This window comes from Tetrao urogallus (assembly GCF_951394365.1).
Source record: "Tetrao urogallus genome assembly, chromosome: 11".
In the NCBI taxonomy this organism is placed as follows: Eukaryota; Metazoa; Chordata; class Aves; order Galliformes; family Phasianidae; genus Tetrao; species Tetrao urogallus.
Genome location: NC_136824.1, coordinates 10595542 through 10739720, shown reverse-complemented (window position 1 = coordinate 10739720; position 144179 = coordinate 10595542).

The window sequence follows — 144179 nt, the reverse complement described above, 5'->3', positions numbered from 1 at the left end:
AAGTTCATAGAACTATCAGTCCTAATTACTAAATATCTTCAGGATTCTCATTTACGCAAAATCAACCATACTTGAAAACTAAACTTAGAATGTAAATGATGCAATCATTCATAATTCATTCTGCCACAGAAGACAAAAGTAAAGGCTACAGCAGGCTGTAAATTAATTCAGCCAAGGCTAGATTTTAAAAAGTTGTTACAGAGGAATAGATCTTTTAAGGCTACTATTTGTTTTCCAGCATCTTAAAACTGATCTTAAAACTGAATGTATTTAAAAAATATATATATATAGGCCTTGCAGAAGAGGAAATGTTACGAGTAATTTTTGAGGAAAAATATCTGTTACTCAACAGAAATATTAGCTGCTCATTAAAGAACATGTATTGCCATTTGCAAGACCTATCCTTACTTCTAACTGGTAAGTTAAATCTGGCAGTAGTTATTATCTACTGCCCATGCATTAGTGGAATCAATGATCCAAGGTAATCCAAGGATAATTTCTCAGTTAAACTAACTGAGGGCAAGACCTCGCGGTCTCAAACACAGCTACAGCTCTCTTGGGGAAAAAGAGAAGACTCTCAATATCAATTCTTGGTTTGCAGCTCTTAGCCTTTTTCCAGGCTAGAGTGACTGCACAAATTAGTTGTCCAGCCTCAGGCTGGGGTTTGCTGCCGTCACTCTTATCAATGGAAACTCATTATAAAGAGTGAGTGTGAATTCATACTATATGCAATTACATGTAAAACTTCTTTCTGTGCTCAAGTAAATACCACTCTATGCACACATAAATATTAGCCCCACAGTAAATCAGTTACTTAGTACAATGAACTCCAAAGCAGCAGTTCTGTGGTTTATAATGTTATTCATTTATGTGCAGAGTTGAGCTTGGAGCTGAGCAGGTTAAAGTCTATGGTATTTCTTGTACTTTGTAAGCCACTATTAATCCTGTGAGCAGCTTGGGAAAGAATTTGCAGTAAAAAATATATTAATCAAATGTGGTCCTTCTTGCTGTTTGCAAATTGCTTGAACAGATTGTTAGATCTACTGTTTGCTGTCAGTTATTCTTTACCAAATATTATGGTGAGGAAAATTGAGTTTACTGATTGTTTGCTGATATCATAAAAATACATATATGTGTGTGTGTGTGTGTGTATAATGTATTTCCTATATATAACAATTTCATATGCCATCTGTGTGATCAGTCACTTGAGAAAATATTATTAAATTCCCTGTGCATTAACCTTTTCCAACACAAAATTACACATTTTTTCCAAAATCACTTTCCACAGACATTCCTAGCAATAAAACAGTTTCTCATGTGGGTTCCACACTATCTAACCATTTGGAGTCTGTGTGTTTATGTTTCAGTGACAGTCTCCACTGTAGTGTTGATCAGATCCATGCTGGGCTGGCACTCTCAGTGGTCCATATGTACATAGCACTTAAGAGAACAGTAATGAAGCAGAAGCAGAATTGTTCAGATTTCCTTCCTGAAGAATGATGCTGTCCTCTCAGTCGTTACAGCTCGACTAGGAGCTTCTTACATCAAGGTCTAATTGATTGACCAGTAGGTTAACCACTGGGGGTTGAGCATAGTTGCCGCAGATAGAAGTTATGACATCATCACCTTTTTGCTCATGTTCTTTTAAACACAGAATTCATGCTAAGATTCTGGAATTTGTTCCTAGGCAATCAAAAGAACCTAAAATAGACAGAATCTTGTGCTTAATCCTTTACTTATTCAAGTTTTTGTCACTAACATACAAAGTACAAAGCAGTAGGTACTTAAAACAAAATGATGCTTTGAAGCAGGCTGCAGTAAGTGTGTAAATCAATTTACTCTGTTTACTCTTGTTTATACAATTCAAGTCTTCTAATACTTGATATTGCTTCTGTCTTTATTCATACCGGCAGATGGGATTAAATGTGTGAGTACGTCTTCTGTTGAAGGTAGAACTTCCTCTATTGCTTTCTAGACTGCCACAAGACATGGATTCCTTTCTTTCCTAGCATACTGAATGCCTGTATGTCACTATTTTTAACCTGAAGTTACTTTTGGGAAGAGTTGAATTCCCAAGAGGCTCTGATGAGATTTTTAATGTAACTCTAATTACTTTAATAAACAGAATGCATCTGCATTTTCACATAAATGTAGCAGGGTAGGAAAATCGGTGCTTAAATGAAACATCATCCCACATTTAGGAAATCGGCAAATTATGTGAACTCTATTACTGGTGACTTCAGATTTTATTAAAGAATCATGGTATAAAAAATAGCAAGCCACAGTATTCCTTCATAATTTGAAAATACAACATTACAGGTAATCAAATATAATTGTCCAGTGGTTCAAGGAAGTGTTTCCACACACAATAATTTACATAGCAAGAAACAAAGCCCTATTGCCTGCTTAAAAGGGTTAAAGGTGAGGAAGTGGGAATACAAACTATGCTGTGCAATCTAATTCTTGTCATAATTGCATTTGTTTTGTGCTTTGTGCAAAAGCCTCATGCAGCCTTGTGCTCTAAGAGCAGCATCTACTTTAAAATGTTCTTTCTGTGCATGTATTAGAAACCATGGAAGAAGCTATGTAAAAGTTCAACCATTCAGCATGTTTAAGCATTTATGAGTTATTTATTAATATTTTATTAAATATTGCGTAAAAGAACAGAAGAAAGTTGTGTTCACCAATTCAGAGAAAGTAAATGATCTTTAGTTTAATGATGTAACACACAAGCTTTATGAAATCATCAAAGTGCTGGTTGCTCTAGTGTGCATGCATTTCTCAGACAGAATAGGTGGAAAACTAACATAATATACATTGAGAATATAAATCCTTTGGGTCTGTCTGGCTTTTTCCTTCTGTAGACCTAATTTTCAGCCTTTACTCTTTCTTACAAGGCAGCATTCTTTGCTCTCAGCAGAAATGCACCCAGCAGTTGAATCATCACCTTCTTGGAAGTGGACAACCTTGTGATGTGCTTTTTAAAAATACTCATCATATTTACATGAGTTGAACTGTAACAGTCTTCTAACAGTCTTCTTTCAAAGACTGTGAAAAAATATTGATATTCTTGCCAGCAGGAAGTGTTTCATGGATGCAACTGTACAGTAAATAGAGCTCAATCTCCTGCCTTATAAAGTATTCTACACCTTGTATATAGCACACTATACATTATAATATCCCCCTAATTCCTGTTTTACTCCACAAGGTATATGCTTTCATGAACCATCTCATAATAACAATAACTAAAACAAATAGATGTTATTTGCACTATGATTGCTTTAAAGTATCAGGTAAGTATGGCAGATTGTGCTGTTTGCCTTTGTGTACCCTGAAACAAATTCTCAGTAAAAGGTGTAAAACAGAATTCAGATACTGGTAGGCATCAAATCATCAGTATGATTGGAATATGAAGATTGGAGCATAATCTGAGAGAAACAGAGTTGTTAGGAAAAAAAAGTATATTTTTAATATAAGTACAAACGTATAGACAACTGAGAAAAGAATCCAGGAATATTACAGAAAAAATGTATCAGCTAGCAAAGTCCAAAGGCACACTTTTGGTTGCTTGCACCAAATAACAAATGCAACTGAAGAAGAGCTGGGCAAATCCTTAGCACAGAATCAAAGAACAAAAATTAGGGGTTTATGTGTGATGTGATACAAAACCAAGGTCAGTGCCATGCAAAGAAATTCCAGGACAGAAAGAGACTGGAAACCTAAGCCAGAATGTTTGCAATAGAGAGAAATTTAAAAAATAATAATAAAAAAAAGCTATGCTGCTTGAGAATATTGAGAATTCCAGGGAGCAAGCAATATTTGCCATAAGACCTTAACTGTTTCACAAACTTTTGATATACATGCTCTGTAGGAAAAAAAAAAAAAAAGGCAGCTGTATTTGCAATCGAGATATTAGATCACCAGCCGATTCAATTACAGCTGAATCATAGAACCAGCTGCAATATGAGCCCAGAAATATTGATAACATTACGAATAGTACACTAGAGAAATGTAGGTGAAAGCCAGTGATATACCGCATATGTACTCTGAATTCAGTAAGCAAAAACAAGTTGTTAATAGGGAATCTGTGAAACAAGCAATGTAATCTCTTGGAGTCTGTAACAGCTGACAGGCAGGAAAGCCTTGCTGAGCAACAGTGTTGCATGAGAAAGATGAAAAAGAGCAATTTGCTCACCAAGCACCATCAAAAATACTCCATGCTGAAAGAGAGAAGATAGCAGCATCCCAGTACTATAGAGGTCATCCACTCTTCCAGCATCCCTAACAAAGCAATTGTGGAAGGAAATGGCATGTCTTGAAAGAAAAGGCATTGCTGCATCTTCTGAAACAAATGCGGTGGATCTGCCTCCAAACAGTGATGACAAAGGCTTTGGTAAGCCAGGGACTGCCATTAACTCAGAACCACTTAACACTGAAGAATAGTTTCACTCATGATCATGCTCAGAGGCTTTTGCCTGCTTTGCTAGCATTCGGGAATAACAATTTCAAATTAAATTGCACCAGCACTCCAATTACTTGACAGTTTTCTTCATCTTGTGGAAAGTAACTTCAAAAACAAGTAACTGTGGTCATATATGTCCTCCAGGAAATAGCTTAAACTGAGTGAGGCACCTTCTGCATGTTCAGGGAAAAAGCAATTGGTGAGAGTACACATGAAACAGCTTTCAAGGTATCTGCTGCTATGATTTGAGGAGAAAATGGTACCTGGAAAAGTCACTAACAGCAGAACTCACTTCTACCTTGCCATTCAAGCAGCTCATTGGAACAAGAGATAGCTTGTAACTGGTTCTTGCAACTGTATATTAGCAGCGCTGATACAAGGCTCCAGGAAAGCTGCACGGAGTAGAGGGACAAGGCCTTATCTCAGTGAGCGTGCAGCACCCCTTATTAGCAGCTGGTGGGTGTTTCATGTGCTGACAAACAGATTTTTGGTGTTGGTTTTACATATGATTCTTTTGGAGGGTTTCATGTTGGCACCAGAAGGCCCAGAATACTATTCCACACTGACGAAGACATTCCATTAGATGGGCAGGTCAATATTTCATTTGTAGATACCTGAAAGAAAACTGAAAGAAAGGGATGGTGGCATTTAGGAGGCACTGCAAGGCCCCATTTTGCCCATCTCTTTGGGCATTTGCACAGCCTGCTAACACACTGAGCTCAGATCACTTTCCTGTCAGTGATCTGTACTCACGTTCCTGTCCTAGATGAGAACCATCCACAAGACTTCGGAACAGGACTTCTCCAGTTCCTCTTGCTGCAGCCTTATTGAACTCCATGCCAAAGCAAATGCTGATGGAAAAGCATGAGCAGAAAGCTCTAATCTACTCTTTCTCACATAGCAAAGAGAAGAATCTGATCTAATTCCTGCTCCACTTATTGTTCTTTGTAGACATGGAAACAGTATTGATGGGAAAACAATATTCTCTTCCCTCTTCTTATACCCCCAGATAACCTACAATTTCATTGATCAGCAAAGTGAATTTGAATCACTCAGGCAGAGGACAGAACTGGACGTGGATCTCATACATGTTTCAAAATTTCCCTAGCTTTTAAGGTACTGGGAAACAAAAAAAGCCTCTCTGGCACATCTGTGAGTCTCATCCTGAACATACTCAGCCGAAACTATTCAGCAAAGATAATTCAGGACTATTTGAAGATAAGCAAAACTGCATTTTTGTTGAATTTGCTGCATGGAAAAAATAAATCACCCAGCTTTTATCCACAATTTTGTTTAAAGGGAACTAAGCAGAAATCCCAGGCAATTTAATCATTGATATTATAAGACAGACACATGCTCACAACTTGAAACAGAGACATTGTTAGGAAGAAGCAGGAGGGGGGGAGGTTTCTATTTTCCGGTAATGAATGTTCAATTGAGATCATTTATGGGACAGTAAGGGAAGTGCAAAGAGTATAGTGATTGACAGTAAAAAGGGATTTCTACCCCACTGACTCACAGTGCAATTCTGCAGAGGGACTGTGGAATACAAATACCCAAGCTGACCTTGCTCTAGCACATGCAGACAAAAAACGTAATCAGAAGTGTTAAGGTGCTACAGCCTGCTGAAATGCCCTGTTCAGACAATGGGCACACAGTGGACACTGCACTGAAATGCGAATGATTTGTTGCCAGATGGAAAAGAGATCTTCTCAGTATCCTCAAAACCTTCTGCAAAGTCAGCAGGAATGGCAACCAAGAGGCTGATGGGTATAGCAGAACATAGAAAACAAGCCCTCTCTGGAAGTGTTGTTCCATCACAATACATGGAAGTTCATAATGCAGCTCATGCTGGAGCCAGTGGGTCTCAGAGAGGGGCTCTATTTCCTCTCCACTGACTTCAGCGTGCGCAGGGCTGACACCAGCACTACCAGCTCCCGGTCCACCGTGCTCACTGCCCTCCTCAGCAGGGTGGTGAGGAACCAAGCTCGAAAAGCTTGTAAAGGAAGAGAGACTACTTCCCAATTAACATCATGAGCAGAACAGACTTGATTTGGGAAAAACTAATTTAATTTGTTGACATTGAAAAATAGAATTCAGAGATGGTTGGTGAGAAACAAAGGAGCTGAAACACCTCCCTACTCCATTCTTTTTTTGCCAGGCCCCGGCGCAGTCCTACACAGCCATCTCCTCCAGCAACCTCCTCCCGAGTGCAGGCTCAGGGCTGCAGTCACACAACAGCTGTCACAGCACCTTCTGCTGCCCTGTTCTCACACACCTTTCCCAGCTCCTCAGAGTTGTACTGGGTTCTGCCCTTTCTCCAACACATTTCCACTGAGCTGCCTTCATCATCACTAATGGGCCCACCTGTGCCTCAAAGGGGGCCAGCAAAGAGTCTGCCAAAACCCCCTGGAACACACCAGAACATGCCAGAAGTGGCTATGCTTAGCACAGGGCAGCCCTGGCCTCTCCTCTCCAGCATGGAGCAGACCACCCAGCACAGCCTGGCTGAAGAAGTAGCCCACACCAATGTGCTGAGCACAGAAAGCAACACAGCTGGTCAGGAAGGACAGTTAATAGGTGTGCACGAGCTCCCAGACAGACCAGCTGCTGTGCAGGCCAGGCCTTCTCAGTGGAGCTGGTTCCTGATAGCAGCGACAAGAAAATTCAGTGTGCTCGCAGGGCAGTGGCAAGCAGTGAGTGTGTTCCCAGAGCCAAGGACAGCACAGGGAGAAACGAGGTTAGAGAACTTGCAGGATGTCACCTAGAAAATGTAGAACAGTCACAGCTCTGTGCAGTTCACCCACTGCAACTGAGAACACAGTGACAGGCTGAGCCTGAGCACACACTCTTAGCAGGCAGTTCCCAAACAGAGCATGAGGGGCTGAGGGAAGGCTGTCCTTCAGCAGGGCACTGGAGAGAGGGATGGGGAGAAGATGTCAAGGGGAGCATGAGGCTGTGCTCTCATTGCAGAACCTGAGAAAGACCTGGTTCTGCTGGAACCAGTGCCAAATAACGGGACGTATGCATCCCTGCACAAGGATCATTTCCCTCTCCAGCAATCCCATTCCCCTTTTGTAGAAACATCGGTACCCACAGGAGGATGTGATTATCTCCTTGGTTGTTGTGATTGATGAAGATAAATTGCAAAATATTTCCTCTTTTGCACGCTTTCGTTTCATTTATTTCCAGGATGAATCTATAGGTTCTGAGCTCACATTTGAGCACCCAACTCATCAGTTTAGTTGGAATCTTGTTTGCTTTTTCAGTGGAAGAGAAACAAAGATTCAGACCGGACACTGTGTTTCAGCCTCTGAAACACGACAGGATAAAGAACAACAGAAATATCAAAACAATAGAAATAAAGCAAGCTGCAGAAAGGGAGCTTACATTTTTTATTTCAAGATTCAAATTGGAAGCCAACAGCTTCTGACGCTGAATGAGAACTGGAGCGTTCTGAACTGTCATCATTGCAACGATGCACAAATACTAACAAAAGCGAAAACAAAACAAAAAAGCGAAAGGTGTTGAGCTCCGCCCTGCAGTCAATCAGGCCGGGCCGCTCGCAGGTGCGCTCGGACCCCCCCGGGCGTGACCCGCGCCGCCCCCCGCCCGCTGCGGCTCTCTGCACGCGGCAGCTCGCGGCCGAAGCGCGCCGAGCGTTCCGCGGAGCCGTGAAGGAGCAGCGGCTGCGCGCAGGTACCGGGAAAGTTCGGCGGGCCGCCGAAGTAAAACAATTTATTTTCAGGGGGGAAATCTCAGCTCGACACCTTCCCCGCCGCTCGACCGAACGACCGCTTTACGCGTCCACGGGCGGCAGGGGCCGGGCCGGCCGCCGGGCCGAGCGACGGACGCGGGGACGGGTCAGCCCGGCGGCGGGGCCGCGGGAGACAAAGGACGGGGGAAGGAGAACGGAGGGAGGAGGGCGCGGGGAGAGAGAGGGGCGCGAGGGAGCGCCGGCGACGCGGCCGGAGCGCTCCGGAGGGAGCGGCGCGGCCCGGGGCCGGGCAGGTGCGGGGCGGCGTGGCCGGGCCGCGGGGCGGGGGCGGGCAGGTGCGGGGCGGCGCGGGGCGGGGCGCGGAGCGGAGCGGCCGCTCGGGGCGGGCCCAGCCGTACCGCGGAGTTTGTCGCGCCACCAGCCGCGCCCGGAGCCGCGCTCTGCCCCGCTCCGCCCGGCCCTGCCGCAGCCCAGTAAGTGCCTCCTTCTGCCGCCTGTCCGCCGGAGCCGGGTGCTGGGAGCCGCACGGGGCGGGTCTGCCTCCCCCCCATTGTTCGCTGCGCCCGGGGCCGGGGCGAGGGGGAGATGGGGGAGATTGGGCGGCTCGGTGGTGGCTGCTCGCGGTGAGCCCCGGCCGGAGGCGGCCCGCTGCTGCGCGGGGAGCCGGGCGGCGGGAGCTCGGGGCTGCCGGGGCTGCTCGTTCCTCTCAGGTGTTCCTACTCGCCGTTATTCTGTCTGCTGCATCTACTCGATGGAGCGAGGGCTTTATTAGTATTTTTTTTTTAACGGTGTGATGCACTTCTCGGCTACCTCCGAGTCTTAAGGGGCGTGCGCGGATCCCCTTTGCTCTGGGAAGCCGTGAGCACGCGCTACGGCCGCACTGCCGGCTCAGGGTCTCAACCCACGCGGGCACCCGCGAGAGCCCTTTGGCGTTTCGAGTCCGTGTCCGTATCCCGGCCGTTTCTTTCGCTGCTCGCACAAAGAAGGGTTTCTCGGCTGCGCCAGATAGCGGTGATGCCAAAGATGTCTGTTGTGAGAACTGCTACGACTCCTGCCCCTGACCTGCTCGCGTGCATCGAATGATGCCGGCTGTTCACCGGGGTCCCGGCGCCCCGCTTTGCTTTGCTCTGCTCTGCTTTGTTTTGCTCACCTTCGGCCCTGCAGGAGCGCTCCGCGCACCTCGCTCTGACTCGGAGTTTGGGTTCAAAGCGAGGATCCGTGGTGCGCTGTGTGCTCGTGGGAAGCGGCTCGAAATTTCCGTGAGGAGGAAAGCTTGAAGTGTTTATCAAACGGAACATAAGCTTTGTGCGGGAATAAAATGTTTATGTTGTCTGTCATCAGCATAGTCGTTTATTTTTTGTTTGCTACTGTAGCAATTTGTTTTTATTTCCCAGTTTTATTGCCCTTTCCTCATTGATTTTCTATTGATTAAATTCCTTCCTTTGCTATTGCTGTAGATGTTGGTCCCTAACCCAGTCATTAGCGGCGCTTGTAGCTACAGTTCAGCCTCTGCCCTCATCTTATAGAGAAAAAATAACCATAATCATGCAGGCAGTGCCCTTATTCCTTTCACAACTTTGAATTTATAGGTGTCGCTCAACGTTGGTCTTTTGTCTGTTTGTGTTGTCATCTAAATGTTAAAGTAACTTGGTCCATTTGTGGCAGCTCTTGATTAAGGGAGAAGGTGAAATAGGAAGGCTTGGCTGAGCCCATTGATTGTTCCTACTACTCTCATTGTTTATTTTGCAGTTACGAAAAGATGTGAGTTGCGAGTCTCTTTTTAAGGCATCTCCCCCACCCGCTTCTTTGGTTGTGTATTTCTCTGCTTTGCCAAAATATTTAGCAAACAGCAAGACCAGTTCTGAAAGAATTCAAACGGCGCTTTAATGCACAGGATTCCTATGATACGTATCTTTTTTCCGTGAGAAAGGAGTTTGGGTGCTTGTGTTGTTTTAAAGAGGTTTAATAGACTGTGCAGAACCAGAGATTTCTGTCTTTTTTCAAAAGAACCCTTACCAATGTTTATTGAATTTGCTCGTCTGCATGAAGAAAAGAACTGTTGTTTTGTTATCTAGCAGCTGTAGGAAGACTGACAGCTACAAATTGCAAATCTTCAAGGATCTATCCATGTCACAATTTTTAGTTCATTTAGATAGTTATCCTGCACATCTTGTCATTTGCAAAATTATATAAACAAGATCACTAAGTTTGTGGAGAAGATATCAATTCAGTAAATATACTGCAAAGATCTTGAGGCTCTCTGGGATAATTAGCAGAGTGTGGTCTTGCTTCAAATATGATGTTAATATGGTTAATTTAAATTCAAATATGAGCATCCCACTGTAACCATCGTACTGTAGAACAGAAATACATATTTTTAAACATGGTAGTTCTGTCAGGAGAACATGAAGTGTGATCGTCTTTGTTAAGATAAAGAGAACATCATTGATGTCATGGCGTGCTCTGCATTTTTAAACAGAATCTAATGAATTACAAACATTCATTATGCTACAAGCAATGGCCGAAACTTCTCAGGACCCCCAGATAGAGAGTTATTTGTGCACTGATACTTGTGTGCATACTGGTTATGGTTTAACTGCAGAAGCAAAAATAGCCCAAAAAAGCCATTGTTCTGAGATGAATCCTCTGCTTGCTCCAAATTGCCTGTCCGTCTGCTATTACCTTATAAATTTATCCTTAAATACCTTAGCATGTTCAGGTTTAGGGCACTTGCTGTTAGGAAGTGTGGGAAGCTATGGGAGGGGGTTGGGGGAGTCAAGGGCACGTGGTGCGCCAGGCAGGCCAGGCCTGCCAAGTATCTGAGGAGGAGAGCAAATTTTCAAAGGTCACAAAGAGCTATGTGCTAATTTTAACAGATATCTTTTGTACCTATTGCTTATCTTAGCGTGTCAAGATGCAAGGAATAAATATCTCTCAGTCTGTGCTATTATCTGGATGTTAACTTTACCAGTTTGCTCTTACTTCAATATGGCACATAGAGCAGCTACTGTTCTAATGCCATCTCATTCTCTATGGGCTCGAGAAGAGCCTGTGGAAAGGGCAATATTTGTAGGCTCCCACCAGCATACAGCTGCTGAATGCCTTGGCTTATATCTGTTCTTGGGACTGCATGCTGTGGACTGTCACTTCCCAAAAACTGAGTTCTTTGAAACCCGTGAGTCTCTGAGGTCCTGTTTTGTTTTTGCCATCTTTAGTTTCCCTATGCACATGGCAGAGGTGATGGTCACAGTCAGCAGGTGGTGGCAAGGATGCTGCTGCCTGCCTTCACCACCAGTGCTGCAGGTCAGCGTGCCTGGGGTCCAGAAAGCTGACTGGCTTGGGTCAGTACGGATCAAGCTGGCTGGGTCCTCAGGGGCTGCAGGCAGACCTGCAGGCTGACCTCCTCTCTTGCTCACTGGGGATACATACTGCTGATTTCTTACTGAGCTCTGCTGCTAGTTGCAGCTGTTGAAAATTAATTTTAAGTGCCCTCTCTCAATCTTGAATTTTAAGGCGTAATTCCTGCTGTGGCATTACGTTTTTAGATTAACTCAAACCTAAGGTGGAGTCAAAACGCTGGAGACCCTTTTAGAAATGACTGTTTATTTTCCAGGTGCTGGAGAATGCATGCCGATTTATCTGTTGGTTCATAATGCTTCCTTGCCATGCTGCTGTTATGCTGATTATCCTCAGGTGGTTCTCCTTGGCTGAACTGCAGTGGGACTGAACTGCAGTGGGAATTGCAGCAGAGTATACATCTGCTGGAGCTGTATGTCATAAAATGAGTTCTCAGCTTGATTGGAAGTAATTGGATATCATTGATCTCCAAGTGCTTAATGCCCATCTCGTTTGCAGGACAGAAAACAGCAAGTTGTTTATTACATGGAAAGTGATGTTCTGTTGGGGAAAAATCTGCATCTCAAACTGTGACGTGGTTTATTTAATTGTGAACTAATGTAAATGGCATCTAGAAAACCAGACAAATCTTCCAAATTATAAATCAAAATAAAAGAAGAGGAAAGAAAGATGAACTATTTCTGCAGACTGCAAAATGAGAAGTCTCAAGATATGACTGTTAGTCATGAATTGTCCAAAATATTTTAAAACTAAAGTTTACTGCACAGTCTCCAGTTGGAGCTCTCAATTGCACAACGACAATTTTTCTCCAAACAAGTTGCAGTGAACTTCCCATCCTGTTTGGTGTGCCACCCTTCCCTCTTTGCCATTTCCTGATCCTGCTCTTAAATCAGGTGTGTTACTACTCAAATCTATGTTCTTACTGTACTTCACAGCTACTCCATGAGTTTTTCAGCATATTGGTACCACTGATGCTACGCAGGAGCAGTGTGTGCTGTGGGGCCCTATGGGCACTATGTCTGTATGTGCCCACCTCACAGTGGGTACAGGCTGGAGTTACTGTTTTGGATGCTGGAAAAATGGAGGAAGACACACTTATTGATCGTATTTGCTAAGTCTGGATGAAATGATATTCTTTGCACTTCTATTGTAGATAGATATAGGATTAGAATTGTATTCTCTTGGGTAATTTCCACCAGGCCCTTATTGGTGGAACCTTCCTTCCATCTTGTCAATTAATGCAAACATTGTATGCAAACTCATTTTATTTTATTCAGTGAGTTGCAGTGTATGGCTTGGTTAGACAAGAACAAGTAAAGTGAAACTATCAGCAGGCTTGTCACTCTCTATTTGTGAATGTATGACACTATTAATCATTTTTAAATATTGATTTTATGTTAGTTTGTATTATAGTCTATTTGGAAAAGATAAAGGAATTCCTGTCTGCTTCCTTGATCTCTAAGCAGGATTCAAACCCTTGGATTGCCAGGCGAGTCTAAGTCACCAGAAATAATGAAGTGTTAAGGAAAATAGGCAATTCTGTTTGAACTGTATTAGTGGAGAATATGGCACATGCTTTGCGTGATCTACTGGTATTCTATCCTTTATCCTTGCAATCTTGGAGCTCGCTCTAGATGTAGAAGAACTTTCCAATCCATTCATTGAGATGCACATCCTGGCTGCTGGGTGCGTTATCCACAAAGCACGTGTTTGTTTCCAGTACTCCGTGCGCTTACAGCCTGGATTATCATTCTAGACTTTTACATTGGTCACCCTCACCATGCCAGTTTTGTCTCTAATTTCAAGGCACCTTGGTCACTGATCTCCCCTAACAGCCTCTCAGTCCCAGTTCCCACCTCCTACACAGGTTCAGTGCTCTCAGAGTTTCATTACTCTCACTTCCCACACAGCCTCACTTGTTTGCTGTACGGCCTCCTTACTCCTGTTGTGTTCTGGTAGCTAAGTCAACTTAGTCTCTTGTAAAAACAAACAAAAACACAGCAAAAACCTGTTCTTTTTCCAGGTTGCTTGAATTCAGGAGGAGAAGAGTTCTAACTGCTCTTTGCCTGAGTAGACAAAGCCATTCTGGATTCAGCAAATTAAAGTAAAAAAAAAAGGGGGGAGGTAAGAATACTGCCATGTCTCTGAGCCCATGAGATAAAATATGTTGAACACATGCTGAATTTCCAGAGAACACAGCTGTTAAACTGTAAATCTCTACAGAGAATTTCACATATTTATAAAGTAGTCAAGCTTCTCTCTTTCCTGTGAAAAAAAATTGTCTCCTTCATTAGGTCATGTTAGAAATGTTGTCACTCCTATCAAATACCAAGTCCCAAGTCTCTCTACCAAAGTAGGAAAGCCTCTGATTTTCTCAGGAAAACATGTTTTGTCCACATTAAAGCATTCTCATTTTCTCTTGGTAACCTCTGCAATGTTGGTGAAGCATTTAGTTGAGAAAGGCTATGATTTTCTCCCCTTATGTAAGAATTTGGCATAATGACTTTTTTGCAAAGCTCTACCAAACTTTACTTCACAACAGCCTCTTGTGGTAGGAAATGCTGGACAACTTTGAGTAGGGACACACTCCTGTCCTGTCCTTGGTGCATCACAGGTAGTCCTGAATGTTTTTCTCTGGTTAATTAAGAAAGAAAACTAATGTGAATTAATACAAATGGAGATCTGTGCCACCAGGCCTCCTGCGTTTGCAGTAGTTCAAGAATTCCCACAGGATACACCTGTGCATAGTTTACCTGTGGATGTCAGGAAGGATGGGATTATGCACTGCAGAAGAACGACATCTCTGGACATACAACTAATAGGTCTACAAGTGTGTGGGTGAGAGGGAGAAGATATGCAGTAATGGTGGTATCAAAGATTTCAGTAGCAATCCAGCTTAAGATGATTTGCATTATTCACAATTGGAAGAGAGTTCTATGTTGATGGATGGATGCAGAGACTGAGAAGTGAGTATGTACAGTACCTTGCTCAGGAATATGATGAAGTGAAAACAAAATGAGTTGAATCTTACCAGGAAGCACAGTCTGAGAAGTAACAGTGCTCTTTAACTTTTTTTTTTTTTTAGTAGAAGTGATCACATATATGGGTTAGCTCATTTTCTAGAAGCATCAGGTTTTGAAGATTGTAACCTATCATCAAATGGGGGCTTACCTTGTTCAGATTTCAATTTTTTTAATTATATATATATTTTTCAAGTTTTACAACTTAATTTTTTATGTGAAAAGAGCAAGTACATAGCTTTCATGAGGCTTTTTTTCCTTTATTTGAACAGTAAATGTAAAATTCTTCTAACCAGTGCATTATTTCAGTGTGCTGTGAGTGTTTAACAGACACACTCATTGAGAAATTGTTGGAAAAGCTGTTACCACTTTAATTTCTGGCAGACAGTCTGTAATCCAGTTTGTCAAATGAATTTTCTTGATTGCTTAGCTGCATATGCAAAGTACTTAAAAATGTCATAATTACTTCTGTAAAGAGTTGTGGAGAGGGGAGGACACAAAAGAAAACAGGAGAAAATTGAGCTTTCTTCTCTTAAGCATAAAGAAAATGGTACTGTTCAGAGGCAGCACAAAAGATGGAAGAGAAATGTTATAATGAGAGCAATCAAGTTCTTCAAAGTGCTGGGTAGTGCTTGTGCTGTTGGGAAAAAAAAGTTACTGTTTAAAACATTGAACATGGATCTGTTTTTATTCAGCAAGCTAAACTTTAGCGATTGAACCTGCTGTCAGACTTTCACCTGAGTTCAGGTGTGTAAGTAGTCAGTTCTGCAGGTTTTTTGAGTGTGCAGTGCTTCTGAATGTGGTGGGTGTCCCTCTGCCTGTAGAGCCATTGCTCAGAGTTGCGAAGTTCAGGAGTAACTTATTTCACTTCTACTGCTCTGCTGTTTAATGTAGTTTAGAATGCATGCAAACAACTGTTATATTTGCCTTTTGCAGATTTTTCAACCTATCTTGGATTTGTTAACTACATTAAAACAGTTTGGGTTTTTTTCCTATGTATTATCACGTTTGGGTTACAGCTACTCATAAACCTTTTTTTTTTTTTTTTTTCTTTTTACGCTAGTTTATATTCTTACCAAAATGATGCTTACAGTATTTGTTGGGAATCTGCAGAGGGCAAAGAGCTGAACTCTCAGCAAACAGGGTTTCACAGAGAAGCCAGAAGATGCTTTTCAAGATTCATGGTATGAATTAAGCTGCTAGTTGATTAGCTTTTGCAGCTATTTTTCCAACTGCTCAAGAAAGGCCAACGTGTGGTACAATAAATCTGGAGATCTTAGAGGATGATATTCCTGTATCTTAGCCTCTTGATTTCAGAAATGTCAGTAGTGCTTATAAATCAGAAACTTCTACTTGGTATGCTGAGCACTGTGCCTTTGAAGCCAGGCTGGAGGAAGCACCATGGTTTGGCTTAAACCCTCAAGGACTGTCTGGAGGAAAAGCTCTGATTAGGGGAGAGACCTTCTCGGTCTGTTGCCAGGAGGTGTCACTACAGCTCAGGAGCAGCTGTTTCGTCCCTTGAGAGATGCTAGAAGTTTCAGGGATTCATTAGGTACAAGTGCTGGTGTCATCAGGGACGGTGATGCACTGCCGGTATGGATCACGTCTGAAGAAGGCACTAATATGGTACAGTGTACTGATTAATATATAGACAAATAGAGTTGATGGAATGTGTGCTAAATGCATTGTCTCTCAAAAATACACTTACTGTACTGATACAGTAATATGCATGTATTGTGATATCATGTAGGTCCTTCTGTGGGGAATTAATGCTTACGCGGTGCTATCTGATGCAGTTGTTTGTACTCCCTTAGTCCTATTCATCTTTCAGTATTGTAGCAGAATTCTAGCAGCCACCGTTCAAATGTACTGCACCGGAATCAGCATGACATGGTATCTGTCAAAAACCAACAGGGTGAAAGTGTGCAGTGTGAAGGAGATGGAGCCATGAGTAGGTTTGGGAATCATAGCCTTAAGCACTTCTGATACTGTTTTTTTGAAACAATTTAAATCATTTATTTTAATGTATGAGATACTTTTTATTCTCAATCACTTTTGCGCAGCGTATTATGTGTATTTTATACAGCTTCCTAATGAGCTGAAGGCTTGTTAATTATATGTAAGCGGAATCACATAGCTGTTGAATTATGCACATTATTTTTCCTTACAATGAAGCCTTCCTCTTAACTGTATCCATCCTGGCAGAAAACATACGCCTCAAGGAAGGGCAGATGAGTTGGTAACGTAAGTATCGTCAGTCTTAGGGCTTTGGTGATACAGAGAGTGGGTCTGAAAGCTGAAAGGTTAGGCCAGGCAACAGCAAATGCAGTCTTTCAAAGCAGCTTCCTATGTTGCATAAAATAGCTGTTGAGATTTTTATATCCTCTGAAATAAAAGGGGAAAAAAAGTCTAATGAGGGAGTGTAAAATCTAGAGTGGTTCACTTCATTTTCTTTTGTCGGCTGTCTGGTTGGTAGTGCATTAGTTTTCCTATTTAATGTTGTTGATGTGAGAAAAACATCAGACTGAAGTTATATGTTAATTACAACCAAAATTCTATTAAGCCAGATCAGTGTTGTGAGATCTGGAATCTAAGTAGAGATATGTGCAATATTTCCTGAATTGATTACCCTTACAAAGAGCATAAAATGTAACAGTAAAGCTAATCATCTGTTTCTTACCTTGGGTAATTCCAGTAAGGCACACAAATTTGCAGTACTGGTGATGCCAGTTACTAAGCGGCATGTTTTATATGTAGACGTTGTCTAGCATATAACCTAAATTGTTGCGTGGAAATTTTCAAAATATCTTGTTTTTTTTACTGTGAATTATTCCTACCATAAGCAGCTACTTAGCTGAATGGGAATGCTTAACATGTTGGCAATCTTTCCCATGGATCCGGGGAAGCACGGATGGCAGGAGGGAACTGGTGTACATTTACTTTTTATCTAAAGCTTTAACCTCCATTCATGTTTACATTGTGAATATGCTGTTGGAGTCTGGCTGTATTGTACTTCCAGTGCAAAAATCATAAGCCTCCACTGGTGATGGATCTGTAAAAAAATTGAAAACACCTGTGGGAGTACTCATGAAATTACGTTTTCTGCAAGTTGGTGGCTTCGTCGCTTATGAATTCCATTCCCTCCTTGACTTTGGTTACTTTTATTCTTATGCTTAAACTGGTGTTTTGAGCTATGAGCTTTAAATGATCAGCTACTGTTAGCAGTTATCTCTAATTGCTATCGCATACCCATGCCAGAAGCATCAGATGTTCTGAGTCCTGGTTCTCGGCTGTGTGTCCTTTAAACAGACTTTGAATTGCTGGGCTCTGTCCCATTCCAAACTGTGGGCTGTGAGTTCTACCTCAGGCCATGGGTTCATATTGGTACTGTTGGAAAGCAGGCACACTTTAAATGAGAATTTCCATCAAGTTGAAAATTATAATCTTGGTGTCATGACTGCAGCAGGACTGCTAGGCTGAAAGTCTGTCTAAACTGCTTTTCAGTTGAAAACATTGCTTCTTTCAAAAAAACCAAACAAACCAGTCCTGAAATCTCCATTTTCTGTTTAGAAAATGGGTATATGGATGTGTTTCTTAAGTGCTTTTTTTTTCTTTTCTTTCCCCCAACTATTAACAGAATTTTGTTGGAAATGTGAAAGATGTAAAGTGGAATTGAGTATTGGAAAGCCATTTTGCTGAAGATTTTTAACACTTTGGTGGGAAGGGAGAAGGTAGAGAAAACTGAGCTTGAATATTGATATAATGCACAGCAATAAAAGGAATCGTGGCTTTAGTGTCTTGTACTTTTTTGTCTGTGTTAATGTGGGTGAAGGAGTCGTGTATGGCTAAAACAAGCAGCAGAAAGTTGTTGGACCATCTTCATTCCAAGTCTACAAGGCTGCATAAATCAGTATTACCTACAGCTACAGAGAACATTTGTAATAGTGTCTCTTGGAAGCATAATCAGAAATCACATTTTTGCACACGTTGCGCTGTATTCATAAACTTGGGACTGGGGGGACTTCTATATTTTTCTCCACTTATGGTATGATTTTATGATCCAGAAATACCACACAAAAAAAGTCACAGTGCGTATCCTGGACATACACTCCTGGAGAGGGACAGGTCCAAAGAAAAATCTTAATTTAGTTTGAAAGCTCTATCAGTCTTCTTTGTTGTTTATGCAAAGAGTGTTCAAGAGATTTCATTTATTGCTTTAACATCAGCTTGTTTCAAATAAGCTGTGAAATGGCTATTAAACAGATTACCAGCCTTAAAGGATTATATGCATCTTTCATCTTAGGTGCTGCTGCAATATAAACACAATAATGATAATCAGCTTAGTTAAGTTCAAGCAGGTGGTCTGAAGGGAAAAGGCACTTTTCCTTCCAACTTCAACAGCTGAACATGTGATTACATAGACAATTAAGGAAATTGCTTAGAGGTGTTTTGAAGTTCTAAGTAACCACAGTCTGAATGGTTTTTGTTTTTCTCTGGATATTCTCTTAACCTGCTTGATTTTTCAAGTCTGCCGTATAAAAAAGGAGGGTGACCTATCATGGCAAATGTATGGAAACTGCCGAATCACGGCCTGAACCCCTGATTGGCCACCTGAGGTGAGCAGCGAGTCAGCCCTGGGAGCACAGGTGAAGGCAATTCACCTGTGCTACCAGAAGGGGTGGAGCCAGGCTCTACCTCTCCCAGACCTGTTTAAGGGCTGACCACGGTGGGAGAAGGCTCTTTTGGAGATTGCTCCTCTTGGAGTCTTCCCAGCGAGCCCGGGACAAGGGTAAGTTTTCTGTCTATTCTTCTTTAGTGTGGTAACCTGTTTAGCTTAACTTTCTTGTGCATTTCTTAATTATAACATCTGTATATTCACTAACTATACACAAAAAAGTGGGTACATTTCCTAACTAACTGATGAGCTTACAGTCATTCAGGTTCTTCAGTGAAAATGAATAGTCTTCCTCCATTCCAATACACAGCATATATTTGCTTTTGCTCCCATTGAAAATGCAGTGCCTGTGCAATAGTGCCTGTGCAATTGAAAGAGTCTCTATGGCTGCTGTTTTATATCACCACTCAGCTGGACTGGCTGCTACAGAGCAGTGGGATGTGTAAGGCTGATAGATTGTGTTGTATCTTCGTGGTTGAGACTTAGTATTGGGCTCAAAATAACTTGAGCTTCCCCAGTAGCTTGATACTTGTCCTTTCATAGCAGAAATATTCAATTTTTCTCAAGTTATTCAATGTCTACGTATATGTTTGGTTTTGTTTTTTTAATAAATGTTGTGTTTACTGGTGTTTGTAGTAGTAAATATATAGGCCAAGCTATTGGATGGATATTGGTATTATGCAAAACATTTTTATACCCCAAAATAACAGTAAAACCAGAAAGGAAAATGGGGCTGTACAACTACCTGTGGAGATTCAGGGGTTGAATTTATTATTTTTTCAGTATTTCATCACAAAGCTAATTCATGTTTACCAGAATTTCCTATCAGAAGAAGGGTTGGCAAGCAGGGACAGGGAGGTGATTGTCCCCCTCTACTCTGCTCTTGTGAGGCCCCATCTGCAGTACTGTGCCCAGGCCTGGAGCCCCCAGTACAAAGAAGACAGGCAGCTGTTGGAGAGGGTCCAGAGGAGAGCCACAAAGATGATCAGAGGGCTGGAGCACCTTCCCTATGAAGACAGGTTGAGGAGCTGGGCTGGTTCAGCTTGGAGACAAGAAGGCTGTGGGGTGACCTCATTGCAGCCTTTCAATACCTAAAGGGGGCCTACAAACAGGAGGGAATCAACTCTTTGAAAGGGTTGATAACTGTGGGACAAGGGGAAATAGGTTTAATTTGAGGGAGGGAAGATTTAGGATGGATGTCAGGGGGAAGCTCTTTACTATGAGAGTGGTGAGGTGCTGGAACAGGCTGCCCAGAGAGGTTGTGGATGCCCCGTCCCTGGAGGTGTTCAAGGCCAGACTGGATGGGGCGCTGGGCAGCCTGGTCTAGTATTAGATGTGGAGGTTGGTGGCCCTGCATGTGGCAGGGGAGTTGGAGATTCATGATCCTTGAGGTCCCTTCCAACCCTGGCCATTCAATGATTCTGTAGTTTGTGGAGTGATGTCAACTATTCATAAAGAACTTGGTGTGCAAGTTGTTATGCTGTCTTCAGGAAAAATTCCGTAACCAAGGAAGTGTCTGAGGTAAGCAATCATTTCTGTTGTCATTGTTGTCAGCAGATTTCCCATTCTGTAGATTTCCTTTGGGTGTTTTCATTGGTTAGTATAGAAGCACAATAACTTTAATTTTGGCTAAAAAGTATTATTAAAAACATTTATGGCGAACTGTTGTAATATATATTACATATGTAATATAGAAATAATATATGGGAATGAGGTGCTGTTTAAGTCTATGAAATAAAGGCAGGGGTTATGATTAACTAGAAGCTTACAATTTGTTGTGCTTTGTGTTGATTTTTCTGTTGGCTTTCTTTCTGCAATGGTTTAGGCCTACGGAGGTGGAGAAGGCTCTGGCTGGCAGTGTGTGAGAGGAGCTGCTGAGGTTGCTTGGTTGGTTCAGTTCAGAGAAGAGGAGGCTGAGGGGGAGGCCTCAGCACCAGGAGATGGGCTTCATGTCTTTGTGGGCCCCCTCTAGCTCAGGATATTGTGTGATTCTTTATGCTTGAAGTCTGAACATGGCAATAAGATTGGCTCACTGTATTGTAGTGAGTAGCTAGCCACTATAGCTTGCCTGGCTGAGATGGAAATACATTCAAGACAGTGAATTTTCAGACTTTGTAGTGACCTTGGTTTTGATTCTTCTTTCTGGATTGTCCAGACAGAGGTGTCAAGCTGGAGTTATATTGCATAGTGCGCCAATATTTAATAAGAGTAAGGGATTTTTTTCCCCCTTGCTGTGCCACAAATAAATTGCAAGCAGAATGAGCAACAGACAGCTTCCACTTGAATTGTGGATGAAAGGCGGCATTTCATCCTTCTGTCTCTTGCTAATCCTGTTTGATTTTGGAACTGAAATGCTATTTACCCACGCAAAAATCTGTACCAGCTTTCCTCGTTGCAAAAGGTTTTTCTTGTAGTAATACGCAGCATCCTGTATGCTATGCCACAGATTGATCTGCTCAGAATAGAGTGGAAACATACATAAGTGAGACAATGTAAAGATTTCACACTTGTATTGCTTCTGTAGTGCTTGTGTTTGAGATAAACGACAGACTCCAGGACACCAATTCTACTCTTCATTTGCGCTTTCTCTGGGCACCAAGGGACAGAGTGAAAGCTAACCATAGATACGTAATGCCATTTTGGATGCTTTGTATACCTGAGATATCTGTCAGGTCTAGCAGGTGTGACACATGATTTAATGCCTTTAGTAGAAGCACTTAAAAGCTGTGATGGGATGCTTTCAGTCATCTGAAATGGCACTAGATGTCTGTGTAGGTACCTGTGTTGCTCCTGATTGCTCCGTTGTAATGAATTAAATAAGATAAAAATGATTTAAACAAGTATACAGGTGTGTTTGTATGTGTTTAAGACATTACATGAAGTACTCTGGTGGTGGTAGTGGGTGATACAAGATTTAAGCTAAATTCCTTTTTGTATGAGTTGATTGAAAAATTGCTTGTAGCACAACTTCTACACAAATTTGCGATTGTTTAGTGAGGTGGATACCTTGTTTTTACAGTTCTAAGCTACAGTGCTGTAGATCATTGTGGTTTGCAAATCTAAAGGTGATCTTGCTTTGCTGTGAGAGTGCCTTCATGCACCCCCCCATATGATGCTGTTATCCTTCAGCTTTTATCACTGGAAAACATGTGGGGATTGGGAGAACTAAAAGTCATGTTCTCTCTTACAATAGGTTTGTCATTATTTGTTTTTTTAACCTGTCTGCCTCTTCAAAGACTCTGTGCCCTGGACGTGCTGTTAGTTTAGAAACAATGGCAGCATTTCTCATTTTGAGGCATTCACTAACCAGGTTGATGTAGGTATTTAGATTCAATAAATACTAAATAATGGTGTTCTGGAGGTGGTAGTTACCCATTGAGCTCTATGATCAAAACGAAATTGAGTCTTCCAGCATTATATTACGAATTCACGTTCTCCACAGTCAATGTGTAGTTAAACAATAAGGCACAACAGGCATTAATCCCTTTGAAATATATTCCTGGTGTCACAGGTGCTGCTGAGAATGAGGCCGAAGGGTCTGTTATTTTAACTACGTGAATGTTATAGTAATCTTTTATTACCATACTATATTTTATTAGCTGGGGTGTTTCACTGCTGTTTTGAAATGGTAATTTAAATAAATAAAAATTGTCGAGGAGTTGTTCCTCAATTTCCAGGGGATTTTGACAGAAAATGGACCTCACTGGTAGATTGCAAGGAAGTGCATTTATGTACTGCGTTCTGAAGGTGTTTGATTCATTTATGGCAAGCCAACTGTACAGCATGGTCATAGCTCCCAGAACTATCAAAACTCTCCAAGTACATGCACCACTGTAGTCATTATCCAAGTAAATCTTCTTTACGTGGTATCCATAATTCATCCTGACAAAATCAGCAATGATTTGTTTTAAAATCAGATGGAGTAGTGGAAACCGTAACACAGTAAAACCTGAGATTTTGTTGTGTTTATTGACTTTATTTTTCTTCAGAAAGATGGAAAACAAGTAACAATAGAATTGGACAATTTCCAGCAGGGAACATCAAGTTAAACAGTGCATTATTACCAAGTACGTGAGGAACAAACAACAGTGTGAGCAGACTTGTTTCTTCTTTTGTCTAATATGCAATCACAGCTAGTAGAAGACATTTTTATTTTAAAATATGGGAATGTATATATTCATAGATTTTAACATCTGTTCTTTTTCAATTGTTTTCTTACCAGCTATTCTTAAATATTTCACAGAAAACCCTGGGGTTTATTAAAATTTTAGTAGGAAAGTAGATTTTGTTGTTTTTTCCAGGGCGCACAAGATGTTACCTCTAGAGAAATATTAGTGAATTACATCTCTCTTTCACTTGCAATGATTTCATAATTATATTTTATCACAAAGAAAACCTACACAGGTTCATTGTTTTTCTTCTTTCCTGGGCAAAGTTTAATCTTGCTCTGGAATGTGGGCAGATGGGAATAAGCTTTGTAAGCATTCATCGTGATGACTCTGTGCGAAGATGACACAAGTTGTTGTTTTTTAGCTTGATCTTATTCTAAATTTAAAAAAAAAAAAAAAAAAAAAAAAAAGGAAAAGCCCACATTGATTCCCACCATGTTTTGGTACCTCAATGTGCATTGATGAACTGGAGAACAATGACACAAAATACTGTAAGACCTGAAGTGGTGTCTGTAAAATTTATTTTTTGTGGAGTAATACCTTCCTAGGTACAGACTTGGGAAGAGATTCATTTGTGTTAGAATGATCGGGACAAATGGAAATTCTTTGTCATGTTTACTGTTGGGTATGGTCTGTTTCCCAACGCTATCTGGAACATTTCTTCTAATTTATTCTCTGCACATAAAGATGAAATACAGATAATGCCTTTGATTTTTTTCCACACAGTATTATTTCTGACACTTTGTTTTTTAGCACTAAAAAATTTCAGTTTTTATTCTGTGGTTGAGTTGCTTGTAGAATGTTTTTGTGGTAGACAAAGGGAGAGGATCCCCTTGTGGAGTAGCCTTGATGATGACTGGTGAGCTGTCTGTAATCCCACAAATCCGGAAGTTATTTCCAGTTCTACATTTGTAGTCCCAGGTGTTGGCATCTCACAGCAAGTACTGTGGGCAGAGAGATGAGGAAATAAAATAGCCTGCAAAACCATCCCACTCATGAGTAATGCAAGACCAGATTTTTATGTCAAATTTAATGGCAAACAGACATCTTAAAAATGTACAGTATCTCAAAAAATGGTTAATCCAAAATAATTAGTCTAAAATGCCTTTCTTACCTTTGTCAGTAAGCAGCAGACCAAAGTGTAAAAATGTACTTATCATCCTTTGAATTCGTTATTTAAATCAAGTAGACAGCAGATGCTGTATTGCTGTTGGTTTATTTGAATATCTAATTCTCTCCAAATCAGATGAAGATCTTGGCTCAAAGTTTCTCTTGTAGCAAACAGCCCAAGTTAGTCACAAACTGTGCAAAAATGTCTTTCCTCAATTGTGCATTTTTGCCTTCTAATTGGGCTTACTTGCACTGCGAGAAGATAGAATGGTCTGACGTGGCCACTGTACAATTTACTATTCTACGTAGCTCTATTATATCCAGTCTTCTGTATTCATTTCTTATGGAATCCAAATATTTCTCATCTTCAGATCCTTCTTCTGTATCTCTAATCATTTTTATTGCCCATCTCTGGACTTCCTCCGTGTTTTCTAGTGCTGACTTGTGTAATTGCATTATTGTATTTTCAATGTTTGTTTATAGTAATACTTTGTCTTCCTTTTTATTTGGCTGTTTCTGCGTTGAGCAAAGATTTATAACCTCTTGTCTTCCTGATATGTGCCCACAGCTTTTTCCCTCCACATTTGAAATCCAGGTTTAAGCCATATAAGCTGTATGTGTGAGCAAGCCTACACAGGAGATGGTTCTAGCAAATGCACTGAGCCCACTTTAAAAAAATGTTTTTGACACCAACTGTAGCAAGCTGTGCTGCCTGTCAGGTCTTTATTGCTCCCTCCCACTTCTGGTTTAAGCCAAGACCTGTTAACCTCCAGTACAGGAGGAAGGAGCCAGTTACTGATCCCTGATCCCTGGGGGTGTCGGGCAGGTCCACTCACACGCACTCCAGTGCCTGCAAGTAAAACAGTCACTGGAGGAATTCTGCTAGTCTGCCTCCCATTATCTCCTGTTCTTAAACCTACTGTGAGATGCTCCCCATGCTCAAATGTCTGGGAAACTGGCACATGCAAAAACGAACAAAAAAAAACCAACAACAAACAGTGTAGAGCTCTGAAATGGCTCACTGCATGGGTCAGGCCAGATGTAAGGGGTGAATAACTGTAGATAACAGCTAGTTGTTAGAGCTTGCTTGTGTTATTTAGCTGCACTCCAAGAGGAGTCCTTATTTGACTTTCTGGAGTTCATGACTTTTGTTTGAGTCAATTAGTGTTAAAATTTTTACTATGTCTTCTTTAGAGACAGAACAAATTCATTATGTCACCCTGCCTTCAGCTCTTCTTGCCCTCGTAAGCAGAATCTGGACCTATGTGGCAAGGGGAGGACATAGGGGCACACACTGAGGACTTGGGTAGGAAACCAAGAAACCTGGTTAGATACTGGCTGTGGTGATCACTTGTGCTTTCCTTCACTGACTCAATTCAGCAGTGGGTCTTTGAGGTTTCTTCCTTTATTCTTTCCAGAACAAGAATGTAGTTATCTGTTAGCCCTGCTCCTTTGGTGTAGTTTAGATCTTTCAAATCTTCTCAGAGCTGCAGAAGTAAAATAATGAATGCTTGTAGAACTTGAAACGCTTACGCTTCTTTCCAGATGATAGAAACCAGGTAAGTGTCAGAACTTTGTTACAGACTCTGAGAGCTCACTCAAGGCAGCCAAACCATGGTGCTGGAAGTCTTTGAAAGGGTAAGCAGTCACATCAGTCATATGTCAACTTTGAAATCCACCTTTCAGTAAAACAGAAGAGCTTTTTTGTATCTCTTATGTATGAAATGAGTTCAAAATAATTACAAAAATAATACTGTAGCTTATATACCGACACATGTCAAATTAATTCTTTAGACTTAGTTGAAGGCTATTGAATTGTTGTGCACTTTCAAAATTGGATATTTTTTTCAAGGAAGAAGAAGCATAGAGGGCTGAAATTTAGTGAATGTAATTAACCATAGCTTGCAGTGCTATTTACTTGCTTTTCTGCAGCCAGCTCTAATTCACTTACCCCACAGCTGATGATATTACTGATACTAAGGGAGTTTATGAAGAATTCACATACTGTTAAGTGCTTGAGTGGTGGGAATTTCTGAAGCATTTAAAAAAGAGAAAAAGTAAGAGGAAAAAGAGTTATTTGTCAACAAAATGAAAAACTCGGTACCTTTGTCTAAAGTGATAAGAGTTTAAGAAGTAATTGTCTTTATGGCATGATACTGTCCTTTTTGAGATCGATTTTTAAGGAGCAAGATACCATATACTATTCCTGCTTTAAATGCAATATTATTAATGGCTGGATATTTGTAGTTTGACAGACATACTCCTATTCAGGTGTTTCTTTATGTTAAGTACACGGTTAAGCATGTACGCAAATAAGAGTAATAGAATAATAGTTGTGAATAACATGCTAAAGGTGTTCTCTTGAGTTTGTCATTGCAATATTGACATGGATGATGGACAAAAGCACTTTCAGCCATTGAGTGTGAATCTTCTGTGTTTCTAGTAGAGCTGCAAGAACTGTCCTGTTTTGTATATATTTGTATACGGTCCACAGTTCAGTGGAGAAAAAGACAAAAGTCTTACTTCAAGCACTGAATAAACTCCCACTGCTTCCGTACAGCAAGATTGAGTGTTAATGGGTGAGGAAGGAGCTATAGCTGGAGAAGGGGGAATAAATATTGTCCTCCTCTAATCTAGTGCACTGACCTTTCTCTTACCAAGTGCTTGTGTTCTGCAGTGCCAGTGTAACCCATATTCTAATAACTGTGGGTGAAAATACAAAGATTGACAGGTAACGCTATGGACTACTTAGAAATGTAGGAATAGGTTTTGCATGTGCAAGTCTTGAATTTTTTATCAGGCTTCCCTAATACTTATTGATCTGCTAAAGAAGTGATAAAAGAATTTAGACCCTAGACTAAAATACCAAAACTCTACTCATGCACTTTTTATGTAATCAATAGGTGCCTTTTAACATTTTCTCCATTGGAATCAAGTGTGCATTACATAACAGCTCTAGATCCTCTGCTTGGAGGTTGCATTTAGTGCAAGCTAGCAAGGAAACGTGTTAATAGATGAGGAAGGGAGCTGAATGCAAAAAGGTTACAGATGTATTATTAGGCACAGGGTCATCTGTGCAAAGCACTGTGCAGCATTTGCACTTCATGCCCTGTGTAGGAGGAAACTACACAGTAAACATGTAGGTAATGCCTGAAGTCAGCACACCGAAGTCCTTGTTAATGTAAGGATGTACAACCGCATTGACACGTCCTCTGTGATCTGTCATACCAAGGATTAGTATTAACTCTAAAAGGAGCTAACAAAGCCAGATGAACAGAAAGCAGAATGGCACAAGAAATTGATTTTTGACAAGTGAAAAACTGCTCATACTGCACAAACTTCATGTACACATTGCTTCTTTCTCTTCAGCCTCACGCACAGTAATGCTTCACCAACAGCTTTCCTTCAGGTGATAAATCATTTCGGAGCCTCATCCACTTACAGACTTCTGGTGTCTGTAGAATAAGGTAGCAGAATCTATCCCTGGCAAACCCTATTATATCTCTCTCTGACTGTAAGAAATCATTTCTTGGTCTCAGAAAATTTTACCTGTGTCTAAAAAGAAAAAAGAAAACCCTATGAAACCACAGAAAACCCAGGAAGGGGAAAATACAACAAAAAATATGTGCAGAAGCATAATGTTGCTGTTTCAGGGCACGAGCTCATCTGCTTAAGAAGGAATGAGAGAAGCCCTGGCAAGTCTTCATCTTTTATCCTCTCGGTTCTCACCATAACTTCATAACATCCTGGTAACGTCAGTAATCTCTGGCCAAATGTATCCCATTCTAAGGCAATCCTCAGCAGATGTGAATTTCAGGAAAGTGTGGATCTTAATTGACAAAGCATTTCACATGCCATGAGTGACTGTATTTGCTGAATAAGTTGTATGCTAGTTTGTTCTAATCTGCTATAAAGATAAAAACTGAGGTATTATCTTTGTTAAGGAGAGTGGCCAAACTGATTTCAGCTGGGTCATCTTTCATACTGATTCTCTGCCATGCCAGCAAAGTAGGAAATAGTCTCCAGAGAAGAAGTGCATACCTTAGGCCTACCGAATACTTAATAGTACTGAACTTAGAGCTGAAGGCGATTCAGTCCTGGTGTTTTTACCAATTGTTCTATGTTTCCTAAAGATTTTTTAAAATCTGCTTTTAATCCTGTTACTGTATTGCACTGAGTGCAGTCTAAAGGACTTGTGTTACTCTCATGTTTGATTTGTGAATTGAAATTAAAGTTAAAATACAGCTGCAAAGCTTAAAAGATCATATCTCAGGGATTTTTCCATTCAAATAATTTTATTTTTTTATCTCTCGTATCTGGCAGTTGTCCTCCCACTGCCAGTCATCACGGGCATAATCTTTGGGCTACTACTGCAGGAGCAAACAGTTTCATTCAAAAGACAAAATGACTTGGTTCATCTTGTCAAAACATTTGCCAGTTTTCCACATTAGCTGCAAATAAAAAGGAATATTTTGCTAAGCAGAGCTACTAATAGGAGCTATATTAATAATGAAAGATAACATTAAAGCATGACTGTGCAACCAGAACAAGCCTTTGAAAAGGTCCAAATTTATGACTGACTGAATAAACCCATTAATTCCTTAGACATTTCCCTTCTCACTCCAGGCGATCAAAATGAAAATATGCTATCCTTTATTACAGGGAAGGAAGATGTGCTGTATTCAGAATACCAGAGGACGTTTGTGGGTCCCTATTTTAAAAATAAAATAAAATAAAAGCAAACTGGGAGCGCTATACTTTTAGATCAGAAAAGAAAGCATTTATTATGAAGTGAGTGTTTGGCTTATGGAACTTCTGTGATTGGTGATCTTTCAGGTGTACCATGTTGAAAACATTTAGCAAGTTAGAGTAAATTAAAACAAAGGAATGTATATCAGCTTGCTGCTTTCTTAGGTGCAATGGAGGAAAAAACACTGCTGCAGCATTACTGCTTTTGTTCTACTGTTGCTCAAGCTCTGTCGTGGTTTTACATGTACCATTGGAGGGATTAGTAGCAAATATATAAAAACATATCTGAGTATGTATCTGTAGTGATACATTGGTAAGCCTTTTTTGTTTTGTTTTTGTATAGTCTTTGCAGAGAAGTTGTCATTTAGCAGTACACACAAAGGATGGGTATTGCACAAAGATGAAAGAACTCAAATTGCTGGGACTGGATCTGCTAGGAAGGAGCACAGGTGGATGAAAAAACCTGTAGCTGCTTCCATGATCTGTTCATCTCTTACCTGCTTTAACTGAAACAAGGTGCGAGGTGACTTAAAATCTCTGCATAATTGGGGTTTGTGTTTTTGTTTTCTACCTGCAGCTATCTCTTCAGAGTGTAATCAGGAAAAAATCCTAGTCCAGCTCTTTTTTATTGCTTCTTAGAGCAATTTTGTAAACATAGGAATTTGTCACTTGATCTCCCCTGCCACACTGAAGCTGTGCTATGTGATGGTAGAGTCTGCATGAGTGCTTGGTAGATGTGAATAAATTTGATATTGCAGCGAAATGAAAGGAAAGAATATATAGCAATTTTTTTTATTATTATTTTTTTTTTTTAAGGGAGAAATGAAATAGGGGAACAAAGGAGATGTAAGAAAAAAATAAAAGTTTACCATGGATGGAGGGAAAATAACGGGAAGAAATACAGTTTTGGAAGAGATGGAGGAGGAATTCTACATTGAAAGCTGTAAGGAAAGGCAACAAAAAAAAAGGCAAAGAAGCTGAAAGAGGATGGTCACTTCAGTCTCTTAAACTAATAACTTCAGCGTCTTCCTTGAAGCTTCCTTTTAATGTCAGGGTAACTAAATAAATGAATACATCAAAAAGTGGAAGTGGCTGACAGAAATCAGGGAAGTCGGAGTTGATGTTAACATTATCTCTACTAGCTATTGTGCTGCTTTGTTACTGGGGCTGGCTTGCACTCACTGTCCTAATCTTTAATACGGGATGTATTGTGCTTCCTATCAGAAATATTACATAGTACCCAAATTGTTACGCCAATTATTTCTCTTATTGTCCCCTGTTTAAACTTTGCTTCAGGTGCTTTTAAATGAGAATTCCTGAAATCTTGAAATTAAACCTCTAGTTATTAGACGTGATCCTTCAGACCTTGCGCAAGGAGTGATTCTTTTTCATTCTGTGTTTATGATAGACACTTCCTTGCATAAATAATAGAATGGCCCTGAATGAATTCACATTGGCTTTTGCCTCAGGGAGAACAAGAAGACTGGTTGATGACTCTGAGTATGATCCTTTGTCTATTGACATTATTTTTAAACTTCCTCAGGCTCTGGCAATGTGTATTAAATAAATGATAAACATCATACTTAGCAAAAAGCTTGATAACCATTTGAACTACAGAGGGTGCTTCCCAGGTTGTTGAGTTGTTTGTGAATTATTTACTGGGGGCAAGGAAGGAGGGGAATATTATCCTGTCCCCAGTTCTCTGGAACTGATACTCAGGTATTCAGCTGTGGTGATTGATAGTATTTAATAGCATTGTTACTTTGAGCGTATTTGAAAAATAAAAATAAAAATCACTACTGTAAATCATTAATTGTTATCTGAAGCATCCATGACTCAAAAATGAGACACTTTTTTTTTTTTCTCCAACCTGCTGCACTGCTTGTCTTTTAAGTTCTGTCACAGCAATTTGTCCTGCCATACGTGAGCCTGGTAATGGTCAAACTGTTAATTTCTTAGCTGACAAACCGCAGTGTGCTAGCTGATGAAAAACTCACAGATGCTCTGTAAGGGCCTTTTCTTACTGTTTGTATTTGATAGACAGATTATGAACAGTCAGGGACACAACCACATCTAGCAATCAACTTTTATTAAAGAAAAAGAGTAACTTGATTCCAGCTTAAACTAATGAGGATATTATCTGTATGCAGGATCTGGTTGTCCTTTTCTTTGGATGCCAAACTAATTATTGTAATTTGCTCACCTGCTGCTTTTAAAACAAAAGAAAAGCCTCAGATGAAATAGTGATAACTATGTTATCCTTGTTCTGAAATCGATCCATTAAAGTGAAGCTGAGAAGGTTACTGGGAAGAGACATGTGCACTGACCAGTTCAGCCTAATGCTACTGGGAGAACTGGGTGTGAGGATGGAGCTGTTGAGCAGAGCTGAAATGACTGCTGGCTCTGAGGGGATTGATTACTCCACAGGCTGTGCTCTCTGTGCTTTAATTTTTCTGCTGTAAATATTTATTACTCTCGTATTTTGTTTGTTGTCTCTAAAAGTAATGAGCTTTTGTAACATATGCAGCGTCCTCCTCTGCCAGCCCAAAGAGAGACAGTGAGTGAAAGGAAAATGTCGGGAGAAACCCAGCACGCCTGCGATGTGACACTTTGTCTAATACACTGCCGTGTTATTTCTGCAGAACTTTGCTAATTAGTCATTAAACTAAAGTTATCCCTACAATCTTGTCCGAAGTGTCACATGAATAACATTCATTCAGCACCACCAGACTGAGATGATGATGACTTTTTCTCAAGTTGTCTGCATAATACTGTGTTATTTTATATGGTGCCTTTCAATCCCTGTGAGTAGTAAGCACTCTTTTTAGCAACTCTTTTGATCTGGATTTTAAGTGAAGGGAAACTGCCCCAGGATGTAAGCACTGGAATGAAAGACCCGTGTGCAGCTGGGGTTGTTTGGGAACCACAGATCCTTCAAGTTCTGCTACAGATCTTGCCAGACTGTGCAGGACTTGAACGGGCAAGTGACTGGGAAGGTGGGGGGGGAACACAAGACAAAACCATTCTGTCCTGAGTATGCTAAGGTCAGAAAGAGATGACATGCACTCCTTGTCTTCTGCTGTGCCTTTCAAAAATTTTACATTATTTTATATAGTGCTATAAACAAGCACTGCTTTGGAGGAAAGGGGCCATATGTACCAGCCTCGTGACCCGACTGTGTAGAGATACAGTAGCAGATGCAGAGTGTCTACAGATGATAGGATTTATTTTTGTTTTCAGTATTATTTTTAACTGAATAATCAGTTAATGTGCTGCAAGCTACAAATGTTCATAGACTGCCCTAGGGAACAGATATTTGGAGAGTGCCCAGTTGGCTGGTGTAACCTTTAGAGGGATGTTAACTCCTCTTAATTATTTGGCTGTTACTTAAGCACGTGAGTCTTGAAAATGTGAGCCAGCAGGCACCTCCTGACTGACGCACAGGTCTCTGGTGGGCAGCCAGGGTGTTCATCTCTTCCCTGCATTTGTGGCCAGACCTCTTTCTATGTTAACCAATGCCAATTCTGCGGCCATTGTTGGAGAGCAGTGAACTTCCCAGTCATCTCAATAGTTGGAATTTTGGCACGGTTTTCTGTAGGCTTTTTTTTCTGTGAGAAAGTATATTTGAAGTCTGTGTTTCCCTATGCAAAGTTCACCTCTTCCTTCAGCTGTGCTGATACAATGCCTGTCTGTGTGGATGGGAAGAGGACATGCTTTCCCTGTTGTGTTTTCCATGTTGTGATGACTTTGATTTGGAAGCATATACTTCTAAGTTCCCAAAGTTCTAGAATAGACTACTGTTAATATTTCTTACTTTTCAGGGTTGCTGAAAGGATGTTATAATTAAAAAGAAAGTTCTAAGCTTTGTAGACTACTTAAGGGTCATTTTGTCATGGTCTCATCAGCGGTGACAGAAGACCCATTACATTACTCAAAATAAGACCTTGCTTAATCAGCAGCTACTTTGATTGTTAGATGTATAAATGAACTAAATGAAGGTCAAGTTTAAAAGGTACTTGTGTTTCTGACTTGAAACTCTTGTAAGATGAGGAGTAGTGGTACTTAAATGAAAAGAGACGTGAGAATATGGAAGTCCTAAAGATTCAAATGGAATGGCTATGTAAAGCATGTGCCATTCTGTTGGCCTTAGTTACTCAAGCAATTGAGAAATGTGTCGCTAACAGTCAGGAGCTGGTGCAGTAGAAGAACAAGTGTGGTTGCGTACTTGAAGCAGATCATCTCAGGGCAAACATGGAGAAATAGCCACCATCAAAAAGGTGTCATTGATGTCAGTGGGAAATGTTCAAGTAAGTGAATTATTTTTAACAGTAATCATTTTATGAAGGTGATTCCAAAAGCCTGGAAGAAAAATGTTTTCCTTTCCTTCCATTAGGAAGGAACTGGATGCTTAAGTCCCAAATCTGTCCGAGCACCTGCTGATCAAGTAAAATGCACAACATCCAGGCAGAAGCATTTCAACAGAATCCGTGTTGCTGAGTTGCAGTGTAGTTGCTGCAGTCAGCTTTAACAGCTTGTTTGGGCAGGTAGTAGCTCGCCATGTTTCTGTTTTCTTGCCTTGAACCTTTTATCAGTATCTCATTGGTGTGTGGCTGTGTCAGTGTTCCCCCTATTTTATCTCCTGAAATAGCTGTTAGTCGCGAATGTGCGCGCTGTGAGACTCGGATGCTGATATTCCTCCTAGCCTGTGTCTTGCACGCAGTAATGTTCACTCCATGTTTGTACCATACCAGATGAATGCTCCTCTTCCCTGCTCTTTGATTCCAGGAAAGCTTTGGTTCTTTTATGACCATTTCTACTCATAAAAAGAAAAACTTTTGAAGCTGATTTTATCAATTTATTTTTAATTTTACTGTTTCTCTCTTGAATTCAGCCTCTCTGGACACCTTATTTCTCTAAGAAAATTGAAATTGAGATTTTGTTTTTACAACCTAGTTCATTCCTTCAGTTCATGCTGACCTATATTCAGGTGAGATGGTAGCCTGATCATTTAAACGGCCGAAAGGTAATGCTGTAACTCGCATCTTGAGAAAAATTGGATCCTAAAAACTTCTTTTGTGATTGATTATCTGTAGCAGTCCAGGCCTTCATAATAGTTTCGGGATCTGCTGTTGTGGGAAAAACTGAGCCTTTAATGTGTTGTTGTGTATAATCATGCCAACCAATACATGCTTAGTGCTTTCCAGACTAAAAATATAGTGTCTGCTAGGTAAACATTAGGCTCTACCTTTGCTCTTTTGGAGTTTCAGCATCATCTTCAATGAGAGCAGAATTGGGCCCAGATAGTTGCAGATAATTGCAATAATTTACAGTGGAATGGAAGAGGCAGGTAACTTAGTGAAGTTCTCCAAACAGTCTGAACTAGGTCCTGGACTTACCTGTTGGATATCACAAGGCCTTACTCAAGTTTTGCCAGGAGGAGGAGACTGTTTCCGCAGCACACAACTGTTGAAGTGACTGTGGGGTCTTGTGCATGTAAAACTCTTTTAACAGTATCAGAATTACTGCTGCACATTGTAAAGTTAATAAAATACTTGATATTCCACATATATCAAGTGGAATCGGTGGATCTACTGGAAATTCCAAATATTTTTCCCTCGCAGGAGTGCCCTGAACTTTTGCAAACAGTATCCATTTTTCCGAAGTGCATACTCATATATATTGGTTGGATACAACCAATGATGGCAAAACAGTTAGTGAATGCAAAGAGTAGAATTGCAGGAGCAAAGTGAAAATAGGGGAAATAATTTTTGCTGCAGTGTTATTAATGACTAAATTTAGAGACAGAATAGATTCTCTAGGAAGAGGAAAGATGCAAAACAAATGTGCAAGCCCAAATTTTAGACTGGGTGGAAACAGCGTGTTTGAAAAATAATGTTGAAAATAAAAGTGTCAGTCTTTTTGTCTTTTTTCGATGTGGTTTAGAAGGTTTTGATTGGTAATAAAAATCAGATTTTGTCATTTGATTCCATAAGAAAATGGATTTTCCATCTTGTTGGCTGAGAAGATCTGACCATAGTAGATTAGTTTGTGACTCATTGGAGCGGCTGTGGTAACCTCTACCCCATCAGCAGAGGTAGCTATAGACAAGATATGGAATGAAAAGAGATGCAGAGGTTGAAGCATAACGTTCTTATGAAAAATGTACAGGAGGACAGAATTAGAAGGCAGGTTCAAGGAAAGGTAATATTGAGAAGTATGTGATCAGTGGCTTTAAGCCAGGCCTGAGGGTAAAACGAAAAAAAAAAAGGCTAAAATATTGACTATTCCTGGACTTTTTGCTGGGAATTATGGTGTTGTTTTTTTTTTTTTAATTCCAGGGAGAGCCGTGTTTAATAAAAGACAAAAGAACAGTATGGATGTTAGTGGGGGGGAAGTGGTCTGGGGATGGTAGTGAGATGTAGGTTATAAGGTGCTGAGAAAAGATTACTGAAACAAACGGGATAAAGTATGAAGCATGATGGAAAACGCACCTTGAAAAAAGGTTATATTTTACATATATTCTCTGCAGAAATCATTAGATGTACAAACAGAAGAGAGAAAAGTTTTCAAAGGAAAAAAAGACTAAAATAATATAAAGTCTAGGGCTACAAACATAGTATTTTGCCAGGCAGAAGTAAGGCGGTTTAGATAGGAAGATGTCAGAGCTGGAGAGGAAAAACATTTATAGAAAAATATGTCAACTTGGTTGGTAGTTTCCTGCCAGGAGTGCCCACAGCAGCCCATAATAGCAGAGAAAGCAGATGTTGTGGATGAACTAGACCTGTAGGTTGGCATGGCAGGCATTGCCTGTATATGGGGAGAAGAGAAAGTTGCAGTTAAGAGTACAGCCTGGAGAAAATCGGATCAGAAAAAGGTCTGGAAGAAGAGGGGGAAGAAAATGTTCAAAGCAGAATTCAGAGTTGTGCATGAACTGGAAATTATTGCACAAATGTATGTATTAGAGAGAAAGAAGTGGGAAATGTTTAGAATATTAATTTGGTATTTCTGTCAGAGCCTTTCTAATGTGGGTACGTGTTGCATGTTTAAAAAAAAAACAAAAACAAAAACAACAGACTATGGAGTGTAAAATTGGAGCTGCTTTATGGAACCAAAAACGTAGCTGTATGTTACGGCAAAGGTGTGTTTATTTAGTACCTATTGGCTGTATAAAATTGCTTTTGGACTGTTTTTATGATTGTTCATAAAACAAAGACTAATTAAATTTACTTGGCAGCTGATGGGGTAAGGCAAAAATGAAATAAACTGTCCCTGTTGGGTTGTTGTTGTTGTGGGATGTTTTGTGTGTGCTTTTTTCCTCTCTAAAGTAGCCTGTGGCAATTCTCCATCTTTTATTTGAATCAAATGAGGCTCAGAAACAGTGATTACATTTAACATCTTTAGAAACTTTTGATCACATTTTCCTATCGCGAATTGTAGTAGGAAGTGTCCTGGGGGCCAGTTTGTGACCCAATTCAATGCAGGTTTAGGAAATGAGATCTGCTGTCTGGGTTGGATGTGGCTGCAGTGGTAATTAAGGCACTGAGAGGTAGCATGGTTTCCCTTATTGCATGACGTGGAGAGCATGCCATACTGAGGAGTGATAATGAGAAGGGAGCTGCACCGATTGGAATACCGCTGTTGAGCCTTCAAAACCAAAATAATGGAACTCTAAATAATAGCTACGCTGTTGAAATGTCACTGCTTGGGTTCTGTACCAGGATTTTGAATATGAGAGGCTGCACTGGCAGGACCAAATATATATGTATATATATATAGAGAGAGAGACTGATATATGTCAGAAAACTTTTATTCAGCCTCTAGGGAGTCTCATCCAACTTCCCTTCTTTCTCCTTTCCAGAACCTTTCAGATTGTTTTCTCAAAATAGTTAGCAAGGCTATAAACCGTAGTTTTTATGCACTGGGAATGTGCCACTATTTTTTGATGTTGTTTAAAAACAACAACAACACAAACCTCTCACTTATTTCAGTATTTCCTTAATTCTGCTCAGCTTTCTTTGCTGACAGCGACTTTGCTTTCACCACTGCAGTTCAGTTCTCCATGTGGATGCCAATGGCTGCTGGTGCCTCCCTCAGCCCTGCAGTGACAGAGCTGGGGTCTGCAGCACTGTGGGAAGGTATGGCCAGTACCTGAGTGGTAACATTGTGCTTCCCTTTCATCCTCCTCTCTTCTCACTTCTAAAGACTGTGTCTTCTCTTGCCTTGTCACTTGTAACAGTTTCTTATATTATGAACCTTTTTTCCGTGCTTTATTTTTCTTCCCAAGGCTGTTGTCCGTTTGTCCTAATATAGCAAGGTAGGCAATATATTGCCTAGCTGTCAATTCCAGGTATTGGTTTTCTAGAATAATGCTGAGAATATTTATTATAATATCTAGCACTGCTGTACAAGCACTGGAGGATTTTTTCTGGTAAATTGCTTTTTAGGACAGATTAGTCATTTCTGCCTATTTTAATGAAGAAGTTAAGATTTAAGGAGCTTTTGTTCAATTTCTGTGATGGACAAAGCAGTATTAAATTCACATGTTTTTCCAATAGGTGTAGTATTCAATAAATAATAAGTTAATGTATAACTTGTCTTCCCCTTATCCTCTAAAAGATTTATCACAGGGCAAGCTCAAAACTTCGTAACCCAATTTGCTATTCTACACACAGCTATTTTGTTCTTGACACTTAAAACACAAGGGGCAAATATAAAGGTAGGTCATTGAATAATGGCCTCCAGCTCCTGAAGCCAGTAATTCTGATGACTAACTAAAACAAAAATGGGATTTTAGGACTGAGTGAACATTACACAGTGACAGCATATAATTCAGAAAGGGCATCTGTGAGATAGAAGCAGATTTCAGGAAAGGGAAGCAGAAAGAAACCAATAAGTAGAGAGTGTGCCAGTGAGGAGAAGAGAGTGATGAAGGACTCGATTTCTACCAAAACATTTGAAGATAGAGCTGCATTAGTAGCATAATGTCTCTATGTGTATGCAGCCTACATACCAAATATTATGTATGACCTGTTAGAAGTGAGAGAACTTACAGAATGCCCAGTAGTAATCTATCTAGAAATTCAGACAGTGAAGAAACAATCATCTGGAAATTGTCTGATATGAAACAGATTAAAGGAAAATGTTTTTTCAGAGGAAATAGGATTTGTTTTTCTCACTATATGTGCCAGTTATCGCGGAAGAAGAGGTGAATCTTAGTTCCAATAAAGGGTAATAGCCAAGCAGACTGGACTCTTTTTCTTTACCCATCCATCAGCTTGCTGCAACCAACTGAGCTATGGGTGCACAAGCAACAAAAAATATCATCATCCCAGAATTGTGGATGTTCAGAAAGATTGAATCATTCATTTGAAAGCAGAAAAGTACTGTCCTTGTATGCATACCAGTCATTTCTAGCTTTTAGGGTTCAACGGGATGAAACTAACTCATGACAATACTGATAGTTGGCTTATGTGGTACTATAAATGCAAAGGTCTGAAAATAGTTTCCACTGCATCTGCTGGTACACTGTTTCAGTGTGGTGTAAAAATGGTGTTTTACATTGAAGGAATCGGTGTTCTATTCATTTCTGTGCATTTCTATTCAGCAAGAATAGCATTTTCACTCCTCTGCTTCAGGAGGCTGGACAGAGAGTGTTATTTATAGCTGTTATCATGCCAGGTGCTTCTGGGCATGTAAAATGGGTAATACCTATCTCTTTTATGTCTCAGAGTAGCTAGCTGTTGGCAGCTGCTTTACTTTTCTAGGATCACCTCTCAGCCCTTTCTTTTCAGTTGACCCCTTTAGAATCATAAAATCGTTAAGGTTGGAAAAGACCACTAGATCATCTAGTTTTAATTGTGTCATTTGGATATGAAGTGGCTACTCAGTGTAATTGAGGGCCCCACGGGTCTGCAGAATAAACTGATTTGTTTTCCCTGGTTTAGCTTCATTTTGGGATGTAGCAATTAGTGGATGGGGGAAGGAAGTTGAGGAGCGATGAGGGGAAGAGAGAGCTCGCCTTGTTAGCTGGTTACAGCAGGACATTTCCACAGCAGATGTGGAACCACATTTGGCTGTTTTTAAACAAGTATTTTTCTACATGTAACCGTACTTCACGTTTTCAACATTAAAATTGCTGTCTGGATGTGTAAACTTGGATATCACTGGGGGTTCTGCTCTGTTTTGTACCACATCTATAGTTTCTTTGTTACATCAATAGTAATAAACTAAATGAGAAATAATGGCAAGAATGTAAGGTAGGGAATACAACACAGTAACAATATGGAAAACCAAAAATTACTACTGATGTTTTGAACTGCGTCAGCTTTCAATACTTTAAATCTGCAATGCTATCCTTACATTAACATAGTTTTCCTACCTGACTCTAGGAATAGGGAAAAGTTGCCTGTGCGTATTCACATGTCGAATATGGCCCCTCAGTAATAGAAAGGCATCAGGGCCCTGGAGTGTGTCCAGAGAAGGACAACAAAGTCTGGAGCAGCATAAAACTCTCAAGTTTTATGAGGAGCAATTGAGGGAACTGGGATTGTTTAGTCTGGAGGAGAGGATGCTCAGGGGAGACCTTATCGCTCTCCACAACTGCCTGAAAGGAGGTTGTGGTGAGGTAGATGTTGGCCTCTTCTCCTGTGTAACTAATGATAGAACTAGAGGGAATGGCCTCAAGTTACGCCAGGAGAGGTTTGGGTTGGATATTAGGAAAAATTTCTTCTCCAAAAGAGTGGTCAGGTGCTGGAAAGGGCTGCCCAGGGAGGTGGTGAAATCAGAGACCCTGGAGGTGTTCAAGGGTACTAAGGGAAATACTGGGGGTAGGTGGACGGTTGGGCTGCATGGTCTTGGAGATCTTTTCCAACCATGGTGATTCTATGTACATTTTTATAAATATCTGATGTTCCCCATTGCTGAAGTATAGCAAGGTCTACTGAACCCCAGCTACACTTCTCCGTGAAAACTCTCATTTGAGAATGAGGAGTGTGGTAGCTCTTTAAGAAATGTTTGTCGGCTAGTTGGTATCTTTTCCTTTCTCTTTTTTTTTCCCCGCACAATTTATATAGGTTAACTGAAATATCCTGAGTTTACAAAGCCTGCACATAAAAGCATCGGACAGTCCTCAGCTCCTTCCCATCACAGTACTCCAAGCAGGTCAAAATCCATCTTGATTGTGCATCCTAAACTCTTGATCAATGTCAGTAGATTTTGAATGCCTTAAGTTTACAGGGACAAATCCCTGTTGAAAAATATCAATACTAGTATTAACAGCTCTAACATTACTGGTTGCCTAAATAAATAAATAAAGACAATACAAGTTTTCCTCTGTCGTTAGATTCTATTTTAATTCTTTTAGCTCTTGTGACTTCACAGCTGGTTGCTGATATGATATGTCCTCTGACAGAATAATAATTCTATCCTCTGACAGAGTTTGATACTGAATATCTGCCTTGCCTTACCAAACTAATCAAGTTTGATTTGCAATAGTTTACATTATAAATTGGGCATTATAAGTAAAAGCTTTTGTCAGATCTGAATGGGATCTTCCACTTTCAGGGAGAAACACTGTCTGAACAGAAAATTAAATGCATGTATGCTTTTGGCTGTACACTGAAACCAAGGAGAAACCTAGTAAGATTTTTCCTTTTTATAGCATAGAAAGCCTCGTAGGTGCATAGCCACATGATCCATAACCAACTCGTTGAAACCTGAGAGGGTGAAATAAAAAATAATCTTAGAGAAAATGTTAATTGAATAACAATTTATGTGTCCCTATGTAGTTTACAGCAAGGTATGAAATCCAGATCTGCATACAATATTTTAATGACTATGCCCTTTTAGAACAGAACAATACATTGCTTTGGTAAGATCAGCATACAAGATTTGTGAGAGGAAATACTCCCTTTTGTTCAAGAGAAGAGTAAATAGTACAGTAAACATCTATACAAACACTCATCAAATGTAACGTATATACCTGTGGCAGACAATTATCCTTACAGTTTTTTTTTAGTACCTTCACTTTTTTCAAGAATATATCTGAACCTCAGGAACTGTGGACAGGCTGAACAATGAGGGAAGGGGAGGAAGCAGAACATGCGAAGGAAGTACTTTCTTTTTTGTCCCTACGTGGTAATGAGATCTAATGAATAGCAAGACATGGGAAACACTGTAGTCTTGTAATCAAGCTTCACAAGTTTTGAGTAATCATCTCAGCATTGTAATAGGAGAATTATTATTAATTTTTTTTTATATCTTAGTCTACACAAATGGAAAATGATTTTAACGTGTTGGGGCACTGCTGACTGTCGCATCACACATCTGTGTGAGGCCTTGAGGGGAAGAGAGGCAGGCTCCCCAGTAGCCTTGTGGCAGTTCCTTAATTGAATCTGTCCTGGCTGACAAGAGGTACCTGGCAACAGGTATGGTGTGAGCATGAGGAGTCCTGCAAGACAGGAGCTCCCTTATGGGGGGGATGTAAACCTTTCACAGCCTCCCACAGTCTGCAGGTGAGACACGTGAGGTCCTGGCCATTGAGTTCTCTGTGGTGTGTGTGTGCAAGATGTGTCTGGCTGGGGTACGGAGAGAGCGCTAGGTGCTATGTCCTAGTTTTCATGTGAACATAGAAGGAAAACTTGGTGGTGATTGGAAACCTGTACTAGTTTGTGCTCTTTTTGCTCCGAGAGATTTGCTGCAATGTATCCTACACTAAGTTTCCCAGCTAAATAATGTTCATAAATACCGTTGGATTTGATTCAGGGCAGAATTGGTTGAGCAGTCAACAGTGAAAGGGAGAGCCCTGTGCCTTGAACCATGAGGGATAAAGCTAAATGAAAGTGGTCCCTCAGGTCCCCCGTATATAATCTGAATTACAGAAGTTACAAAACAATATTTTTTTCTATTTTTCAATGTGATTATTTTATTTACTTTCAGAGCACGGATCTCCAAGCAGAGCTGAATATAGAAAAAATTATTTTTCCTGACTGTGAAAACAAAGTTGTATTTTCTGCTCTTAGGAGAGTGTATATGTAGAGGTCACTCCGAAAGTAATGCCCCCTTCTTACTTATATGGAAGCTACAACAGATACAAAGACCACAATAACACTGTTAAATAAAGCAACATACCACTGTTAGCTATGCATTTTTGCCAGCAATGAACAAGAGCCTGCATACTGCACTCATAAGAATTTGCGTTGGAGGAGGTGAACCACAGTTTCACGACAGCTATGATGGCATCATTGCTAGGAGATTGGCAGTGTGCTCCACCATCTTCACACTGGTAGAGAGACTGGCATTACTGTGTTGCAAGAGAAGGGTTATCTTTTTCTCTGGCCTGACTCTGGAAGTTCAAGCATTCAGCTTAGCATCATGATGTAGTGGTCAGAGTTGATGATTTCTCCAGGTTCCAGGAAATCCAAAAGTATCGCCCCTTTCCAATCCCAAAAGATAACAAGCATTGCTTTTACCTACTGAGGGCTGCATCTTGAAGTTTTTCCTCAATGATGAATTCACGTGTCACCACTCCACACGGACTGCTGTTTAGGCTCCAGCTCATAATGGTGACACCATGTCTCGTCACCTCTTATGCTATGATCCTGGAAACTGCCACCTTCAGCTTCATTATCCTCACAAACTTGCATACAGTGTGCTTCCTGTTTCTGTGTGGGCACTCCTGGGACCCAGCTGGCACAAATATTGTGATATTCCAATATTTCCACCATTGTTTCTAACACGTTGAAGCTAATATTCAGCTCTGTATGCAGTTCCCTGGTTGAAATCTGCTTATTCATGTGGATGAGCTGGTTGAGATGCTCTTCATTTCATGGTGTGACAGTTGTGCATGGCCACCTGGAACATGGCTTGTCTTTTGTATTGCTGTCACCATTGGTGAAACTCACCACCCACCACCTCGCTGTATTCACATCCACTGTTTGGTCTCCATAAAAGTTAAACAGGTGTCAATGAATGTCAATGGGTGCAATTTTTTCAGCATGGAGGAATTCAGTGTCACCTTTAACGGTGACACTTTGCTTCATCTGCACTTCCATGTCAGACACCGATCTGTCAGGCTGCCCCTCTGCTGCCATCTGTTGTACAGCAACAAAATGTGGGAAGGCCATACCATCACCATCTGCCTCTGACATCATAAAATAGGAGGCATTACTTTCAGAGCAGACTTCCTGTAGTGGTATAAATTTAAAGGCTGCTTTTATAAAACTAGCCATCACTAACAGGTGAGTATGTAACCTCTATAGGCTGCATTTACCCAAATTAAGGAACAAATTATGCACATTCAGATTTTTATTCAGTGCAGTTATGGTTGCTCTGGGACATGTATCTTTGGCAGTAAGAGTAAGGTTGATCAGCACAGCCAAGAAACAACAGGTTCTTCAGTTTTATAAGCACAAGAGCTTTGTTATGGGTAACAACTTTAAAAATATCTTGGGAGATGGGGATTAATCTGGGGAAATGAAACTAGTTAAACAGATTTAATGAGGTTCAGGTAAATTAAAGACAGGAAATTATTTTACTCTTTCAGATTCCATGGCAGTTTTGTTCTCATAATATAGAACTGGAAAAAAATATGAGCTCTCACTTGAATAACCTTGTGTTCTCTGAAAAGGTCTACTTTTATCTTATGACGTATTAGTTAATGAAAACACTTATGCAAAAAATTGAGTATATTAGTGCTAGCCAGAGAGCTTCTTATTGTGTGCAGCTGTACAGAAAACAAATACGAAGTTAATGTTTAAATTTATCAGATATTTTCCATTAACTCTCTATTTAACAAATGATCAGCTACTGCATGTAATATCCAATCTCCTATGGTCTTAATGATCGTGGATGTTGCACAGTAAGAGATTAGCATAAAATTAGCACTGATGCTGCTATTAAAGAATCTCAAAAGATTCTGATATCCTGGTAGATAAATGGGGCTGCAGAATATATCTAAGCTTTTTCAAATCCCCCAGACTAGCTGGATTTGAGCATACTCATATTTGCCTGGGGTGTAGTCCACGTACTCTTATCTCCATTTATTACCTTGTACTTCAAATTCAGTAGAATAATTTATAAAACTGTAGGGAAAATGCTCCCACCTGGTGCATCTTGGAGGAGTGAACCTCAGAAAGGATGCGGGTTGCTGAGCAAGTCCTGGGCAGGAGGTAGTAGGTGTTAGCTTTTCTAGCACAATGCTCTGTGCATGGCAGGGAGAACGAAGAGGCCGGTCTTGTTGTGTAGTTGTTGGCATTGGTTTGTTTCTTTTGGCTTTATTTTAAATTTCCTGAAGTTTGAATTTCTTGCAGAGGTACACAACAGAGTGATATGCATCATGTCAGGCTATGCAGGTATATTATTTCTTATTATTATATCTGACATTTACTAAAAATCAGTTTTCTTTATTTTAAGAAACGAGTTAACTGCTTTGTGATATTGCCCTGTTTCCAGTGATTTCCTCAACACTGCTCGTGTCGCAGGGTCACACTGAATTGCAACTCTTTTCTGTTTTCTCACTTGAATGAATCCTTCAGTTTTTAAGATGTCTAAGAAGGCTCCCAGGGAGCCAAACATATTTTTGAAAGGATTTGTAAGCCCTGTAGGAATATTGTCACCAAAATGAATATTTCCACGATGAAGCAAATTCTTAAAATAGTCTGAAATTAATTCTGAATCTTTTCAGAGCCAGAGTTTGGGATGATGTGTTTCCTTTCATATTCCTCCCCCATCCCTTCAAACTGGCTCGCTTGTCCCTACTGGATACAACTTCCTGCTACTTGCAAAGCAGTAATTATACTAATTACACTTCAGTATTTAAAGCCATCTTCTGGAAGATGATTTACAAGAATTACATAAAAGAGATCTATATACAACGCCACACTTGCTTGTTTGGCCTGAAGCATTTTATGTTTTCCAGCTTAATCAGAATTCTTATGATGAGTAGAGAAGTTCTAATGAGTTTCTGCTTGAGTCTGTGCCTGAAGATGTGTTCAGAATTGTACTTGACTAGTTTTTAGTCTATGAAGAGCTAGGGTAGTCAATCAATCCTTTATTACTCCGGCTTGTTATAGGTGTTTATTGCAATCACATAAGCTCACAATCACCACCAATGTGTGCAACTGCTTCCACTAGTTGAAAAGGTAAAAATGGGGAAATACTGAATGGCATCTAAAAATGGTATCAAGAATAATAAGCAGATCAATACAGTGATATGTATCAACACATGAATCTTTCTACAAGAGAATTCAAAGAAAATATAAAAGGATCTATGAAAAGCACTGAAGGTTTTTTCCACCTCTTTTTGATACTTCCCAAGTGAAGCTTGGGGCTGGTCAGGCATGTGGGTGAAGGGAGGAGAAGCAGCACCATTTCACTCTTCTCTCTCTCAGATGCAGCTGCAAGTGAGTGGTGGAACAAGACATGATTTAGGTCTGTGTGGAGCTTCGTAGTCATTCCCATTTAGAGTCAACTTTGTTCTTTATGTGCATCTTGGTAAGTTGGCTAATTACACAGAGAGCATGCATGCATGGTAAGTGGATATTGTGCGATAGCATAGTAATGAGTGTGATTCAGAGAGCTTGAATCAGTTCTGAGAAGTCCACATGATCATGACAATATGCCTGAAGATTCAAATCATAAGCCATTACAAAATACACTAGTTGAAGATGGAACACTTTCCATGTGAAATACGTTTTGAGTGATTTTTTAAGCTTCCAAACTAATTCTTGCATTATTTCTGACGTACAGCGCTCACTGTGATGCAACACTAAAAGAGGATGATCTTTAAGAGCTGGTTGATCTTCACCCTTCAGAAGTCTCATGAAAAATATATTAGCGTATATTCTGAGATTATCATACAGCAGGTTAATGTACATCTTAGACTGATTTTGTAATCTTTCAGGAGCTTTGCTTTTGCCTCTCAGTCAAGACTAGTGAGTGAAAAGTGGTAGAGCAGAAAATCTGGTGACTGCTCATTGGTAAGGCTGTTTTTACAGAAGTGGTTGTAATGAAGGGGAAAGTAATTGAATCATCTACCATAACATATTTTACTTCCAAAATGTTGAGGTTATGATGATATGTAATCTAGCTCTATAAAACAGTTAAGCACTTTCTTTAGATGAAACAGGATGTACCAAGCTGTTCTATTAAGCAAAATGCACTCCTCAAAGGCCTTACTGTATGTTACTGCTAGTTCTGGGGACTGGCTCATAAAAAATAAAAGATTGGTTCATGCTTTCTTAAAATATAACTTTCTCTCAAGCATATGATGCCTCAGCTTTTTCTCATTGCCTTTAATAGTAAAAAGGGTATTGCATCTAGTTTTTCACGATGCTTATCATCAAATATTAAACCTTTCTTACAGGGCAGATTTTTGAACAGGCGCTTAAGTAAATTTGTAGAAATACAAAAATACTTCAGCTGCTGACCAAGCAACTGAAACCTTTCACCTGCATTTCAGCTGTGCTTCAAATCCCATTCTTACTGACTGTAACCCAAAGTTATTGGATCAGGTCACCCTCCATGTGAAGGAGGATGCCTTTATATGGTGAGGTTGTGGTCTTGACAGAGTTTCTAGATAGATATCCAGCTAGATATCCATCATATCAGGCACGGATGATATTGTTAATTCTATAACCATTTTACTGTCTATTAATAAAGAAAAATCTGCAAAGTAATTGAGATGTGAACTTCTATGTGCATTTTGTATGGACACACATCTTGTGAGAGACAAAAGATAAAACAAATGACTTTTGTCTAAAGAAGGACTCTTCATGAATACTAAATTGGTTTGGAAAAGGAGTAGGTCCTCTGTTACAGTATGTAATATTTTTCGAGTCAAATGCGACCTGAGAAACTTAGCAACCAAATTGCTTTCCAATTGCTTTGATGCTTATGTGTATTATTTGCCAGCAGTGGGTCCCCGTGTCATGTGTTGTAGAAAAAAATAGGTGGCAAATAGTGAATTTTCAAATCATGCATTTATTTAGTAGAGTTGAGATGGAAAAGACTATGTGGCTTAAAGGCTAGCTAGTGGTCAATGTAATGGAAGATGAAATGTGTTATTGACCAATACAAAATAATGCATGTTAACATAATTTAAACTACTCATAGAGATTACAGACGTATAATTGACAGTAGTCACTCTGAGAAAAGGCCTAGGTATGTTTGTGGAAAGGTTAAGTAGAAATCCCTTGGAATTAAAACCCGGTGGTCAGGAAAGGTTCGTGAAGTTGAATAAGCCTAGAGAATGGGATTTGAGACAATGAATCTGAAAATATTGTAATTTATTTTGAATCAATTACTTGCCATGGTTTTAAGTGTAGTATTAGGTTCTGATCAGCCATTCTAAAATGATACTGTAAAGAAGATAAGGGCTGCTGGATTGATATTCACTGCTGTAGGATGTCATTGTAGCAAAAAGATTAGCAGGATTCAAGAAAGGATTAGACATTTCCTTTTAAAATGAGAACACCCGTGTTTACAAAATACAGGATAAAACATTTATAAGAAATATACCCTAAAGCTGAATGGCTGAGAAGTCAGCCGCTGACTGGAGGGAGATAGAAAGCAATTTCTCTTAGGACTTTTTTTTCCACTGTAGGATTTCTCTTGTGTTTACTGGAACCACTGTAGGAAGTAGTATTGTGGACTGACGAAATATTATTTTATTTAGCATAGCAAACATTGTTTGCAACTCTTTCCCTCCAGTGCACAGAAGATGTATATCTGGGGCAGAATTCATTGTAATGAAAAATACATTACCTTGTCTGCAGACATTATATCTTTTCATTAAAAAAAAAAAAAAAAAAAAAAAAAAAAAAAGATAAAAATCAAGCATACATTCTTCATTGTAGGGATTATCAAAACAATGAAAGAAGCTCACCATAGAGCTCATATTTTGAGGTCTCTCACTGAGGGCTTTGGTATTACTAGTGCTTTTGTTGGAGATAAATTTTAGAAAAGAAAATTCTAAAAGAAAATGTATCAACATAAAATCATACAGCCTAGTAATATTTTTAATAGAAAAGGTGGGTGGTTTTTTTTTTTTGGAAATTATCAAGGAAGTCCTGCCACCATTTTATGGTTTTGTTTGTTTGTTTTTAACGTAGTATTTTAAATCTATTTTAAGTAGCTTCATAATGCTCTGCAGAAAAGTGCATGCTGTATTGATGAATTTAACTCTAGTTAGAATTTTTAGCAATTTTATTGTTATTGGAAAAAAAAATAACTTTGTTTCCTTCCAACTAACCCCTCATTTTTGAAAAAGACAGCTATGAATGTGAGCTTATTTAGCAATGCATGCTTCATCTGTCTGGAAATAATGTCAGAGTGCAGAACCTGACATGTTGCTGCCTGGGTCTGGTTCTGTCAAACAACAAGATTGATTTGAGCCATAAGCTCCATTGGCAAGAAGAGTTCTCAGCCCCTCACTGAATGTACCAACCTCCATACATAGATACCAGATCATGGGCAACATCGAAAAACATAAATGGTGCTCTTCCTAGGTCATGTATGGTCCCCGTATGATCTCGATGCATTCAAACAACTATGATATTGAGAGCTGGGACCAAAAACAGCAGCTTGCTCTCCTTTCATGTCCGTACAGCACATTTCGCTTGGAAGAGTCTAGCCCATCTGCAGTAAAAGAACAAGCTTATATTTCTCTAACTAGTTGTTGTTTGTAGGTTGTTTTTTGTTTTTTGTTTTTTGTTTTTTTTCCTTTTCTGTGTAATCTGAAGTTTTTTTAAATCTAAATCTGCATACAGCACCACAAGATTGGAAAAGGTGGTGGCAATAAGCAGACTCTTTCTGCTTGTGGCCACTTAAACTCATTAACAATGGCTGAGCCTCTGGAAGAAGAAAGTGGAGCAACTTTTTTTGCCTTTACTTTCTATTCTGACTTTCTGTGGCAAACTACCTGTGTTAGAGTTTTTTTCTTAGCATTTGTATATTGAGAGAAAAGAGGGAGTGGAAGGATACAGATACATAACTGTTTAAATGATCCTTTATAATGTTTTTGTTTCATATGTTCATTCCTGTACAGTAAGATTCCTTTTCTGCTGAATTAGCTTTCCTGGAAACACGAAGCAATACTTGCTGTCAATCAATTTCCAAAAGTTGTTGTTTTCAAGAATGCTGATTTAAGCAATGCGTGGAACCAGAGCCTATAGGAATCACTTAGAAAAGATTTCAATAAGGACCTTTTATGAAAATGCTTCTGGTTTGAGGTTTTTAAGATGAATCATTGGGGGTGAGGGAGAGGGAAGGTGACTGTAAAGGAGAACAAAGCTTGGAAGAATAAGGCAAGTAAGGTTGGAATTTAAAGAGGTGATCTGTCTTTCTATTTAATTTACTCTTGCTTTTTTCAGCTCCTTTGTCTCGAAAGCTGAAATTTCCCATTTTCCCCAGAAAGCTGTTACAGACTCATGTTGTTGCCTTTTTTGTAAACAGTGATTGTAATCTTTCTGTAAGTCTGTCAGCATCCTGATAATATCACAGCTTGACACCCTACCAGAAGAGAAATCAATGATGCGGAATTTTTGTAACTTATTTTATTACATGCAAATGCTGAAGCTGTGGAAAAGGAGGCGGATGCAATCACCACACTGGCATTCTTGTTTTCTAGCAGTCTCACTTCCCAACACCCAGTTTCCAGGAATTGCTTCCAAATAAATAGAATTTCTCCACCATTTCTCTCAGAGTGCCCTTGCATTGAATAGAAAAAAACCTTCCTTCTTGTAGAGGCTAAATATTGCTCACACTGTGGGAGAACTTGTAGGCCTGTGTATAATCCTAATTTTTTAAATTTCTGAAGATAGAGGTTATGCTTAATGCTCTGTTGAATAAGGATGGCTGTGTGATGCTCTGTTAGGAAATTACATGTAAATTATTCAGTTCTGTAGCCATATTTATGTTCAAAGAGACAGGTAAGATCTGATCCTGTGAGTTGCCTACTGCTTTGTGCCAAATACCTTCAACCTCCTCGCCTTTAAAAACACAGCCACTTGTTTTTGTGTTGTCCTCAGTTCACACTCCTCAGACACACAGCCACACAAAGCATTGTATCACTCATGTTTTGGGTACAGGCCATATCTGCTCGAACAGTTTGAAGTGTTGGCCCTGGCCTGTAATCATGAAAGCACTTGAAGGGAGCACAAACCAAGAATTTCCAGAGCGAGAGGGAGATCTGTGCCAGGAGAAAATGCAGGGCTCTAACTGTGACAAATTCAGGTTGGTAAACTCTATGGGAAAGGTGAGATAGATGGAGATAACAGAATTTGTAGCAGGTGGAGGCTATTGAGCGTGGCAACCAGGAGAAAATCTCTTCCAGTCTTTTCTGTTCTCAGTGATTATAAAGTTTTGATTTTATGAGTTAGGAAGCAGCAGCCAGTGAGGCTTCACCTTCTTTAGTGCAAGTAGTTTAAGAACTTGTGATCTAGATCAAGTCTGTGTTTTCTTCAGCAGTTTAATGGAGTGGACTGCTGGAAAAAGGATGGAAATAGGAGTTGTTGGTGTAGAAGAAAAAGTGTTGGGTTCTTTGGGGGCTTGTTAAATCGAGTGTGGTGAGGGTTTTTCTGTAGCTAAGGAGATTTCTGAAGGTTTTATTTGGATGTGGTAAGTCTTCACTAAGTAGAGTCTTTGATAGTCAGGAGAGACACTTCTGTAGATCAGCATACCTGAAACCGAACAGGGAAGAGGCTTGATTGATACCTGCTGCATTGAGAAACACGGCCTTTTAGAATGTTAATTTGTGAAGCATTGTATAGCAGAGCTTCAGCCAATGGAAATCTACAGGCCACAACCCCACCTGCTATTCATTCAAGTTTTAATTAATGAGTTTGGAAAATCAGCAAATTATTAGACTCCAAAAGGAGGCTGATTTGGAGTACTGCGTGCCTACAAACTCAGAGGAAACGTGGAGCATCTTCTGAATAAGCATATCGCATTTTCATTTTCTGCACATCTTAGAAAGATAATACCTATTGCAGGTTTAAATTTGCAACATCAAATAAGTTGCAATTGCCAGAAGTCCACAATGTAAAAATGTATTCAATAAAATCCTCTAAAATTATTAGAGGAAACAGGATTTTTAAACAATTTGTATGCAATGACTACATTATGTACCTTTGCATGGAGAGGCTTACCCTTCTTGTAGTTCAGTCATTCATTTTTGTTTCCTCAGAGGAGAATAATGGGTGTTTGTTTTTCATAGAAAAAATCAGAACCGTTTTTCAATCGTTGGGTAAAGAAGAGCTAATGCCAAGTTTGTGACAGGCTTTGTCTTAAATGGATAAGGTTTTCTGGCTTTTTACTGGGAACAGAGGGAGCCCAGAACTAGGCTCCAAACCAGGTCCTGATACTGAGTGATAGATGACTCTGTCTAAAGCGCTTGCAGCTTCTTCTATGCCTTCCCTCTAGCGACAGAGAGAACATTAATTTTCTGTAAGTGCATTGCTGCAAATGCAACTTTAATACAATTCTCAGATGTTTGAGTAAAACCCTAATGTCTTCCAGTAATTTTCTTCTATAATCCTGTGTCACTGATGATTGTAGACAATGACAAATGGCAGGTTGTGTCTGATGGCTGATTTTTTTTGTCTCCTGCTTCCAGTTACCTTACTGGTTTGGGTAATGCAATATTCTTTGTTAGACTCTTCTAAGTTTATTATCCTTCCCATAAAAGGGGTACAGGCACTTGATGGATAGGCATATCCAACAGTAGATCAAGAGTTGCTAACCACCAGAGAAGGGCACACAAGTAGCTGGAGGCAGAGAATTTTGCAGCTGAAGGTATAAACAGATGTGTGTTTGTGGCCTCTTTGTGCATGTTCTTCCCCAAACCATTACTTCACAGAAGACAACCTTTTTTTCCATTCCTTTCTCTTGCATGTGTATAATGCATATCTTAGTACTGTTCATCTGTTGTATCACTAGGCTTTGTTGCCTATATTTATACTTTTCATTACTGAAATCTAAATGGTCTTACATATCTTTATAGGGTCCTGAGGTTCCCATGGTCTGCTTGTACTTTTTTATTCTTGCACGTGCATTTCAGCCTCCATTTTATTCACTGTCTGTGGCTGGAAAATAAATGTAGATGAGGCACAGATCTGCAAGGAGTAAGATTGTCTGCTGCAAGTCTTCTATGTTTTAGCATCTCTCATAGAGAAAAATACTTAAAAATGGCATAAAAAGACTACGGCTCTAAACAGTGTCCCAGATACTAAGAGACTACTTGTGTAGTTACTGATTAGACTCTACTTGTGTAATTGAATTTGGATTTGTAGGAAATTTTGAAGGCTTTCAGGAATGGTATTTGGCATTAAATTGCTTTGAACATTAGGAATCCAAGCAAATGCTGCTGCCCATTTGCCATTATGAAAAACCTCTATAAGCAGTACAGCATCTGAGAGGCACTACTTTGTGGAAAAAACATTAAAGGAAATGGATTTTCAAATGCAATTGCCACTAATTTCTTAGCTGCTGGGCAGAAAAATAACTGGAACTAACTTTCTATATGATCACACTTACAATGTGAAGTCAGAAACCACTGCCAGTGTATTACTTCAGAGAATTTAATCATAAATGCTATTTTGATTTTGACCAAAGTAAATTTATCTGGCTTAATAAAAAATACTGTGCATTTTGCTGTCTGAAGAGAAAAGACACTGTTTAGTTTGAAACAAAAATTGTGAGTCTATGAATATTGGGAGGCATGTGAAGTTTGACTGGGTTTCTTAATTATTAACATAATTTTGTTGCTGGATAATTCACGGAATCCTCTGTGTGCAGGTGTATCTAAGTCAGTTGTTTTTGGTTTTAGTTTCTATATTGAAGAGAACACAATGAGTTTGCCAAAGTGCGTTCAGAATGTTTTGGAGTGGTTATTATTAGAACATCATTGTTCTTTGCATGATGGACATTCGTGTTGCCTTGAGACAATAACGGAAGCATGTCTGGTGGACCAAAAGCCTTGTCTGTGAGACAGTGCAAGTGTGTTAAATGGGTAGATCTCGTGAAGGTAAGGGAAAACAAGCGATGGCCTTCCAAGCCAACAGGAACTGGCCTGTGATGGTAGGGTTAGTGTTCCTTTGGAGTTTAGGAGCATCTGATGTGATAAGAAAGTTATCAGGAACAGAGGAGCGGTCATAATGCTGAACTGAGATGTGGCTTCCTGCTAAAGTTTTCCAGGTTTTGCAGATTTTTCCAGTGCTGCTTTTTCTACAGACGCACCCCTACCTCTCCCATCATTGGGACTACAAGGATCACAGTGACAGAGAGAATCACCATTCAGAGCAGGGCTACTGTGTCAGAAAAGAGTTGGCAGAAAAGGTGAACAAGAGAGAATATATAGAGGGCCAGGTGTTCTCTAAAGAAACCTGAAGCATTTCATCACTGAGAAAAGGGGTTCATGCTGTTTGGAGACAGCATTATTTCTGTCAGTGGCAATCTTTCTTACAACCTCTCTGTGTCTCTCTCGTTAACTTGTCTCCTATCCACTCTTTGGGCAAGAAGACATTCTGCTCTCCACTGATGCTGAAATTATTTTGGAGGCACAGTCATAAGGGAGTGTATGACTTCTGTAGGCAGAAGTCAGAGCAGCTCTAGGCATTGACAGATGTCACACATTGCTTTAAACTGTAAATCTGCTCATAACTAGGAAAGCAGTAAAGATGGCAGTTCGTTAAGAAAAGAAATATTTAGAGAGAATTAAACAGATAATCAAATTTCTAGTAAGGAAGAAGTGTTCCCTTTCTACCTGTTAGCACTAACAAAAAAGAATGTTTCCTTTCTAGAACTGTTGTCAGTAGCTCTCATTTCATGCCTTCATATTTCACAGATATGTAGGACTCTTACTGATAATGTTGTTGATTTGTGTTTTGTTTTGTTTTGTTTTGCTTTGCCTTTTTGGGAACAGTAGAGTTGCAACTGGATCTGTATCTATCTAAAAGGGTAATGCCTTTCTGTCTGCCTTTGTGATGTTTGTCTTGTGATTCTCTTAGTACCATGATGTCATAAGATTAAAGAAGTCCATCACCTTGTTGTTGACCGTTATCCTTAATCTGGTCCTGATGTCTGAGTACCTTATAGACATTGTTTCCTTGGCATAAGACTGCTCCCAGAAAAATGGGGCAATCGTGCCACGGTTGAATACCAGTTTCAATCCTTTTATTTCCATCAGCTGGCAAACAATAGCCCTTAGTAAACTGAGATGTGTAATTTAATTCAAAGCATATCTTCTGTAGAGTTGACATGTACCATGTAAGTACGGAAGCTGATAATCTTTACGATGACAATTCTAGTGACTCTATGGATGTGTTCATTAAAGCTGTCACCATTCTTTCACTGAATGGCATCATTTTATGCATGTAGTCCTATTGCACTTAATTGAATAATTTAAAGAATGGGGAGGTAAAGAGCTTTCTTCAGCAGGACTAAGATAGCAGAATCAAACACATAACCGAACAATGATACTGTAGGGAGGAGCATTAGAGCTTAATAGTTGTGATATTGCCACCAAGATAAGCATCTTAAGCTAAATTCTCAAAGGTTTGCAAAGGGTTTAACCACATGTCCCATTCAAATCAAGGGGAGTCACAGAACTAAAACCCCATGTAATGTTTTGAGAATGCATCTCCTGGGTGATAATTTCATCATCTAAAATATATAGCATAATGGATAGTTGCTGCATGAATATGGAGTTTTAAGTCCCTCTAGGGGCTCTGCTAACAGCTCAAACCATGAGAGTGTATCTGAGTTGTTTATGAGCAGAAGCAGAGTCCCAAGAGTGATACACAACTATAAATTCACTCCAGTATGTGCCTATCTTTTGTTATTTGTAATAACAGAAAGAGCAGTTTTCCTCTAAAACTGCTTCCTTTAAGAGCCTTAAGTGAGGAGCTCTGCTTGAAAATCAGATCTGGCAGCTGAGTTTTTTTGCTGGTGAAAAGACTCCATTTTCTCTATCAACATTTGTGTATGTTATCACACTTTTTAATTTTGTGCCTAACACAGTTATTTAGCGAACTCACATGACCATGCCAAGTATTTGCAAATAATTTTAGGAAAATGTTTTATTTACTTTCTGGACCTGATTTGATAATAGATATTCTAGTGAGCTAATTAGAATTTTCTTTAAAATATAACATTGATATACCAGCAATAAAGACATATCTAAAAGACCTCTTTACGCAACCAGAACATTGTGTTGTGAGGTTTTTTGCTACTTAAGAAAAATTAGATGAAAAGCCAAATTACATTTGCGGCTGTGACGTGCATGAGGAAAACTTATGTGCTTTGTGGCCCACATGAACCTCATGAAGTTCAACAAGGCTAAGTGCAAGGTGCTGCACTTGGGCTGGGGCAATGCCAGCTATGAATATTGACTGGGTGAATAACTCCTTGAGAGCAGCCCTTTGGAGAAGGACTTGGGGGTCCTGGGAGATGAAAAAACTTGATGTGAGTCAAGTCTCGCAGTGTGTGCTGGCAGCATCAAGGGCCAACTGTATCCTGGGCTGCATCAAAGGAGGGGTGGCAGCAGGGCAGGGAGGTGATTGTCCCATTCTGCTTTGCCCTCATGTGTCCCTGTCTGGATACTGCATCTAGACTGGCACCCCAAGCACACAAAAGATGTGGAGTTTTCAGAGCTGGTCCAGATGAGTGCCATGAAGATGAATGAAGGGCTGGAGCACCTTTCCTGTGAAGAAAGGCTGAGGGAGCTGGGCTGGAGAAGAGAAGGCTCTAGGAAGTCCTCGTTGCAGCCTTCTAGTACTTAAAGGGAGCTTACAAGCAGGAGGGAACAACGTTTTATATGGGCAGATATTGATCAGACAAGAATTGTTTTAAACTGAAAGAGGGGAGATTTAGATTAGACATCATTAGGAAATTCTTCACTCAGAGGGCAGAGAGGCCTGGGCATGGGCTGCCCAGAGCTGTGGCTGCCCCATCCCCAGGGGTGCTCAAGGCCAGGTTGGGTGGGCCCCGGGCAGCTGAGCTGGGGGGTACTTGGCCTACAACAGGAGGTTGGGACTGGATGATCTTTAAAGATCATTTCCAACTCAAACCATTCTATTCTATGAACAACTGGAGAATTGTGTTATTTTTAATTGTGAAATACTTGCATCCTTTTCTTGATACCAAACCCAGCTTAGATCCAGTCAAAGAAAAGGAATAACACTGGAATGGACAAATTGATTCTTAACCTTAGAATTTTCTATTACAAGTTTCTGACAAGAGATTTTATGAACACAGAATTTTATATAAGATGTAATTTGTATTAAAATGATCAAATGCTGCTGTGGCTGTCATGGTGACCTAAGTAGTAGCATATTATTACTTTAATTGGTGTTATATATAGACATAAAAATAGATATTATTCAACATGTGACACTGTGCATGAGTGCTGCTTAAATTCGTAACGTTGGCTGACAGCCATAGCTGTGCAGGAGTGAAAGCCATGCCTTGTCATGGGGCTATGGACAGGGAGGAACAGCACTAACCTGCTCTGGGAAACACAGATGGAGAAAATGTAGTGCAGCAGGGATTGCTAGTAGCAAAGAAAGCCCATAGTGCTGGTGAGACCCACAGAGAAACAAACAAGCCACTATACACACTGCTTCCATATTTGTTGGGAGGAGGGTCTTTGTTCCCATCCTGCAGTTTTGGCTGCTACCTGGAAGAATTTACCAGGTCTTGCATTTTCAGCATTTTGGGGAGTTGCTGGGAGGGTAAATTCCCACATTGTATTTATTTTTAAAAGTGAGGTTCTTTGGACCTCTTTGGTTCTGGGAATAGGCTGTGCTTTTAACAAACAAATGTAGTCTTTGAAGCTCCATCTTCAGTAGATAAAACAAAGAAGGCTTTAAATTCATTCTAGGTCAGTGACAGTAAGAAACTTGTGTGTTTTAGAATAGATATGATTCTGTTTCATCAGAACTAGAGCTTTGGGTAAAATGTGTCTCTGCAGTAGTTCTTGAGATTGTTTAAGTTAAGAGCCCGTGAAGTTGCCAGCTATCAAAACAAACTTGCATTTACTGTGAAGCCGCATAGTAGGAAGCAACTCACAAACAATTCATGTATCCTGGATGTTATTTTTAAAAACTAACTGCGAAGGTTTCCATTGTGTCCCTGTTATTTCTTTCTTTCTATTTTTTTTTTTTTTTTTTAAGTCATTTCTCTGAAATAACTGAAATATGGTCTTTTCAAAACCTTATTTTGGACTGCTGTGTTTAGTTTGATGGAGAGAGATTTTCCTAAAGAGGTTTCTGTGATAGCACTGCAGCTGAGCACACCATATAGGTAGCAGCTCTTTTAGGCAGCCCAGTTTTTTTCCTTAGTGAAAAGCTGCAATTGAAAAGGGCAAGTTCATGTAATACACATTGCAATCAAAATTCACAGGGAAGTTTCATCTCTAGCTTAATATTAAAACAATGCAAAATCAGTAAGTTTAAAAACACGGTAGATGTTTCCCTCAGTCGGTAATCCTCTGCAAATTGAAGTGCCTAAGCAACCAGGACAGGAGCTGTTCTTTACAGCTTGTCTTCATCTTGTCTAGTATCTTTTTAAAAAAATCTAATTCTTCAAAGAAGGCAGCTGAAACTGTTCTGTCACCAAGGATGCAGTCAGCAGAAAAAAATGTGAGTCAGCTGATGTCATCCCATTCAGTTCAGTGTTTATTAGATTGGGCTGAATGGCATGTGGTATTTTTTCTTTTATCGGACCCCGAATACAAGTAACTTCCAAGAACTTGTGGAAATGACATAAATTTTAAAAGTAACTTATAAGTAAAAACTTCTTTTCAGCTGTAGAATTTCTACATATCACCATGTTGATGCTCTATTAGTGTGTTGTTGCCTATCTATTGTTGTAGAGACAGTCTCAAATGGAGGCCACTTCAGAATCTTTATAATATATATCTACTGTGTATCTCCAGCAGCAAATTCCAGTGCCTTCATCCCAGTGAAACTTAATTTCAGTATTTCTGGAAAGAAATATAAAGTCTAATATTAGAAAACATGGGTGAGTAACAATATTCTGATGTAACACAAAAACCTGTGTTGAAAAGCTGTTATCCTAGTTGTGTGACTTTCACCTTTAGTGAGAAGTTTGCGGCGTGCCATCAGCTATTAGCGTGCACAGTGCAGTGTGTTAGCAGGTAGAGCCATGTTCCTCAAAGGCAAACTGAGGTACAAAAAAGGGCAATGTGTCTGTTGCTCAGTGCCCGGCATTGGCCACAACGCAGGGTTTGCTCTTTGAACCTGATTCATTTTTCATAGTGCAACCACCATAGGCTGGGCAGGTGACAGGGCCTTCCTGCTCCATGTACACCCAGGCAGAGGCCGCGGTCTTGGCACAAAGCAGCGCTCCCCAGGCTCATGCCAGGGCTGTTCAGCCCGGAACTGGGCTGATGCAGTCACTTTCCATACTACAACGTAACTGTGAAAAGCAGTTTTGTGCTGCTTCTTAAAAAGAAAAAAGTCTCTCCAGGGTGTGAGGGAGGAAGCATCTGCTTGGTTCCTACATCGCCTGTGAAGTTTGAGAACTGAGCAAAGCACGTAAGCTGGATCCAGGGGTGGTGACTGTAAGACCTGCGATGCCAAAGCTGTGCCACCGTGAGAGTTCAACTCTAAACTATTGCATTCAGATTTACTTCTCTTAATTGAGGCAAGTAGCATAATGAGAAAGGTTCAGCTGACTATTACGCATAGCAGATCTTCAGAACTTGTGTTCTAAAGTCTATCTGAAAGTCTACAAAATGTGGCCTAAAGGAGCCAATTCATAAAATATTATTTGGTTTGTTTCCATGGGATTTCCAAGTATTTCCTACTGATAACCGCTCTTTGTTTACAGTTTCTAAGACAGTTTTCACTCTCTTGGAGTTCTTCCACAGTTCTTTCTGCTCCTATTTTTAACTAAGCTTTTATTTCCGTTTTCTTGAGGGATTCCTTTTTGAAAATTTCGAGTATGCAGCAGGGAAAATCTTTCGTCTCTCTACATTTAGTGACTTCTGACCTCAAAAAAGAAAAAAAGTCATTATCTTTAATTACATTTTGTAAAACTTTGCTAGCTATTGCACAATAGGTATTGCTTTAAACAATTTATTTCGGAGTTTATTAACGGAGCTCCCAATGATATTCAGTGCAGTGGCAGTGTAGTGATTGGCATGAAGCAGGAAATGAGATTGTACAGCAGAACGGAAAAGCAGCATGGCATTTGCCAATATTCAGTCTTTTGGTTCATCAGACTTGGAAAAAATATTGTTCTGCTCTACTGCTCATTTATTTTGCATTCGCTAAGATTTTAATGTAATGTGAACAACTCTTTGCGCCTTTTTCGTTCTGTCTTGAACAGATATAGGTACCTGTGCACGTCATAAACAATGCTGATAAAGCTTGAATCTAGATGGACATATGAACAAAATGGCAAACAGGGAATTTTTGAGAAATATAGCTATGTATGGGAGCTCATTTTAGCAACAGGAGGTTCTTTCGGAATTAAATAGTCCAAGCTATTTCAGTAGTTTTGTAACTTACTGAATAGAAAAATGCATATGAGGAAAATCACAGGTTCTGTCCAGCCATATGTAAATAACAGGACTCACAGCATTCCATGGCCTCTGCCATATGATTTTGTCTCTACTTACGTGATACTCTTAATGAAAATATCTAATGTGCCACCATATTTTACACATTAAAAATTATATCTTAGAAAGATATCTCTTTGCCTTTTTTCTTAATTTTTGCCAAAAGGAAATGAAAAGGTTTATCTCATAAATGTTATTTCCTGCTTAAATGTGAGCTGTTAGAACTTAATGTTACTTACTCGGAAGACGTCTTACATGGTTGTCATCTGAGATAAAGGCAGATAGTCGTCATAGTTAGAAATGGCTGCTTGCCATTCTGTTTAAAAGAACAACTTGTGCAGTTTTTCTAAAGGGCTTAAAATCCACATTGAACCAACCTCTAAGGCTGGCAGCATCCGTATAGAAAAGAGAAACCAAGTAGGTTTATTTAACCATTTAATCTGCCTAAAATGTGTGTGTCCACTTGTTCATCTCCTTGGAATAAAAATGCTCAGAGAACAGGTTCTGAATTCATTCTGAGTTTATCGTCGACATTCTGCACATCCCTTCAAACCCTTTTAAGCTAAGAAATAGCAGGAATTAAAGCGAAGTTGGACCTGATTAAAGATGGCAAAGGTTTAGCTTTTCCCATGAACAGTACCCGTCTACCTTGTCCTGCCAACTAGTGCTCTGTATTCTCTCCTTTTATACAGAAATGACCTCAAATATGCATGAGGTGATAAAAAGTAAGCTTTTGATAAGTTAGATGTTAGGAGAGGACAAAATCTAGAGGTTTATAGTATTAATATTTATACAGAATTAAGTCTCCCTTGCAATTTCCATCAATTTCAAGATTTACTGCAATCTTCTCTTCCCCTCCCTTGTTCTCCTGGAACAAAAGGAAAATCACTCTATCTGTCAGTGATCGTTTTCCCACATTGAACAGTATCTAGCTCTGTGAAATTGTCATATTGAAATTAGAATCGAGACTGACAAATATGCAGTGAAAGCACGACTTGACATATCTATTTTTATACTTTATTCTAATCAGTTAAAGACGTATGACTTTATCTGTGATCTATTTATCATAGGCAGCGCAAGCCATAACCAATGAGTAGCTAATTGTGTGTTTTTTGCTTATAAAAATTTATACATTTTCTGCAATTAAGCAAACCGTGGTGAAAGTGAAGGAAATCAATGAATATTTAAAGCTTAGGTTAATGTTCACATGGCTGTAAGTGAGAACAGCTGTATAAAGAGATCCAAGGACTTTTGTTATGTAGATTACAAGCCAGTGGCTTGAAGTATGCCCACTACTGAAATTTCTATATATTGCAATACTATTTGAGAATAAAAAAATCACAACTTTGAAATATATATGTATACTCATTTTCATGAACACTCTACAGGGCAGTATTTCACCGTGCGCTGACTTTTTTCCTGATAACTGGTTTTTGATCCTAAGTTTTCTTATGTGCTGTACTGGTGTAATAGTTTAGGTATCTTAGGATGCCTCTACATTTTCATTTTAGTTTGTGCCAAAAGTGCACTTTTGAAGTGAATCTGCCAGTTGTTCTCGGTGTGTTTTCATTTGGTGACTGACAGCAACTGTGACATGCAGGCTGAATAATCTCTTCAGCATGAAACTAGAAGATGCGGCATGGGAGCAGGCTTTATGCCAGAATGCTAGCTGGTGGTTAGCCTGTGGGACCAGAGTAGAACAACCTAAGATGTACGTTGTGTAGCTGTGAAGTCCTCCTTACAAACCATGACTGCATGTGTACTGTAGCTGTGCTCTGCAGTTTTCTTCCTTTTTGGATACCAGGAAAGCTCTACAGAAAAAACAGAATTTAATTCTCACTCTAGTGTCTGTAAGTTTCATACTTCAGGGTTTCTTGTTTCTCTGCAAGTTGATGGAAAAACTGGCCAAAAGTAGGCTTTTCTCAGAACAAACTTTGTTCTGATGAAAATTTGACTTCATATGCTGTTTTGGTGGAACATTTGGGCAACCAGTCCAGTTACATATCAAGTTAAAAAGTACTCAGGTGCTTAGTCTCATACCGGATCCATTGCACTAACAGTAATGGGAAGACTGGGACTTGTGTGGAGTTTCCTCTCATTATTTGAGTCATACTGTGGAAACACTTTTTGCCCCAGTTATCCTGACTTACTCTGTTCCCTGACTTTCATAATGGGGGCATATTTGGTTTCTTGGTTACCCATTTCAAAGTACCGTATTTTAGACAATCTCTGATGGAACTGTTCTCTAGAAGGTGATTAATTAGCATGATGCACATTTTCAACAGGTCTCAAATGTAAATACATATATATGCAAGCAGTAGTGCAATTGTAATCAATAATTAGAATTTGCATATTCGCTCTCTAATACTAGATATGTTTATACATTGTTTATATATGCCACTTTGTTGTTCCTGCATCCTAAAGCTAAAAGAAAGAAGATGTTAAAGAAATGTGTGGTTGGCATCAGCAGGAGTAATGATTATGGGTATCCCATAAGATTTTAATAGAGAAGAAATTGACAATGTGCAATGGAGAAATCAAGCTCTTGTACTTGAGTAGCAATCCCTTTATTCTAGAGCGAGCAGCAGCTCAATTGATCTTTATTTTATAAGGAAAAGTTTGATTTGTTTACAAAACATGACAAGTACAATTTGGGACATGTGAAATAAAAGATTCACTGAAATGTTTCTGATGAGAGCTGCCAGCTGTTTGACACGACATGGAGCAGCAGTTTAAGATCAAGCCAGCTTAGAAGTGAAGTTGCACTGTTTGGTGCAGTGACATGGAGTATTTATATGAGTCACATATGTTTAATTCATTTCATCAAGATTTAATAAATGTATCTGCTAATTTTGCTGTTATAATGGAATTTCTGCTGGCATGGCTCAAAATAATTAAGGAGAATGGCATATATGTATATTCCAGGTGAGCATTTTAAACTGCTTCCCCTGCATTAAACCTCAGAACCACAGTGTGGTCAGTGCTTATGATAGTGGGTTTTTCTCCCTAAGGCTTAGCTTCTGAAATCCTATAATAATGATAGATCTGAGTGAGCATTTAGAAAGTAAAAGGAGGATTCTCTCTGTCACGACTGCATCAGTTCTTGAGAGGACACACAAAACATGACCAGAAGATGGAAAAGGATAAGGAAACAAACAGAGAATGAATATGGTAGGCATAAAAGAAATCCGAAAACATTTAGAGAGATCTTCAGTGTCTCTTTGGGCACAAGGGCCATTAAATGTCCATTAATATTTAATGTTGTAAATCTGTATTATTTTGAACTGAAATTAATGTTTCAGTCTTTAAGCTGAGATGAGGGTGTTAACTGATTATTTTCTGCCCCAGAAATGCTGATCATGAGTAATTGATAAGAGCCAGAATGGCAGTTCCCAATGCTTTCATGCGGGCTGACAGTTATAGTAGCAGCTCCTGCATTCTCCATCCAGATCTGAGTCTTACTATATGCTGACAACTGTGCCAGTATCTAGCATAAGACATTCTTCATTTAAAAGATTCTGCCATCTGGTGAAGACTAAAGGCAATTTATAGGCATAAACAAAATGAGTATAATAGGGAGAATGGCATAAAAGTGATTGTAGTTGTCAGCATTTTTAGTTTTTGGAAGGGAGAAGTAGTGGAGTGTGTGGGTGAAAGCAGCCATGACTATAGGTTAGTGCTCCGTGATATTTCCAGAAGATGAAGTTGAAAAGAGTTTTCTTCTCTGCAATTCTGCATATTCAAAAGCATATACATCATTGTCCAAATTGCTTCAGATTTGCTGGGGTTTTTTTTGTTTGATTTATTTCTTTCCCTCCAGATAGGAATTGTTTGCATTCAGGCTTTCAAAGTTATGCTATTTTCAGGCTTCTGTCTCATGCATATAAGAGCTAGTAATTTCCCGTTTGCTGTTCGCAGTGGAGTTTGGATTTTATTTTTGTTTTAAGGAAAGCAGAGGTGCTCGTTCAATTGCTTGACTCCAGGATCTTGAGATTCCAGGAAACAAACCTGCAGAGCTAGAAGTTAAAAACTGCAAGTTAGCAGTTAAGACGGAGTCTAATTACTGCACAATCCTTGAAAACATTCTGGGGGGAAGATGGAGAGTCTAATACTAGGGATGGCCTTAGGTAATAAGACAGATGAGGTAACAGTATTAGATCAAAACAGGGACGCTTATTCTTTTGGAATACACAAAGCTCTTGAACCACAGCTAATTCAGATGTGTACTGCTAGATTTTCCCACCCACTGGGACAGAGTGATTTCTTGTTGGCAGTGTTTGGATGTTTTGTGTGCGCTTCCTTTCAGGAAGAGATGAAAAGGGAAGTGGTGTAAGCTTGAGCTGAATGCAGCCAGTGCAGTTCATCATCTTCAAATATGCCACAATCTTTCTGACCTACTTTTATTATGTTAATTCATTTTTCCTTTTTAAAAACATGAAATAATTTACACTCCACTTCAACATATATCTTGTTTTCCTTTCAGTCTCTACCATGGTAGAAAAAGATTTCTGTCAAAAACACATCTCTTTTCAGTCATTAGAAACCCTACTGCCATACAGCAGCTATTTAGTGTTCGAACTGCTGTGGTACTTCTGCCTTGTGGGCCTTTGTATTGATTTTCCTTGTGGGAAATTTAACCCTATCATTCAAGAGTAAATAGTGGAACCAACTGTTTACAGAGTGAAATCACTTCTTTGACATCAGAAAGGGCAGTGTACATTGTGGCTGGCCTCCTGCTAGTTATTGATAGCATTTTGAAGAGCAGTGGCTTGTACATGCAGCCATATCAAGACTAGCAACTAAAATTACTTTCCAAGAGCATCTAACACCAGGTTGTCTTCTTGCATGATCTTGAGTACAGATACAGTATGGGGCAGTGGTGCCACCAGGCAGATGACGACTCTGCTCCTAGGAAGAAGAGTTTGGTTGTAACATGGTGTGTATGGACAATGGTACTCTACTCAGCTCTTACTCATGACAGAAAATTCTGCTGTGTAACTTCAATGTGACTTTTGTTACTTGATAACATAACTAGACTAGCTCTGTGAGTAAGACTTTCAATCATTTTTGTTCAGCCATGCCCTACTCGTTGTAGTGGAGTTGCTCTTTCTTGGCCTTCGTAGGATTCTGTTGCTCTTAATGTGGTGCTTATATATAGAAAGCTATCTATATGCAGGTTTCAGTTTAATATACTTTGCCTTTTCATACTGCAGCAGAACATTTAACAGATGTCACTTGTTTTCCATACCAGTGGTAACAAACATATGCCTTCATTTTTTAGCAAAGGAATATTAGAGTATTTATATATGTGTGATATTAGATGGAACGGTTTTGTTTTAGCAAAAGCACATTTTACTTCTGCTTTAACTCTTTTCTGATAATAAAGTCTGAATTTACTGATCATTCAACTCATCTTGGAAGAGACTTTACCTGGAATTTTCTTCCTCTGGGTTGTATAAAAATAGGATTATAGAACATCTGGCTGCACAGTAGGAATATTTCATTCTAAATACAAAAATAAAACTGCAAAATATAAAGAGAATAGCATTCCTGGCAGAAGTTACCCTTTCTTTATGTTCCTTGTATCTATCAGGCGCTAGCATCTTAGAGATAGAAGGCAGGAGACAACAAAAGAAAAACGGAGAGAATTAAGGAGCCACATCATATCATTACTTGAGCAGTTCTGACAGTCATGCGTAGCCCTGAAAAACAGTATTGTTTCAAAGTCTGTGATTAATAGGGAGCTCGGGGTGCCCTCAGAATCAGACCCTCAGCACAAATTCATGCTGCCATTGGATGGTGTACTCATGAGCAGAAAATTTAAATGATCAATTGTATTTATGAAATAATTCCCAAAAATGTATATTTGAAAGTCTGTAACTACCACTGAGAGTTCTTGTTTGTTTGTTTTTTCATTTCCATGGAATTTTTATTTAAAAAAAGTCTGACTTTCAGGAGTATTTGCTGACATCTTGCTTGGTAATTTTCTGTAGCTCATAGTTTTTGAAGAAGACAGCCATGGGAGCGTTTTTTTTGGAGGTGAGCAAATGTATTTACTCTCCCGTTTGTACATTTGCTTAATCATAAAGATATCACAACGATACATGGTCTGTTGTATTTTCATTAACACCTTGTCAACCCAAGAGAAACTTGTCACTGACAGTTGTTGGTAGCATAATATAGTGGCTTAAATCTTGGATATTAGTTAAATGCTAGTTAGGTGATGATGGAGCAAAGAAGCGTGTCAATAATTTTTTAAAAATCATTATTTAATTGCAATATAAAAATGTTGAATATCATGAAACTTTTAATTAAAGACTTGAAATACCCATTTGAATTAAATAGGTAACATTTTCACACGGGGAACAAAAATTTTGTATGGGTAGGCATGTTTTATATACAAACAGCTAACTACTGTATTTCGTGCTTACGAATGTGAGTTGTGCCTCAGATTTACACAGAAATGACTGTAAAAGTGAACTGCAGTTGAGTTGTACTTTAGACAATATAGCTTAGCAGTATCATATAACAAAACCATGGAGCGTGCATGGTTAAAAAATACTTATTGTATGGAACAATCCAGATAAAAATACCCTTTGTACTCACATATTGGTGAAGCTGAGTTCAACAGTCTGGGCTAAGACATATTGGCTCAAGACATGAGAGCTCTCAGGGAATTAGCTCCCATTCATAGGCTTTCTTGCCTGCTGGGTGCCACTCACCACCTTTCAGCAGTACATGTGTTTAAACCTCATGCTCCAAAGCTTTGCCTGCAGACAGGCCTCTGGTCCTGCTGTTGCCCTCCACTGGTTTTCTGGCTGCTTCCTCTGTCTGTGTAGAGAGAGTGTAAAATGCTGTAACAGTCTGGTAAAAAGCAAGAGCTCCTTGTCTTGTATTTTCTGTGTTCACTTGCTTCAAAAGTTGTTTTAGATGACCCTTCACTTGGAGTTTGTTGGTACTCCAGAAGCCAAGTTACTGTTATTGCTGTTTTTAAAGAAGGTTCTTGTAGGATCGTGTCTGTCCAGCACTTGTGCCTGTGCAGTGCTGGCTGACTTTACCAATCATCTGTTTTGACTGGAGGGAGATTAGAAGCTATCATCAGGTGTTTATCTGGTGTTCTTCTGTGCCTCTTCATCTTCATCTTTAGTAAGTGGGAAGCTGAATGTGCTGGACTCTGCCATGTTCCTCTGTTGTTTAATGTCTCCTGTTTTCATGGAAGGAGGAACGTGTTTCCTTGTTTGTTGTTGACAGCTCTGACGTCATTAAACATTTCAATTAAATAAGGTTGAAGCGATCTTCTGGTTATTCCTGTATGGCTGACAACATCTCACAATTACTTCCACTGGACAAAATGAGCCCCACTTTCTGCAGGAGCCCCCAGTAGCTTATCGTCTCCAGCATCCCTTCACTGCTGCATTTGCTGCCCACAGCAGCAGCTGGGGCATCATTCAGCCTGATGGGAAGGCTGCAGAGAACTTTGGCAGAGCCAGCTTTCCTCTCTGCATCATGGTGCTTTAGTAGTGCAATCTAATGCAAAACGTCCAGCTGATTTTAGGCAGGCTCCTGTTTCTCCCAAAACGGATAGGATCTTTTAGAGTTATGAGGAATTTTGTTTAATTTCTTTCAAATTGTTTGACACATTTATAATATATTAAGGGCTTGCTAAGGAAAGACAATAATCATTTGTAATAGATGTAATATCTTAGCAAATTTCTTTGCCATGTGTTTTAATGTTCCGCGATGTTTCACCCACACTACTTAGTGAGCAAAACCTAAAACTGCTGTAGTGATTTTAAATTCTTTTCAATTGAAGTTGAAAAGCTAGGTTTTTCTTCAATACTAAAAGATGGCAATTATCTTGATATGACATTCAGGCTGAATCTTGCTGATTATTGCAGTGATCACAGACTACATTTTAATGCAAGCATAAAAGTTAACATATTAGAACACTTTTTTGGATTTTACCTCTATCTTAAAACACACTAAATAGTAGAAATATATCTTCTTTTTTTGTTGTTATTTAAAAATTGACAGTTTGCATTATTAAGCTTTTTCTTGTTGGAGATAAGAGGGTCTTAAATATTTAGTGCACATGGGTCAGAATCTTCTATATACATGCATCACAGCAGAAGGGTTTCAGTTATAATACACCTATGAAAAAATACTTGGTGTTTTACACTTATTCTCTCTGTATTAAATGTCATTATAATCCTTCATGTTCTAACACGAAGGACCTGTGTTCTGGAGATGTATGTGTGAAATAGGTGAGAGAGTAATTTAACAGCACAGCCATTTTCCAGATGAATGCTCTGCAATGCTAAGATACTCTGTATGAAAGATATTTACTGTAGACAGAAATTATTACATGGGATTTTCATGCAAGATGATCATTTGCAGTGTGAAAAAAAAAAATTATTCCATATTAACTATTAGCTATAATTAAAATAGACAAGCATTAGATTGTTACATAGCTATTTATATCACAACAACTCACAGAAATCCTACAGGGATTGGTGTCCAGATGTCCTAGATACTGCAAAAAGTTGTCATAAATGATGATCCTCATTCATAATCACACAAAAGGTAAATGAGTCATAAAGCTAGATGGGGCACAAAAATACCAAAGTGACTTGCTCAGAGTTGCACTGGGACCATGTGGAAGATCTCACTATAGAATTTAGGTTTCTGTAATGTAGTAGTCCAGTGCTGCAGGCAGTTTTGTCTTTGCCCTAGATACAGCATAGCATTAGCTTCTGTTGCTTACCCACAGCTTTCTGCAATGGCCTTTTGAAGAAATGTGCCATGTGACAACATGCTGCCTGCACTGCACCGTGTCTCCTTTTACCCTAGTAACTTCTAAACCAATGAGTCTATTCCAGTGAAATTAAGCAAAGAGCTCGAGATCTTCAAGCTAAGTCAGTTCTTCAAACGGATAAAGAGAGACACTGCGTGAAAAGCTGTGTAAGGAAATCCTGCTCAAAAGATGAAGATCACAGTTCCATAAGGTCTGTGCCCTAATCTGGGAGAAATTAGTTAGCAGTTGCACCTTACTAGACAGATAAAAGTTGAAGAAAAATATCTGCAGGAAAGCAGATTTCTTTAGCTCAAAACTTCTGATAATTTTCTAAGCAAATGGAATGTAAACAGTACGGAGTGGGTTACCAGATCCTTATGTAGCAGTAAAAATTAAGCCTAAATGGGGAAAGATTATTTCAGGTGATGCAGGTTCAGCTTTCCCTTGTTTTGGAATATTGACCAAGGAGCAGGGTATGCCATCCTGATATTGCATGTAAGAAAAAGCAGAAGTTTCGTATTTTAGTTGTCCACAGCTCCAAGAAGAGAAACGTGGAAACAAGTAGCATGGAATGAAAAAGAGAAAGGGCATATGCACTTAACTTGAAAGTATTACTCAGGTAATCCATCCAAATGAGCAGCTCTGATGCTCTCATTAAAACAGACATTTACAGCTGTCTAGTTTCATGCTCCTACAGCAAGGAAAAATTCCCAAGGTGAGGAAATACTGAGCAAGTTCTCAGTACTGTGGTGAAATGGTCCTGAGAGTAGTTCTCCTCAAATCGACCATTGGAGCCACATGAATGTTTGTGAGGAGAGGATCTATAAGTTGACTCTGCTCTGTGAAGTAACCAGAGAATCACTTAATACCCAATTTATGTTCTTTGTGCTCATTTTTTCCAGTTTCTATATTAGTTCAGTTAAATGAATACACCAAAGAACTGTTTTACTAGCTTACAGAAGTAATATTAACGGGGAAAAATTTGTGACTAATCACATAATAAAAACATGAACTCCAAAGTAGCTTCTTTAAGACAGCCATCTAAACTATCATTAGCAGCACCACCATTTCTGTTTCAAGTATTTATCAAGAAAGGCTTTAGCATCATATAACTGTGATTAACTTATTTATTTTTATCCTCTGCTGTTACTTGTAATTAACTCTCAGAGAACAGACTTTACTGTTTAAGGGCTGAGTGTTGATGTTGTGTTTAAAAGGTTTTTTCCTTTGGCAACCGAGTAAATTCAGCCATACATAGGATGTTCTAAAGTTTCCAGAGCATCTACTCTATGCCATGGTTTTTGTACAACTCTTCCTTTATGTGTTTTAAACCTAGAAATGACCTTTTTTTCAGCAAAGAAATTGGACAGTTCAGCTGGACTGAAAATGCTAAAAGTTCTGCAAAGTTAAATGCATGTTGCAGCAGTGATATCACAGCTTTAAGAGTTGTGGGAAGATCTATTTATACATGGAGCATAGAGGATATTGTGGTCCCTTGACTTTGCCATCAAAAGTTTTTGTAGTTGTCAATGTTTCCAACCTGGCTGCACTGAAGAGTGGCACTTCCCATCGCATCAGGGCACGCGTGTCTTGCACTGACTTTGCCAGATTCAGTTTGCATATATACTCACTTCAGTCTTCTCCCCTCCTTTTTTGCTTTCTGTAGAGGCACAATGCTATTATACCTGTGGTCGTCATTTTGCAAATTGCTGTTTCCAGATCAGTTCATTGTCAGAAGTTTTGGAAATGTGTAACAAGCTATAAGTAACACGATTCCACCCCTTCCTGCAGCCCCCATGCAGTTACAGGGCTCTTCATCTAATGTGGTCCTGAAAAAAAAATTTTGAGGGAATTAAGTTGCTGCCAAGGAGGAATTTTTGTAATATCCTTTTCCAACCAACTTGTATCTGTTAATTATAGTGTTCTGTGATACTTATGTCTGTTTTTTTCTTGAGGCATTGACTTTGTAGGGAGTTGCTCAATAGCAACATTTCTGAATGCTGATTGCAATCTAAACATTCTGGTTAACGTAGGGCATCTCTGACAGAGTAGGAATAAGCAATAGACATCATTTATAGGGGGAGAGGAGACGCTGGTGCTGTCTTTTATTCTGTGTAGAAGAGAAAGGATGGCCTGATAGCGTAGAAGCGGTCATTTTTCATAACATCTGGAGTTCAACCTCTTGTTCTGTGTCTATTTAAATGTTTTGTATGAAGACAAGTGCTTTTCATAGAGCAGCTGGACAAAAAGGCTCCATTTCTCAGTACTGTCCTAAATGACAGCTTGTTTCTAGGGCCTCTCTCAAATCAGGAAGAGTGACTTTAGAATGGGCTTCCTCCATCTGGCATGATTCCCCTGACTGCTAGTCTGAAAAAAATAACGGAAGGATCACTGCTCTCCCAGTTTTATGAGCAGCATCCAGGCTGTCCTAGGAAGGTGTCTGTGCTAGGCTGAGCAGTCATGCACTCAGGTTTCTGATGTGCACTGGACAAATACATCACCATTCCCCAAGTATATTTTAATGTCATTGCCTGAGGACTGATCTGTATTAGGCCAATGCCAGCACCAGCACCACAGGCATTGTCTGTAGGCTGCATTAGTTGCTCTGGGCTTGTTTTTGCCTTTGCTCCCCAGTCAGGGGGAGGTTGATGGTATATTAACTGTCCAAAGCTTTGCAGCTCTTCTGCTGTGGTTGGTTAGCCCAGCTTCAGTGCAGCAATTTGCTTACAAGAGGGGTGCCCAAGTCTTCATATGGAAACTTAGCTGATGTCTCTTACTGTTACTAATGTTGCTAATATTTGTCACTGAGATTCTTCTTCGATCCGTAAACATAATTATAAGTTTTGAGCGTAGAAGTGTGAGCTGATAAGGTTGAATGTGTTTAGATTGTGAGCTGATTTTTTTAATATAAGTGGAGAGGTCAAAGATGCGGTGATCCTATTGGTTCAGAAGTGACGCCAGATCCCTAGATAGTGTCTGCCCACGTGAAATGCGAGATGCGTCTGAGTAGGAGAACAACAAAGTGCAGCAGAGATAAAGGATTGACATGGTTTGAAAGGGATATCCATTATCATTTTCTAAAAGAGTAGATAACATTAGCTTCAAGACAAACACGAAAGATAGCAATCTTTTTTAAAAAAGAGTTAATCGTGTACTTAGCAGCTGATCGATTCACTACGGTTCAAAGAATTAGTAGGAGAAAATTAGGAAAAAGAGAGAAGCTTTCCTTGCCTAATGCATGCTCTTTTTGTATGCCTTTCTAATTCAGATCCTCGTGTTATATTACCAATTTGTTGCTTTTTATGGTGCTGTTACCTTTATTTCAATAGCATTAATTCATTCTGATCTTAGCACAGTGGGTTGCAAACTGCTGTATCTCTGTTAGAAATTAACCTGTCCTTTTTTTAAAAAAAGAGACAGACAGAAATGTCAAACTTGTTTCACAACGGAAATGTTGAACATAGAAGTTGGCTCCAACACAGTGTCCACCCAGTGGTTCTATGAATAAGTGTTTATAGATTGCACTGAGCTTTCTAGCCAACTCCTAGTGTCCCCTATAATTGCTACTGTAGGAAACAAAATTGTTAATCTCAAAAAGCAAACTCACTGTCTGAGCTGTGTAAAGCTATTGTTCTTCTTTTTCTGCAGTTTGCTGAAGTGCAATAAATGTATGTATTTAAAGAATAAAGAAATACAAGATTGACTCACTGTAAATCTTATTCTGACTCCAGTGATTGTTAACAATAGCACTCTGTCTTCTTGACTTCTCACAGATCCCTTTGGATTTGTTTGGTAATTCTGTGGGGGTTGGAGGAAGCGGTCCATGTATCTATTTTGGTGGCCATGTGGGTTTTTTGGTTTGAGTGTTGGATTTTTGTGTGTGTGTGTGTGTTTAGTTTTTTTAGTTGGGTTGGGGTTTTTTTTGTCTGTTGTTTTGTTTATATATAATGTGTTTTGTGTTCTTGGCTTTTTTGGTGAAATTCTGCTCTTTCCTCGTTAATCCTCCTCTCTGTGTATGTGTGCATTTGTTCTCTGCTTTTTCCTGTTTTTTAAAAAGGTAGATGAGACAAGTTCAGGAAAAAAAAAAAAAAAAAAGGAAAAGAAATCATAACTGTATTGACAAAGGTAAGCATTTGCAGTGGTCAAAATAGCAGAGAAAATCTTTAAAAGTCTGCCTGGTAGCTACTGGAATGATGCTCAAAAGCATGTACTTGTGCTTATCTTATGGGATATGCAAGCAATAGTTTCCTTCTCTACCATTCATAAGCAGTTACTCATGAACTGGCTAGTATTGCTGTAGCTGACTGATATTGCTAATTGCTCTTTGAATGTATTAACATGGGGCATATGATAGATCTTTCACTAGCTCATAGCTATAGCCCCTGTGAGTAGAAAACAGTTACCAAATGATATACAGGCAAGAGTCACTAAAAACTCTGAAATACGTGCTGTAGAAGCTGGCATTGTCCTGCAGTACCACTCTGCTTCTGCTTCTTAAATATGATGGTCCTATCTAAACACACAATGTGCTATACAGTAATAGAGGGGGAAAAATAAGGAAAAACTGTGTGCCACCTGCCGATGTGTGAATTGGATAGCTATCCAGGAAACAACGTGTGCTAAATTACTCTGATAGAAAGAAGAAAAGTTTGAAAGTAAAGGATTTATTGTAAAACTCTGAATTAGAACATAATACGTGTTCAAATTGAAATACAATAGCTCAATTCAATATAACATTGGCTGCTGACATTTGAAGTTTGAACAGATTTAATGGTTCTAGATCTTAGACATGAAATGATAGTCAGAGCAAACTGCTATAATGCATGCAAAGGATTAAAGATTATACTTCATTAAATTTGAATTACAATTCTGAAAGACTTTCAGCGTTAAGGTCCACGTATGTAGGAAAATGTGTGCCTGGCTAAGTGTACTTGTACATTTGGAATGCAGTCAGCTTTTCCAAAGTTCCTTGGACAATGTACTTGTGGTTTCATGAATGTTGAGTGTCAGACAGAGAGAGATCTTTGCATGGCGTTAGTAGGTCTTTAACTTTGCAGTATGTATGCGTTTTTCAGTACAAAACTGAAGTAGGATTCCAGATAGTAAAATATTCAGTCACGCTGTGTAATTCCCTATATTTTTGTCACCCTTTAACTGAGGCATGTTGCTGTGTGTCAAAAATGTCAAACTTGTATTTTTTTTTAATTAGAAATTTTAATCACAAGATAAGCAGCTTTTCTTAATGTTACTAGGAGAGGTACGCTTGGTTACAGAAAAACTTCTCTTCAATACAAGTCTGTTTTCTAGGAATTTATTATTATGAAATTGCAGAGGAGTAGGGATGCAGAAAACAGACAAAAATAGAAAATTAAACCAAGACTTATTAGGGAAGAATGCACTTAGTGGTCAGAGAGCCCCAAATGTTCTTTCAAGAATGAAGGAAGCTTTGGATTAAAGGCTACTCTGACTCAGCTCTGAAATGAGGCATGGAATTGATAAGAAATTAATAACAGGTATGTGACAGTGGGGAGAAAAAAAGAGAGTGATAGTAATCCACATGAAGAATTCATGAAACAGAGAAAAATGAAATGGAAAGACAGGTCTATCAGGAGAAAACATACAGTGAATACAGTCACAGAAATGTATGAATTAGGAACAGGTCACATTTTGGAAGCAGTTTTGACCTGTTGGTAGATTGATGGCAGGGTCATGAACAAAATGACAAAATGAAGAGTGAAGTGTGTGCTTACTATTAATTTTCTGTTCTGGGATGGATGCAAGATAATATACTTTTACTATATAAAGAAAATTAATAGTTTGAAGTCAGATAATAAGCAAGCAAAGATATTAAATGCTATTTCTGTCTCAACAATTTGTGCAGCTGCTATTTCATGCTCTAATTCTGAAGCCCAAAATTTTACGTGATGCAGATAAATCAAGGAAGGTGCTGAAAAGAGAAATGATGTGGTTATAGTGTTTCCTCTTCATGAGAGAGACTTCACTTTATTCCATGTAGTTATGTCATCTAGAGGTAAAATCATAAGGATCATCATTGGAAACTGAAACATAATAAATTCAAATGAGAAATCAAACAGCAGCTGAACAGTGCTGCTGATTAAGCTCAAACAAACCCAAGGGTGGTACCGAGGTTTTCCTGCTCTTGATAGACTGAGGTCAGGAGTCAGTGCCTTTTTGGAAGGTCATAGAAGATTTTAAGCCCAATAGTGGAGCCCAGCTAAGGAAAAGTAATGATTTGTGGTCTTGTAATTGTGTCTAACTTAAAAACATTTGAATTTATTAATCTTGGAGTGCTGATGAAAGTTGAAACTCTGTATTGGTCCATATATGATGGTGGACCAAAAGGATCAAGCTCCAAGGCTGTTTCCTTATCACCTGTTGAAGGAAGGCTGGCAGGGGAATGGTTGCCCAGGGGCAATGCTGGGCCATGCTGTCACTGCAGAGAGGAAACCAACTGGCATTTCAAGGTGTGTCTGCAGAAGCTCTTCTTTTAGTGGCCACCCCTTGGGGCTGCCCCATTCTCCTTCAAATTCAGTTTGTAGTAATGCTGAATGAGCTGCTGTCCTGATGCATAGGAGGTAGTGGAAAACTTTTAAATCAAACATCTGCCAGCAACATATTTCCTGTGGTTGTCCTAGCCATGAATTTTTCACTTTGCTCTGCCTTCCCTCTTGCATATTGCTAATCTCCAATCGTGCTTCTCTCTTCCCTTTTATTCGCTGATGTTCAGCTCAATTTTAATGTGGAGATCATCTTGCACTGCTCATCACTGCTGGTTTTTTTCTGTATCGAATGGAAAGACTGGGTCAGGTTGTTATTCCTACACTGGCTGGTTATGCTCAGTATGTGACATTCTCTGCAGTTGTTCTGATTATGCCACGTCCTACTTCATTCCTCAGACTGCGAGAAGAGCCAGGTTTGCAATAGTCTCATTTTTCCTGTGCCCTGCTCCATTGAGAAAAGCAGATCTGCCCATCTTTTTAAGATGGTAAAAACTGTCATATATACAGCACTAGTAATTGGACTTTTTACTGCTGTCAGCAGCTAGTAACTGCTAGTAACTCTCACACTGATGTGTTGTACAACTGGCATTAGGAAAATGAGGAAACCACAGAAATACAGCTGTGTTCCAAAGTAACTCTTGTGTACTGCTCTGTATAAACATGTGTAGCTTGTCTGTTTAGTTTTCACAACAGACCGCAGGAAGAGCACTTTGAATTGTATAAATAAAACTGACTGCTCAATTCTAGCACCTGTAATGGTAAAAAAATGAAGTTTAACAAATCGATATGTATATAAATACTCTTTTTAACTTAAATGGATTTTTTTTAACCCATAATGAAATGAGGCATTTATATCAAAATGGTTTGGAAATGGACACGGATCTTTCACAGATTCTTCTGGCAATGTAGTAAAAATGGGCACACTGCATCCCACTGAGCTAAGTGATTTGATGCGTAACTCATGAAATAGAAGGAAAATATATTCAAAGAGACCGATACATTCTGTTGACACAGAAACTGGGTGAAAATCTGGGATGGGTAAGGGAAGGGAATTATTTTCTTCTCCTTGGGAGCTTGTATCCAAAACAGAAAGATGGATTGACACAAAGGGAATAGTGTACTGAGGAATGCCTAGGACTGAAGTATTGTTCTTTTTGCACGAGAGAAGTGTAAAGGCTGCTTGATAAAGAGAAGGAAATACAAAAAACAGAGAGAAAAAAGTGATAGAGAAGCAGGCATACTGAAACAATAACATCAATAAGCTGCTATTCCAAGGAGATGGAAAAGCAGGCTGTAATTTTGATACCACTAAAAATGACAGCAAGTTTATTGAAACAGTGGAAAAGAGGGGGGGAAGGGGGACAGGGAATAGAAAGGAGCATTGAGGATGAGGGGTGTTTCTTGTTGGTTTTTGGTTTGTTTATTTGTTTTTCAGGAAATGTGCTAAGTTTGGGAATCGTTCTGAGGTTAATGACCATATGATGGTTTGAAGAAAACACTGTGTGAGGCCTTTTATTGAAAAGGTGATGAAATTGTCGCTTCTAACAAAATATCCATGTTTTCTTTTGTCAGTGGCAGAGCACAGAGTCCTGCATCACAGTACTCAACTCAGGAGGGGGCCTGTGCATCTTGAATTTTTTCAGAGCTGTAATGATCCAGTCTGAGATAGCAATTCATATTTAGCAATTCTGATTTAATTTACAACTCAGCTAGAATATAATTATTTGCTGATTATACTTTAGATTTTGTGGTAGAAGAAAGATTGTTTTTGAAGTCTGTGGGAAGAGGAAAGACTCATAACTTTACATAGTCAACATTTATTTCCAGAAAACTGATTTTTCCACTAATGAAGGGCAAACAATGAATTTTCTGAGTCTTGTTTATCCTAAAGTGAGAAGTGATGCCAAGCTGAAGCATCGGGGTAATGGACGTCTTCATAATAAATTTGAAATCCTAATGCCTACACAAAAGAGTTCTGTTAATTTGTACTGATGACTGAAAGATTTGCAAATTAGACAGTAAGTAAGAATAGGAAAAAAGAAAAAAAAGCAAGCTTATTCACTGTGAAGTTCAGTGCATTCATTATTCATTGACAGATACTCCATAGGATTTGGATATTTATAATAAATATACTTATTACCAAACATGGAACGTAGATGCAGGAGATGTCAGTTCAGCCCTATGTTTTTACTTGAAGCAGCTGGTTATATTCATGTAGCATTAGTAGTGGGAGTATGTTGTGTGGCTTTCCTGTCAGTTACTGGCAAACAGTATCCCTGAGGGATGTATCCAGCCTTACAGACTTTTTGCATCGTACAAAGAATGTGGAAGACCATGTGTGCTTTCTCTGTGCAGGCAGCTGTCTTCAGGTTCAGGTTTTCTATTCAGAAAACTCCATTGTTCTACCATACAACTTCTCTCCCTTAATTGCAATTCATTTCATATATTTAACATATTCTTGCTTTGCTCTGTAAGCTACAGAATCACAGAATGGCTTAGTTTGGAAGGGATCTCAAAGATCATCTAGTTCCAACTCCCTTGCCATGAGTAGGGTTGCCAGCTACTAAATCCAGCACCAAATCAGGTTGCTGAGGGCCTCATCCAACCCAGCCTTGAGCCTCCAAGGATGGGACGTCCACAACATCTCTGAGCAGCCTGTGCCAGGGCCTCACCACTCTCTCCCTCTGACATCTAGTTTAAATCTCCCTTCTTTCAGTTTAAATCTATTCCCCCTTGATCTATCACTATCTACCCATGTCAAAAGTTCATTTCCATTCCATTTATAATCTTCCTTCAAGTATTGTAAGACTGCAATGAGGTCTCCCATGAGCCTTCTCCAGACTGAACAAGCCCAAGCTTCCTCAGCCTATCTGTGCTTTTTGCCAGACCCCTCCTCCTCAAGATCACAAACTACCAGGGCATGGTTACTACAGCCCAAAGTGCCACAAATCTTAACTCTTTAATAATCAACTCTGCATTGGTCAGCACCAGGTCCAGTAATACTTCTCCTCTGGTTGTTCTGTCTAATATCTGGAGCAGGAAGTTACCCTCAATGGACTCCAGAAGTCTCCCGGTCTGCTTGCAGCTCTCCATGCTGTTTTCCCAGCAGATGACAAGGTGGTTGAAATCCTCTATCAGGATGAGAGTCTGTTTCATGCAGTTGAAGCAATAAAGCCTCACCAGCCTCATCATGGCTTTTCTCAGAGGCAGCTCTTTGCACTCTATCCACCTGTTAATATGGAGGACAACTCCCCCATACCTACTTCCTTGCTTATCTCTTCTGAAAAGCTTGTAACCTTATTTGCATTATCAAGGCCACTAGCATTGTTTCAAAATGCTAGTGTGAACTGTACCAGTTCAAAGGAGATGCTGTATGCAACTCTGGTTCTTGGGAGAAACTAGTGGCTGGACAGCACATTCATCTGCTTAACAGGAGGCACCACGCAGAATACTAGGACTTCCCAATTGTTCCTCAGTAGTCAAAGTTACAGTGATGGATTTGTCATCTAATGAAAAACCTGCATCTGCTCTGTGGATGTGCATAAGTATGGCTGAGAAATCTTCATTGGAGAAATGAGGAACAGATGGATTTTCAGTGAGAGATCCTCCTGAAATTTTCCTCTTCCAGAATAAGATTTCTCTTCTCACACTCTGATCCTATTCCAGTGTCTTGGTCTCAAATCTCTTCTGGCAGCTGGTACATACTGTAGCATTGGAAACTGTTGCTGCAGCTTCTGCTCTGAAGTTGTGACCTCCACTGGCACAAATGTCAGAGCTAGTACAGGTCCTTACGGCATTAATTCATCACTGCAATCATATGACACTTGTTAGCCTGTGGAAATGAGAAATTGCAATGCTGGCAGACGTGTTTCTTGCTCAAAATTCTGATTTTGTGCTGCTCTTATGGCTTTGCATGACCTGTGATGCTAGGGTTGCCAGTCCCAGGCTGGTAGACAGAGACAGGGATTAGTGATGCTTCCCTGGACTTGTAACAGCTTCTCTATCTGTTTCTTCCGTCACAGTTGCCCTAAGATCTCCTCTATGGACAAAGAATAGTGAGTTCTGTTGTATGTATAACTGCTTTTGACAGCTATCACTGTCCAAAACAAAGATGGAAAGATTTCTTCATTCAACCAATGCAAATTTTGTATTTACTGATAGAATCACTGTGTTCAGAGAAGGGTTTGTTCCCCTCAAGTACCTCCAGCGCAGTGAAGGGCCCTGATCTGCTGGGTCCAGAAACTGCAGCATCTGAAGGGTGTGCTGGGCTGGGTGAGGAGGTGCTCCTGCCATGCATGGACAGCTGCACAGCCTTGTAACCACCAACAGCAGAGGGTATGCTGGCAGCTTCTCAGCAGTTAGGATGCAGTTAGTTGTAGTGTCTTGTGATTTCTGTGAGAGGTAACAACATTGTGCATGTAACTTGGGTTCTTTTGCACGCTGGAATTCTGCAGCTGAAGTAAAGCAGGGTAAAAGAAAGCCAGTTTTGAGGAGAGAACTAATTCTGCTACAGCAATTAATGCCTGAGGTATCTGCGGCCCAAGTTCTGGGCCAGGTGGTGGGGCTGAATGGGCCCAAGAGAGCCTGATTCCACCTGGGCTGGGGCAGTTCTGGTGGGCCTTGCTTCAGGCACAGGTGGGCTCGTTAGCAAGGCTGGAGCTCTCTCTGTGGAAACGTGTGGGAGAAAGGGGAGAATCCAGCATGGCAGCAAGGGGCAAGGAGTGGTGTGAGAGAGCAGCTCTGCAGTATGCAGCTCAGAGGAACGGCAGGTAGGAGGAAGGCATTTTAGTCTTTGTTTCCTGCTCTGAAACCTTTTCTGCTCATGCTCGTGTCTGTTGTGTGATCTCCCGCTCCCTGTGAGCTCACACATCCTCTCCTGCCCTGCTGAGTAGAGGAGTGAGAGTGGATGCCAGCTCAGCCTTCCACCAGCTCTTGAAGGTTGATCTCCAAAACATTCAGAATTTGCATCAAAATATGTCTATGGTTTCTGTGGGTGGTACAAATAGTGCTTAGTTATTACAGCTTTGAAGCAATACAAGTGGGAATGAGTATCATGGCAAAAAACTTATGGTGATCCCTGATTTGGGGGGTGAGGGATTGCAGAGAGAGCTGCTGCCTGCCCACTGCAGCTGCCCTGTGCATAGAAGAGAAGGTCTGTTCTGTTGCTACTGCCCATGGGGGCAGGTGTTGGTTTTGGATCTAGGTCTGCTCTGTTGGAGATCAGAACTGAGAGCTTGGGAGCTATACCATCAGACAAGTGTTTAACAGCGGAGCTGGCTCGGGACTCAGGGATCCCCTAGATACAAGCAAAAGCCGTTGCACTTGAAGAGCAACATTTGTGTGTGCTAGCAACATATCTTTGCTGTGAATTGGTGCTGAGGGAGGTTGCAATACACGCTAATGGCTTCCACCAGCACTTTCCCCTTCTTGGTCCAGTTGGGTTAATTGGTCACACTTCACTGTAACATCCAGCTGCAGAAGCTGAGAAATTCACCCTTGTGCAACACAGGAGTGAAATTTGAGGCCTCTCTTCACGGAGCTGAACTTAACCCTGGAGGAGTAGTAGCTTTGCACATTTTGCCAAAGTACTTTGATTTTCAGGCTATATAGCAACAGGGAAACAAATCAGTTAGAAACTGGAGGATGAAAACAGCCAACTACTGTTACAGCTGTTATATTTAAAAAGTAGTTAAAAGTCCTGCTATGTAGATGAAATTGAAGTTCCTGATGACTCAATAACGTAATCCCATATTTAATAAATGTTTGGAAGAGTATAACTATGATGGTATTGTTTATCACTTACCAGAGACTTGTAAAATCTCTCCAGGCATGCGACAGTTAGATGAGCAGATCTCCTCAATTAGGTTCCAATTTCACATCATTGGTAGTGGTTCTGTGTTATGGATATACACAGCCCTTCTATCTGTGTGAAGAGGGAGTGCCTATTCGGCACATGCTTCCTGTTGATTTGCATGGAAAATGTAAGGATTAGAGAGAAATACTTAATTTTACCATTCATGGTAACATCTTGAATTTCTTGATTTATGTATTCTTGATAGATAAACAAACTTGATTAAAATTTGTAGTGTAGGACTTTGAGTCGTATAAACAAATTCATTAAGTGTATATTTAAATACTTTAGCAAAACTTATGTCAACAGGCAAAAAAAATCATTTGATTATGTTCTTTTAAAATAAGGTTAATTTACAGAAAAAGAAGTGAAGGGGTAAGAGAGATGGCATAAGAAGGTAATAGAGGTTAGAACACCTTTCATTTCAGTAATGCTAGTCTTTTTCTGTTCTCCTATTTAAAAGGTGGAATTAGATTACTAATGTCTCTCAAAGGATACTTAAACTAATCAGGAAATATCTGAAAGAGCTTCTCTTCTCTCAAAAGGACCTGATAGGGTTGTCCCATCTGCCATGTATTATTTGCAATAGCAAAAATCTCCTAGGACTACTTAACAAGAAAAGATAATGGAATCATATGTATTAATGGTCAAAACCCAAGTAAGAGCTGATGTCCCCTAAAACAAGGGCTTGATATGTCATTTGGGAAACATTTCTTACATAGTTTTTTGTTGTTGTTGTTTCTTTTTAACATGCATAGAAAACATAATAGGCAAAATCATTTCCAAAACTGAGAGGTTTGCACAGGTAGTGAATCCTGATACCCAGATTACCTACAGCTTGTACCAGTTTCATTAGAGGTTTAATTCAAGATAGATCTAGTTATCTATCTCCTTGTATTTCATAAATCCCTGAATTCCACTTGGTTACAGCAGCATGGGTTTTAATAGGTTTCCTTAAGTAAAACATATTACTGAACCATAACCATCCCCAGTCCAATTTGCTAGTCAATGCATCAGTCCTCTTCACTGTCTCTAATGATTAAGAAAAAAGGAGCTTTGTCTTTCAGCTTCTGGCCTCCCGTTTTCCATGATATTAAAGAACCTCTTTGTAACATATATCCTCTCCTCAGTTCTGGTCGCTTTTAATTTTTCTTTTGTAAAAGCATGGCAGGTAGAGCTCTTAGAGCATTTGAGGCCTAAGACATTCTCTCCTGCTCTCAAAGCATTTTTCTGGTTCATTTTTGCATTTCTTGATGAGCTATGGCTTAACATTGGATTCCTCCCCTTAAAGAAGTAACTAATTCTTTAAATGCTGTACTTGTTTGGAAGCCCTCGCCTCAGTCTCCCATAGAATAGACTTTGCCAGGACTGATTATCGTTTATGTTGATTAATTATAATTAATTTTCACAAGGGAACAGTGCATCTAAACCAAGAATATTCATTTTTGTACAGCATTTTTAAGTTTTTTCTTTAGTTTTGTTCTCTTAAAAACATTTTTAGACAGTGAAAGTACATCTTAATTATAAAATCGAGAATACAAAGGTAACTAATGCTTCTCCTCTTCCACTCCTCACCCCATGCACGCTTAGATCCTGCTGCTTCTCTTGTCACCAGCTGTTAGCATTACTCCATAGCTGCACACCTGGCCCCTCGTTTCGTCCACACCTGTGTGTCCCAACGAAGGCCTTTAAAGACAACTCTCAGTATATACAGCTTTGGATTATTTCCATTTTAAAAACCAAAAGCATATCTCCACTGATTTTACAGAAATAACAGGGTTTTTTTTTTTGTATAGCCAAACTTTCATTTTCTTAAAAACAGTGAAAGGTAGATGTTTAAACACAGCTTAAGCCTTACGTCCGCTGCAACAAAGCTCTTAATTCAGTAATTGTTTGAAAATGAATTTATATTGTGGCATATTGAAGTAAAGTGTTTTCTGAAGAGTTTACCTCTGGAAGTGAGCACAGCATAGAGAATTTCTCCCACTTTTCAGAATATGAGAAGTAATGGGTCAATGACATAAACCCCTTGGTCCTGCTAAGACAAGAATCAACTGGGTACATGCAGCTGTAAAACTCTAGGCAATGGGAATTTTGAGACCTCTGAAGTTTAGGCACTTTCCAAGTGTACTGACCAGTAAAAAGGATTTTCAGACTTTGTGTTTTGGACGCAGGGACCAAAGTCCTTGACAGATTTTGTCACAAATAACCCGAAAAATCTAGGAAACTCAGAATCGGTGATAAAATTCTGGCTGATAAAGTATAGGTGGTTCCAGGCTTTTGCAAATCATTTGGCTCCTTAGTCATTTATTGTTATTTCACAGAACAGAAGAGAACATTCTTCACAGGAGGAACAGTTGATGAAATCCCTGATGAAATACATAATTAGAACACCCGTAACATACACAGTCTGCTGCTCTTTCACCATTTGTCTACTTCCAAAACAACTGGTTGGTAATTTTCATTTTTTTCAAACGTGCATTTTCTGTATTGTGTAGCAGTCAGTTTCTTCTTTCCCCCTTTCATTTCCACGTGGATTTTACTACACAGTGTTAGGAGTTACCACAGTACTTTTTAAGGAATGGTATTGAGCAGTTAGTCGTGATGCCCTAACCACTACAGCTGTAGAACAGTATTGAAATAGTTTTCTTTTCAATCTGTAAGATGATGACCAGGCTTGTACTTCAGGATTTTAATTTTATTCCAACCCCAAGTTTTGTTTCCCAGGCCAGCTTGTGACACTTCATTTTCACTGCCTGACAAATGTCACATGCATCTGTTTCTTTGTGTTGCAAATCTCAAGATTTGCATAAGTAAATAGCTTTCTGCATTACTGAAACCACAAAAGTGTACAGACGTGCTGGAAACTGGTGAGCTAAAAATTACATTTGACTGCCCTGCGAAGAATAAAGATTTAAAGGACTGAAAACGTTATTAATGATATCAGTGTAATGTCTTATTACTGGTGTGATCAGAATGGCTGGTTGACCTGATGTAAATCAGTTTTGGTCCTTTAGAAGCTTCAAGTAAGAAGTATAGAATAGGGCAGAGATGTAACTGCATGCTGAATTTACCTGGCATATAGTTCACAGGCTTTCAGGAGAAAAACTGAAACAAAAATGATAGGCAGTCAGGGAATTGCCTGTGGGGAGAAAATTACCAAGTGAGATGCTCTGGACTCTTGCAGCTGGTGTCTTCCTTAGGTGGTTCCTCTTGGTTCTTCCTTGAAAGTGCATCTGGCACTCTGTGTATCTTCGTAGTTGCATGCAGAGAAAAAGAGCCTCAAAACTATGCATGTGAAGATACAATATAACCACTGTTAAAACTTTATTTTCAGGGGATTTACTTGCTGCTACATGACCATGGTATTTCACTGTTGTCGTCCTGCCTTTCCTGCATCAATCTGTTGCTTTTTTAGTCTCTTATTTAGGAAGGTAATTTAAGAGATGATGCCTTTAATGATGTTCTGAAGGTAGCTGTCAGATGTGGGGTTGCTGTGTGTGGTGACAACCAGCCCCAAAGCCTGAAATGATGTGATGGTAAATGGGAAGCCTGTAGAGTCCCAGTTTCTCTGAAGCCTGTCAGTTATCTTTGTTATCTCCTAAGTAAGGAGCAGAATTGTGAAAAGAGTTTCATGTAAGAGCTGCAGAAAAGATTTGACTGCCAAGATAGTGAAATAAATGTCTAATATCCAATTTACTTGACGGATATGAAAAGCCAAAATAACTGTTTACAAGTCCATTTTTTCAGTCCATTTACTGAGATTCTTGCTGCTTTGTTAGTGTCATGTATGTATGCGAATTGGTCCCAAATGACTTTGCTGATAATTATTTTCATTTACTACTTAACTATATTATATATGCAGCACATCAGTTGCTTTTTAAAGAAAGATCTTTGAAAAACCTGTACTGGTATCTGGAGGAACAAATGCATTGTTCTGCGTGTTCAGCCTTTAACTTAATGTGCAAACCATTGCATGAAAGTGGCGGGCACTGCAAGTCAGCTACACACACTAATCGCTGCCTCAGCAAAAGACATTGTTGCTAGCTGGCTGCAGGATGGATAAATAGCAAATCACTTCATATACTTTACATTTATTCATTTCACAGCTTAATCACTGTTCCACCTTTCCTCTGCAAAATGGCAGTGCTCCTTGCTTTGCGCAGGAAGTAGAAATTGCTCATGGAATCTCCTAACTATTTGTTTTAAGTGAATGAGCAATACAGTTTGTGCCCACTGGGTCTTGAAATGAGGCTCTGTCATAGCATGGTGGCTGCAGTGAATATTTATATCGAAAATTTTTTAAGAGAGCCTCTGACGGATTATTGTGCTGCTTTGTGCATTCCAGTTTCAGCACTTTGTTATCTGTGAAGACGGCCATAGTGTAACTTTGCAGGTAGAAGTGCAGGCAGGAATCTTGTGAAGGATGAGCCTCCTGGGATACTGATTGCATTACCAGGCTCAACAAAGTTGCTTTCACAAAAAACGTTTAGCCAAATCTCCACAGAAAAGGACAGCATTCATCCAAATGAATTTTCAAAGGGGATCTTCTGAAATAGGGGGAGTACATAAAAATGCCTTTGAAATAACTAAGTATACAGAGCGAAAATAAGCATTCGACATACCTTGCTTTCAAGCTGTAATGTAGAGTTTTAACTTTATTAAGAAAGAGAGCAATGCCCTAAATACTTATTGACATCAGTACTTCTCTGCACCAAAAAAAGCAACTCTCTGTTTAGAGCCAGGTTTGGAAAGACAGATTTGGAGGAAGAATTGCGCCTACAGCACGGAGCTGCTATGTCATGGCTGAGGGACAGTTTCTGTAGGAGAGGCTTGAGATACAGGCATTTTGGTGCTAGAGCCAATATTCTGTTGACTTCACTGATTCAGGCTTACATCTTGCAAAGAAAAAAGGCTGTTTCAAGTCTGTAGACTTTAGGTCTCTTTCTCTAAGTTTTTTAGTATGCTACATCCTTTTGTAGCCTATCATTAGGTGAAACAAAGTCTTAATGCTTTGCTTTGATTTGTAGGAGTTTCTTTATCTCTTAACCTAACAACTTCTGAGTTATAATTTGAGTGTTATTATCATTTAGTTATGTGAGCCAACTGTCTTGGAAAGAGGAAGATATGATTTTAATGCAGAGGTGTTCAGGCTCACAAAATGGGACTTGGAAGGTGCTGAATCCTTGCCTGCATAAATATTTCAGATCCTGTTAGCTGAATAACTTACTGCTATTAACGATGAGATCAAAGGTTTATGATAGTCCTTTGTAAATCAGTTGCAAGAAAAATCAAAGTACAACAAACACATTACCTTAAACCAGAATTTTCAAAACCATCACGCATACAGTTGCATATAAATAAGTACATTCTAGGCATGCAGTTAAGTTGGCTGTGATGCAGCTAATGAAATGCAAGCATTGTTTTTTACATACATCCTCCCAAACATTCAAACCTTATCATATTCTTGTGCTTACAGCATGGTGGAAAAAAGTTATTGCCCATTAGGCTCAAAGGTAGGAGAGGATAATATTGCTATAAAACACTAAGGATATTTTGATACAGAGGTGATAAAATAAAAGCTGTTCGATTAATTATAATTTTAAATGATAAATGATAGCATATCTCTTCCAACATAAGCAAGTAATGGCTGTTAATAAAAGTGTTATGTGTCATTATTGCTGTTTTTCATGCTGTTTGTAATCACATTGTTCTTTGCTATTAACTCTCTGTGCCCTTTCCTGAGCTTGTAGGGTCCATCTCTTTAAAGTACGGGTCACTGATTTTGGTGTCACACAAAATCTTTCAGGAGTTATCTCTCATAAGAGATTTCCCTGCCTTAGTATTTTGGTGTTCCTTCAGGATCCTGCCTGAGTGGCCTCTGTGTCACATTAAGCTATGTACTTATTAGTTAGGAGCTCTGAACTTTGCATCTTTTGGAAATAGCAGCTAGGTAGAGAATATAGCTAAAGAGTCTGCATCATATTGGAAAGGACTAATTGTTGGAGAACTGGGGATGGATATGTTGTGGAAGAGACTACTAATACTTAAGTGGAAAAGAATACAGTTACAAAATGGCTCATCTGTACCTGGCCTGGGCTATTAACTGCTTCATGCTTAGCAGGCAGCCTGAGCATTTCACCACTGCTGCCTGATAAAAGCACAGAAGGAGCATTCCTAGAGGACAGAGGCTGACTGTGCATCCTTGCTGTTGCAGTGGGTGAAGGGGTGCTGAGGCAGAGAGGAGCTGCTGCATGAAGTCCTCTGCATCTCCGGTGAGGTGACTGTACAATGGAGTTCAGGTGTTCTTGACTCATCTCTGACTCCAAAAACCTCCCCTTCTGGCCTAGAGGGAATGTTAAGCATAGCCAACAAGAAGCTTTGACAAAAGAAGAGGGGCTTACTGTTCTCTGGGGTGGGAAGAACAGGTGATCTATAAAGTGTTCCTGTGCTGGTGATTTTTTTCTCTGTTCCAGGCCTTCAGAATATTCCAGTTTAGTAATACCTATTATCTGCTTCTACTTCTTCATTTCTTCAACTAATGTGCACTGAAAATGTTCACTTATCCACCTGGGCTCAATGGAGCTTTATACACCATATGTATTCCTCTTAAAAGCTGAACTTATTTTTATATTACTTCAGGTTTTCAATTAACCTTGCCTTCACGTATTTCGCAGTGTTAAGAGCAGTGCAGCGTTAAGCATAACTCGCACCTCCACACACCTCCTCCCCTCCCCCCATAAAATTTTAAAACACAGCTTTTCTCCACTGTACTGAAGCCTCGTGATATGTGAGTTACATAACCAACTCAATATTGGATTTCCATTATTTCTAGGAAATAACACCAGGGGAAATTTTCCAGTGTTTTATACCATGGCTAGGTGTACTAGCCGGTGTTAATGTACCAAACTGCATTTATTCTCAGTAAAGCATGGACATCAACTTTTATTCGAGGTGGATAAGATAGGCAGAAGCAATTTCTTCACATATGTTTATTCATCTAAATAAATACAAATTATTATTATTTTTTTAATATTCTGTAAAAATCAATGCATTTACATGGAAATGGATTAAGAATACTTTTGTGAAGGTGAGCAAAAATACCTAGAAAAATTATATTTAGCCCCTCTGGATTTCTTATGCTGCTACACACAAGTATCTCACACAGACCAGTCTAACGGATATATAAATTAATGAATAATTTATGGTAACTCATTTAAATCAAGTTGACTACTTTAAGATGTAAAATTAAGCATTCGGTTATTATTAAATTTTAGGACATTATCAATTCAACCATTTGTTACTCTTTCTCGCCTCTGACTTCTTGAAAGTCAGTGTTTGGTCAAGACTGATGTTTCTCTTGTTAAAGCATTTCTCTTTGTTGTGCTTGAAGCCATCTTCTGTGATGTGTAAGTTAAGCAGCTGAAGTCATTGGTGCCATCACAGACCCTATTGATTTGCAGTATAAATTGTGTCTGTAGGGAATCATCTACTCAGTCCTCTGGGCTGAATGTTTCCACCTGAATGAACATTTAGATGTCACTTAAGATTGAGATCATCATTCTTAAAGCCTCTTAATTTAGATTTTTTTTTTTACTTTTTTTCTTATTCTCCTTTAGTCTCAGTTCCTGACTCTGCAAAAATAGTTAAATTTTTGTCCTAGTCATTGATAAGAAAGTATCTTCATCCAAAAAAATCCATTCTTAATGTCTTACAATAGTTCACTTTCACTAAGCTTTCTTGAACTTATGTGCTTATATTTTCCTTAAGCTCTTCCTTGCTTCCCAGGACTATAAAGTTGCCTGATATAAATCATAACACCAGCTTTCTGTACCAGCTATTTGTCTACCAATGCTCTGGGAGATCTTAAGCTGCCACTACTCAAAATGTGTGCCAAAATCCTTCTGCATTATAGAAATGTGCTAAGATGGCTAACATTCATCTTTCTTGATGGACCAGTTCCTTGAATCCACTGAATGAAGAAAATAGAGATTTCAGTGTGAAGTCCTGAATATTAGACAGTTTAAGTTGAAAGTTACGTACCGTGCATGTGAAATATTTCATGTTTTTCTTCGAAGTGCAAATCATGGGATGTTTGTTTTTGCTGTGATTTCTTGTATGATTTGTTATTGTTTGGGTTGTTTTCTTTGTTTGTTTTAAGATTAAAACCCTACTGGGATAAATATGCCTTTATCTTGAGCCAGGTCAGGTGGCAGAATGTAAGCAAAGTATTCAAAGACCTTTTATAGATTTGAAAGGATTTTTGAAGTGCTGCAACTCTATGATGAATTCAACTCATCCATACATCAAGGTGTTCCCATCAGTGACAGACACCATGAGTTTAAAATAGATTCATTCATGACTGGGTCTAGCGAGGGCTGAAAAAGCAACTTCTTCTTTGTCTTTCCCCTCTTTGCTTACTTCAGCGTGGGGAGATGATGTTCCTGAACTTTTTTTTCAGCACTTGGCTTCTTTGTGAATCTCTTGAAGTCACCATCACCACAGTTCTTGTGGATACCTTCTGTGCTTGTCTTGTGTAACAGAGCATTTCAGGAAGTCTTGTGACCAAGCTAACTTCCTCCACTGCTGTCACCCTTCTCAGTTCTGCCAAATGCCTATGGCTACATAACTGAAATCTGCACCCACAGTCCTAACCTCCTCTTTACCTCTTTGGATTCAACCCTCAAACACTCTTCTCCTACCAGAATTTTAATCTGATATGCCTTGACAATTTTTTCGCAGTGAAAACTAATGAATGTACAATCCTCATCTTGGTAACTCATCCATTCATTGATCCTGTCCTGAAACAGACCTCTAGGCTGCTACAAATGATATTCCACATCTGCTTTCTTCCTCTGTTCATCCACTTTATGAAATGACCCCATCTGATCCCTTCCTTTCCTCGCTTTTCTTACTCTTTTTGTTCACAATTCAACTTGCATTGATCTTTCACTTCAGCATGTCTTGATCTTTACCCTGCTTGTACTTCTAATAAGTTCTCATCGTTTAATTCATGGACCACACTTTACAGTCACTGTCCTCTAATTCCCTCTCTTTGTAGTGGACATACTGCTCAAACAAGTCTCTAATAACTTTTTCTAGTCTGCAGAGAATCAGTGCTGCACCTTTGGGCACCTGAATCTATCAGATGTTTCAGCTTCAGTAATCTTCTGATGGCTACCTGGGCTCTGTCCTTTCCTTTGTGTGCCCTTTGAATTTGCATTATCGTTTCTCCATAAGCTCCAGGTTCAGGAGCTTATAGGAGAGTGAGCTTTTGACTTCCCTTCGAGTGTATCCACGAGTCACATTTGCAAGCACAAGTTCAGCTGTCATGTTTATAAGGTTAATTAGAAAACACATGAACCTCTGTACTTCATCTGCCTCTCTACTCAAATTAACATCTAAGTCTCTTTCTATGCAAACACCAAAGTGATATTTAAAATGAACATCACTAAAACATTGGTCCTCACTCTTTCTGCAGAAGCCCTCTCAGCTACTCTATTTCATAATGTCTATAAATAGCTTACCATCTATCACCTACATTCATTACTTGAGCATTGTCTTCAACTGAAACTTCTTTTCCACTTCAAATCCAGCTGGCATCTAAAGTCTTTTAGGTGGTTTCCTGGCCATCTGTGTTGGCTGTTAGATTTCTCCTACTGTGAATTTCCTTTCTTAGATATCAAGAAATGTAATCTTACCAAGCTCAAATAATGCTCTAAGAAAGGTCGTGCTCCTGGCTTCTTTTTTGGCCACATTACTTTCTGACTATAGCACTCAGGTGGTATCTGACTTCCCTTTCCCATTTTACACAGCTGATTTTTCTTTTTCTGGTCTTTCATCACTTTGTCAGTATGAAAGCAGAAGCCACAGCCTCAGCTTGATTCATGGTGTCCATTTCTACCTCAGCTCTCGCTTTCAAGCCAGCACCTTCCTGCTTTCTCCTGTCAAAACTCTTAAGAATGTCTGCAAAACTGATTCTTCAAATTTCTTCTCAAAGTGTGCCTTCACCACTCTACTTAGAAAAAAATTATTACCTGTCATAATGACTACTATTATTGTATTTTTTCCTCCTACCTGCATTCTGTCCTAAATTTCTTTTATAAATTCTTAGAGGTTTTTTCCACTGTGCTTTGGATAGGGTTCATATTGTGAAGTCGTGGTCCAAAAGTAGGACTCAGAGGTGCTGTGGTAAAGTAAACAGCACAGAAGGGAACAGTAAAGGCCAGGAGGAGTTGAAGTCATGGCTATATCCCTGCAGAAAGGGCCTGGCACACTATTCCTGCAGTTAATATTTTTGGCAAAAAAACACAGATATGGAAACTATGTCCGTGGCCAGATGTGCACACAGAGAGCTGCCAAAGCAGAGCAGTATACACTATAAGATGTGTTGTTTTCCCCAGTAGAGTATGCAGAGATACTGGTCCTTACCTCGGAAAATGTGAAGCATTGAATAAACTCTGGTATCTACAGCTACAATTCTGGAGTGATTTACGGTATTGCAAACTGATACTTAAGCAGCTAAGTCATTCCCTCCAGCACCCATTTGTTGTAATCTCCCTCCAAAGATATTAAAAATGCAGAAACCTTGGCTAGGTTGTAGTTGATCTAATTTATAAAACATTTTCTGGGTATTAAAAGCTAGGGCAATGCACTAGTAGATTTTAAATTGTGTTAAATATACTGTAAACTCCCAGAAAGTACCTTTCATTGAAGATTATTGTATGAAGATTTGAAGATTAAAGTGTCTAGATTAAAGATTAATGTGAAGTGCACTGGGAAATGGTTTGATGTATAAGGAGCTATATAAGATATTAATCTTGCACTTTTCAAAGCTGCCTGAGGGAATTAGACACCCAGTTCTCTTACATGGCTTTGAAAATCTCACTAGAAGGAATTTGTTGTTATAAAGTGAAAATGGCGGTATATTCATTGGAAGCTTGATGAGAAGAGGAAAGAAGAGATAGGGGATGCTCTGTGCTATTCTAGAGCTCGATGTTAACTCAGTTAACTTACAGTTTTTTCTTGTTTTGAATTTGTTCCACAGGTTTTAGTGGTTTTTAGATCTTCTGTTACTGTATGGAGGCAACTTGGGTTTTAGTGCTACTGGTTTATAAAACTGATGTGATCCATGTATCTCCATATTTCTTGTCATCAAGTCCATTTCTATTTTGCTTTCATTCAAAACAGTTTTCACGTTCTAGTGATTATGAGCAATTTGAATAAATTGGCAAATAACAATGTGAGCCTCAAGGAAACACATTTGTATGTAGTTATATTTACAAAATACTGTGCATGAATTAAAAATAGTAATTTATTGTGGACAAAAAATTCTTATATGTGTATTTAGTAAGTATTCCTTCTGATGGAGTTTTTCTCAGTCATGTTTTTTGTATAGGAACTTCAGTACTGTTATAAAGGAAGCGTTTCACATATGGTAGAAATTACAAGTTTGCTTGTCCCTGGAGTGCTGCAGTACAAATAAGGTGTTAAATGCCAACCCTGAATGTTATTTTTTAGATGTTAAGAGGGATAATCCTGTACTGAAACTATTTGGAGGCAAATCTATTTGAACTTCAAACATCTTTGATCTGGAATAAAAATCAACTGCATTTGAGTGCATGCTTCATTACTTTGGGGTTGGCCAATAGTGTGTATTTTTGTTATTTTGGTTGGTTTTTTTTTTTTTTTTTTTTTTTTTGTGAGCCATCTTTCCAACAGCTTATGAAATGGATCGTGCACTGTTACTTCTCCTGGTAAAATTTGTTTGTTTCCCTTTATGAAAGGACAGATTTTTTTTTTTTTTTTTTTTTTTTTTTTTTTTTTTTTTTAATATAAAAAGTACCACATGGGAACCAGTGTTCAGATTCACAGTCATTTGAAGATTCAGTATGCCTAGGTTGTTGCATTCAGATCCATTTTAGTGGTCTTACCATTAAGGCTTCAGTAAGCATTTATAAAGCAAATCTTCCATGGGTATTAGGAAGGTGTGATTAAAAATAATCATCTGTCTAATGAATATTTTCCTCTGATTTTTTTGGCAGGATCACCCATTTGAATTCATGCCAGTCTCTATAGGGTTACTGATGCCAGCGATTTAAGGATCTTCGCATCCAGTCTCAGTGGTAAGATCTAAAGCCATACTAAAACACATTAGAATATTGCTGTTTTCTTTCATGTCGCACTAAAACTGAATGTGTGTGGGGAAAAAAAACGAAGTATTTCTCCTTGATCAATACAGAGATATGAGAACATGCATTGATCTGCAAGAGGCTGAGCTCGGGACACAAGATCTGAGCAATTTTCATCAAAGTAGAATCAGAAAGGTCACTTCTTTCTGTCCTCTCTACTAAAGTAACTGCTCTCAAAAGGTTTGATATTGTACATTTTGAAGTATGTAACCATTTACACAAGGATGGTGGACAGGCTCCAAAGACAAAGTAAAATGCACAAAAAGGAAGTTCAGTGGCTTCTTCTTGAAAACTGAGAAAACAAGTTGTAAAATTACAAATTATTTTTGCCTCTGATGCTGACTTCATTTTAACTGGTCTGTTCAAACATTGAGTCACATTCTCGGATGCTGCTCCCATATGCTGTGCTGCTGTGGAGATTTTGCAAAGAAATGTAATGTTGTTGCACTTTGATGCTCAGAATTTCCTGCTGTAGAGGGAAACTTACAGCTGTAGTGTAAAAGAGAAAAGGAGATGCTTGTAGCAGAGTCCCACAGTACTTTTGTTTCGGTTTGGAAGATATTGTATAGGAAACTGTAGTTGGGTACTGCAGAGTAGTTCTTTAACAGGAAATATGCACTTCGTACGTGTTCAGTTTTTCTGGTAGGAAAATCTAATTTTTAGATGATAATATTATCCTTCATGCTTTTTTCATGAGAATTATTCTCACCAATTTTGCCACAAGTTGCATTAATCATTTTTGGACTTGGAGAAGTAGGAGGTAAGGAGACATTTCAATGCATGCATGCTCTTCCCCTTAGCATCAACTCTCGTGTGGTGTTAGAGGCAGGATGTGGACAGCCCTTTGACTTCACCTAGGCCAGCTGGTTTTAGTTCACTTTGAAGACACAAGTACCACCACTTCCAAGTCCTGCCCATTCTAGGCTATGGAAGAATAAATATTTTTTAATAGATTGCACCTCAAAATTTAAGATTCTTCTAATGTGGAAACAAAGCATTTATTCATCATTCCTCAAGTAATTTAGCATCATTAACCAAGTAGTTCAATAAAATCTCTGCTTCAGTTTGAAGATGTATTCAACAACAATAGCAGCCCTGTCCAATCTTACTCTTTTCATATGAAAATGAGCATAGTAATGTGTTATCATGAATTATCAAGACAGATTACATTTCATTATTGCTGGGTAACTTTTATAATGTTGAAACGTGTCCCTAATAAAGGATAGTATCTTCCTCAGAGCCAACTGCTCCTTATCAGAAGTAATGTGATATAAACGTTGTACTCTTTTATTTCACACAGCCAAGGTGAAGAACAACAAATTACCAAGGCAGTTTTGTGAGGAAATAATATGATCCTTGTAGCACTACTCTAATTTTTTCAAATCATTTTTTGACACTGCTAAATTCTGTATGCAGTTGAAAGTCAATGTGGATCTGCCAGAGAGTTCATGGCAGCTAGAAGTGACGAGAGATGAACCACTAGATCTTTTTCCTCTGAAAATAGAAGACACTGATGACCTAATAAATGAAAGCTAAAGTGTGTGTCTTTGTTGAGGCAAATGAAAATCCTCTACAAGCCCTGTGACAGAACTCCTGTTCCCTGTAGCAGTAGCAAGTAACAGATTTAAGCACTAAAAAGTATAACAGTCTTTAGCTAAAGTTTCTTAGAATCTAGGAGAAAAAATTGAGCATCTGTACAAGTACATAATAGGAGAGAGGAAAAAGTTGCATCTCCATGTTTTCTGTAAATGTGCAACAGCTGTCTTGAGGATTAGTGATCTTCAGGGCATACGGTTGACCAGTTTACTTTTGGAGTCAAAAAATAATTCAATATAATATATTGTGCTGTGTATTATATGCATATAATACAGGTAAAGGGAAAGCATCTGTGTGCCTAAGTGTGTTAAAATGAAAAAAAAGAAAGCTCCTTCTGACTGCATTTCTTTTTTTGACTATCCCTTCACACTTCATTTCAGCCTTTGTATGGTTTTTGTATTCATACTTTATTATATTTTCTTGAGGCAAAAAAGGTTTTCAATGAGAACTTGATAAATGTCCATATTAAAGTGGATCCTCTTTTTTAATTAAGTTCATCTAAATTTAATTTTGCAATTTTACTTCAGTAAACTCATATGACTCCAGATGTTGAATGTGTTTTTCCCATTGGTGCTCTCACATAATTGTACCTGTAAAAGATTTATGACTTAGAGAGGCATTTCTGAAAACTTCTGTGTTTTCAGCATATGTTTCATGGATGGCTAGGAACATGAGCAATTAGTATCCTAAAATACTGTTCTGCATCCAGGACTACTTCTAATAGGATATTACTGCTGTTAGCTTGAACTTAAAAGGAATAATCAGTATAAAAATACATTGTTATCAAAGCATTTCAAATGATACAGGGCTATGGCCTCCTCCAGAGCTTTTAAAGATGAAAGAGAAGACTTCAGAAGGTATGGGATGTCATCAGGTGTAACTGAGAATTATTTGCTTTAATTAAAGAAAACCCCAAACAGTTTGCATGTTTTGAGGCCCTTTCCTTTCATTACAGCTGCTATGGTAATTTGTTTAGTGGCATTTGAATGTTGCTTGAAGTTGTATGGGAAATATATGCTCAAGTGCTTTCTGGTCTTAAAGACTTCACTAATTTTGCTAAAACAAGCAATAACTTTGCATATTAAGTTAATATCACTTTCTTATCCACTGTAAATGACTCTAAATAACTACCTGGAATTTATCCCTTAAATCTAGACTTAGCCAGTAACGTTGTACAGAAGTTACTCTGAAAGTATTGCCTCCTATTTATTCCCATGGAAACTACAACAGATACAAAGAGCACAATAGCACTATTTGATAGAGCAAATTCTCAGATACAAAACGCTGTTTTTCAATGCATTCACCACTACTAGCTATGCATTTTTGCCAGTGATGGGTAAGAACCTATATGCTGAACTTGTAAAAGACTGCAATCTGGAATGTTGCTTGTCTTTCACATTGCTGTCACTGCTGCTGAAGTGCATCACCTGCTCGTGGTGCTCACGTCCACTGTTTTGTCTCCAGATATGTTCAGCAATCATCAATGAATGTCAGTGGATGCCATTTTTTTTCCACCTGGAGGAATACAGTTCCTCAACTTTGATTCATCTTCAATGTCAAATGCTGTTCTATCAGACTGCCCCTCAGCTGCCGTCTGTCACATGGCAACAGAACATAATGAAATGTTGATGGGAAGGTTTACCCTCTACTGCTATCCCACCACCATCAGCCTCTGACATCGTGGACAACATAGTAAAATAGGAGACATTGTTCTTATAGAATACAAACTGCTCTAAGTGGGATCAACAGCCTGTCACCCCAGCTTCTTTTGGAGATCTCTTAAAAACAGGTAGAAACCGGTGCCAAATATCAGTAATGTAAATATCAATCTGTTGTCTTCTATATTCCTACCAGCCTCCATAATATAACTTGGCATTTACTAAAGAGCTGTAATTTGTGTTGCCATTCTTTGGTCCACTCGTTAGGTAGGAGTATGTGCCCTATAAGTCCCATTTGCACTAGAGATTTCAGCACAAAGGAAAGCTGCAGAGCAGCATCCTCAGTGACGTTCTGTAGGCAGTAAAGGAAGTCAGTTGGGAGAGTTTCCGCAGTCAGAGCAAACCCGTGAGTCCTGGATGTTTGGCTTTTCTTTTGTGCCTTCTAGTAAAAGATGACATTCTAGTGAAAGTTTTGCTTCTGTGAGAGTTACTGTAGGCTTCTTTCTGGCAAGAATGATCTTTATGCCACTTTTCTAAAAGGACTTTTCTCCATACATCAACAAAGAGTGGAATTTTGCACAATTTTCTTTTCCCCCCAGAATTCTCAGTGATGCTGGGTTAAAATAACTGCAGTACATGAAGCAAAGCAAGTCTACGCTTACGAAATTGTAGCAAAGAAACTCAAATACATCACTTAATTTCCAGTAGAAAAAAGAAACATAACAATCCTCCATTGGGTGAAATGCTTCTGAGCTTTAAAGGCTTTACGTAGGAGTCTGGATGGGACCCAGAGAAGGAACACTTCAGAATTACAAAATGACGCAGTTTATGTTATTGTTAAATTGTCAAGATTTGCTATATATTTGTGGGATGGTAACCATACAAGATGTTTTCAAAGACACTAACTAGAGAAGGATATGTTAAACCTGCAAAGTCTTAAGAATGGTTAATGACTGCCTGCCAATACAGCTGAATCCCACTGGGTAATGGGGGAATGCCTACCATGTAAATATAAAGGGGGTTATTTAGGAGACCAAGTGAGCTGTGAATTATTGCCTAGGTTGTCACAAAAAAAAAAAAAAAAAAGGGAAAATGAATTGTGAAGAAGAAGAAACGTGTACTGAGTTCTGAATAGCTTTGTGAGGCTTTTTTTGAAATAGATGAGAAAACTTAGATACACTCTCTGCAATAAGAGATATCTGTTTTGTCAGATTGCAAATGCACCAACCAGCTAGATTGCTGTGAAAAAACCATTAGAGAAACAAAGCTGGGTTATTTTTATGCTTGATAAATGCATGCATTGGAGAAAATAATATTTTTCTAATAACTGAAGTAACATCTGTGTTGATTGAGGTTCCAGTGAAGTAAGTGGGAACCCTTCCACTGGTTTTAAGGGGATATAGTCTGAATCCTTGGGGAATAAGACAGCTAAGAGCTGGATTGACAGGAGAGGTTGCAATGAATACCTTCCAAGATCCAAGATTGAATTGTGCATTGTTATCACAGAGCTGATAAACTTGGAAATTTAAAAATGATTTGTTACTGAATATGCTGAAGCTCATATCCTAAATCTCAGATGAGTAGTCTGAAAATCCGTACTACTAATGTAAGATTATATAGACACAAATGGATCTTTTAAAAAGGAAAGATGTTTACCTAAATTACGTGGCTCATCTTTCTGTTCCGTTCAGGTGCTCGTCACAGACTGGGTGGAAGAAAATACCAGGGGTGTTTGGGAAGCGATGTCTTGGGTTGGAACTCAGTAAATTTAGATCCAAGTACCCAGTGTATTAGGACCTAGAGAGCACATTGCTTCTACTATATTGAACTAATACAGTCTTGATATTTTCTGTTCTATTATATAGTAACTGGAGCTTAAGACTCTTCTTATCTCTTTAAAGAGAGTATACAAGTTGTGTAAGTATGGTGACAGGGAGTAGAAAATGAAAGTAGCATAGGTCAGCTGTGTTACTTTTTGGTAGCTTTTCATACAGCTGGTTCCTTTAAACAGATGAAGCTCGAAACAATGTTTTGTTTTTGAAAGAGGCTTTTCAAATTAAAGCTTTTATATATATCCCGTTTTCAGCAAAATAAATAATATATTATGCAAACAAGAACTGAAGAAAAGAGGAGCCAATTCGTGGTTGCTACGGGCACAGAAAATAATACTTGTCAGGGGATTGGCTTTATATCTTTAATTAAAAAAATGTTTGAGATTTCAGTGCTGAAAATGAACAGATGAAATTAGCAGGGAAAAAATAAGTGTTTCATTATCCATATTTGGAGGTAGAGTAGAATTCTTCTGATCTCCTCTCAGTTATTGTTAGTAAGGACTTTTGCTGCTGAGCTGAGTAATTCCAAATTAAATGATCTGTTTTTCAATATGAATAAGATTGTCTTACCAGACAGCTTCCATGTAATCAACTTAAATGGCAGTTTTAGAAAGAGATGAAACATGTTAATGTAATTCCCAAAATGAGAAATGAATACCTGATCAACCTCATTTTTCTAACACAGAAAAATAATACAGTATTTTAGCTTTCTCTCTTTTGTTTTTTGGTGATTTTGTTAAATAGAAGACATGAGGTGTGTCCTTGTTGTACTGTATGAAAAACATTCTCTACATATATACACACTTTTCTTATACTATAATTCCATTAATATTGCACTTTCCCTGAATTTTTCAAAGGTTTTATAAACTGACCTATTTTAGAGCACTGAAAGATAAATTTAACAGAATGCATTAGGCTAGCCAAATGGGGAGGTGGGTTTTGAACAAAAATGATTGTGTAGTCAAATGTGATGGACAGACACGTACTTTGAATCACTGCCTTACTTTTGTTTTGCCTGACAAAGGTGAATGTGAAAAAATAGTCCAAAAGTAAACCCAATCTCCAGAGAGGAGAGAGATGCTTATGGTAGTGAAGAAAGTGAGGTAGAGTGGAATTTTCTGAATTTTCTTCATCTGGATTTTGTGACATCAACAGAGAATAAGTGAGATCTTGGAGAGGGCTGCAGGCAGTCATTTGGGTGCCTTCTGCCCAATTTGGGCTAGTCCTTAACTATGCTGCTAAGAAAAAAATACCGAAAGTGCTGTGTGGGAGGAATTATAATATAAAGGCAAACCAATAAGAAATCTTTCCTGCATGTGCTGTATATTCATAAAGCATTGTGTTGAAAAATCTCTTCCAAAAAAAAAACAAAAAACAAAAAACAAAGAGTTTTTACCAAGATCCAGGTTAATGGCCTGCTGGATCTCCATGACATGGACTGATGTGGTGTTATTGTAACCTATAAAAATAGAATATTTTTTCATTCATGAGAATTAATAATATACAATACAATAAACTGATTTGTTATTGTTTTATTACTAAATGTTCACAGTCAAAGTGCAAACAATGAATAGTAACAAAAAAAAAAAACACCCCAGTAGTCCTTCAATTGTATCCATTGCATGTTAGTGCAGAATTTCTAATGAGAACATGTTTATGTATAAATAAATCTTTTATCCTCATTATAACTGCGCTGTGTTCCTACAGTGAAGTCATCTACCCGGAGCTCCTTATGGGTTGAAAGCCTCAATAGCCTCTTTTATTTATTATAAATATTGCATACTAATGTTAACAATGTCACTGTGTGATGTCTCAATGGAGGATTATGACTTCATGTAATCAGCTTGATGTCACTTCTCTCCTGTAATGGAGTCAATTTTCCATACAAAGTCGACGAGAATCACTTGTTCACAAGCCTTCTAACAAATATTATATATGTGTATATGTGTGTGTGTGTGTGTATATATATATATATGGTACTAACACAAAGCTAAGGTGTAGAAAGCCATAAAATACAGTGTTAAAATTCAGTGCTTAATCTATCCTTTTTGTATTGCAGTGAAATTTACTTTAAAGTTAGCAATCCTTATTTTCTCCCCCCAAATAGTATTTCAGGTGTGAAATATACAATTTTCAAGCGTATTTCCAGATACAGTTATATAGAATATTCCCGAAATGTGCATGACTATAAATAACATAATCATAAAAATGGTTTTGCAGCACCATAGCTAGTGCAAAGAGAGGATAAAGTGTATTTATATTAATGAGCAAAGAGGAAAGCAATCTTCCATCATCTACTGGAGATGAACGGCACATTGGGGAATAGGGGCCCATCTCGAACAGCACTTATGCACATGCTTAACCTCAATTATTGCATCCACGGGACTTTGGTGCAATCTTAAACTTAAACACCAAGGGGAAAAAGGAACTAAAGCATTGGCATAAAGACTCATATTTATATAATAATGCAAAATATTAAGTAAACTGTAGCACAGTCATTTGCGATGCATGAATATAGATATCTTGTAATATTAACATAATACAATTGGATCCTTAGCTCTTGAACGCCTTCAAAATAATTTATCTGAATGCTCATGAGAGAAGTTCAGGCTAAGATGAAAAGCATAAATCCACCAAACAGCCAACAAATAATTCATATGACTGTCTGAAGACATGTTCAGAATACAGGATTTTATGATAACGAAAGAGCAGAATATTCCAGCTCTTATAGAAATACCAGCTCTTCATTTGTGTGTTTGCAACTTAACACAAAAAAAATCAAATTAAACAAGAGTTATACTGGAACAAAACTCAGAAATTGAGTTCTCTTTAATGGAATTGGTCAGCCCTGATAGGAAATAATGTCAACCAATGACAGAACCAATGCTATCATCCCATTTGTTCACATATGTGCACGATAGTGGTTGTGGCTTCATATAGGCCAGCACAGGCTCTGAGAATGCAAGTATACTTCTTAGGAGGAAGGAATGTGTGATGCTTGAGTAATACTTCTCTTTCAATTATCCTAAATCTATGGTATTTTCATCAGAGTATTTATTTTATCTGCTGTGTAATCTTTTATGATGTGCCTGGAAATCTGCAACGTGCAAATATTTTTATCTGCTCTGCAAATGTATTCCTCAAGAGCTATTACTTCATTTAGTGAAAGAGATGATTTGTTGCTGCGAGGAGAAAGTTTGGTTAGTAATCAGGTGTGGTATTCTTGCTTGTAGTCACTGTGATGATGTGCACCAGTTTGAAATGTGAATGAAGTGATGGGGAGAAAGGAGCAGGTGGTAGTTTCAGCTTGCTATGGACAATGTGGGTGTCAGCAGGTACCATGGCAGGGATATTGTCATTGGTGCCCAGGTGGGTGTAGAAGTGTTTACCTGAGGAATTTGTTACCTCTGCTGATAGTTCAGCCACAAAAATCTAGACATTGTTCGGTTGAGTCCAAAATGAGTCACTTCTGGGCTTGCACAAGGCTCACTGTATACTCAGGGAGAACTGAACAATTTTGTTGCGTATAAACAAAGCTAAAATTTCCATTACCTCTGACTTAATTTCATTTTGTGCTACTTCCGTGGGGACTGTCCGCCTTCATACAATCAAATATATCGTAAATATCTACAGGATTTGAGCATTTGATCACAGTTCTTTGAGACTGCACTGTGCTCAGTGTGGGTGGGGGCAGGCAGAACAGTGCCTTGATGTAAATAAGTGAAATGTGAAGCTCTGAACTTAGCCAGCTTCAGAGTGGTCTGGGAAAACCACTATTTTCTCTCAGAGGGTGGTCAGGCACTGGAATGGCTGCCCAGGGAGGTGGTGGAGTCGCCGTCCCTGGCAGTGTTCAAGAGGCGCCTGGATGAGGAGCTCCGAGATATGGTTTAGAGGCTTGTGGTACTAATAGGAATGGGAGGGTGGTTGGGCTAGATGATCTTGCAGGTCGTTTCCAACCTTGTGATTCTGTGATTCAGTCATTGAAATTCCAACATTAAAAACTCTGTAGGGATTTTCCTTTGAATTTCACAAATATCTGTTGAAATCATGTAATAATTCTGGTTTTGAGAATTCAAAAACAATTGAAAACAGATTTTTGCTGTTATGACGCCCCCATACTTCAGTTTGTGGGATGCGTTTCTAACTGGATTTCCACTCATCGTAACAAGCAAGGACCCCGAACTCCCCATCTGTGAGGAAATTCCCCATTTGTACAGGTTCGCTCTGGCCACCTTTGTGGACTTGAAAGCAAAGGTGGAAGGGCCTGGAGCTCTCACCCACTGGGCTTTGCTTCTGATGGAGGCCCATTTCAGGTTGCCCGCAGCCTGCATGGTAGGGCTGTGGCTCAGCAGGAACCTCCTGCCTGGCAGCGGTGTTGGCGTTGGGCTCAGATTACAGCCCGACTGCACAGCATCTCTGCAGTGAAAGCAATGCATTAAGAGTACTTGTAAACAGATAATTAACTTCACGCTTAATTATATGTCCAAAAATTGTCTGAAAATTGATGTTCTAAAAATTAAAAATTAAAAACTAATTGAAATTTCTTAGCTGCACTCACCACTCTCATTAGGAAAATCCTCCCCCAAAAAATCTCTCTGAAATAAATAAGCCTCCACTTTCATAAAGGAGCTGTATTTAGATTCCAGCTCAACATGCAGGAGAATCTAATGTAATGCTCTCAGATCAGCTTGGTATCTGTTATGAGAATAACATCAGTGGAAAGGTCACTCTTTTCTTTTAATCTTTAAAAATGTAAAGGAGAAAGAAGAAAGTATTACTTGATAAAGAAGGAAGGCAGTGCTTTAAATAACTAGAACAGTGATAATGCAAAGAGCTTCTAAAAAAGTATGAGGTGTGAAGATTTTCTTAAACTCCAAATGAAAATTATATATTCACCAGGACAGCTTTAAATTTTGTGAAACAGGACAGCAATATATTTGAGAGTTTTGACCAAGGAAGCATAGTCTTGCCATAATTGAATATGTACCATATCCCAGAGAAAGAGGGAAAATAACAGCAATATCTAAAATGTTTTCACCTTGACCAAAAGACTTTGATAAGCTAGCAGTAATTTTGATTTCACCACAATAAAAGAACCTCAGAATTTGGACTTTGATAAAATCATTCTGTTGGCTGGGAAATTTGCCTTTCAACTGTGTTTGATGTGATATTCGGTTAATTTTGCCAAAATATTTTATGCCAAGTACTGCTATTAAATCTTTTATGTTGCAGACATTTTTGTCAACAGACACCCAAGAATTAGGGTTTAAGTGGAGTTAATCATTGAACTTGGAGAAGAGAAACACTGGGGGAGTACTTCACTTACACAAACAAACCACCACGCAAGCTTTAGCCACTTCTGTAATTATTAGTCTCTTTTCAGAATTGTTTAGGCAAAACATAAAATCTGGCTCCCCCTCTGATCTCCATTCACGTTTAAGACTTGTAGAACCTATTAGAAGAAAGGGATAATTAAAAGAGAAAAAGCCATGTGTTTGCTGCGGCTGCTGGTGTATCAAGGCTTTTGAAGTCTACTTTGAGCAATTACATCTGAGTGCTTCTTTTGGAAGCCTAAGAAATAACACAGAACTCTCTAAGATATCATTGTTTTCTGACTCTTTCAGATCTCTGTAAATACCATCTATCAGTAGAATGGTAGATTAAATGCTAATCATTTTTCCTGCAAAAATGAAACTTAAAAGCAAGAAACGATCTCCATGGAAGGAAGTAGTGCCTGTCTCTTTTCCCTGTACCCTCTGGTGTGTCCAAAACAGTCATGTTTTAAAATAATATTTTTAATTGGTGCTTGTGGTTTCATTTTACTGTTTGATTTCTGTTGCGAAGTGAAGTCTCTTATACATGCAAAGGTAAATATATATTGTGAAGGTGTGGTGCAGTGTTTTTGTTATTACTTGTACTCAGGTGTATGTAATCGCTGAGTTAGATGACGTCTGTGATGGGAGCTGCCAGTAACTGTAGGGTTTCAGCAAGCAATCCCTTTCCATGCAGAGAGAAGTAAGGGCATTCTTGTACGTGCAGAAAACTAATAGTGTTTAGCAAATACTACTATGGTGTTACTGAAACTCTAGCTTGTAATTCTTAAAGCAGGATCTATCCATCATTACCTGAAATGGTGATCTGCAGTAGTGGAGCGACTGGGATGTGGGAGAGAGAATATGTGACACATACCGAAGGTAAAAAATAGATCATAGCCTGACGACAGGCAGCTCTTGCTGCCTAATGAAGGTATCATTCTTAATGAGCTTGTCCTTCTGCACCATAGTGGATAATGTATCTATGCAATTCTTTCCCTGTTTCACTAGGCCCTGGTCCAACTAGGAGGCACTAGGGCATAAAGGGATGGATACCATTTTCCACTGCAGATTCTTCAGTGAAAATGATTTGCCCTTTGTTTCTTACTCTCCATAATAATCAGTATCATAACTCTGTGTCCAGTGGCATCTGGCTGTGAAAGTGACACCCATGCTCAGGAGCATGTCTGCAAACGGAGCAGATGACATGACAGTCAGTGCTATAGCAGCATCATGCCTGATAAGCTTGTAGCACGCTGTCTTAAACAGTGACAAAAACTTGGAGCAAAACATGGAGAAAAGTCAACAAGCCCAGGCCCTACAGTTTACCAGGATCAGCTTCAGGCCATGCCCAGCTTGGGTTTTGCATGTGGCAGTGGGGAATGTCCATTCATTTAATAACATGCACCTGGTCAGAAGGGCCATGGAGATCTGAAATGCACAGTGGGATCCCAGATATTGGTTAGGAGCCAGCAGCAGGGTACAACAAGGGATGCTGATGTTTGTAGGCTTTCTTCTGGTATGCTAATAGCTCCTTGATAAAGCTGGCATATGTTAGGAACGGCTTAACAGCACAACATAAAACCTCCCAGCACAAATTTTACAAGTACTCGTTCTTCCTGGATGCCGAGTTTTACAGGAATAGTAGCTCTAGTCTGGCCTGGTAGCACCCAGAAATATTAGCTTTCTCACTGCTCCTCTTTGGCTGCCACTGATCCTGCTTCAGAACAAGCCAGCAGCTAAGGTGGCCAGATCCTCCACCAGGGAGCTGGCTGGTCTGCCAAAGGCAAAAGTCAGGCAAGGAGCAATCCCAGTGAGGCAGTGGGTAAGAAATCTTGGGCCTGCAGGGGATAGAACAGACATAAAAGTCATTCTTTTGCTCCATTGCTTCTTGAGGAAGGTGGTGTGACTGCCTTCAAGAATGTGTATTAAGGAGTATAACAGCTTTCTGAGCTGTTTTAAGCATTTTAAATGTTGTATTAATGGGGAAGAATTTTTTTTCCAGGAAAATTCTTTCAGCAGAGACACATCTATCAGTTACTTAAAAATAGATCCCTGAACTGAATTTTCCAATTTAAAAGTTTTATTTCTAAATAAAACACTTGGTCTCGTTTTCCCTGAGGTAGCTCTAATATTTATACTTGGTTTCAGTTGTATGGGGGCTGTGGTGTGGAGCGGTGGAGCCCCACAGTTGGTGGCTGCAGCTAATGCATGAAAACAATGCAGTTCACTACTGAGTCCCACCAGTATCTGTTTTGGGGGCAGTACAAAGGCAGAAATGAGGAAAAAGATGCAGAAAATACCTATTTACTTTTTAGCTTAGAACACTTTCTTCCTTGTATACCTGGGTAACAGCATGTAGCCAAGGCTCCTTTAGCAGTTGTTGCTGTGGAAGGAAACTTGTGAAGAAAAAATCCCTGGATCCAAGTTCTGAGAAGTCCAGACAAGCCAGGAGTGTCTGGATCGTGCCCCCTTCTGGGTCCACAGGAACTGAGGCTTGAGTCCATTACTAAAACCTGTTGTCGGTGTTCCCATTTTTGCCTGAATCCTAACATTCAGCCTCTTTTCTAACTAGATGTCCAGCAGGTGCAGCAGTGCTATCCTGGCACAGATACATAAGGAGTATTTTTCCATCCAGAAGTGGAAACAGGTGCTCAGTAATGGCTCTGAGTTCCCTTGAAAGAAGAGCCAGAGAAACTGCCGTGTGTCCCCTTGCCTGTAAAATCCCTCTGAGACTTTAACTTTGTTCACATCAAAAGGTTTTACCCTCCAAAATTACTCCTCAGTTAAAAAGAGGAAAGATGCCCTTTGCTACTTTTGCCTGAAGCCCAATATCTTCCTGCATTCAATAGCAGCTGTGGCAGTGCTCCGCTTAATACAGGGAACATCTGGGCTGCCTGCAGTTCTGCAGAGAGGTGTCAAAAGTGTCATAGACATCCTTGAGCAAAGAAGGATCTTCACGTTTATTGCACAGAAGTGTCAAAAACAGCATTATTGAACATCAGGTTCCAATTTGGCACAGAGAGTATAACTCTGAAAAGATGTGACAAAAGCCCTTCTAGGAAATTGCTACTTAGCATTATTTTTTCATAGTTTCAAATTTGCATTTAAAGGAAAGAACAAATGGGGAGCAGCTAGGTAACCCTGACATTGAAAGCTGCTGTCATTCAGTTTTTTGGTGCTTGCTTTGCAACCTCATTGCCGTCCCCCGAGTGACTGAGATTGATTAAATCATTGTCATCATCAGTGAGATGTGCTGCATTGATCCAGCCTCACTCCCAAAGCCAACCAATGTGATGCAGCTAATTCGGCATAATTGAAAGTTCCAGCTCCAGAAGGACACTGAGCTGGACCGGGATACAAGTTATCATTTTATCCTTGGAACAGGGTCAGTTCTCCTGATCAAATACGATGGGTTTGTGTCACACTCTTAATTGCTTTTTCATGGTTCATGTAGGGTAAATCCGAGCTTTTATATTTTGATTGAGTTTTTGTGGTGGGCAGAAAATAATTATTGCCTGTTTTTTTTCATTCTAGCCCAAAACACGTGGCTCAGCTCTTGTTTCTTACTCAAGTACAATTCCTTTAATGAGACATTCAGATCAGGACAACTAATGTATTTAGATAAAGGATGGTATTATGATAAACATTGTTAAGTACTTAAGAAGGAAAGTGTAGCACCAGTTAAAAGCTGTCTGGAACAATATTGAGAAGAGCCTCCTGTCTTCTCTTACCACATCTCTGCCTCTCATTCCTTCTTCCATTTTCTGCAATTCTGTCCTGTGGCTGGAATGCTGCAATCGTGTTCTCGAGATGAACCAAATCTGAGACCATCGAGTTAAGCAAACTCAAAGGTCGCACCGTCAGAGGGCAGAGGAGTCACAAGAAGACATACAGGCAGGCATCAAGACTGAGTTGTCAAGTTGTTAGGAACAGCAAATGTCACTGTTACTGCTGAAATGCCTCTGAATAGGAGCCAGGTTCCTGATGAAAGGTTGAACCTTTCAGAGTATGGCTATCAGGGCATTCACTTCATACTTAAGGATGGAGACCAAAATCTAAAGCCGCTTTCAAAATGTGTAGTTTATGTAAGCGGTACAGTGTGTGTGCATATTTCAAACCAATTTCTTATAAAGAAAAACAGTCAAACACTGGAGTGTTTGGCAACAACCATTTTTTTATACTTTACAGAATAAAGTGGGCAAAGCCAGGAATTCAGGTGGGTCTATCAAGCTGTGTAATTGCTTTGTTGGCCCTTTGCTCATAATGAAACTAGCAGCATATCTTTTATTTCCTTCCCTTTGTTTACTGTTAAAAAGTCAGCGTATTCCAATAGCTTCCATTGCTTTCTGTTTCAAGTGCAGGCCAACGTGCCAGCTTTCTAATTATGAATGTCATGTGTACTTCATCACAGAAGAGGAGCTTGATGGAATCGTTTGAGCAGGTTTGGTTTAGGGTTGTGTTTGGTTGATTGTTTTTTTGGAAGTATGTCTTCTATCAGCTATAAAGGAAGCAAGAAAATGCTAATGTGCTGGTAAATAAGATAAAGGACAGCTGTGGTACTGCAGTGGGACACTGGCTTGACACTCTTTTTGTAACAGATTAGTGTGCCTTAGTATTGGAGTCATTCAAAAGTGATTTGTGGGGAAGGGTTTTCACAGAGCAAGCAACATACAATTTTCATGAGTTCGAGGAAGCATTTTTTATGGTGATGAACAAAACAGTAAGACAGCTGGCTTAATGACAGAGTGTAAGATATTGGGGAAAAGGAAAAAAAAAAAGCAAAACTTTTCTATAGAGTTTTTAAACTCCAGTGTTTGGGCATTAGGATAGAAATAGGAGGTAGGTCTACGCTAAATCTGTAACTCTTTTCTGAAGTAAAAGTCTAATCTATGCCAAAGGGAAATAACCATCATAATGCAATAGTTCAGATTGGTTTATGTTTTGTAAGTCTTTCAAAAGTTTCATCCTAGCAGCTTTTCAAATGAAACTTGCAATCGACAAATCTCACTGGGCTCCTATTTATAGCATCGTAATTTTCAAAGAAAGCAAATCAGGCAACAGTTTTGAACATGAATAATACTGCTCCCAGCACTCTGCCTGCAGCCCACACATTGTGTTTTTTGGCACGCTTATGGCAATTAAAAAAAATAAACAGCTCTTTTTAATATTTTTTATACATAAGCTATTAAAGTCAGCGCTGACACAGCTGGCAGAGAAACTCAGCGAAAGGTAAACATTCTGCTCCAAATATAATGTAACATATTGTTGTGTTTGATTGTTAAAATGTGATCTTCCTGAAAGTATATTTTAAAAGTAGGTGTATTTTGTTTATTTACTTACAGAATTTCAAATATATTGATACATTTTTAAAAAATTAGTTTGCTAAATGGCGCAGCACTGGCCATTTCAGTCAATGGTTTGTTGAATTTTTAAAAATATCCTTACCAAAAACCAGGAATGAAAATGAGGTATGGTGTTTTATCCTTCAGCAGGGTGTAATAGCCAGTAAAATCAATTTATTTTAATAAAATTTTGTCAAAAGCAGGAAGTAATAAATGTCTTAGAGTACTTTAAAGGAAGAAAACTTCCTTTAAAAACAACAGAACTAAGATCAGCTTGAGACTTGCTTCAGTGACAGCTAGAGATTGTCTGATTCCTTGATCTAATTACTATGAGCATGTGTGAAATGAGATTGTGGAATTATGGCATGTGCTTTGTTAGAACAAAGAATGCAAAGATGTGTCCTTTAGGTAAGAACAATAAATGAAAACTATCTGTCGTGTATGTCCTGAAGCCCTCAAACTCGTTTTATTTTATATCCGCCTGTGTGTGACAGCTTAACAATGAAGATGTGCCTTTGACGTTTTATTCCCTGCGGGAGGGAATGCAGAGGGAACCAAGAGGGGCTGGGGGCAGGAAGGCCTCCGATGTTGTCCTCCCGTAGGGAATGACAGGAAGCTTTTCCAGACCCTGTAGGTTTCAGTACAGACTAAGCTGCTAGGATGCGAGTTCGGAGGGGCACTGTACAGTTTTTCTGTCCATTCCATAATCTTGATAGGCATGCCCCACACAGTGCCATGATGAGCGTGTTGGTAGGCTTGAGAGAAGTCATATACACTTGAGCCACGGCCAGTGTCTTGCTGTTCTGAGTTTCAGGGTGAGCTCCTTGCCAAATGCAAACTGGTGATGACTAAGTAGAGAACAATGCCGTATCAATCATCTGCTTTACAGACCCTCCACAAGCAGGACAAGTGCCCTTCTCTGCTATTGGCAGTACATAGGGGTTAGACTTCTGGAGCCATTGGTATTTGTTCTTCTGTGCTCTGCCAGTGTTTGTGGCAGCCCACGGTGGCCTGTAGGCAGGGAAAGGTCCTCTCTTGGCTTAGTCCTGGTAAGCAGGTCCCTGCAACTCTTCCCTCAGAGCTCCAGGTGAGCTTCTGGAGATCCTTGTAGGGCTGCCAATGGGCACTGTGTGGCATGGGTGGCAAGCTCTGCATTGCTGCTCTAGCCCAAAATAAGTAGGAAAGAAAGTATGCTGTTAATATATATATATATATATATATATATATATATATATATATATATATGAATATGTATATAGTGATACAAAGCACTGTGGTTGCTCCTATGGATTCTGTATTAGGCAGAAGCAAAATGATCCATTGTCCAAGACCGTTTTATGCCTGTTCAAAACAAAGAGGGGAGGAGGAGAAAAAAGGAGGTGGGGTGGAGAAATGCAAGGAATCAATGTTTGCTTAATAGGAAAAGACAGGGTCTGTGCGCACAAAATTATAATTCCAAGTTTTCTAAGACTATTAAAAAGAATAAAAATAGAGGTGGAAAAAGCAATAAAATCTATAAACATTAATTCATAGCCTGCTTTTTTTTGAAGTGCATGACATTTTTTTTCCACAAACCCACTAATAGAGTTCTAAATATGAGTGAAAATAACGGATTGCTTTTTCCATTTCTGGAATCTATATCTTTACCTCTACACTTGAATAAAAACATTAACCAAGAGACAAATACTTATTTATTTTGTTTATGCTCAGCCTCAGGTACTTCTCAGCTGAAATCAATAATTAAAATGTTTATTAGCCATTGTAAGTGTTACGAATGCAACTTTGTTATACACAGATTATATATATTATCATGGATATATGAGGTATTTATGCTTAGACTTTTTAGCAAATTAACAGAATTTGAGGAGAAAAATAATGTATAGCATGTTTACTGGGTAGATACTGTGCTCACTTGAGATTCACACACACACACACACACACACACACACTCACACTCACATATATCTTTCCAGAATTTTAAGCAGTAGTCTGTTCTTAAGATGAAACAGATTCACACAGAGTTTATTTAAAAATCATTATAGCAAGCATGGGGTTTAATGTAAAAGCTTCTAAAACATCACAGAAGAAAGGTACTAAATGATTGCAGGAAGTAGGACTCCTGGTACAACCAGAACTTCAAACACTGTCTTGAATGAATACGTCTCTGATAAATCAAAAGTACTTACAGTGCCTACCTGAGGTTACGTATGTACATATACACATACAGAACAAAACAGTCTCAGTGTGTATTTTAAAAGAGAGACTGAGACCTCGGTATTAAAATATATATCTCGGGTTGCAATGCCTCTGCTGTTGTCTGTCTCTATTATTTCTCAGCGATTGTCTGCTATCTCTACTGTTGTCTTTGATGCTAACAAAAGAAAAGTGTTATTATAAAAATCTCTTAATTAGATGAATGCCATCTCTGTGTCAGATGGTACATGGTATCAGCATGCGAACCGATATTCAAACTGAGTGTTTGGGGGCATGCTTTGAATAGAAGAGGAATAATCATGTGTATGTACACAGCACTCTGTCATAGACAAAGGTTAAATAGAGCCACGCTTCTGATTCTCTTCTTTGCCTTTTGCTCTGACCAGGAGTGTTTTTCTTAAGCGAATATGGTATCTACCAAGTAAATACAATACTATACACTGTTTTTCTCTCCAGATTCTATTAATTTGTTAAAAAATCTGGGCATTAATATTTCATATATCCAGCTGGCAAGGTGCTGACAGACGTGTTACTGCTTTGGCAGGCAGCTGATGTCGCAGGCGGCTGCTGTCCCCTGTGTCCAGCCACAGTCCTTAGTGAGAGTCGCTCGAGCGCTGCTGGATTCCTTCTCCAGCCGCAGATCTAAATCCGCAAAGCAAGCAGGTTCACAGGCTGGGCTGCCCCCATGCTCTTCTCCGTATGCTGCTGGCTCTGCCTTGGAGTACTTCATTCTCACATGCATACCCGTTTTTACCCACAGCTTTTCAAATGAAATACCTTACTTTAACAAACACTTGAAAAGCTCTTCTCTGAACCCCTCCTCAAAGCAACCTCTGCTGTGATACCTCAAGAAGTCGCATCCAGGGACAGCAGGAGCTCTGTGATAGCCAAAATGAAAGGTGGAGATTTTGTTAAATTTTCTGATGATTTTGGAATCAAACTGTGAAATAGCTATTTCTTTAGATTATGTTTTTTTATACCTAACATTTATTCCTCTTCATCATTCCCTCTTTTTGCTTCTCACAGCTATCTGTTGCATCTTGCTTCAGATGAAAGTGTAAATTCTGAATAAGTCTTACCTTTTCTGCTTACCAACCTAGCACAGTGAAGCCGATGGCAATGTCACTGCAAATAAATCAGCTGAAAGAGGACATAGGTGAGCTATACCCTTCTCAGTGTGAGCAATCACCAGATATAGGTGACGCTCATGCTGTAGTCCAGCTTTTTTCTTAAGAATTGTACTCTGTGAACTGTGCTTTAGGATTAATTTCTTATGTAAAAGCTTATGTTATCTGAGAGGCCAAATGAATACGTCTAGATTTTGAAAGGAACTTAAACACATTTGAAAAGATTTAAATACTCAACCCTGTGTTTGCAAAAGTTTGGATAGGAAGCTCATGATTAGATATCTGGTTTAATGAACAGAAATGAGGAATTTCTAAAGGCTGTCTAAAATTTGCAGTAATATACCCTCTATTTTATTGTCAGTATGGCAATGATAATACAAATAAAATTCTTCTGGCTCTGTGGGTAGGCTCACTCCACATTGTGATCAGCCGTTTGTTTGCATTGACAGTAACCTGTCGAAGTTCCTGACTGTAAAGAAGATCCTTCAAGTTTTATGAAGGACCAGAGTACTGAAAGACTGCATGCTTCTGTAATCAAGGGCACTTTGTAGGCAATGACTCCTCTTAGCAAGCAGTGACAGCCTGAATTTTGCATTCTTAAATTAGCTTCTGGTTAGATTTCTGTAGGCTTCTGAAAGAATAAGTTTTAAATTATATGTATTTTGTTAGAAGCTGAGCATGCTAACAATATGTCCTTCTCTTTGTTTTATTCACTGTTGCAATGTGGAAATAAGCAGTACGGCTAGAAAAGTCTGCTATTTTGAATCTGATAATGGAAAAGTATCATGGTAGAACAAGGTTGTTATTTCTGTGTTTGCATTTAATTGTCAAAAAGTTTAGCTAGAATGTAGAAAAAACATTTGTGCTGTATAGAAACTGAGAGATGACTGCCATTTAATACTCATCCTCCCTTTTTCTTCTCAGCCATAAAGGACACGCTTAGTGCAATACTGATAGACTTAGACGTACCGATGCCAATAGACTTAGATTGATTTTCAGAGTTCTAGGTACGTTGCATGCATCTGTCGAAAACTTTGAGGGAAGAAAAGTAAAAAGACGTTCTAGCAACAAATAATAATTTTCAGCTAAGTGAAGAAAACATGACTGGTGAAACTGTAAGATGCAGAGGATACTGAGCTCCTGCTCTGCCAGTTGGAGAGAAGACGGCCTTAGATCTGCTGTGGCATTCGTTACTTGTCCAGGAAAGTGCAGTGCTATTTAAAGCGGGCCTTGTGCTGGTGAGTTCACACGCCAGAGTTTCTTTTTGATGAATGTGATCAAAGCCCATCGTATGTTAGTATCTAAGTATATTAAAAATGTCACAGGAACTCTTTTTCTGCCAAAATACAAAACTTGGGAAAGTTAGTCCAGAATCCTGACACCCAAGTTTGAGATGTCATGGCTAGGAGCAGCTCCTTCTAGCTTAAATTTTGTTTGTATGAACCCCAAGCGCTCCTCTGTGCCCACACAGCTGGTCTGCTTCCTGTCCAGTAAAACTCAGTTATGTCTGCCGAGCACAAGGGGAACGTACGTACTATAGGGCACTGATCAGCTCTTAGACTTCTAAGTATTACAGAAATACAAATAATGCATTCTGTGAGGAGGCTTTGAAAGAGAAATGTTTGACTGTATTGAGCAAGTCAAGACGTTTGATGTACCTCCAAGGTGGCAGTCAGCTGGTGAGCCTTGCAAAACTCAGCTGCTTGTCTCTCAGCAAGTTTCTGTCTTGTAAACAGTGCCTTTGTTTTCTGTTGATGTGGGCTCCGACGCTTTAGATTTCCCTTTGATGTAGGAATGAATCCAGTGCTTCAAACCGAAACTCAAACTAGAGCTGGAAGGGCACAGAGGGAGAGGAGAAAGAAGGGAAAAGGAAAATGCAGCCTTGAGAATCCACATTAACTCAAGTTGGTGAAATGATCCATGTACATATAAGATAGCTATGTACTTCCTACGTGTGACCATTTGGGGCAGTTCAGGCATGTGGATTACTTGAGGGTATATGAGGTTTTGTCTGCTCATTAACACCTATGTGTATGTGAACAGTGGCAACATAAAACAACAGTTATGACTGATTTCTCATCCAGAAACAGCCTGATTCGCAATGATTATTTGAAGCATGCAGTTGTGCAGACAGTGTGCAAATGGCCACAGTAAGCTATATGTAACCAGATCAGAGTGAGAATTTTGCTTGCACAAAGTGTCTATAAAATCACTCCAACTGGCTGCTAATTCAGGTGAAAATAGTAATTTGGTCTTGGACAGTCTACAGGCAGTCCAGGGGCCACAGACAAGGTTGTGGCTGGTGTAATGGGTAGCAATCTGACTGCCCCTACAGGGGAAGGAGGGTGCAGCTTTCTTAGCTCTCATTCATCCTGTGGCTCTTGGTCTCTAAGGAGCCTTTAACCGATCCGTTACGATCCGTTACCATATGGAAATGGGAAGGAGGGATATCCTTTCTCTTGCTATTGCATGCCAGTCTGCCTGGACGGTGGGGGCTGTTTCCAGGGCTCGGGGTCTGGCAAGGCCACACGGTGCAGTGTGCAGGACAGGCTGCCCTTCTTCATTTCACTGAGCTGTGAAACAAGGCCCAGCTATATCTGGCCCTCAGCTGGGCTAGTAAAGTCACGTACTATAAATGGAGAAGCCAGTTGGGACTGGAACCACAATCCTCAGGGAACCTTTCAACAAATCTAGTTTGAGTTTCAAATTGCAGTGAAATGTGAAACGAGGTGGGTTTCATGCGGTTTCAGGTTTTGTTGAAAACCTTTCAACCAGCTCTAGTCAGTAGCTGTGGCTTTTTCAGTTTCCTCCTTCTAATGTGTCTCTGGTATTTCTAACTGAATGTGCCTCAGGCTGAGCCCAGTTATGAGGAGGGGTGGAAATAAAATCCCGGAACGTCACTCAGCGTGCTGGGAGCTAAGGAGGAGGGCAGCGGGTGCCTCCCCTTGTGGAGCTCCTCTTTGGTCGTCCCGCTCCTTGCGGAGTTTAACCAAAGCTCCACGGAGCTTTTTGGAGCACTTAGCTGACTGCGATAACAGTGCTGCAGGCCCCTGACCGGCTGCGGCGGGTGGAAGAGGAGCCCTGCAGGCTGCATTTGGCACGTGGACAGGCGGTCTGGAGAAGCAGTTGCGTTCCCAGCTGGCCCGCAGCGCTCACAGCCGGGAAGGCCGTCTGCACGCGGCCCGCGTGGAGCCAGCGGGGCTCGGCTTCCCAGCTGGCGAGGGGAGCCGAGGCCTGCAGGAGCGGGATGCTTTCCGTTTGGCTTCCCAGGTTGTGCAGGAGGCCAAGAAATGAGGTTCAGTTCCCATTAGCCTGTCTGGTTCTTGATTTGCTTCCTTAGTTAAGAGGCAGAGAATACTGATGTTGTTTTGCCAGGCACAGGATTGAAGCTGAGTGGCATGGAAGAATAGAGACTTAAATAAGCACGGCTTGCTGTCTCCACTCGCTTTTGTCAGTTCGTGTAACAACCTTGCTGCCAGCAACCTTCCTTACTAAATGCAGGAAAGAACAGGGGTCACGGGGAGGTGATTGTGCAGTTCTACGCTTGGTATTAAGGGTTGCCTTGAATTATTATAGAACGGTTTATATCAGAAACACACTGTTAGCCTAGGCAGCATATTGATGATTTAAATGTTTAGAAAAAAGAAAAGTATTTAGTGATTCCTTCCCAGACGTATTGGAAAATATCTTTAATAGCGTGTCTGTTAGAAGGTTATTTAAATATATCACAGGTACTTTATGTGGCAGACAATTCTAGCTTCATCTCCCCTGAAAAGCATATTTGTAGCATAATAATTTTTTTTAAGGCGCAGTAGTTATGAGAAAGACAACAATAGATCTTCTGGTAATATGCAGCTATCCATTTAAAACCTGATTTCTTTTCCCTCATTGTCTGTAGTTATTCCTTTGGAATTTGTAGTCTGTTTTTAAAAATCATTCCTGATTTCTGTGCCAGTCTTTGCTGCAGATTGTAGTAACACACTATAATTTAGGCAGTGCTCCGAAGTCCCATGTGTAAAGTTATCTGTGTAGTGCTTGCATGATCAGCATCCAAGGCAGCCCCATTTTCAGCAAGTGCCAGATATTAACATTTTGAAATTATTTCAGATCCATGATTCAGTAGAAGCCAATGGAACCTGAACTTCAGGGCTGTCTGCACTGCAGGCGGTAGCACATCTGTTACCTCACTTGTAATAGAGCGCTAATAGCTAGGGCTGCAGAGCACATACTCCAACTGAGAAGCATCCGAAGCCTTTGGAAGGTGCAAGCAGCTTGGGCTGAAGCTGGGAGTGATGCTGTTTCCTTCCCTCTTGGTATCTGAGTCAGCAAATGAGTCTCATCTGGTGCATCTGCAGGTGCAATTTTTGGTATTATTTTGGTATAATTTTTGGTATAAATTTTGGTAGATGCAATGTGAGTTCCTTTTGAGTTTTACTAGAAGTTTTTTGCAGGTTAATCCATATATGCATCCAGGGCACTTTTTGTATCTGATTGACATTTTTTGGTGGTAGGCATACTCTTAAACTGGTCTCACAGTCTCAGTGCACCACAGCCAAATTTGTGACTGCAGATGAAGTTGCAAATGCAATGAATCAGGGGTGTGCTACTAATGTGCCAGCACATCTTGGGAACCATATGAATCTAAGGACATGTCTCCAGAAAGCTATAGGAGATTCAAATGAAATAGTCTGTGCTGGTTCAGATACTACCAGAAGTACAGTCACATTTCTCTGGCAGTTTCTCTGGGCTCACTAATTGTACTGTCATGTTATAGCTGGTTTGTGGGTTCTGATCAAGCTGCTGGCCCTCCTCATGGGTCACTGTTGAGGAACTGTGAGTTTTATTTGTTGAACCCCACAGCCCTGAAGCATTTTATCAAGGGAAGCAGATCGATAGGATAGCATCTTCTGAGTAGTACAATGTCTGTATGCAACACCATAAATGGCTAAGCAGAAACAAAGAAAAGGTAATGTATTCATGGCTATTAGGGATTAAAGGACCATTTAGGAGGAAAACTGAAGTCCAGAATAGGTACTTTTGAGCCTTCAGTGATCTTCACCAGTATATTTTTATTGAAACACCCAGCATACGTGTGGTGTGTGAGTATCCTGCCCTTTGTAACCATTTGTGGTCACCTTTTTTCGGGAAGCTAGCTAGCTCCAGTGGTCTTTAAGGAAAGAATGCATGGCACTGTGTACGTGCCATTGGGGAACTGGTGACCTTGCAACACAGCCACCACAAACAACAGTGCAAGAGATTACAAGGTAGTTTATACGTCAGAGTTTATGCATCCCAAGATGGGCTCCAGCATCTGCCTGAGGGAGATGGGCTTGTTCTCTGTGCATAGCTCACCCTTGGTAGGAAACTGAGTATGTATGTATTTGGGCTGCCTTTACTGCCACAGAATTCCAATTCTTCCATAACCATAATTTTAATCATAGTATTTACTAGTTAGTCCATTTTACTTTTTGTTGTAGCAGTTGATTGCCACGTTATGTGAGCAGTAACATATAAGCGGGGTTTGTTTTACTCTCATAAAGGCTTAAAATAGCAAGACTAATTTGTTTATAAAAAGTGATATATAAAAAGAGGCAATGCCCTGTGCTGAGTCTTTGTACACCACCTTTCATTCTGGAGTACATCTTTATAGTTGTGTTATAAACTTCCTCATAATGGGTTTTGTGGTGAAAGTGCTGACACAACTTCAGCTATAGAGATTTGAACAGCAGCATTGCAGTAAAAGGTCAAACAGCAATGCTACAATATAAGTAAGCATATGCAAAAAAGCAAAAGGTTTTCTGAAGCAACAGATCCTAAAGCAAGGATCCTAGATACAGACAGAAGAAATACTCTGACAGTCTTTAACCATCCACAGGAACATTTTCCATTTGGCTTTTAGACTGCCTGCCCAGAAGAAACTGGGCTGTTGGTATTCAGTGACCAGAGAACTGCTGGAGTTCAGCTCACTGTGGCAGGCTTCTGTCATTTGCTTCTGGCATGAGCAGCTGACCATATATGAACAATAGTATATTTGCAATGCACTAAGTAATCAGTAATCTAGGGACCTGTGAGAATAAGTGCATCTGTAAGGTGTCTTTACTGAGACAAATCCAGTATAAGACAACCATGCTCCAAAGCAAGCTAGTTGCTGTCCATGCTCTCAACAGCAGCTAAAACAGCATCCAAGTCAACAGCAGCTGTTTGTTGTAAGAGAATCCTTCTGGGGTACCATATGCCAAACAAATTTTTAGTATTGCTTTGCATTTAGCAGATTAAAGGTCTATTTGAATTAGCGGAGATTATGAGGAAGTTTATGAGTTTTGCCAAAGAAAGATGTATGGCAATTGCATATTGTACCTGAAATGGGTGGGGTGCAGTTTTGGAAGCAGTCTGTGTCAAGATGCTTTGTTGATGTTCAGCTTGGATGTACCTGTAACTTAGCATACCTCAGCAACTGCATATCAATTTGTTCTGTCTCAATTCTAAGCTCTCTCTCAAATTAAACTCTATAAAACATTGCAAATAGAACAAAGAAAGCTGACTGAAATAATATTTCATCTTCTGAAATATGGATTTGCCAAAGCCAGTTGCATTACAAATGGCTGAGGAGGACACTGCTCATTTGAAAGGCTATTGAGAATCTGAGAGCTCATAAGTTCAAGTCCATCTGCTACAGACTTCATGCACTACTAGATATTACAGTAGCTTGACAATAATCTGAGCATCATCTTTTATTCCAGTCACAAATGGCTGTCAAAAAGCAAATAGTAAGAATTACTATAAACAGCAATGATTCAGCCTCAAAGGCAATGGCTCTCTATATTCTAGCAGTGTAATCTACTGCTCTACCCTTAAATTGGATATAGCATATGAAGTCCGTCAGCCATGCAGAAAGTGAAAATGTATATTGCCAAGGCCTTTGCTGTCTGGAAAACTGCTGATGAAGAGTCACAAAAGGAGTTTTAAATGCCCTAAAAGAAATTCCAAGAAACATTAAAGTCACAAATAGCAAATTTGACAACTCCCTCTGGACTAAGAAACTGCCTTCAAAAGTTTTATATTAGCTTCATGCATCATTGTTATAATTTATTAATGTACAATTTTGAGTTTTTTCAGTCTGCATAGCTGGGGAATGGTAACTGTAACTTCTTTTTCATGATAAACAGCTGTTGAAAGATTTGCCAATATTCTCTCCTCTTATAATTCAAAAATGCATGCATTGCTTTTCATATTTCAGTTTCCCCAAACGCGTAATAAGATACTATATTTATGATTTAATCAATGAAACCTGTTCTCTGTGGATATTACTACATTGTTTAGATTGCTAATGTGCATATTTGCACCTAAGCTATTAAAAATCATATATCAGGGCTGTAATAGAGCATATATTGGGTGAAAGGCATCTTTAACACTTTGGCTTTTTCAGTATTCAGTAATTCTCTGGCTATTTCTGTTCATCTTTGATTACAATCTCAGGAGCTTGGAAGAAAGAGAGAAAACTGATAGGCAGTAAAAATACAGAATTTTGAAAAGGTCACCTGCTAGAAGGATTAAAACTTTGATTCCACCTGCTCTTTATAGAGAATGTACCAAACATGAAATGGTATAACTTGAATCTGTTCTTGCAGCACTGATTGGTTTATACAGCTAGCAAATGCCACATACCATTCTCGTGGCAATCTACACACAGGAAGACTTTTACTCTGGCTGGGTATTTTTTGAGCACGCCAACATCTGATGCATGCACTGCTCTATGGAAGGGCATTTTTTATTTTCTAGCCCCTGTAGCTGCTGAAATTTGCAGTGGAAGGCTGTTCATAGAATCATAGAATGGCTTGAGTTTGAAGGCGCCTCAAAGATCATGTAGTTCCAACCCCCCTGCTGTGGGCAGGGTTGCCATCCACCAAATCAGACAGTAGATCAGGGTGCCCTGGGCCCCATCCATCCTGACTTTGAACACCTTCACAACTTGTCTGGGCAGCCTGTTCCAGCACTGCAGAATCACAGAAACACCAAGGTTGGAAAAGACCTACAAGATCATCCAGTCCAACCATCCAGCTATCACCAATAGTTCTCACTAAACCATATCCCTCAACACGAAATCCAAACATTCCTTGAACACCTCCAGGGTTAATGACTCCACCACCTCCCTGGGCAGCCCATTCCAGTGCCTGACCACTCTTTCAGAAAAGTAGCATTTCCTAACATCCAGCCTAAATCGCTGGACGCAGCTTGAAGCCATTCCCTCTAGTTCTATCACCGGTTACATGTCCCCCAGCTCACTACAACGTCCCTTCAGGTAAAGTCTCCCCTGAGCTGCCTCTTCTCCAGGCTGAACGTTCCCAGCTCCTTCAGCTGCTCCTCATAAGGCCTGTGCTCCAGACCCCTCACCAGCTTTGTTGCCCTTATTTGAACCCGCTTCAGGGCCTCAGTGTCTTTCTTGCAGTGAGGGGCTCAAAACTGGACACAGTACTCGAGGTGCGGCCTCACCAGAGCTGAGTACAGGGGGACAATCACTGCCCTGTTCCTGATGCAAGCCAGGATGCCTTTGGCCCTTCTTGGCCACCTGGGCACACTGTAGGCTCACGTTCAGCTGAGCATCAATCAATACTCCCAGGTCCATTTCCTCTGCCATGTACCACGTCTGCCATGTTGTTTTGCATCTGAGTTTCTCTGTGACCCTATAACATACTATTTCCAGTGTCTGTATGTGTATAATATGTACTTGATGTTTTGTTCATTTCTGCGTGACGTGACAACTAAAACACCTCAAAGTTGTTTGAATTGTAGGATCTTTAATGTAGTCACACAATGAGACTTCACAACTGACGGATTTGACACATTTCCTTCAGAAAAAAAAGAAGTGTTGTTTGGTTAAGGGTTTGACAAAAAGACTTAAAAAATTAATTAATGATCTTAATATTTATTATAGGCAAATTCTTCATTTGATCCTAAGCAAGTCTCAGAGCATGTTCGGGTAAATGAGAAGAGAGATATCATTCAGGAAAACTCTATAATTTTGTATTAAATCCCATCCAAAGTACTTTAGAGATTGGACAATGCCTACATCAGGTTCTTCCCACTGAACTCTGTGACAAAATTCCTGATTTTATTTCACCTTTTGTGTACCAGTTATTACGAGCAATCTACTTTTTGGTAATAGTTATTTGGAATCCTTATCTCTGCTCCTGAAATTGAGTGCTGTAACTGGCAATAGTAGGTCCTGGTACAGCGTGATTTAGCTACTGATACAAAAATATAACACTTTTCTGCTTCCTTGCATCAGTGCACATAACAACACTTCTTGTTCTTCCCTCAAAGATGGATTCTTCATGTATTCTTGAAACCTCTGCTAGTGCAGGGAAGTTCAGGAGAGAGTCCAAAGGGTCCTGCGTTACAAACCTTGCAGTTTACATACAAGATCACCTTGCCCTTAACTTTGGAGCAAAATTTGTCTGTATCAGAGAAGCGTTAGAGGAGACTTCCAAACAACTGAAGCAGAAATGGAGTTACTGAGTGAGGAAATATACCGTGGGAATGTGCATGAAATATGAAAAGAGTGGCAAATATTTTTGTGATTGTCATTTTCATGATTTATGTGCATGTTTTTAAATAACTTTCACTTCATGATATCGTTACAAAAAGTGAAAGGCAGAACAACCCCCACTTTGAGAGGTTGACACTAAGTCATTGTTCTGTAAAGGCGGTTACTAATAGTCCCATCCCCAGACTGTTCCAGCACATATCATTACAGTGATACTGTAGAACAAAGACAGAAGTCAGTTTGGCTTCTATTCTGCCATAAGTGAAACAACTGTTTCAAAATGTTTGCCCAGTGCCTTAGAACAGCATGGTAACAGCAGCTATCTTAATAATTATGCAGGACAGATAAACTAATGGCACAAGCAAATGTTTGCTGTGTAGGCATTTAGGCAACTGTGCTAGTGAGTTTTAACAAAATAAAGTAATATTGCTTTTTGTTCTGCTGGCACTGACTTCCGGAATTACTGCCCACCCTGAAACGCCTCTCTGTCTACCTGCTCACAGGTCCTCGTGCATCACATCTGCTCCTTTAGCACACACACCCCACACAGGCTGGCATTTCTGGCCAGAGTTCACATTCTATTAACACTGGCCCAAAGTTGGGATAATCTTATTGGTTTCACTGACCCTGCAGTAATTTAAACTGAATGTAACTTCCGTAACTTTATCTTCAAATCACAAATTTTGCAGTACTGTAGAAGATCCTTAAGATTTATGTGGACATTATATCCAATATCTATGTGTCTGGGACCCAGTAAAGTTTTGGTTTTACTGAAGAGATGGAAGTAAGAGGGAGAGGAAGGATACCATTTCAATTTCAGTATGACTTCCTTTATACTGTGCCTTGGGAAAGGGCTATCCAAATCTGAACATCGTGTGGAGATCATAAGGAGTTTTAATTATTTCTTCGTAAAGTTCCCTGGTCAGAAATGGGATTCTTCTTACACTATAACTATGCAATAAATTAATCTTTTTGTTTTATTGAGGATATGGGTAAATCATAGAGGCCAGTAATGATGTGCAACTGAATGAGAATGGTTTGGCATCTTGTCTTCCACATGTTCTAGCTGTTTATTGTCTTGGAGCTCATCACTTCCTTTCTTTCTAGCATACGTTATTACTTTAGAGGGGCAGGAAGCACAGTCTGCTTTGATATGAGCTCCGTTCTGTACTTATTTCTGATATTGCTGCATCACTGGTGGATACAAAAGAAATGAAGGCCATAATCCATTCACAACTGCAATTTAGGTAAAATAATTGAAAAGACTCTATTCGTATAAAAGAAAGTAGCTTTGGCCCCTGTTATAAGGCAATTAAAAAATAAAGTGAAAGGGAGATTCCGATGTTTCAGCTATGCAGAATTTCTAGAAATAAAAGAAGTCTCATTGAATCCATCTCAGTGAAATAGCATGAGAATCTGAGCTCTGATGGCATAAAATCCTCAATATGTAAACTAAATTATTCTTGACGTTTACTGTCAAAGGAGCATCTGACTGCCTCTTATTTCACTTCCCACCACCCTTCCCCTACTTCCCAAGTCAGACAATGCGTAGATTACACCTCCACCTAAGTGGCAGTTACAGAGCACGTCAGGAATACCCTCACAGGATATCTGAAAGCAGAGGGAAGACATCAGACATGCAGGCACTCTCAAAATTATAGTTCCAGGGACGATGAGTTTTCTCAGAAAATTCCTTCTCCCATTCAGCTTCTCTCTGTCCTGCTGCCCGACTGAAGGCTAGCCACCCATATGGTGTGAAGATGTCTGGCTGGGCACAGATGCACACAGCTGGAAATTGTTCATCTTTTCTCACCCACTTTCCAGAAGTTTTATGCTGCTAGTGAATTACCTGGGAAGAGTCTTATTTTAGATGAGGGCTTTGTGAAGGTCAGGATACATATTCCCTTGAAGAACCCTTATTAGCAAAAGGGAGCAAAACTTTTGAATGAATAGAATTAAGAATCTACACAGACATCAGAGATTAATTAATGGTGCGAGAAATGTAATAACTGGCTTTTTGCACATGTGACCTGGAGTACAACCACAGCTCTTGGTATCGTAGCCAAGGCCTTTTCCAATGAATCCAGCCTTCAGTAAGAAACCTGTGTTGGTCTAGTATTCAGTGGGGAGGTTGGTGGCCCTGCATGTGGCAGGGGGGCTGGAGATCCTTGAGGTCCCTTCCAACTCTGGCCATTCTGTGATTCTGTGAAACCTCAGAATAGTCTCTGATCTTAGCTTTCCATGTTAAGAATTTTATTTGTTTGAACCGAGCAGCTGAAACTATACACATCCTTAGGCCCTTTTTTAAGCTTTCGAGCCATGCCACAGATGAGACAGAGACTGCCCATGTTACTTGGAGGAGGTTTGGAAAGTGACTCACTGTTTTATTTCTAATTTGGTAATGTATCGTTTTTCCCCCCACCTGCACTAGGGGGCCATTGCAGGCAGCTGCAGTGATTGCCTGAGTCAATGGACTGGTGTCCGATTTCCAGAGCTAATAAATGAAAATTCGCAATGTAGTCCTGGTTCCAAAGTATGAATTATATTAGAGAAAATATGGTCTTTCTCTTAATAGTATGATTTTTCCATCTTAAAACCATGCCCCAGAAAGGAACATCACCCAGTTACCCAGGCTTGAGTTGGTCTTTGCTTACATTTCATGGTCTCCTTAATATGTGGAGAAAAAGCTGCATGCCAGTAAGCTTGTGATTTTAGACTGCTTTGTTCCTTTCTCTAAGGCTTTATTCTGGGCAAATGTACATGAGCTATTACAATTCTTTCCACAGATAATTAGCATTAATGGCATTCTTAGTTCTAATTACGAAACAGCACTTTGCTCATACAGTGGCTGTAGGTACAGTAGAAGCAAGAATCCTCTAATCTGGCTCTAAAGTGATTCTTTCAAGTTAAGCTTTCATGATTGCTATGACAGTACTTTGTTTTATGGTCTTCTACCTTGTAGAAGAGGAAACATCCACTGGGCTCTGTGGCGTTAGTCATTCACAGAGTAACATCTATTTGTTCAGCCTAAATGAATGTACTTCTTATATTGGTTTACGGTATTTATTACTCTGACTGTAACTGCTTTACTACATTTCAAATGCCTATTTCAGTAGGTCTGAATCACTGAAACTACTGACAACTTGTTAAAATTGGGCCCATAAACAAGGCTTTGGTTTCAGCCGGGCTTTTGGAGCAGTAGATACAAATAATACAAAGGAAAAAGCTTTTATACTTCTTTCTCAACTTACCCTGAATAACGCCCAAACTAATATCACTTCTTATTATTTCCAGTTGTTTTACACAAAGGCTGTTATATTTAAAGCCAGAATATGTGCAGCATATGCTAAGCTATTTATAGATTTACAATTACCTCATCAGACAGAATAAGGCAGATGGTAAACATTACTACTAGGCATAAGTACATTCAGAATCAGACATTTAAATAAATTCAGATCTGTCTCAAGCTTATTTAAAGGGTTTTATCTCTTAAGCCATTTGAGATGTCTGGTTCTGCTGAGTATTTGTATCCCATTCAGATATCAGGCTATATGATCAACAGCCTACAGATAGCTGTAGAAATGTAGAAATCTTGTGTATGTTTTGTGTGGTTGTTTTTTTGTTTTGTTTTTTACCTGACACAGGCAATTGAACAAGGAAGCCAAATTAATTTGAGAATAAAGAGAATAAAACTTCTAGATTGGAAATGACAATGGTTGACGACTTTTATAGTGTTGAAAGAATATGCATGCTTCAGGGAACATCAATTGGTCTCTCTCTAAAGCTGAAAGGCTTCATATAGAGATTAAAAAACTGACAAAGATACATGCCAGAAGGCCAAATTATAATCTTTCAACTTCAAAACCCCAGGCTATGGTGGCTTTTCACATCAATCTTACTGAAGAGCAAAATAAGAGTTCAGACTTCATCTGAGAATTGACTGAGCGCATTTGAATGCGATTAAACTTCCCCTGGCCTGCATGAAAACATCTTAGGTTCTTCAGAATTGTTATTTTTAGACAGTTTAAGAATATATGTACAGTTAAACGGTGTTGCCAAATGCAACCAAACTGAAAAACAGACTTTGATGTCTGGGCCACAGTGATACAAATCTGTTAAACTGATTTTTCTTCTGGTGATGGGGAAGTGATACAGTGATTCTAATTCTACCATTTGTTGCTGCACTGCTAATCATTTCCAATAATTGGATTGCAGCTGAGAACAGGACTTGGCCTGAGGTTTCTTCCAGGCACATCTAGGGACTAAAGGAACGCAAAGCAGAGAGAATACGAATTGATGCATCTAAAAAATCCACTCTTCTAAGGTAGATAGCAGATACTGCTGCACATCCCTTCAAAGGCTGGCTGCAGAAGGCAGGTGTGTGCGACCTACATTGCAGCACTGCTGGATTGTCCCCACCAGTGCAGCACTTAATACAGAGATCTGAGGAAGTCTCAGGCCAGCAGGGAATTGCTGCCACCCTTGGGGACAGCACTGTGGGCTACAGGCTCCTGGCACCCAGTGGAGCTCACAGTGCAGCAAGCTTAGCTATGGACACCTGGTAGCTTTTTTTCTGAAACACTGGAAGGGTTAATCTCGAGTGTGCATTCAAGTGCCTTGTGTGCAACTATGGATGGATGGTCCTTTTCCTTGCCCCTCATAATACTGCTCATGCAGGTAGCTAATCTACAAAATGGGTTTCCACTAAGGCGTGCCCTTAATGGATATAAGGCGTGCTCCATGTACTGGAGGTATACAAAAATGAACCTTCAGGTCTCCCAGCCTTGTGAGATATCCTCTGGGATATTTCAGTGCTGGACTTCACTGCAAGCTTCAAGATGTAGTCCACTCTCACTTACAAATGTCTTGCTTTTCTCCAAGTATTTTGTGGGACTGCTCTGCTTGGTCTTTGAGAGATCTTACTGGTATCGTAGAATTATTAGGCACAGAATAATTCTGCACACCTAGAAGAAAAGTAGCAGTGATGTATTCAGAGCCATTTCTAAAATGATTATGATAATTTGCTGTGGTAATTGCCACATAATTGCTAGGGTGGTGGCTGTTTTTTTGTTGGTGGTGGTGGGTTTTTTTTCAATTTGCCATGTAACTGTATTCTAGAAGCAAATGGTTTTTTGTATGCCTTAACCTTTAGCTTTTAAAGATAAAAAGTAAAGTCTCTGAAACACAAAATCTGTCCAAATGTGTGGGAGGACACTGAACACTTTCATGATTGTTTTGTTCATGATTGGTTTGAGAAGGATACTGAGGAAGAAGAGCACGAGTGGGGTCACTGCTGCCTGGTGCAGCAGTCCCTGCATCTCTGTGCTTTGCTATGGATGCCTACAGAAGATTGTCCTTAACAATCTTATTGCTGTTATATGTTGATACAGTCTGCACAGGACACAAAGCCATCCGAGACACGCTGTGGACTTACACATTCAACACCAGATACGTATTACCATCACTCTTTTTGCACGTTACGAGATAACAAACAGGATATCTTTATTTGGTCTGTGAGTGTGTTAAATCCTAGGCAGAATTGAGTCTGAATACAAATAATCTTCATACTGCAGCAAGTGATAAATACAAATTGTTTGTCCAGCACTGTCATATCTATCAAACTCTATTGTTAAAAATACAAACTGGAGTTGCTGCAGAACTCAATAATGTGTTTAGATGTTATGCTTGGTTTCATTAAAGGACTTGCAGCTCAGCCTTTAGATATATAGAATTGTCTGGAGGCTTTAAACCTCTTTATTATATATGGCATTAACATGCTAAACCTAATCTCTGCTGCCAAAGATGAAGAGTGACTTACTCTTACTGCAGGTAGCTCAGCCCTCATTTCTTGTTGTTTGAAATTCATTCTGTTCCTGTACCTTGAAACTTCTCTTTCTTCTTACATTGCCTTTTTAATAACTGAAACCATATCAGAAGGGGGAAAAAAAACCAAACTAATGAAACTTCTACAGATAAAAAAGCAATAATCAGCTCACCTTCAAAATGCTGTCAGATAGTACAGATAAATCATGAAGAAATAGAAAGCACGGTGTTGTCTACCTAATTATAGATGGATTAATACAGCACGTAGTCAAATCCTAAATATTTGGTTTTGTGATCATGGTAAAATGTAATTGCTTCTATGCAGTTTGTTGCCATAGAATCAATAGGATCACTGTGCTAATAAGCAGAAGGCTTTCAGAGATGTACTTTATGGAGTCATGTTTTGTAGTGGCCAAATTATTTTTGATAAGAGTGCTGCTTTCCTTTTGCTGGTTTGGAAGATGTTGGTAAATAACTAAACCATAATTTCCTGCATCATGTAAATGTAGTAAGCTTTAATTTAGGGGAAAAAAAGAAAAAAAAAAAAAAAAGAAAAAAAAATCAGCTTTCCTTTAATAAGTTGTCAAAATAATTGCTAAATGTAAGTTAATCATTTAGGTCCTTGATGTGTTTAGCCCATCTCTTATTAGTTGGTTGAATTTGTTTTTATGATGTAGTTAAGAGCAGGCTCCTTTGATCTGAGATTGCTCTGTTTCATTCAGTATCTTTAACTTCTAATGAGTGTAATTTTAGTGATAAAAGTGGTTCCTAGCCAAAATGCTGTATCAAAGCCTTTATAAGGAAATAAAGGAACTCGCTGCTTGTGAAGAGAGCTAATCTTAGTTTTCTTTCTGAATCTGGAAGAGAAAGGGGGGAAGATCCTCCAGTTGTCAGTTAGCTGGCAAGGGCTGTCTTGTCAGAGCCTTTTGGATGAGAGCATAGAAAGGAAACTCTCTGTTTATAGATTCAGAAGTTTTAAGAATGCAGGAAGAACTGTTCATGGACAAATTGAAAGAAACATTTGTATTTTATCAAGTAATTATTATAAATACTTAAATAATGTGGTCTCTGGACTACATTCAATACTATACAGTTTTGAAGTGTCCAAAACCAATAACTGTTCTCAAAGAAGTTCAGATCACTTCTAGGCTCTTGAGTGAGTGGAAATTTTGGAAATCTGGCCAGTGGTGTCACACTGAGAACTTCAAATGGCTAAATGCTTTGAAATTCTGTCCTTAATCTTGTGCCAGACAGGAGGTGAACTCTTTGATAATTTGGCCCAGTGTTTCATTGTGAAGAGTTTGGTTGCAAGTCCACTTGGAAAAGTGGCCTTTGATGAACTTTTCTCCATTCACCAAATGCAGTGATGGGAATGGGAAATCCTCTCTAGTGCTAAGATTTTAAAACTAGTGATATTGGGGAAATAATTGCATTTATTTTCAGATTGTTTCTGCAAGATACACACTGGAAAAGAACTGTCAAGGGGGGCGCAGCAATGAGATGCTAGGGAAACATTTTCAGTCACTGTATATTACTTTCTAAACTTCAAGGAAAACTACTTTTTTACAATTATACTGGCTCCACATAAAGCATAAAGCATAAATCAGGAGAGGAGTTTGCATATATCATATGTCAGGAGCCGACATGTGCAAGAACAATTTAGGAAAATTCTGGGACATGAAGCCAGAAAAGAGACTTCTTGCCTCTAGCACAAGTGTTTGATTCTAAATGAAAACTGCTAAGAAGAGATGAAGGAACAAAAGAGCTACGAGCAATCTCATGCTCTCTGTGCCACAGAATCTGGGGAAAGTCCCTGGAGATACGAAAAGATGTTGCTTATCTTTGCATTGTGAAGAGCCTTTTGGTTGTTGCTGCTGGAAGTCTTGGTTCTATCTTTTGCCAAAAAAAGATCTTGTACCATAAAAGTAACTTACTGCTCTCCTACTCTCCAAAGAAATCACTTGATGTTGGCAGAAGGAAGCTGGTGCTGTTCCATGTAGGTGTCTCACTTGTGAATTAAATTGTATGTATGGGATACACTAAGCTGGCACAACACCAGCTACGTGCTAAAATATGCAACATGGTAACACATAGATTCTTAGCAAAAAATATTAAGCCTGATATTTCATTTTCAGATTTAATCACTCATTCTGCAGATGCAAACCAAATACTTTTAGTGATCAACCCACCTGCCCTGGTTTTCAAGGCTTAATGGTAACTTTAACAGCAAGGCTGTCTCCTGAATGTATTTGTTCATCTTGTTTTTTCGCTGATTATACTGGAGTCATCAAAAAAGGGAAATATTCACCCGTCCATAAGGAAAAATATGTGACAGGAACATGTCTTACTACAGAGAGATTTCACAGCTGAGAAAAGTTGAGCAGAGTTCCCAGAGGCATGGCTGCTTTTCAGAGGCCTGTAGACTGCAAGTCTACTGCTTCATGTCCCAATAAGCTGCACAGGCAGCAATGAATTCAGCCCTAGGATGGGTGATTCTGTTAATTGGGATTGGCAGGCACAATGGGGCTATGATCACAGTCACATTAAAATGATGCATACTGACTGGGCTGAAAAAACACCTACATTATGACATCCCCCCAGTGACATTCCTTGTTTTTAAGGATATCTGAGGGGACACCAGTAAATGTCTTCCTATGTTTCCATCACAATTACTAAATAAGCTAATTAGACATATTAGATGTAGGCTATTTGATTACTAGAGATTTAGCAGCACCTGCAAATAATTTATATGAAGAGGGACATATGTTATCCTGCAAAGCATGTGTACAGTAAACAGTACCCATAAACTTTGCAGTCAACATGTGATCACTGAATTTCAGCTGCTTGAGGGTTTAATGGCTCTGTTTGAAATGGTCAACAAGGAAAACGTAGACTGCTTTAGGAGCCCATTGTATACATACATGAGGAAGCCTGAAATGTCCAGGTAGCTGGAATAGGCTTCCATGTGGGAATTTCCCTCAGTGCAAGTCCTATTTGGTTTAAAACTAGCCTTGCTGGGTAACACCATGTCAGATGTATCTGTAGGGCTTCCAAAGGGGTAGAAACCACAGCACCAAGGGCAAGCTGCATGCTTAGGCCAGGGGGAGATGGAGCTGTCTGAAGCCAGCCTTGCCCATAGGAACTCTCTCATATGAGGCCGCTCCGGGGCTCTCAGCAAAGTACGGTTTGACATTTGAAAAATGCATGTTCCTCTGAACAGAAATCCAAACTCCATCCTAATATATCTTACTCAGAAAAAAATATGATTTGCTGACATAAAAACAATAAAATTACAATAATTTATTTGGAATGAGGTGAAAACAGCCAATGTCTCCTGACATTTATGTAAGTATCATCGAACTGCTTACTGTGATCCACACGGTTTAACTGAGTTACAGGATTTCTCTATGAAAACAATAATGTTATGAATAGATCGGTGCCATTTCAGTGTTATTTCTTGATCACAGTAAGCGGTAAATTCTCCAATGACAAGTTCTGCCCTGGGAATGAGCATCTCAGCAGACACCTTGCTGCATGACCAGCAGGGACTTGCCCTACTGTGCAGTCCTTGTGCATAGTCTTGCTTCCATGGAAATGAGCCAGTTCTTTTTATAATCTTTGGGTGACTCTATGCAGAAATGCAGTGATATTGCTACAGTATCACTGTGCCAGTAGCTGACTCTAGTGCTTTTGTTTTAGTAGCACTTTTTCATAACGCACAGAAGGTGTGTATTCTGTAATTTCCATTTGCTACACAGTCTTTCCCACGCAGATTCTGGACAGATCTAATTTCTACTTAGTGGAGAAGGTCTGATAAAGACAGGTGCAGGTTAAACATTTCCATCCCATTGTTCCCTGAATTTCTAGCATGAAACAGTGACACTTGGATTCCATCTAATGTCTCCACCAACTACAGAAGAAGTGTAAAAAGTTAGGCAAATAAAATATGTCAAATAATTGCAAACATGACTGACATATCTGCAAATGTTCTCTTAGCCGGGCTCTACGCAGCTTCCAATTCCTTAGCTTATGAAACAGGACGTGATCTTGAAAGTGAAGTTATTTCTCACTATTTTAGATCCTCACAAGAATATTTTGACTTCCATCCTGGTAAATGATTAATCTACTTCTGTAATATTTATATCTTAAAACACCAGTTATCCATAAAGTTAGTATTAGACGGTGCAGTGACACGCAGCACTTTGTGAACAAGCCACCGCCACATCTGGGTGTTGGCACAGCGTGCTTCATGCTGGCAGGTGAACTGGCCACAGGAGAGGCTCTGATGGCAGCAGGTAGGTGTGGTTACCCACAAGACTGAGCCCTACACATGCTCTCACAAGCAAGGCATGGCAGGCTGTTCTGTTGGTAAAATCGCCCAACAATGGGTCAGGGAAACAATACTGCTGACTCAGGGTATAGAGTGCATATAGCATTGGAGGCCACCTGTCAGCAAAGCTGTACGTGGGACCTGGGATCCTTCAGCAGGCTGAGCTCAGGGATCTACAGTCCTTCCCATTCCAGCATGACCACAAGTACAGAGGAGTGTTGGCTTCTGTAACACAATGGGAATGCTCTAACATTCTTTTTAAGCTTACAATTGCACCACAGAATAAATTAGACCACATTATAAATTAAGTTCATGCTAAATTTCAATTGTGTGAGTAATCTCTGTGAAGATTTAAGTACTTTGCAGAACTGAAGTCTCAAAAAGCTTGTTATCCTGGGAAAGAGTTTCCCTGTTTCATCTGCAAAGTTAACTAGATCCACTGACATGGGAACAATGGAGCAGCTCAACTTATTCCGAGTTAGGACAGCAGCGTAAAGTGCACAGTACAGTATGATACAATCTGATCTTTAAACACCAAAGTGATTATGTCAGGGGCAAAAAATGAAGATGTTCCCATCTCTCCCTCTCCTGAAGAAGACAGTTGAAAAGAAACCGGCTGTTTTTACTTCTGCCTTTCTGCAGGCTGTGGCCAAGCACGAAAAAAAGTAGCATAAAAGGTTTTTGAAGGTGTTTTAGAATGTGCGAAGTAACAAGGGAGAACTGAAGTGTTGTCGCAGATTTAACTCTCAGGTCTTTGCTGAGATACATCTTGAATTTGGTTTTAATTTCTGTTAATCAGAAAGTGTCAATACTAGTGTTTTCAATTATAAATAAAATGTTTGGTTTGACATATTTAATAACATCTTATATTAACAGCCTGTCTGAATTGTTAATAGTTACCATAGCAACTTCAGAATTTTCCTCTCTATCATCATTTGCAGCCTTTGGTCACATCATTTCAAAAGTTTGGTTTCTGTGTTGGCATAGCTTACTTGCAAATTTATTCCTACCTTTCTTTTTCTTTAAAGGGCTACTCATTTATGTTTCTGCAGAAGTGTCAAAGATTTCAGCAGCTGACAGCAAACTTGCTGCCATTCTTAAAGCATTACACAGGCAGTGGCTAAAACAGTGTGCTGGAACTGAGCAGAAAATGGGCCGAGTTCATGGCTTATGCTTAGTTTTGTTTGAAGTCTCGAAAAAGCCTCAAGTCTGAACTGGTGAATATCAGGTTTAGCCTTGAATGTCTGCGGCTTTAAATTCTTTATCTATAATGGTTTAAATAAATGGATAACTCTTTGTGTGGGTAACTGCTTTTGTTTTCCTTTGCTCTCTGTTGTGTATATATAGTCCAGCCAAAAAAATTCTCTTCTGTATGTAGGTATAGCACCCACTTCAGGTGGGCCTCACTTCCACCTTCTCTCTGGACAGTTCTCCATCTCTCAGTTACTGAAGATACAACTTCTCCCTGTGATGTTATCATGGAAGTTGAGATCATTGTTAATTCCCAGGATTCATTGTCAAAGGTTATTGAAGGGGGAAGACTTGGCAAAGTAATTGAAGGACACATCTGAATGGCTTTTGCTAAATTACTTACGTCTTAGGATAGTCATTTCTTGTCATCTGAGAGAATTCCATCTAGTTGACCTCTGTGGGATGTGTCGTGGTCCAGATTTCTCTGTCTGGACTTTTGTTGTCGTTGTTGAAGAAAGTGAAGTAAAGGAGATAGTTGTTTTGTGTTTATTTTTATTTTGGTTGGCTATTATTGGTAATTATGGATAAGAAAGGGTTTAATAATTAATCTGTGAGATTCACAAATTTTTATTTGGATACATGCCAACAGTGAATGGATGGCTGCAGCTGAAAGTAAATATATGAAGCAAATAAATGGCACAGTCAGTAAGCTTTGCTTGTTGTTTCACCTCAAATGATTCTTTCTTTGGCTCTGTTCCACTCCTCAGGGTGACAGGACACTCAATCCCTCGAGTCCTTATGTTTTTCAGCCTTCCTCCCCCAAATGTGCTAGTACTTACATCTAAGTAATGCACTTCTATATACACAGTGCTTCTGGCGCATCCCACAAAACCCCTCTCTATTAATTTACTCTTGCCTTTTATTCTGTGTCCTTTCATCTATGCCTGCCATCTTCCAATAATGACCTCAACATCCATCCACCTCTTATCTACTCCATCTACTTCTCTCAAAATATTTTTGTGCTTTTAGACAAAATGGTCAGAACATGGTTATATAAACTCAGCTCAGCCACGTGGGCAATCTTATTCTAATGATCCCATATTTGCTTTAAAGCTTTTGATTTAACAACATTTAGACACTTTTTTTTTTTTTCAAGTAGAAATGTGTGAAGTCCATAAATAGTTACAATTTTTTCTTCATATTTTTTCTCTTTATTTTGTACAGAACTTCTTAAGGTTACTTTTAGTAAGATGTACAATAAGAAGAAATAAACATACATTTGGGTACCTTTTTCGCCCTAAAAAAATTAATTAAAAAAAAAAATTAATGCTTCTGGGAGCTTTTGAAGGCAAGTCAAATGTTCTGCAGTAAATGTTGTACCTGTTAGCACATGTCACAGTAAACTTTCATTGTTTGATGATTTCTTATTGGCCTCCCACTGACACATTAGTTAAAACAGAAAACAGAATGAGTCTCACTTTACCAAGATTAGCAGGGTTGACTCAATAGTCAAGTGCTGTCTCTTAGAAAGGTGTGGTGCTTGAGGGAAGAAAACCAGAATGACCTCAAACTGCACTGCCTGTTGCTCACTGATTCTGTCCTTCCCCTGGCAGAAGGCCATCTCAGCATCATTGCAATCCTCCAGTGGATGCTGCTATGGACACGGGCAGAAAAGAGCTGAGTGTGAGACAGAGAAAAGGCAAAGACAAAAAAAGGGGAAACCCTTGAATGAAACAAAGAACAAAAATGTGATGGGTGCTATGGGTACTGATGGAACAGCTCTACAATTTCAGCTTAAGTCCTGCCACAAACAGGATTTTCTATCGCTCTTCCAAGTGCTGAAAAAGCCTGTAGTCTTTAAATAACTAAATGTTACATCTGCAAATCATCTGTGGAAATAATCCATATGTATTTTTAAAATGAAGACGTATTATCCTCATATGTATCAAGAGCTCAAGCTTTAAACTGTTCCTCTACAGCTGTATTCTCCTTCTCCTCTGAAAGAACAGCCAAGAGTGAAAGGAGATGGATGAACTCTGGTCTGGTTTGCATGTGTGTTGTAAAGTGCTGCTCTGGTATGGACACAGAAGAGCATCTGAGTATTTTAACAGAACTGATCTTCTTCCTGAATATCTTCATTCTTGCAGCTGCTTTCCCTTTAAAATCCTCACACAGGAAATACTTTTCATGTGCTTTGAAATCTGTTTCCTCCTGCACCCTCGTTCTAAAGCACTTCTAGGGATTTGCTGGTTAAAAGACTGCAGTAATTACTTCTGTTGCCACAAAACTGTGATAGATGAGTCTGCGAGTAGCTCTCATACAGATTCACCACAGAAAATTACTGTTCATATTCTCATATTCGAGGACATTTTGAGGGTTGCTTTCCAAGCGTAAAATCCCACAGCATCAGGTCTTGTAATTTTGTGTCTCAGAATAACGTTGACAGAAAGGTTTGACATGGCTCAGCTGGCCTCCCACAAAGGAGAGGGCTCCATGCTCTGCTCTCCACTGCCCCTGTGCAAAATGTTACTGGAGTAGCAAGAACAGTGCCAGTTGCAGAGAACATCTACATAGAGCCTGTGGAAATGGGCTGTGCAGTCTCAGAGATCTGCCTGGGAAGAGCCAGTTCCTTGAGCCATCCATGTCTCCGTGCTGGTGTGCCCCAGGCTGGGCTGAGCCATGATAGAAGGTTGGTACCCTGCACTCCCCGAGAGCAGAGCCCTCCTGCCCGCTGCCCAAAGCCCTGTCGATCACCAGCCAGATGTGATGCTTTGCATATGAAGTCACAGCAGAGAGAAGCTAATGGCAGAGGATTGGGTTTGTGGAGTAACGGAGGGGCGAGGGCAGCCTGTGGTTTGGCTGTTTATAGGATCTGCTTGCATTGTGTGCTTTGTGAGCAATGGAGATGAAAGTTCACATGTTGAAATTCCAACTCATCCATACGATCCAGTGCCAGGCAGCACACAGAGTTCCCCAGAGGTGAGTTCGTTAGCAGTGGTGTGCAGCTGTGCCCCATGTGCCAGCAGCTGCCTGGTCCCATCCACTGCTCTGGCTGCCTCAAGGCTGCCTTGAGAGCCATCCTCAGGGCACAGCCATGCAAGTGGGGCCAGCAGCTCCCACTGCACTTCGGCCTATTTTGATCTCAGATTGATTAGTGGTTTTTGCATTGTTGGTATCCTTTTTTTTTTTTTTTCCTTTTTTCTTTTTTCTTTTTTTGTCTTAAAAAAAAATAAAAAATAAAAAAAAGCGTAGCAAATTGATTTGCAAATTAAGGTAAATCTAGCCAGCCTGCTGCATTATCCATCATTTTGTGAATAAAGTGGATATGTATTGATTCATATTCTATCTTCCTGTAGTGGTTAGCAACTCAAAAGTCACTGTGACTGGATAGTAGGTGTTCTTAAGGAGGTAAGCTGTTGAGGCTTTTCATGCCTTGTTATGCTGGTGATTGCCTTGTGTCACATCCTTTCATGTTGCATCAGTTCCTCTGCCAATGTGACTCAAGGTCAGCAAAATAATACTAGTGTTAAACTGGAAGGCAAATATGCCTGTCTTCAGATGAAATATTGTACCTACTATAATCTCAGATAGTGTATGGTCAATCCTAGTTTAAGGAAGATAGTTAGGATTCTGTTATCTGTTAAAAGTGGGTAATTTTCTCTTACCTTGAACCATGATAGAAGCTGAATACCGGTCTTCTCTAATTGGTGCACCACAGATGTAGCCAGCAGTTTTGTGTATTATTCCCCTCTCAGAAAAAAGAAAAATAGTTACTGCATAGCAATTGTCATCCCAGCTCCATCCTCAGCTTCCCAGGAGCACAAGTACACTCTCACTCAGGCAGCGCCAAGGAGGCCCTGTGTAAAGGAGGAGAAATCTGTCCCTTTCTGTCAGTAAAGAAACAGGAAATTGGGCACAATGATTACCTTGAATGCATGCTGCAAATGGAGAAGAGGTTGCAATGATGCTTCCCCCATTAGGCCTCATTCAGGAACAATTTGTAATGTAAAAGTCATTTCAGATGATTGCTTACTTATTATTTTTTCTGCTGCATGTACATTAGCAAGCAATTTTTAACGCATACACAGTGGGTTCTTTGGGGTCAGGTTGCTTTCTTCAAGCATTTGTTTTGTTTCATTTGGAGATGATGAGGTATGAGAGAACTGTTTGTTTGTTTGCTGTGGCCAAAGCTTTGAAATAAGGCAAATACATCTAATGAACTTGGTAGCAGCCCTAGGTCCCCATAGCCCAACACATCCAGCACACCTTCAGGAGTCAGGTTGCTTTTTGGACTTAGTAGAACCCAATTTCAACCCCTTATTTCCCTCAGCCAAAACAGACTTCACAGAAACCTTCCCACCAGGCAGTCAGTTCCTCAGCTTTTATGAGAACCACCTGACACTTTCCACCTGGACATGATAATTGAACAGAGCTGACAGGCACTGAGCCCCATGGCTCTTTATGAGGCAAACCATCCCCAAAATTCATGCCTTTTCCTCAAAGCTAGTTTTTGGAGAAGGAAAAAACTTCCGAATGGGAGATGGTAAACACTATAAAAAATACATAGCTCCAAAAACATGTCTGTGTTTTTAGAAGCTGTGAGATCTTCTCAAATGTGTTTTGGAAAGCTGACATATATAGCGTCTGTGCATACGTATCTGTGTGCACACAGACACACCTGCCTGACTGCACCAAACAGGTTCCCATGGAGGAGCATCAGGTGGAAAAGCGGGAATCGTGTAATCCTCCTGATGCTTCAGTCATACAGATTTGAACCTGCTCATCTCTTTCCATTTTGTACTGCTCTAATGCAATGTCATGATGGGCACAAGCAGCACAGAGAGCTGGGGGTGCCCCATCTCTGGAGGTGCCCAAGGCAAGGTTGGATGGGGCCCTGGGCAACCTGAGCTGGTGGTGATAACCTGTCCATGGCAGGGGTTGGAACAGGATGGGCTTTAAGGTCCCCTTCATCCTAAGCCCTTTTATATGGATGAGTTCAGAGAAGCAGAGCCTGAGTGATTCCCTCTGTTTCTGACTTTTCTCAGCAGCATCTTTCTTGGCACCAGTATAGATGGAGAATGCTGTTCTAGGAGCACAGTGTTGCCTTACTTTTTGTAACCTGCTTGTTTTTCCATGTTAGCCTTGGTGTTCTGCTCTTTGTATGGACCTCTCTATCCTCTATGAGGAAAAAAAAGATATGAATTCTTTATGTCTTTATACATAAATTGTATGTAATGAAGAGATATCTAGAGTTAGAAAACTCCCAGTTCTGATCTTCTTCACACATAACCTAAGCTAAAGTACCCAGGACCAAAGAAAAGGACAGATTAAACTGGGCTTTTTGCTAACTCTTAAGAAAAGAAAAAAGAAAAAAGCAACAGAAAGAATGCATTTGAAAGTCAGTTAAGATGACTTTCAAAGTGCAAAGAAGACAGGAGGTCACTAGTCAACAAAATGGCATTTTGGCTGTAAAGAGTCTTTATTGCACCTTGCTCCTGTATCACTTGAGGACTGATAAAGGCTCTTTTCAGTGGGAATGTCAGCTTTGCTCATCTCTGTTGTTTTTTTTTCACCTTGTTGTATGTACATCTGTGCTGTGATTCTTCCACAGAGGGGACCTGAGCTGTCCGTGAGTCACTGGCTGATAGAACTTTGCCTCACGTCATTTCTTTTCTAGGCCGTAAACCCAGAATATCCTTGAGGTTATGTGTGAAGAAGAAAAGCTTTTTCCCATCTTTGCTCCCCTTTCCCATTAATTCCTACTATTGCATGAGACTGATTTTGTGAAGGTATCACAGAGCAGACCTCATTGGGGTGTGTCTGCACAGTGATATTTGCTAAGAATGCTGGTAAGAGAGGAAGTGGGTATGTGATGGAGATTCTCAGATATCCCACGCCGGGATATCTCAGTTCTTTTTGCTGGCAAAGGCAACAATGGCCACTTGTTCCTTTCGTGTTTTTCTTTTTTTTCCCCTCTTAAAGGAAATGAAATGTAAAAGATATGTTAGCACAGTCTTAAGACTGAGATTTAGATGTGTTTTTCAGTGTTACGTTTCCCACAGCATTCATAATTCAATGCCCTTCCTACTGTAAAGCATAAAAATTAACATCCGAGTGTATACAGAAACACTGTAAGAAATACTGTGGCAATTTAAGAACAGTGTTAGGTTATGTCTACTAAGCTCCTGGATGAATGTGTTACTTTAAGTATTACTGTAGAAGTTACTTGATTTGGGCTCATGTTTACAGTCCTGGGTATCAAGGTTTCATTACTTGCCTGGCATCTGCAGCACGTGATTTGGGATTTTTTGTTTCTTAGGGCTTGCTTAGTTGCTTAAAATCACATGCCAGCTTAAATACCAACCTCCTCAGCTCATAGCCATTTCCACTCCAGGGTTATTTGAGCAGCTGCATATATCTTCAGAATCTTTCACTTTTAAAGCAAAAATTTCCTGTCCTTGCTGACTCTTTATGTTTAAAAATTAATTTTAATAAAGCTTGAGCAAGAAAACAGCTCATTGTTTTTGAGAATAAGGTGAAGCAAAAAGGTTGCTTTTCCCATTATAAAAATTGCATGTGGCTCTTATAGAACAGCTCTAAAGCCACAGCGGTGAAGCCAGGAAGCTCTGCTTTGGCAGGAGGACAGGTGTAGGGGGAAGAGGGGCCTTTAACTGTTCCGGTAAAAATGTATTTTGCTTTGCTGAGCACTTGGAAACCATTGCTCTCTCATACTCTATAGTCCTTCAGCAGAGACCTCCTTTCTCTGCTGATGCTCCTGTAGCAAATGGGCTACATATCCATGGATAGGGAGCAATGACTCAATTAATGGCTCTGGGAAAATGTGATAAATTTATGTACTGGAAGAAGCAGCGTTGTGTGTTGCTGCACTCACTTTTACTACTACTTCAACTCTTCTTTCCACTCTTAATCCACTGTGGCATCAGACCTTATGCTAAGTGTGATTTTACACTCCATAACCATGCCTAGCATGTTACTCTCGTTAAAAGGTATGAAATATGGCAGAGTGAAAGTTTCTGGAGACATAAGCCATTGCTGCTCTAACAGACAGAACCTGAAAGTACTCTCAAAACAAAGCAACTTCAGGTCAGGGATTTTTGTTGTGCATCAGCAACTGTGTGGAATCTCAGAACCACAGATGTGGCTGTAAGCAGTTTGTAGAGCAGTCAGTGATTGTATACTTGATGTACAAGACATGGAAGCCCAGGATTTTAGAGCAGAGCTTATTTCTGCATCAAGGGGAGCCAGCTGGTGCTCTACTGAGAGGACCAGTGGTTTCTGCATCTTTTATTACCACAAAATGCGTACTACAGCCAGAAACACCTCTGTCTGGATTAACTTCATTTGTTCTTCTGACCTCTTCATCCTTGAAATGTATGAATGTCCTGGGGAATGTGCACACTTGGCAGCTGAGGAGGCAGGATGTGAGTGACACTGGGTTGTGCTGGCGGTCTGGGCAGTGGCTGAGCCCAGGCTGCTGGAAGGGATTTCCTGAGCCCACAAAATGCACTGCATGGGCAGTGAGGCTGGGCACTGACCTGCTGTGGGGAGCACAGCTGCTGTGAAACACACTGCCACTTGTTGTGTGGGTGTTAGCCTCATCTGTGCCTGGCTGGGAAGAGTGAAGGAGAAGGAAGAAGCTCAAGCACTTCTCCAGAGGGTCATCTTGCTGTGGGTTCAGTACAGTAACTGTGGGAGTTCAGTGTGTGGGTCTGGCTTCATGACGACACAAACCCTTTCCCATCTGAAAAGTCAGCTTCTCCTGTGACAGCAGCAAACAAGTAGTTTCTCTATGCATTGTTTAGGAAATTAGGGTATTTAATATTAAAATAGTGAGTAGTTAACAGTTTTCGCTTAGACTTCTCTGCAAATAGGATAGAGGATTTCAGCCATCTACAGACTGAGAAGTTCACAAACAGATGAGCAAACGGTGCTTTTCTACAGTGGGATACAATGTTTCTGGAATTGCAATAGCATATGAATTCAATATCTCCAAAAATAACACTTCCATTACTGGGTGGATATAAAAAATCTGGATTTCTCGGAAAGAGCAGAAAGCATGACAGTTTACAAGAGCAGGCTCAGAAAGAAGTTTGTAGAGCTGTAGTTTCCTCTGGAGACACCACAAAGCTTGCTCCTGACAATAGTTTTACATACAGCTTTAAATAAATGCCAATTTGAACCCTCTCGAGGCTGATAAAAGCAATGATTGTGATTTGGGTTGTTCAGAGTGTCATCTGCAGTAGGCAAGGCACAGCCTTGTGCCCAACAACTGGTGGCAGAGCCAGGTGCTCAGGGCTCCTGTGCTCCGATATCGCAGGCTGAGCACAAGGGAAGGCTCTCCAAAGAAGCTCATGCTGTGGCACCTGCACAGCAGAGACAGGAAGGCTCCAGATCCTACTCAGCTTTCCAGGAAACAGAATCGGAGGAGATCATTACAGTCAGGCAAAACTCTCGTGGCTACAGATGAGAATAGTATACATCTCATTTTTTTTTTTCCAGGAATTTCTAATTTCTGATCTGAATGATAAAAAAGCCTTCTGTGGTGTCATATTAGATGAGATTAGTGGTGCAGTTCTGGATTTTTCACATTTCTGATTTTCTAGTTGTTCCCCTAGTAAGTAACAGGAGAAAACTGTGACCGGTACCATTGTACAAATTGCTGACTGATCAGACCAGCAGCATTTTAAAAGTCCTGTGGACTTCACGTTTCTTCTCCAGAGTGTCAAACAAAACCGTTCAACCAGAGTATTTTGGCCATGTGTCAGTGCTGTTGCAAGCCAGAGAATTTGCAGGTATCTGCTCTTGATGTACTGCAATTTGGCATTAAGCTCAAATAATGCCTGTGTTGTAGGTTTCAGTCTTTTCCTCAGCAGTTATTTTGATACCACTTGTACTTTGAAGAGATTCCTTCTGAAAGACGTTTTTATAGCAGTATTTATGCTGTAAGTCAATATTTATTCCATGGTGTTCTATGATATGTTGGTATATACAGATTTTTCAAAATTGTATTTCTTATTAGTGTTGGAAGTGCAGTGAGTGGGGCAGACAAGGAATCATTAGATTTAGGGAGTTTTCAATATTCAGACCCCTGAATAAACAGCTGCACTCTTCAGCAGATTATTATAATAATAAATACAGTTTTATGGAACATCTGTGCCCAAAGGCCTCTTCAAAAACACATTTAAAATGTTAGTGTATTGCAATCTCTTCTGCTTCCCATCACGTTGCTTTTGTTGAATTGAGAAAGAGCTGCCACAAAACAGCCCTGCCAAGATGTCACAGTAATCTGAATTTACAGGGAAAATGGTAAGGAAAGAGAATAATGGGCAAAACATATATGATTACAGAAAAATCTTGGTTTCCTTTATTAGTGTCAAGCCAAAACAAATTGTTAATGTAGGCCCAAGGTTGCTCTGCAGTGCTCTTACCTTGCTGAGACCACAGCTGGCTGGAGACCCAGCAGGGTGAGGGAGCTGATCTTTCCCTTTTGCTGGCATGTCTGAGTCTGCATTTCAAATACTGACAATGAGTATGGGATGACTTAGTACAAGAGTACAATGGAAGGCTGCTACAGTAGTCAAGGGCTGAAGTATATGATGTAAGAGAGAGCTGGATTTGTTTGATGAGGAGAAGGCTCAGAAGGATATCATCTATCTTTCTTGCCCAAGAGGTGGTGGATGCCTCATCCCTGGGGACACTCAAGGTCAGGCTGGAGGACTCTGAGCTCCTGGTGGGTCTGTAGGTGTCTCTCTTCATTGCAGGGGTGTTTGACCAGATGACCTTTAGAGGTCCCTTCCAACTCAATTCTATGGTTGACTACCTAAAGAAGGGGGTTGTATGAAAGGTGAAGCCAAATTCTTTTTAGGATTACCCAGTGAAATGACAAGGAACTATAAACACGAGTTGCAATAAAAGAAGTTTTAACTGGACAAGGAAATAATTTTTCACGGTGAGAGCACTGCAGCAGAGAACATGCTGCTCAGAGAGGTTCTGAGATCGCTATGCTAGGAGGTTTTCAGAAAAGCAGCTGACCAAATCCTTGAGAAGCATCATGCAGTTTTGAAATTAGACTTGCTTTGAATGAGAGTTTGGACTAGATGGAGGTCTGCAGAAGCCACTTCTAACCCCACTTTTAATATGTTCAATTCAGTTAAGGTCCTGTCTGCCCCACTAGCTGTACAGTTGTGCCTAAAGTGAGTTCTCACAAAGAAGTCAGTAAATAAGTGTCCAAAAGCACAGAGGGAAGACCAGTATGAGCAACCACCAACATTGTTTTGATAGCCTGCACTACAAGCGCATGTTCTGGGATTTGCACAGCTGGTTGGCAGCCATGTGAGCAGAACACAGGGAGTAAGGTATCCTGCCTTGGAAAAGTACACCACAGGTTTGAGTCCATAGTGTCAGGAGAGGTACATGGTATTTTCTTCACCAGGACATTGGCAGCATACAAAGGGCATATTGGAGAATGGGTTTGCTTAGGCTTAGCAATGGCAAAGGTGGAGGGCAGGGTGAGTCCAAGGAGGAGATAACATTCAGCAGGTGCAGGGTGGTTTGAGGGGAGCAGGCTTGGCACGTTAGCGTACGTAGCTCCCATTTCTTACTTGCAGCTTACCTTAGTTCTGGGATAGTGAAGAGATGTTAGGCTTTCTTCTGCGGTACTGGTGGTGTCTAATGCTGAATTGTAATATGGGTTTAGGTGAGTGGGGACAGTTAAGAAGTGTTATGAATTAGGAATTCTAACTCTTTATTGCCTTGTGTCCAAGATTTAAATTTAGAAGCACACGATACTCTGTGAGAGCGCATGGCACATACAGGTACACCTCTGTTGTAATGATGATGTGGGGAAGTAAATACAAAAGTGTAGGGGGCTACTTCAAATCCGTAAGACATGCCTGATTTTATTGATAATGCTGCTGTAGATGAAACTTTATAGTTTTATCATGGTTCAGATTGTACTTGTGCAACTTTCTTTTATGGATATTGAGA